Below are 144,179 nucleotides of genomic sequence, written 5' to 3'. Positions count from 1 at the left end.
GAGGGTCAGAGGGGCATCATTCAGGCTACCTGCCCGCACCCTCGGGTAGAAGTATGGCCACAGGGGCTCCAAGAAGATGCCACTGAAGGTGTAGATGTGACAGCTGCCAGTCACGTTGTAGAAGGACACCTCTCCGGCCTCAAAGTCCAGGAGGATGCCAATCTGCCGAGGCTTCGCTCTCAGCATAAGCTCGGGCAGGGGGGAAGTGAGCGCTGCATACTCATCCCCATTGTGCAGCCACACCGTCCCGAAACCAGTCGCTGGAGAGGGCGTGAATATTCCCTGCCTGCTCACACACTCCTCACAGACCCCCAGTGTCCAACATGGTTTGTCCCCCACTTCCACCTCCCAGTAGTGCATCCCGGCTGTGAACCGCTGCCGGCCCAGGATGCAGGTGCACGTGTCAAACCGCTTGGGGTTACTGGGGACGTCCCGCCTCTTGTTGCCCACCCTCACGCTCCGCTGATCCCGGGACAAGAGCAGGTAGGCATTGGCTGTGTTGGGGTCCACAGTCACATGCGCTAGGGACAGAAAGAGAATCACATGGTGCATCCCATTAGTGTCTGTTGGTTACTTATGTCCTGCCCTTTCCTAGCACCTCCCTTAGAGGTGCTGTATAGACTGGAATGAATCCAGCCCCAACCCCCAGGAGCTGGGTCGGTGTCATTATCCCCGTATGACTGAGGCACGGGGGGGTGCGGGGAATTGCCCTCAGTCACACAGGGAGTCAGCTGCAAAGCCAGGAGGAGTCCTGACTCTCCATCTCCTGATCTAAACAGTAGACAACCCTCCCTCACAGATCCAGGAATAGAACCCAGGAGTGCTGACTCCCACCCCCAGCGCCCCCACTCATACCCACTAGACCTCGAAGTGTAACTTACAAATGCAAATTTTTTTTTGGTTACCTAACCTACTTCTTATTCTGCCAATCGCTCAGACAAACAAGTTTGTTTACATTGAGGGGAGATACTGCTGCCTGCTTCTTATTTACAATGTCACCTGAAAGTGAGAAGGCATGGAACTTTTGTAGCCAGCGTTGCAAGGTATTTACATGCTAAATATGCTAAACATTCATATTCCCCTTCATGCTTCAGCCACCATTCCAGAGGACATGCTTCCACGCTGATGATGCTCATTAAAAAAATAATGCATCAATTACATTTGTGACTGGACTCCTTGGGGGGAGAATTGTATGTTTCCTACTCTGTTTTACCCACATTCTGCACATATTTCATGTTATAGCAGTCTCGGATGATGACCCAGCACATGTTCATTTTAAGATTTCACTGCAGATTTGACAAAATGCAAAGAAGGTACCGATGTGAGATTTCTAAAAATAGCTACAGCACTCGACCCAAGGTTGAAAATTCTGAAGTGCCTTCCAAAATCTGAGAGGGACAAGGTATGGAGCATGCTTTTAGAAGCCTTAAAAGAGCAACACTCTGATACAGAAACTACAGAACCCAAACCACCAAAAAAGAAAATCAACCTCCTGGTGGCATCTGACTCAGATGATGAAAATGAACATGTGTCAGTCCACGCTGCTTTGGATTGTTATCAAAAGCAGAGCCCATCATCAGCATGGAAGCATGTCCTCTGGAATGGTGATTGCAACATGAAGGGACATATGAATCTTTAGCATATCTGGCACAAAAATATCTTTCAACGCCAGCGACAACAGTGCCATGGGAACACCTGTTCTCACTTTCGGGTGTCATTGTAAACAAGAAGCAGGCAGCAATATTTTCTGCAAATTGTAACCAACCTTGTTTGTCTGAGCGATTGGCTGACCAAGAAGTAGGACTGAGTGGATTTATAAGCTTTAAAGTTTTACATTGTTTTATTTTTGAACGCAGTTTATATATATATATATATATATATATATATATATATATATATAATTCTACATTTGTAAGCTCAACTCTCATGGTAAAGAGACTGCACTACAGTACTTGTATGACGTGAATTGAAAAATAGTTTTTTTTTGTTTTTTACAGTGCAATTATTTATAATCAAAAATAAATATACAGTGAGCACTGTACACTCTTTATTCTGTGTTGTAATTGAAATTAATAGATTTGAAAATGTAGTATACATCCAAAAATATTTAAAAGAAATGGTATTCTATTGTTGTTTAACAGCACAATTAATCGCGTAATTCTTTTTTGAATCGCACGGTTCATTTTTTGAATCGCGCAGTTAATCGCAATTAATTTTTTTAATTGCTTGACAGCCCTAATTTTAATATGGCTAATGTAAACATATACATCCAGGAACAAAACCTGTAGGCCTTAGTTAGAGGATGGGGGACTCTATCCTGGGAAGCAGTGACTCTGAAAAAGATTTGGGGGTAGAAGTGAATAAGTAGTTGAACATGAGCTCCCAGTGCGATAGAGTGACCAAAATAGCTGGAGTGATCCTGGGATGCCTAAATAGGGGAATCTCGAGTAGGAGTAGAGAGGTTACTGTACCTCAATAGTGGCACCACTGTGATCCCTACTGTGTCCAGTTGTTGTATCCACAATTCAAAAAGGATGTTTATAAATTGGAGGGTTCAGAAAAGAGCCACAAGCATGATTAAAGGACTGGAAAACATGACTTACAGTGATACAGGCAAGAAGCTCAATCTATTTATCTTAACAAAGAGAAGGTTAAGGGGTGATTTGATTACAGTCTCCAAGTACCTACATGGGGAACAAATATTTAATAATGGGCTCTTCAATCTACCGGCGATTGGTATAACATGGAAGTTGAAGCTAAACAAATTCAGACTGGAAAAAAGGTGTAAATGATTGACAGTGAGGGTAATTAACCATCGGAATAATTTACCAAGGATTGTGATGGATTCTCCATCACTGACCATTTTAAAATCCAGATTGGGTGTTTTCCGACAAGATCTGCTCTAGGGATTATTTTTGGGAAGCTCTCTGGCCTGTGCTATCCAGAAGACCAGACTAGATGATCCCTTCTGTCACTGGAATCTATGAATCTATGATTTGCCTAATTTTGAGACAACGCCGGAGCCAGTAGCCCTGGGGATGATGGAGAAAGGAAGGGAGAATTGAGGCTGTGCAGCTCAAGCCAACAACCCTAATCCAATGACTGCTTCATCTTGAGCAGATACTTTTGAATAACAAATTCCCTTCCAAACTGAGGTGGCACCCCCTCTTCTCTCCCCCAGCTGATACACTGGAAAGGGCCCAGGATGTCTGGCTGCAACAGGCCCGAGGATCACAGCCCTTCAACAGCTGCACCAGGCCCGGGGCTCGCAGCCCTTCAGCCTCTAGGCTGGGCCCGGGACACGCAGCCCTTCATCCTCTAGGCTGGGCCTAGGGCTCACAACACTTCAGCCTCTAGGCTGGGCCCAGGGCTCGCAGCCCTTCAGCATCTGCGCCGGGTCTGGGGCTCGCAGCCCTTCAGCATCTCCACCTGCCTGCAACTCACAGCCCTTCTGTTCAGCTCTTTGGGACTCAGCCCCAGCCACTGAAAAGTTGGAATTCTTTTTTAAGCAGAAAGTGGATTTGTGTCCATGACTCAAAAGCTGCAGGACAGATTCTGTCCCAGCCTGGCCCCGAGCACAGATTCCCCTGGGATTTGGCTGAGATGGGAGAGGAGGAACATCAGTTTCTGAGGGGATCTGGAGAGCAGCGCAGGACAGGGGTTGAGAGAGATGCTCTCTCTCAGCTTTGCTGCCAGCACTCTGAGTTGTCTGTAGCTCATATCTGCAGGCTGGGCACTGCCTGACTGCGGGACAGGCTGATGGCACTGCTCTACTCACCGAGACAGGCTGTGTTCTTGGAGCAGAGCTCTTCCTTGCACAGGATCAGACCCTGCCTCATGGTGTCCTTACCTTTCCTGAGTTGGCGTTTATATTCCCTAGCCCTGGGCATGTTTCACTGGCCCTCATTTTCCCTAATAAGGGAGGGGTTTGCTCCTTCCTCTCTTCCCGAAGCCCTGAGGGTCGTCCAGCCCTGCTGAGCTCTCGATGGTTCCCTTGGCCTTGGCCTCACAGCCTATCACGTTTCCCACTTCTGGTTTGGAAGAAACGTGCCTGCGAACATACAGCCGGTCTGGGCTTGGCGAGATGCCGGGTGAGGCCAGTGCAGGGTCTCAGGAAGGGCCATTTTCCAGTTACATAATTTCGCAGAATTTAATGGGACATTGGACCATCAAGTCTGACTTCTTGTATAACACAGGCTAGACAGTCCTTCCACCCTGACACCCCTTCCACCTGGACACCCCAACACCCCAATGGTAGGGAATCTACAAGTTTAAAAATATTGACGAAGTTTAAAAGCTTCAGCTCTTCTCCAGGCTGCTCCTTCCCATAGCAAGAGCCTCACAGAGAGCCTGAAAAGAGAGAGAGAGAGAGAGAGAGAGAGAGAGAGAGAGTGAGTCAGGAATGACAACAGTACTGGCGGGGAAGGTACTACATTTATAAACAGCAGCTCCTGCTGTAATGTCACATGCTATGCTTGAGTTATGTCAAGGTTACAGAAGATGACGACCATGTTTTCAGAGTCAGAAGCCCAGGCATCAAATAGAAGGGTTGAGCCACTGGCTAGACCAGTACAGTTAAAGTGAGGCACCCTCGTGTTGAGGCAGTTATGCTGGTATAGGAGTGCTAGTCCTGGGATCGCTATTCCTATAGGAGAAGCGGAATAAGCTCCACGGGTATAAAGATGTAGAACTGCAACCACACTAGGCCCTGGTCCACACTAGGAGTTGAGGTCAAATTTAGCAGCGTTAAATCGATTTAACCCTGCACCCGTCCACACGATGAAGCCCTTTTTTTCGACTTAAAGGGCTCTTAAAATCGATTTCCGTACTCCACCCCAGACAAGGGGATAAGCACTTAAATCGGCCTTGCCGGGTTGAATTTGGGGTACTATGGACGCAATTAGACGGTATTGGCCTCCGGGAGCTATCCCAGAGTGCTCCATTGTGACCGCTCTGGACAGCACTCTCAACTCAGATGCACTGGCCAGGTAGACAGGAAAAGACCCGCAAACTTTTGAATTTCAATTTCCTGTTTGCATGGTCACCTGCAGCTTGCCACGCTGGCCAGAGCTCATCAGCAGAGGTGACCATGATGGAGTCCCAGAATCGCAAAAGAGCTCCAGCATGGACCGAACGGGAGGTACCTGATCTGATCTCTGTATGGGGAGAGGAATCCGTGCTATCAGAACTCCATTCCAGTTTTCGAAAGGCCAAAACTTTTGTCAAAATCTCCCAGGGCATGAAGGACAGAGGCCATAACAGGGACCCGAAGCAATGCTGCGTGAAACTTAAGGAGCTGAGGCAAGCCTACCAGAAAACCACAGAGGCAAACGGCTGCTCCAGGTCAGAGCCCCAAACATGCCGCTTCTATGATGACCTGCATGCCATTTTAGGGGGTTCAGCCACCACTACCCCAGCCGTGTTGTTTGATCCTTCAATGGAGAGGGAGGCAACACAGAAGCAGGTTTTGGGGACGAGGAAGATGATGATGATGAAGTTGTACATAGCTCACAGCAAGCAAGTGGAGAAACCGGTTTTCCCAACAGCCAGGAACTGTTTCTCACCCTGGACCTGGAGCCAGTACCCCCCGAACCCACCCAAGGCTGCCTCCCGGACCCGCCAGGTGGAGAAGAGACCTCTGGTGAGTGTACCTTTTAAAATAGCATACATGGTTTAAAAGCAAGCATGTGTAATGATTAATTTGCCCTGGCATTTGCGGCTCTCCTGGATGTACTCCCAAAGTCTTTGCAAAAGGTTTCTGGGGAGGGCAGCCTTATTCTGTCCACCATGGTAGGACACTTGACCACACCAGGCCAGTAGCACATACTCGGGAATCATTGTAGAACAAAGCATTGCAGTGTATGTTTGCTGGCATTCAAACAACATCCGTTCTTTATCTCTCTGTGTTATCCTCAGGAGAGTGATATCATTCATGGTCACCTGGTTGAAATAGGGTGCTTTTCTTAAGGGGACATTGAGAGGTGCCCATTCCTGCTGGGCTGTTTGCCTATGGCTGAACAGAAATGTTCCCCGCTGCTAGCCACGTGGTGGGGGGAGGCAAAATGCTACCTTGGAACGAAAGCACATGTGCTGTGTATGTAATGTTAACAGCAAGGTTTACCGTGAAAGAGTGTAGCCATTGTTCTAGAAAATGTGTCTTTTTAAAAACCACTGTCTTTTTTCTTTCTCCACCAGCTGCATGTGTTTCAAGGATCACAGGGTCTTCTGCTTCCCAGAGGCTAGTGAAGATTAGAAGGTGAAAAAACGCACTCATGATGAAATGTTCTCTGAGCTCATGCTATCCTGCCACACTGACAAAGCATGGACGAATGTGTGGAGGCAGACAATGTCAGAGTGCAGGAAAGCACAATATGACTGGGAGGAGAGGTGGTGGGCTGACGAGAGTAAGTGGCGGGCTGAAGAGAGGGCTGAAGCTGAAAGGTGGCGGCAGCGTCATGAGAGGAGGCTGCTGGAGGATCAAACCAATATGCTCCAGCGTATGGTGGAGCTGCAGGAAAGGCAGCAGGAGCACAGACCGCTGCTACAGCCCCTGTGTAACCAACCGCCCTTCTACCCAAGTTCCATAGCCTCCTCACCCAGACACCCAAGAACGCAGTGGGGGGGCCTCCGGCCACCCAGCCACTCCACCCCAGAGGATTGCCCAAGCAACAGAAGGCTGGCATTCAATAAGTTTTCAAGTTTTAAACTTTTAAAGTGCTGTTTCCCTCCTCCACCACCCCTCCTGGTGCTTCTCTCCTCCACCACCCCTCCTGGGCTACCTTGGTAGTTATCCCCCTATTTGTGTGCTGAATGAATAAAGAATGCATGAATGTGAAGCAACAATGACTTTATTGCCTCTGCAAGTGGTGATCAAAGGGAGGAGGGGAGGGTGGTTAGCTTACAGGGAAATAGAGTGAACCAAGGGGCGGGGGGTTTCATCAGGGAGAAACAAACAGAACTTTCACACCGTAGCCTGTCCAGTTATGAAACTGGTTTTCAAAGCTTCTCTGATGCGTACCGCGCCCTCCTGTGCTCTTCTAACCGCCCTGGTGTCTGGCTGTGCGTAACCAGCAGCCAGGCGATTTGCCTCAATCTCCCACCCCGCCATAAACGTCTCCCCTTTACTCTCACAGATATTGCGGAGCGCACAGCAAGCAGTAATAACAGTGGGAATATTGGTTTCGCTGAGGTCTAACTGAGTCAGTAAACCGCACCAGCACGCTTTTCAATGTCCAAATGCACATTCTACCACCAGTCTGCACTTGCTCAGCCTGTAGTTGAATAGCTCCTGACTACTGTCCAGGCTGCCTGGGTACGGCTTCATGAGCCATGGCATTAAGGGGTAGGCTGGGTCCCCAAGGATAACTATAGGCATTTCAACATCCCCAACAGTTATTTTCTGGTGTGGGAATAAAGTTCCTTCATGCAGCTTTTGAAACAGACCAGAGTTCCTGAAGATGCGAGCGTCGTGTACCTTTCCCGGCCATCCCACGTTGGTGTTGGTGAAACGTCCCTTGTGATCCACCAGAGCTTGCAGCACTATTGAAAAGTACCCCTTGCGGTTTATGTACTCGCCCGCTTCGTGCTCTGGTGCCAAGATAGGGATATGGGTTCCGTCTACGGCCCCACCACAGTTAGGGAATCCCATTGCAGCAAACCCATCCACTATGACCTGCACATTTCCCAGGGTCACTACCCTTGATATCAGCAGATCTTTGATTGCGTTGGCTACTTGCATCCCAGCAGCCCCCACAATAGATTTGCCCACACCAAATTGATTCCCGACTGACCGGTAGCTATCTGGCGTTGCAAGCTTCCACAGGGCTATTGCCACTTGCTTCTCAACTGTGAGGGCTGCTCTCATCTTGGTATTCTTGTGCCTCAGAGCAGGGGAAAGCAAGTCACAAAGTTCCATGAAAGTGCCCTTACGCATGCGAAAGTTTCGCAACCCCTGGGAATCATCCCAGACCTGCAACACTATGCAGTCCCACCAGTCTGTGCTTGTTTCTCAGGCCCAGAATCGGCATTCTACCGCATGAACCTGCCCCATTAGCACCATGATGCCCACATTGCCGGGGCCCGTGCTTTGAGAGAAGTCTGTGTCCATGTCCTCATCACTCATGTCACCACGCTGACGTCGCCTACTTGTCCAGTATCGCTTTGCCAGGTTCTGGTGCTGCATATACTGCTGGATAAGGCGTGTGGTGTTTAATGTGCTCCTAATTGCCAAAGTGATCTGAGCGGGCTCCATGCTTGCCGTGGTATGGCGTCTGCACAGGTAACTCAAGAAAAAAGGCGCAAAACGATTGTCTGCCCTTGCTTTCCTGGAGGGAGGGAGGGAACGGGGGCCTGACGATATGTACCCAGAACCACCCGCGACAATGTTTTAGCCCCATCAGGCACTGGGATTTCTACCAAGAATTCAAATGGGTGGCAGAGACTGCGGGAACTGTGGGATAGCCACCCACAGTGCAATGCTCCGGAAGTCGACGGTTGCCTCGGTACTGTGGACACATTCCACCGACTACATGCACTTAGAGCATTTGTGTGGGGACACACACAATCAACTGTATAAAAACGCTTTCCACAAAACCGACTTCTATAAATTCGACCTAATTTCGTAGTGTAGACATACCCTTAGAGACTAACCAATTTATCTGAGCATAAGCTTTCGTGAGCTACAGCTCACTTTATCGGATGCATTCAGTGGAAAATACAGTGAGGAGATTTATATACACCCAGAACATGAAAAAATGGGTGATATCATATACACTGTAAGGAGAGGGATCACTTAAGATGAGCTATTACCAGCAGGAGAGCGGGGAGGAGAAAACCTTTTGTAGTAATAATCAAGGTGGGCCATTTCCAGCAGTTAACAGGAACGTCCGAGGAGCAGTGGGGGGTGGAGGAAGACACTGGCAAGAAGATTTTGAATGGCCCCTAACTTTGAGACACCGGGGGCCTAGATTTCAGAGGTGCTAAATACCCGCAGCTCCCAGGGGGCTTGTGGGCACTTAGGGTGTGTCTACACTGCAGTTACATGCCAACGGCTGGCCCGGGCCAGCTGACTCCGGCTCACAGGGCTCGAGCTGAGCAGCTGTTTATTTGTGGTGCAGACGTTCTGGCTTGGGCTGGAGCCCGAGCTCTGGGAACCTCCCACCTCGCATCGTTCTAGAGTCGAAGCTCCAGCCTGAGCCCCAAAGGCTACACCGCAGCTAAACAGCCCCTTAGCCCGAGCCCCGGGAGCTGGAGTCAGCTGGCCTGGGCCAGCCACAGGTGTGTAATTGAAAATCAGCCCCCAGCCGTCTCTGGGTGGGCACCAAAACCTGAAGCATCCAGTGCTGGCCATTTACTCCCTACTGAATCCCTGGACCTGAACTCCATGGGCGAAGCCACATTGCCTGGCCTGCGTTTGGCTCTAGGCTACATCTACTGGGAGCCTAGCAGGTCCTCTAGGTTTGATGTACCGTGAGGGCAGCACCTGGCTCTGGGAAGGCTCAGTAATTGGATGAGTCTGTTCAATTACACGGATCTGCTTCTGGCCAGGTTGCCGCTTGCATTTTGCTTGGGTCTGTAAAACAAAATGAAATCAAAGTGGCTGGTGGAAGCAGCGCAATGAACATTTAAAAAGAATCAGTGGCAGAGCTAATAGCGGGCCGGGGGGCAACTGCCCCCCTCGCCAGCCATTAGGTATACGTGTGGCGCCTTTTCAAGCCAATAGGTATAACTGAAGGTGGAACCACCAATGACCCAGCTGCCTCCTGGTTCCACCACGGCTCAAAATGTAGCTCCGCTGATGCTAAGAATCCAGAGTCTATTGAGCAGGAACATGGGACAGACAGCACCCTTGCTTGGAGAACCCATGCTTTGCAAAATGAGACATGGACTTTCATTCACCCTGCACTGAATTGCAGCCACTTCTGGAGTGGAGCGTAGTAGCTGCATAACAACACATGGATTGCTCGCCCAGCACTGAAATACAAATACCTCTGGGGTGGAGCGCAGCAGCGTATCATAGAACATGAGGGTTGGAAGGGACCTCAGGAGATCATCTAGTCCAACCCCCTGCTCAAAGCAGGGACAATCCCCAGTTTTTGCCCCAGATCCCTAAATGGCTCCCCCTCAAGGATTGAACTCACAACCCTAGGTTTAGCAGGTCAATGCTCAAACCACTGAGCTATCCCTCCCCCCCCACAACACAATACAGGGATCACTCACCTGGCATTGAAATGCAGACAGCTCTGGATGGAGCATAGCTGATGTGTAACAGCACTCAACAACACTACACAGGGATCACCCACCCAGCACTGAAATGATGCCACCTCTGGGGTAGGAATGCAGCAGCTGTTCAACAGCCACAGAGCGACACTCCTCACAGTTTAGAGCAGGATGTGAAGAAGACTCTCACTTCCATTCGAAAGCTCTGGGGGAGTTCACAGAAACAGACCATGCTGTTAACCTGAGCTGAACAGCAGCCAGGACACAATAGATTGGGTCTGCACTGCGGGTAACCAGACAACAGCTCTGCCATGAGGGATTCGTTCTGATTAATGGAGGGAGGGATGGGGCAGGGAGCCAGTCACGCTTGGGGAACTAATTCCTTCTCCAGGACGCTTTGCTCCAGGATTTTAGAGCCCAGGCTCTACGGACATTAATTCCTGCACCACCCAGCCGGAAGGGAAGGGCTGGGGCAGGTCTTTGCGCTCCACATGTCACAGGAGGACAAGGCAGAACAAACCATGTCACAGAATGAATCAGTTGCATCGCCTGGACTAGAACCCAGGAATCCTACCTGCCAGCTCTCTGCTCTAACCATTAGACCCCACTCCGCTCGCAGTCAGGATAGACCCCAGGAGTCCTGATTCCTAGACACACACACACACACGTTTCTCTAACCCAGTGGTTCTCAACCAGGGTTACGGGTGCCCCTGGGGGTACGCAGAGGTCTTCCGGGGGTACACCAACAGGCTACACAAAAAGCTTTAGCAAAGTCAGGACAAACTAAAATGTCATACAGACAATGACTTGTTTATACTGCTCTGTATACTGTTGGGTGTGTTTTGTTACAGGATTATAGTCTGTTAAAATATGTGTATATTAAATTCAATATGGGGTTTGTAAAGACAGAGCAGCAATCCAAGATGGCGTCGGATCGGCCATCTTGTGACCGCCATCTTGTTGTTTACGGTGATCATGGCCCAGTCACAACTGGATCCAACCGGTTTTTCCCGCCATTGGCAGCTCCCAGGACAATTTTACCTCAGACTGTTTCCACCCCGGCTGGGGCTGTACCATGTTTTCCCGCCGCTCCGTGCAGGAAGGGCCGGGACTGGCTGAGCAGCGGTACAGTCCGTGCCAGTCGCTGGGCGCGCGCGGCTCCAGCCCTCCCCGCCCCCGGCAGCGCTGAAGGACGCCATTCCTGACGGGGCGAGACGGGCAGAGGCCGTTCGCTCCATTCGACCTGCTCCTGTTCCTGGGTACAACACGGGCCCTGGCTGAGGGGGGCTGGGTGCAGGTGGGTGAGGGGCCTGACCGAGGGGGGAGGTACGTGGGGGGGGGCGAGGGGCACTGCTGAGGGGGGGACACTGGTTGGAGGGGGGACTTGCAGCTCACTGGGGGGCCCTGACTGGAGTGGGCTGAGGCCCCACTACCCCAACCCAGTCCTCGCTTTAACCCTGCCCGAGGCCCCCGCCTCCCTCTGCGCCCCACATGACCAGGTGGGGGTTCAGTGGGGACCTGCGTGGCCCTGTCACTGGGCGCCCGCCCCTTGGTGCCCAGGCCCAGCCCTCGCAGCGCCAGAAGTGGGGGGCTGCGGCATTCGGCCGTCTTCAGCCTTGCAGACATCGACCCGCCAGCACCCCAGTTGCTTTATACTGAAATCAGTCACTGGGGGGGCTGGGCCCGTCCATCAGTGACACTAGGGGGGGCCGGGCCCGTCCACCACTGACTGATTTCAGCGTCACTAGGGGCCGTCGTCCAGCGTCACAGACACTCCCCAGAGCATGGCAGGGAGAGGCCAGGGCGTGCCCAAGGACAGGAGCAGAGCCGGGGCAGAACCCAGGAGTCCTGACTCCAGCCCCACCCCGCACACAGCTGAGTCCTACTTCTACCCACAGGGCTCGAGGGGACGTGGCAAGAGGCGGAGATGGCCCCGTCCGGACTGAAGGCGGTGGTGCGCAAGAGTGAGTGCGGAGCCGGGGGGGTCTGAGCCCGGTCGGGGGCAGGGTCTGGTTGGGTGTGGGTCTGGGGGGGCAGGGCCCAGTTGGGGAGCCCTGGGAGGGGTGCTCCTGGGTGTGTCTCATCCTCAGGGAGGATTAGGAGTCAGTCGGAGCAGAGAGCTCCCCCCCGCCTGCCTGTCACACACCAGGAAGGGGAGGAGGCTGTCTGCCCCAACCCCAAGGGCTGCCCCCTCCCATAGGAGCTGCATTTTGCGGGGGCGTCATTGTCGTCATCTCTTTCCATCAGGATGACTCCCACCAGGGCCGGTGCAAGGATATTTTGTGCACTAGGCGAAACTTCCACCTTGCACACTCCCCCCCCCCCCAACTCCGACAACCTCTGAAAACTAGTAAAGTTAACATTATAAACAGCCTGTCAGAACGGGTAACGGCTGCGCGTGAGGAGAAAAATGACGTCATAGCCACTTCGTAACATAGTAAAGCAGTACACTTCTGCCCGGCCCCAACACAGAGCTGGCGTAGGCTATAGCTGTAATGTAGGAGAGATCAAGGTAAAGCCTTACACTTCAGAAGCCCAACCCACTTCTGTTACTTCAGAAGCCCAACCCACTGCTGAATCTCCAGCCCAGGCTGCAGTGGACGGGGCCTGTGGCTAAATCCAGACCACAGACCTGGGGTTTAAAAGACCCTTGCAAAGTGGATTCAGTTCTGATGTTCCATGGTTGCCCCCAGAACTGGGACAGAGCAAAAGTGGCCCACAGCTCAGGACGGCCGGTGGTGCTAATAACCCTTAGCTCTTCTCTTAGCTTTTCCTCACTAAATCGCACAATTAGGAGGGCCTGACATGTGACTTCTGAATACTTGGGGTGGGCCATACTGCCCTGGTGCAAGAGGGGTCTCTGAACAGGAATAGCAGGGGGCCGCGGGTCAGGAGTGAAGGGCATCTGCAGAGCCGTGAAGGGGGGAACCCAGGACTGGAATAGCTCCGGGTCAGGAGTGAGGGGCACTGGTGGAGCTGGGAATGGGGGGGAGGGGGAGAGCAAAGGGCTGGGATAGCAGGGGGCTGCAGTCAGGAGTGAGGGGCATCTGCAGAGCCGTGAGGCACGGATCCCAGGACTGGAATAGCTGCAGGTCAGGAGTGAGGCAGAGCTGGGGGGGACAGACCAGGGCTGGCATAGCAGGGGGCTGTGGACAGGAGTGAGGGGCACTGGCGGAGCTGGGAGTGGGTGGGAACCCAGGGCTGGGATAGCAAGGGCTCCAGTCAGTAGTGAGGGACACTGGCACAGCTGGTGGGGGCAGTCCAAGGCTGGCGTGGGGGGGGGTGTAGCTGCAGTTCAGGGTCGAAATGCGTGGAGAAAGCAGGTTTGTGTCTGCCTTCGCCATGTCTGGATCCAGTCTGTGCTGCCAGCCCCTTACCATGCACTCGAGCCCCACGTGCCCCAGTGAACGGGGCGTCCGTATGCCGCAGGTGTAAAGGAACTGCAGGAAAGCAGCAGGGAGGCCAGCGCGTCCTGGTGCAGAATAGCCCTTGGAAACTCATTAGGACTGAGCAGCCAAGTCCTGATGGGCTAGAGGTGGGGTAGGGAGAGGCATTGCTTGAGTTATGGGGGAAACATAGTGTGTTGGGCAGTGCACTCACGCACACCAGCTACCGGGAGTGGGAGTGAGAGTGAGAGCACAGGTCAGGGTCTCGGGGCTATTGCCCTACGGGGCCAGCCAGAATCAGGTGCTTCGTAGGGGTAAAACAAACAGATGTATTATGGTAGCACCCAGGAGCCCCAGTCATGGACCAAGGCCCCATTTTTCAAGGCGTTGTACATTATTCATTAGGTGTATTACAGTGGTGCCCAGGAGCGCCAGTCATCACCAACAAAAAGATGGTGCTTGGCCCGAAGAGCTGACTATCTAATTGCTTAGCTGGGCTGTGGAAGGTGCCCAGGAGACAGGCCAGCAGTTCCCTGAGTGGGGCATGCCTTGGAGGGGTTCTATGTGCAGGACTCAGAATTTGAAGTCTTTGTTGTGTTGCTGTCCCCCATACACAGTGAGGGTCCCTGGATCCCCTCCAGTCAAGAGGTGCTGGACAGGATCTGTTTTCTTCCTGCACGGGGCCAGATCCTTAGTTCAGCTGCGCTCGTATCCAGCCTGGCAGAAAGGAAGGGGGATCAGACCCATGGCCTATCTAGCCTGTCACCCCACCATGATCGCTGACTGGGGGCTCTGCTAGGAGCACAACACTATCTGGCCTGAAAGCAGCCTCTGAGCCACTTCCTCGAGGCGTCCTTCCATCAGCCAGTGGGTCCTGGCTCAGGGCACAGCCTGTCCCGTCTGAGCCCCACCACTAATCCCCGTCTCTTTCCCTCACAGAGATCCTCAGCGTTGTCCTCCTGAAGAAGGAAAGAGAATGGAAGGTAAGCAGGCCGAACCTGTTGCCCTGGTGTCCCCCTGGGGATATGCTGTATGCATATTTCATGCTCCTCCCCCTCCAGCCTCTTGAGATTCATTAGGAACCTGAGCTTTTCCAGGCTGGATCAGATCCCTGCTCTGTCTAGCCCATCATCCGTCCCCAGCTAGGCTTGGATATGTCTGCCTTCCCACCGCGCTGGATCAGACCCAGCTTGTCCAGCTAGCCCCATATCTCCCCCCCATACACACACACCGGATCAGACCACTGGGACCAGTGAATCAGCCTGGGTGGGAGGAGGTGCAGGAGAGTGCCAAGCATGGGGGCAGTATGTACCATTGGCCAGGAAGGTTATTGAGCCCCCGGCATGGACTGGGCTGTGGGATGTGGAGCAGCGGGTTAGGCTGGTGCGGCAGAGGGAGCATTCGGCACGGCAGGAAGGTGGTGGAGATGTTGGGCCAATGGCCTACAGGGCTTTCCTAGGGGAACACGGAGACTCCCCTCGTTCCATTTCTCTGTGCGCAGCACAACGTCAGGATGGGAATGGGGCCAGTAGGGGCTCCCTAGGAGGCTGCTTCCCCGGAGCTGGGCTTCATGTTCTTTGCCACGGGAGGCACAGACTGTCCCCCAGACCTCTCCACAGTGCAATCCTGTGGGGGTTGGATGGGCAGGTGCAGCAGGCGGAGAGAGGCAACCTCAGCTGAGATTCAAAGCGAAGGAGACTCGATGAGGCAGAGGCTCAGGGAGCAGGGGCTGTTGGGGAAGAGGCTCCTGCATCTGCAGCAGCAAGGTGAGTGGAGGGAGACCAGGGGCAGGGGGCGCTGGCAGAGCAGGGTGAAGCCCAGAACCCGCAGGGGCTGCCCGCGGAGGGAGCGCTGTAGGAGAGGACTGCGAGCTGGGGCCTGGGGCTTGGGACAGGGCAGCCAGGTTCTCACCTGTCACAATGGCTGGTCGAGGGGTCTGAACAGGTTCCAAACACCCTGCCAGGCTAGCTGGCGTGGCGAAGCTGCAGGTGCCCAGCATAGTGCCCGGGGAGGGAGGGGGCCCTGATGGTAGTTGCCTGGGATTGCTGCTCGGCCGGCTGTTCCCTGGGCACTGCTCAGAGCCCACTTAGTTCAGCAGCAAGGCAATGCCAGGCCCCATCTGTGGCCGGGCATGGACACTTCTGTGACAGCGAGAGATGTGACTGGGCCCTGAGGATGTCCCGGGCACATGGGCACAAGCCCTGCTCCAGGTGGGGAGGGAGCCCAGAGCCAGGGGGGTAAAAACCAGCCCACCTCCCGATGGCATCATGCTAGGCCCTGAGTCCCCAGGGGCGGGGCATGGGCTGGGCCATTTGAGCAGCAGGGAGGGGCCTCGGCAGGTGCTGACAACCCCCTTCTTCCCCCTTGCAGTCGGTGCAGGCTTTGATCAATGACTTCCAGGGCACCCCCACCTTCAACTACAAGGCAGCTCACGTCTTCTTCCTCAGCCGTGAGTATCGGGGGTCGGGGGATCCCCCAGCTGGGAGCCTGGGCAGCAGCACACTGGAGCCTGGGGGTGGGGGGTCTCTCTCTGCCGGCAGGCCAGTGCGCAGCACCCTGATTATGCTCTGCCCTCCTGCAGGGGATGCAGCCCCAGCAGGCCAGACCGAATGACCCCACCTATCCCTTCCCCCACTTCTCCCCCACGGGCCTGCCTCCAGCCAGCACGGCTCACAGACATCTGCAGCGTGTGCCCAGAAAGGCGGCCTCTGGATACCATTCCCAGCATGCATTGCTTCATCAGTCCCAACTCCGTGGGGGGATGGGACAGCACCAGAATACCCAGTGTGTCAGGGTCAGATCTGCTTCTCCCCATTACAGCGGCAGGGGGAGCCCAAGTCCCCGTTTCTCCTTGTGCATCATCCTACATAGTACACTCCGGTCACTCAGCCCTGCCGAGGGGCTGAGGGCAGGGTGTGAGACAGGGGCTGTGTAGGAGAGATTTTGGCTCCCCCTCGCTGCTGATGCTGCAGAAGGCGAGAACCCGGCATGACTCTGGTTTGGGGGGGCATCGTTGACTCCTGTGTGGCCCTGCTGGCTTGCCCAGGTTCCCCACAGGCGTGCAGCACTACTGCCCCTGCTGTGCCCGGTCTGGCCCCGTCCGTGGGGGCTGGCGCTGTGCTGGGGGTCCTGAGCCCTGTGCCTGTCACTCCCACCCACTGCCTCTGCCTTGCAGCCTGTCCTGAGCCTCTGTTCAAGGAGCTGAGGAAGTCACGGATCACCAAGGTCATCAAAACCCTCAAGGAGATCAACATGGCCTTCCTGCCTTACGAGAGCCGGGTGAGGGGTGGCCGGGCTTTGGAGGAGCAGGTCCGCGCGGCGGATGGTGACGTACGACACCCCACCCTTAGTGTTTCATGTGGCTTGGCGGGGGAACCTTTCCCTTCTAGGGCCCCGGGTTTGACGCCAGCACAGGGCAGCAGGGACTAGCTGGCTGCTCACACCCTGTGAGACGTGGAATCGTTGGCTTGCACTGGGTGGGAATGGTAGATGTATGGAGAAGGAGGGCCCTGCCTCCCTGGCTTTACCAGCTCTTACTGGTGGTTTATACTAGGCCTGCAAGACAGCCCGATACTCCACACGCCTGCCCTTTACCCAACCACCCCATCCCCTCCTTGTGTCATCAGTGGATTTCCCCCCTCCTGCCCCTGAGGGGCAGGACTGAGGTGTCAGCCCCATTGCATTCATGGGGAAACTGAGGCACAGAGAGACATGAGCCTGGTCTACACACAAAAGCTTTGTTGGTATGGGTTTGTTACAGGGACATGAGAGAAAAAGTCCCCCTGTAACTGATGCAGCTGTGGTGGCAGAGCCCCTGGGTAGGTGCCGTTACGCTGGCAAAGCAGTCCTTTCGCCACTCTAGCTGATTTCATCTGGGGTACCGGTGCCAGCTGTGCCAAGAGAAGCTTTGGCTGGTAGAAGCTGAGTGTCCGTCAGGAGGCTTTGCTGGCTCACCCGTCCCGTTGCGCCAGCAAACCCTTCACGGGCTGATACTATTTATTGGTGTCCAAGCACGTTTGTCCCCATGGCTCGTTCTGTTCGGCCAGTGAAATAAGCGACAGCGGCAGACGCGCCTTGATGCCGGGTTTGCCCGTGGCTATGCTGGGGCTTTCGCCAGACGAGAAGCGTCGCCAAGCCCCCTCCCCCAACATTGAGGGCACCTGGGAGTCTGCAGCCAAGTATGGACCTGAACCTGGGGCATCTTCATCCCAGGCTGGTGCATGAATCTCTGGCTCGCTATCCCTCTACCACAACAGGAGTGGCACTGGCAAAGGGATCTCTCCCTCACTAGGGGCTCGCTACAGCTCCGCCAGGCTGGCCTGATCCAACAGCGCATCTTAGGGGCGTGGTATGGGGCACAGCTGGCCTGGCTGCAAGCAGTTGGCACCGGGGTCTGATCTCTGCTCTCCCCCGTCCCCAAGGTGTACTCCCTGGACAGGCCATAGAGCTTCCACAACTGGTTCAGCCCCTACTGCTTTTTCGAAAAGAACAAGCAGATGGAGAATCTGGCAGAGCAGATTGCCACATTGTGTGAAACCCTGGAGGAGTATCCAGCCATCCGCTACAGGAAGTGAGTGTGTCCAGGGGAAGGGGTACCCAGCTATCCCCTATAGGAAGTGAGTGTGCCATGGAGAAGTACCCAGCCATCCTCTACAGGAAGTGAGTGTGCCCAAAGGGCGAGGGTACCTGGTTACCTCCTACAGGAAGTGCAAGTGCCCCTGGGGGAGGAGCTGTTTCTGACCCACAGGGTTTGTCTTTGCTGCAGGGACCATGAAGATAACTTCCACTTGGTGCACGCTGTGCTGGCCAAACTCAAGGTGTTCAAGGCATACGAGCCCAGCATGGGAGAGGTGAGCGAGCTGTGTTGGCCACCCCCTTGCCATGGGACAGAGCCGCGGGGGAGCACATGAGAAGTAGAAGGAAGGAGGAATGATTTAGAACCTGCTCGGAGATCCTGGCGGGGGGAGGGGTGGGGTCTAGACACCCTTGGAGATCCTGAGGGGTTGGCAGAACAATAGCATTCCCTGTGTGGCTGGATTAATGGCCACAGCCCTTCTCTAACACTGGCTGTGGGCAGATCTCAAAGTGCTCTACAAAGGCTAGTGTCCTTATCCCCTCTGTATAGATGGGGAAACCGAGGCACCGACTGGGGAAGTGTGTACCCAGAACAATCTCTCTGTTTATAAACAGGGCAGTTCGGTCACAGAACTAAGCTTCGCACACAGAGCCTCTTCCACACCTGGACACTCCTGTCTGTGTGTGCTCCTACACCCATCACCATGGTATCAGAATCTCACTAATGAATTCAGCCTCCCAGGGGAGGCAGGGTGGCCTGTGTTACAGAAGGGAAACTGAGGCATACAGGGAGTCTGCCAGAGCAGGAATAGAACCCAGCTCTCCCGAGCCTTAGCCACAAGTCAGCCCTGGCCTGTGGGCTTCCCCTAGCTCCTGCCATCCCCGTCCCACCCCCAGCAGAGGGCAGCTGCAAACCCACCCTGCTCTGGATTCTCACACGGGAAACCCAGTAGCTCCTGCCCCCCCTAGGAGAAGCAAAGTGATGTAAAATCCAAGGCCTGCCCAGATCTCTCTCTCCTGTTGCCTCTGCTCTTGCTTCCAGCCTTTGCTGAGCTGCTGGGAGACTGTGCACCTGTGACCAACTGGGAATGTTTGTAATATCTTTTATGAATCTGATGCGTGCCTCAGTTTCCCTATATATTTCCTGGCTTCTCTGGCAGGGGGTGAAGGGGAAGGATTCTTGGAGAAGGTAAGAGTCATGCAGGGCGGGGGGGGGCGTCACCTCCCTGTCTTGGTGAAATGAAGAGAATCCAACACAGATCAGCCTGGGGGCCAGAAAGACCGTGCCGGCTCCAATGGCTCTGGTTGGATGCTCCCAGCAGGGAATTGGAGCAGGGCCCCCAGCTCAAGAACACAGGGTTGGGAAGGTTTGAGCTGGGGGATGAGTGCGGGAAGCTGGGAGCTCTTGCCTGAGAACTGACCAAGGTCAGGCCGAGGCCTGGTCTACACGAGACAATTGGGTCGGTGCCATTGTGTCGCTCGGGGGTATGGGAAAGGCAGCGTCACTGAAGCGGAGCAGCTGAAGTGGTTTACATGTAGACAGGCCCTGAGTGAGAGACCCAGAGCTGAAAACAGGTTTCTCTGCAGCTCGACCAGCCTCTGGGCTGACCAGAACGGCCTCTTGCTTTAACCTTCAGTGGGCCGGGCTGCCCAGGCTGGGGTCCAGGTGCCTAAGAAACCCGACTGTTCTGACAACGCTGGGTGAGTGTCCCTGTCACCCGGGCTGAGGGGCGTCGGGCCCTGCGGAGTGGACGGGTCTCTACCAGGATCTGTCCCAGCTGGACTCGCTGGGCAGGGCTCACGGGGTAAAGCCTAGTGGTTCAGTCTCAGGAGGCGGGAAGGCCATGTGGCCTGTCCTGGAGGAAGAGAGAGACCTGTTGGGGTCTGGCACAGCAAAGGGCTTCCTCCCAGAGATTTCCACAGCTGGGACCCTGGCACCGACCCTGTGGATCCATGACTGCACCATTCCTCTCTACTTTCCCATCGACCGAGACAGTGTTGCCTAGTGGATAGAGCCCTGGACTGGGACGGGCGACCCGGGCTCTATTCCCAGCTGGGTGACCTTGGGCAAGTCACCTCCCCTATTTACCCCTCAGTTTCCACATCTGTAAAAGGGGGATAATGCTACCAGTCTCGGGCAGGGGGGGCCCCTCTGGGATAGCTGGCTGCCATGGCACAGATGCTCTGTAACTCACAGCTGGCAGCACAGGTCTGCCTCCAGAGGGGAGCCTGGCACACACCTGGCTGCCCAAACCATCTACCCAGGGAAGGGATTGACAGCATGCTTGTTAACCACCGGAGTTACTTGCTGCAGCAGAGCTGGCTCCAGCCTGCAGCCCCAGTCTGATCTGGGCTATTCTCAGGAGCTGATAGCGGCGCTGGGGAGGGAAAATCCTGCTCAGTGCACACCCTGCTGCTGTGACTCCCGTTGAGTCCCCCCAGGGATATTCCTGAGGCTCTTGCCAAGCCTCCCTGTCACAGGTGTAAGCACTATCCCCATGTTACATGGGGGAAACTGAGGCATGGAGCAGCGTGCCAGGAGTAGGTGGCAGAGGCAGGAATAAGAGCCAGGAGTCCTGCCTGCCCAGCCCCCTTCAATAGAATCCAGACAGCACGCCCACTGCAGGGCTGGGAGTGCTGACTCAAGCCCCTGCTCTCAATGCAATGCTGGCTCCATGCAGCACAATCCCGGCTGGCCAGTCCAATGTGCCCCTGCCTTGCCAGCTGGCGCAGAAAGAACCCCAGGGTCTCTTGTAGCATGGCTTCTAGCAGTCAGGTCTCCAAAGCCACCCAGCCCGCGGTCCCGGCACCCTGGGGCCTTGTCTGCACTAGTCCCTCTTGCCTTGATGTTTCCCAGCAGCCAGCCCTGAGGGGTAGCTGGCACAGGCAGTGCTGTGGCACCCACCAGTGCACTAACCCCCGCTCTGCTCTGGTCAGGGTGGGGTGACCCGGTGGTTACGCCAGCCCCCATCTGCACTCGGGGATCCCTCCAGCAGAGTCGAACTGGCAAAGGTGTGAGCAGAGTCCCGTGGGGGGTGGGGGCTGAGCATAGCAACCCATCCAGGCTGGGTAGGGCCGGGGAGGAATGATGGCGCCAGCTCTGGGTTCATGTCCCTGCTCTGCCACAGACTCCCTGTGTGACCTTGGGTGAGTCACCCAGCCCCTCTGGGCCTCCGTCCCCCTCTGCAATGGGGTGACAGCCCTGTCCAGCCCCATGTGCATGGGGGGGCAGGATGCAGCAATGATAGTGCTACAGTGGTGGGGGCCAGATACTCCTCCACGAGAGGCGCTCCCCCGTCAGCCTCAACCCATTTACCCAGAGGCTGTGGAGACCTGCCAGGCGGGTGGGTGGTGGCCGGTCCGACATTCTGCTCCCGAGCGTGGCTGAAAATCGGGCCACGTACTGAGGTGGGACAGTTGGGGTAGCATCAGGGGCTGTACGTCCCCACCCCACCCACCCCGACTGTCTGTGCTACCCAGCGAAGAGCAGACGCAGCCCCCCCCCTTGCCGAGGTGCTCCTGGGTGGGCTTGGGTTCCACTGGGGCTGCTGGAGCCGGTTTCAGAGCCGTCTGCCATGAGAGCGCAGGGCTGGTCTCCTATCGCCACCTGCTGCGCAAAGAGGGCAGTGCATGCTGATCAGGCAGGAAGCGGGCGCTGGGCCAGCCCCCCCATGATGTGGGTCTGAGATGCTGTCCATTTGAGTGGTCTCTGTCCCACTGGATGCTGGGGGGCCACACAGGCTGGGACTGGGGAGCTAGAGCTTCATATGGGGTCCCAGCTCAGATGCAAGGTGGGGCATAGGGATAATGTCCTGTCGTCCCCCTCTGGGACCTTGTATCAAAGAGTCTCTGGGCCTGGTGTTGGTTCATGATAGACTAGCCAGGCCCTTCTGGTGTAATTCCCCCCCGTCCCCACACAGCATATGGAGCAGGGGGCAGTCCGGGAGCTGCCTTGTAAGGGGCATGCTCCCATTGGTGGAGAGGCACGAGCAGAGAGCATGCTTGGGGGAGGGGGGCATTGCTATTTGCATGAGGGGCAGGTAGCCCATCCCTACAGGGGGCGTTGCAGTGCAGCTGGTCAGGGCAGGACCCCAGGCCACGTCCCAGCTAGCTTGGGGGTGTCTCTTGGCTTCCCCCTGGGGTTGGGGGCTGGGCCACAGAGAGGGTGGGTAGTGAAGTTTCAGGCCACCAGGGCCCATTGGATTGTGCCATGTAAGCCAGGCCAGGAACCCTCTGCCAGAGCAGGAGGTGACGGGTTTCTCTCTCCTTTGTCCCAGGGTTTAGCAGGCACAGCAGTGCCTCCTGTCTCCGTGCTGGGCAAACGAGCCCTGCCAGCGCTGCGTGCCTGCTGTGGACGGGGTGAGAGACCCTGGCACCTGGGATCTGCTGCTCGGGCCCAGCCCCAATCTGCTCAGCTGCGGAGCTTTCCACCCCTGATCCCCGTGAGGAATTATCAGCCGCAATTAACAGCCATTTGGATAATTGCTGTGCGGCTGCCAGGCAGGTGGGCGGTGAATTGGGGGTGCGGAATTAAAAAGCTCCGGCGGAGACACCTGCCCAACTGTGGGCTCGCCAGCTCCCCCCATGGCTGCCCTTACATGGGGCTCCGTCTGCACCCCGGGCTTGCACCTTGAGCAAGGGGGACCCCAGCCACACACGCTGTACCCCTCAGCCTGCCCCCAGAAGCATGAGGGGGGTGCAGGCCTGAGACAGCTGGCCATGGGCCTGGTTGGTGCCAGGAGGGAGGGTGGGTCCAGCAGACAGGCCCAGCCCCTCTGCCCTTGCTCTGCCATGCTCTGCCCCAGGCCCTGGTGAGGGCAGCTGGAGAGGGCTGCATGCATCAGCCCATGCAGTGGGCCTGGGGGAGCTGATCACTGCTGGTCCCAGCCCTGGGGGCTGGTGGGAATGGGGTGCCAAGATGCCCCTGTCTCCCAGTGCCAGCTGTGCCAGGGCCCCCAAGACCTTTGGGCCTGGATTGGGGGGATCATGACTAGGGCGGAGCTGGGACCCAGGGACAGGTGAAGCTGCACCAGGCTTGCAGAAGAGTTCATCCTGCAGAGACCTGCATGCAGACCCTGCTGGAGGGAGATTGCTTGGGGCAGAGCGGGGTGACTTGGGGGGCTTACAGCAGGGCTGGGGGGAGGCAGTGGGGGTAGCAGGGAGGGGGAGAGGTTTACAGTAACTGCAAGCTGTATACAGTGCATGGGTGGAGGGGCCAGGGGGTGATTTGGGGTGGGGCAGTGGGAGGCAGGAGGTGCAGGTGGGTGATACCCCCATGCAGCGGCAGTGCCCCCTGTAGGCAGCACAGGTGCATCCAATGGGCCCTAGAGGAAATATTGTCTCAAGATCGGAGTTCACCAAACCCAGGCTGAGCTAGCCCTGTCCCCAACCTGCCCATGCCTTGTAGGTATGGACTGCGGCCCAGTGCCCCCTGCCCTGGGCCAGGCCATGCTGGGGGCTGAGCGATCCCAGAATGATGCCCAGCGCACACCCCTTCTCCCGGGCAGGGACCCAGCATCTCGTCCCCCAGCCCTCCTCAGAGTCGGCCCCCAACCTCCAGGGCTGGGCGGGGGGGGCGGGGAAGGCAACCGGCCTGAGCCAAGTTCACAATTATGCAACCAGCCTGTGTGATGCTGCTTATCATCTTACCGCGCAGCCCAAAGCCGGCTCACCCGCCACTTTTGTGGCATTTTGTTGCCTGAAATTAAATCTCATTTCCTAATTACTGGGTGGGCTCCAGCTGCTGGGCTGGGCTGGGCTGGGCTGTGCTGGGCTTTAAGAAGGGGGCAGTGTAGTGTGATCAGCATCAGTCACAGAGACAGCCTGTTGCAGAGAACCCCCCCAAAGCCCGAGACCCCCCTCACCACAGCCAGCCCCCCCAGGCTGCATCTAACAAGGCCCACTCACCTCCCTCTGCCCTGCAGGAAACTCAGCCTGGCTGATTCCTACAGGGTCCATCCAGCCCAGTATCCCCTCTCCCTGCTGTGAGCAAACATCAGGCCCTGCCCACTTGCACGTTCCCAGAATCTGGTGAGCCCAGCCCTGATGGTGCAGAAACGTGCAGTCCTGGACAGTGCTCGGCACAAAGGACCACACAAACACATTCCAGAAGCGTGGTACAAAAACCACAATATCAAGAATGGCACAAAAACATTCCCCAAGGATAACAGGAACACACTGAGCCCTCCTAAAAGATAAGGTCAAATAGCAACATAATAAATACAAATGTTTTAATCAAACCAACATGTACAAAAAAGTGGACAATAACTAGCCAGGTCAGAGGGCAGTATCTAAGTCAGAGGGGCAGCTTGTTTGTATCAGGGTATCTCTGAGAGAATGTGTTGGTCCAGCCAAGGGGGAAATGGAAAGTCCTGCCATTCACTGAGCTGCGTCCATTCTCACAGGCATACATGTCTTAGTACCCTCGTAGAGTCTGCCAGGTGCTATTAGCATGCCTTGTCAACAATAAACCTGGCCGGGTGCCTTCGTCCCTTAACGGATCTTGTGGTCATTGGGCGGTTCACTCAAGGTCTGCTGTGCTGGCTGTCTGCACAGAGCTGGGGCAGCACACAGGGAGAACACACACACACACACACACACACGCAGTAAAATATCTAACAAGAGAGGCAATCAGTAAGGATATTTCGCAATGGCTCATTTGGTTTCGATGGGCAGACCCAGCACTTTACACTAATTCATGCTTCTCCCCTGTTGAGGGAGTTACACAGGCCATGGCTACACTACAAAATCAAATTGCCCTGCGTGCAGCCGCCACAGTAGTTACAGCACTTGTGTGTGTGTACACCTGGCTCCTTGTGTCTGTGGTGTGTGGTATCGATTGTACTGTCAGTGTGGGGCATTGAGGGACAGTCGATGTAAGCAACGCAGTATGTACACTGACACTGCATTGACCTAACTACGCTGACTGGGGGAAGTGGCATGATTAAGTCGGCAAAGCAGGTGAGTTACATCAGCGGGAGCCAAATTTTAGTGTAGACGCAGTGTTAGGTGGACGTAAGCTGCCTCGCAAACTCAGTGGTGTGGAGCAGTTACAGAGGTTTACGATGCAAACATTCATTCTAACTTTATACCACGGGCTACAGAGGTTATGGGAGAGATCAATCCTGCAAGCAATTCCACAAGTCGAAACACTCCACACACGCTGATCAGCAGCTGTTGTCACACGGCTAACACACAGGCTGGGTCAAGCTCTGCGCTTGTCAGTGTTCAGTGAGGCCTAAGGGTCTGGGCATGAGCTGGCACCTGGTCTGCTAGCGTCACAGGACCCATCTAGCCCAGTACCCCGCCCTCTCCCTGCTGCCTCCTTCCCCAAACCAGATCAATGGGGCCAGCCACCCCAGCACCAGCTACTTCAGAGGAAGGTGCAAGAACCCCCTCCTAGTGGCTAATGATGACATAACCAGTCGGGGGAGGGGAAAAGGGGGGCATATCCCCCTCATCCTGACAGTCAGCAGTGGCCTTGTGGCCTGTTTTCTAAATTCTGTCCTGACACCATTGCTCCCCACCCCGCACCATCCTTGTCTGAATCCTGCCAGGCTCGCAATGTCAGTGACATCTAGTGGCAGTGAGTTCCCCTGGCTAATTATGTAACTTCCCTTGACATTTGCTTTCACAGAGCGTCCCATTGCTCTTGCAACACCGGGGCAGGTGAAGGGGGGGCAAATAGGAGCACCCCCCTCCTTTCATTATATTCTGTACCTATTTCAGCCCTGCTTCTTTCGCTCCTCTTTAAACTAAAGCCTGAGCTTTTTTGTTGGTAAATTGGCCTTTTTCTTGACAGTGTTGTAGAAAAAATTTGCTTCTTTCTAAACATTTCAGGTTTTTGATGAGCAATTTAAAAAAAGCCTTCGAAAAATTACCCCTCCCTCCCCCATTTCTCTACCCTTTGTCCTTTTCTCATCTACTGGAAAGTGGATGGGAAGGGATGGAAAAAACTACACACCCACACACACATAGACATTTTTGGCTTTTGAAAATTTTTTGCAAGGGGTGAAAACATAAGGGTTCCATGCACCCCCCCAAATTTCCAAGGCAGCTCAATTGTGGGGCTGCTGCTCTTCCTGCTGCCCTTCTAGTGCCAAGGTAGACCAACGCCCTGTCACACTTTAACCCTTAAATGGCCAGCGTTGCCAACGCCCATCACTGCATGGTGAGCCCAGCAGTGGGTGGGTGGGTGAGTTGGAATGGGATCAGTAACGAAGAAACTTCACTTTCGTTCGATAAAGTGCCCACCCTCGGCGTGGAGGAGAAGCCCCAGACCTCGCTCCTCCCAAACACAGCCATGCCAGAATGCAAACAAATATTAAAATCTTGTGATTTTTAAGCAAATCTCATGATTTTGAGGCCTGACTAGTGACTTCTGAGTGTTGGGGCGCAAGAGGGGCACCAAAGCTGATGGGCCCGCTCGGCCTTCTTGCCATCTGGGCAGAGGCACCTGTGTGGGACCTGGGGTGGCTCGTGCCTCCCCACACTTGGGACAGACAATACTAAACATCTCATGGCTCCCCCTGGCAGTGCGTGGAGGGAAAGCCACTCCCGAGCTATGGCCACAGAGTCTTCTTTTAGAAGATGACAGGAAAAGGAGTAATGGTCTCAAGTTGCAGTGGGGGAGGGTTTAGGTTGGATATTAGGAAAAACTTTTTCACTAGGAGGGTGGTGAAACACTGGAATGCATTTCCTAGGGAGGTGGTAGAATCTCCTTCCTTAGAAGTTTTTAAGGTCAGGCTTGACAAAGCCCTGGCTGGGATGATTTAATTGGGGATTGGTCCTGCTTTGAGCAGGGGGTTGGACTCAATGACCTCCTGAGGTCCCTTCCAACCCTGATATTCTATGATTCAAGGGAGGCAGTGTGGTCTAGTGGGTAAAGCACTGAACTGGGATGCAGCAGACTGGAAGTCTATGTCTGACTCTGCCACTGGGTGATCTTGAGCAAATCCCTTCCCTGCCCTCTGCCTCAGTTTCCCCATGTGTATAGTGGGGATGATGACACTGACCTCCTTTGGGAAGTGTTTTGCTGGACAGTGCTATGTAAGATGAATAATAATATTCTGGGCTGGCGGGGTAGGGGGCGTCTCTCCTCTCTGGGGCACGGGTTCGAATCTGTCCCCGGGGAGCAGTGTCTGACAGTGGGGGTGGCTGTGGAGAGGGGCTCAGTCCAGTTCCTGTTGGGACAGCACCCGCGTTGCCTGCCGGCTGTGGGACCGGCACGCTGGGGCTACAGAGCCTGAGCTCCGCTCTGGCCCTAGATGGGTCCCTTCAGGGCAGGGCCGTTGGCGTGGGGGATGGGGGTGTGACGCAAGCCTTGGGCTCTGGGGCAGTCGAGTTGGCCCTTTCCCCAGTGCTGGAGTCCCCGCCACAAGGCCCAAAGCTCCCCAGGCCTGAATCCTGGCCCCACGGAGCCCGGCTTGGGGGGCGGGGGGGGGGGGGGCGTTTCCTGCAGCCGCACGGCCTCTCCGGTACAGCCAGTGGCCTTGGCACTCTGGGGCAAGGCAAGTCACTTTCCAGCCCCCACCCCTGGGGCCAGGGGGCACAGGCCAGCCCAGGGCTCTGAGGAAGATGGGGGTGCGCCCTCCGCCCCTCTGGTTTAAACGTCTCTCTGTCCCTTCCCCCCGCTCCATGGCCCCGTGCACAGCTCTCCTCTTTCTGCATCTTCCCCTCCTGCTCTTTAGGATCTGGCCCCCTGGGGTACCCAGGTGTCAAGGAAACCTGCTCCCGGCTGGGGAGCCATGGTTGGCTTTTGGGCCCCAGGCTTCTGCATGGCCCTGGCTAACGAGCCCCCTGGGAGGGCAGCGCTGCCCGGCCTGGGCCCTGGGGCCTCGGCAGGAGCTGCCACAGAGTGCCAGCAGCAAAGCTGCCAGTGGAGGCTTCTCCAGTGCCCTGCAGAGTGGGGGAACTGGGCTGAACTGGGGCCAGCGTCAAGGCCATGGGAGGGACCAGCCAGGTAAGGGGCTGGGTTCCCCACTGTTGGGCCCTATGGGGATGCTGGCTGAGGGTCCTTGTGCCCATGGCGTTAGAGGGATCACAGGGATGAGGCTCTGGGGGCTGCTGGGAGTTTGGAGAGGGGTCCGTGTTCAGCTCCCATCTCCCCACACACGCTTCTGATCCAGAATGGCCTGGGTGCGAGACCTTCCCCTGGCTGGTGCCGAATGGCCAGTGTTTGCTGGGATGCTTTGGACCCGGCAGCTGCTCCCTGCCCCTGGGGGATGTTCATCGCTGGGGCAGTGCTGCCAGCCCCAGAGACTGAGGGCCTGGGCCCCACAGCAGATCACTCTGTACTCCACCCCTTGCCCTGCCTGAGAAGGTGGGGAGGGCACTCTTGGCCAGTCCTTGGCTGTCAGCTTATGCCCGTCAGAGCATGGACCCATCCCCCTAGGGACGGGGTTGAGACCCCCAAACTCATGTCACACATAGGCCTGCTGGGCACTGGCAGTGGAGCAATCCCTTCTCTGCCAGGGACTGCGGGGGGAGGCTCTTGGGGCAGAGATGGGACCAGCGGGGCATCCCTGGCACAGTGAGGGAGCAGATCTGTAGTCCTGGCCTGGAGAATCCGTTATCCACCGCTCCTTACCCGCTGCCCAGTCAAGGCACCGAAAAGAAACCGTGTGATTGTAGGTGACCTATCGAGTGGCACCTAGTGCGACTTAGAGCAACATGGCTGGCACGAAGGGCTCGGTGAATGGGGAGGACTGGCTGGGAGCGGGGCACTGACTGAGTCACTGGGTTCCCACGGCCAGAAGAATCTCGGCCCTGGCCTTGCACCACCCCAGGGCCCCAATCTCTGCTGAGGCCTTGCCCACCTCCCTGGCAAGAGGCCCAGCAGCCCTGGTCACTCCCAGGACTAGAGTCACTTGTATTCCAGTCACTCAGTTCATCCCTGAGGTTGAGATGTAGCCACTTCTGGGGTGGGATGCAGGGGCTATTTATACAGGGATCCTTTGCCCAGCACTAAGATGCAGCCACCTCTGGGGTGGGACGGAGCAGCTCTTTAACAGCCACACAGCACAGTAGATTAGGACAAGTGAAGAATCCCACATCTAGTTGCACTGCGCTGCACAGAGCGTGGGGAGCTGGGCCAGGGAGCCTTGCGGGAGGGATAGCTCAGTGGTTTGAGCATTGGCCTGCTAAACCCAGGGTTGTGAGTTCAATCCTTGAGGGGGCCATTTAGGGATCTGGGGCAAAAATTGGGGATTGGCCCTGCTTTGAGCAGGGGGTTGGACTAGATGACCTCCTGAGGTCCCTTCCAATCCTGATATTCTATGATTCTATGACCAGGCTGCACTGCACATGGGCTCCTTAGTGACAAGCGCTCAGAAACTTAGATTTACAACCCCCAAAATAGCACAAATTGAGCACTATGCTGGGGCCGGCACAGACTAGAAGGGGCAAGTGCCCCCTAGTGGGTCCTCCCACCCCACTCACTGCAGCCCCTAGCACCCCATAAGCTCCATCCATGCAGAGTAAGGGGACTGGCACATGGAATTGCAAGCCCAATAGCAAGGATTTCTGATGGCTCTGTAAACTCGGGGCGGGGGAGTGGAGAATTGCTAATATAGTTCCTATTTTTAAGAAATGGAAAAAAACGTGGTCCAGGTATCTACAGGCCTTTTAATTTGACCTCAACTGTCTGCAGGGTCTTGGGACAAATTTTGAGTGAGAAAGTAATGAAGGACAAAGAGGTGAACGGTAACTGGGATAAAATACAACCTGGTTTTACAATCGGTAGGTCCTGCCAGGCCAACCTGATCTGTTTCTCTGCGAAGATAACTGAGGTTTTACACAAAGGAAATGCAGTAGATCTAATCCAGTGGTTCTCAAACTTTTTGTATTGGTGAGCCCTTTCGAACACCAAACCTCTGAGTGCGACCCCCCCTTAAAAATTAAAAACACATTTTTGATATTTAACACTATGTTAAATACTAAATTTAAACCCTATGGCTTAAAATGAATTTACCTTTACTCACTGCTTTTAAATTCAGACTAAAACACAGCGGGTGGCGGGGCTCGGGGCTGACAACCCTGTGTGTGCTCCCGGCTGATAACCCTCAGCATGGCCGGGCTGCGCCTGAAACCCCATTACAGAGGTCGGGGCTCACAGCGTCCTGGAGGCCCCAGCTCAGGGCTCACAGCCCCACTCCTGGTTGGGGTCAGCACTTGCAACCCCATGTGGCAGTCGGACTCAGGGATCACAGCCCCGCTCCTGGCCAGGGTTGGGGTCTGGGCTTGCAGCCCTGTGTGGGGGTTGGAGTCGGGGCTCGCAACCACGATTTCCTGTTGGGGTCGGGGCTCACAGCCCGGCCCAGGGGTTGGGGTCAGGACTCACAGCTGCACACCGGGGTCGTGGCTCACAGCCCGGCGCAGGGGTCGGGGTCGGGACTCACAGCCGCACACCGGGGTCAGGGCTCACAGCCTAGCACAGGGGTCGGGACCCACAGCCGTGTGCCCGGGTTGGGGCTCGTAGCCCCGCAGCTCCACACAGGGGTCAGGGCTGACAGCCTGGTGCAGGGGTCGGGGCTCGCAACTTACAGCCGCGCACTGGGGTCAGGGCTCGTGACCCCCCCACTTAACCGGGTTGTGACCCCCAGTTTGAGAACCAATGATCTAATCTACCTGGACGTCAGTGAGGCATTTGATACAATTGGCAAATTATTAGTTCAATTGGAGAAGATGGGCTTTAATCTGAGAATTGAAAGGTGGATAAGGAACTGGTGAAAAGGACGTGCAGAAAAGGACCTGGGGTTACAGCAGATGAGAAGCTGGAGGTGAGTCAGCAGTGTGCCCGTGTTGCCAAAAAGGCTAACAGCATATTGGGCTGCATTAGTAGGAGCATTGCCCACAGATCGAGGGAAGGGATTATTCCCCTCTATTCAGCACTGGTGAGGGCCTCATCTGGAGTATTGCGTCCAGTTTTGGGCCCCCACTACAGAAAGGATGCGGACAAATTGGAGAGAGTCCAGCGGAGGGCAATGAAAATGAGAAGGGAGCTGAGGCACATGACTTATGGGGAGAGGCTGAGGGAACTGTGGTTATTTTGTCTGCAGAAGAGAAGAGGGAGGGGGGATTTGATAGCTGTCATGGAGTCCCCAGGCGATGCTCTGGAACTGCTCCCCATGAAGCCAGTCAGGACTCTGGGGAAGTCTCCTGTCTGTGAGCAGACTGTCTGCAGGACACACAGCTTCCTGGGTCTGACCTCAGAGCATTCAGCATCCTCTGCCCCTCCGTGCGCTTCCCACAGCGAGTCTGCTCTGGCGGGGCTCCTGGGGAAGCCAGAGGGTCCTGCACCCCAACTTCGCAGTCAGATGTGACTCTCAGCCAGCCAGTAAAACAGAGGTTTATTAAACGACAGGAACATGGTCTAAAACAGAGCTGGTAGGTGCAGAGAACAGGACTCCTCAGCTGGGTCCATTTTGGGGGGCAGTGAGCCAGACAACCACGTCTGCCCTTCACTCCATGTCCCAGCCAGCCCCAAACTGAAACTCCCTCCAGCCCCTCCTCCTCTGGGCTTTGTTCCTTTCCCGGGCCAGGAGGTCACCTGATTCCCTTGTTCTCCAACCCTTTAGCTCTCACCTTGCAGGGGGGAAGGGCCCAGGCCATCAGTGGCCAAGAAACAGGGTGTCGGCCATTCTCTGTGTCCAGACTCCTGCACACACCTGCCCTCTAGGGCTCTGCAGTGATCAGACACCCTTCTCCCACCACCTAGATACTTAAGAACTGCAAAGGGGAAATTGAGGCACCCCCACACTATTCAGAGGAAACATGCACTATAAGGTGGGTAGAAAGCTGGCTAGATTGTTGCACTATAAGGTGGGTAGAAAGCTGGCTAGATTGTCGGGCTCAACGGGTAGTGATCAATGGCTCCATGTCTAGTTGGCAGCCGGTATCAAGTGGAGTGCCCCAAGGGTCGGTCCTGGGGCTGGTTTTGTTCAATATCTTCATAAATGATCTGGAGGATGGTGTGGATTGCACTCTCAGCAAATTTGCGGATGATACTAAACTGGGAGGAGTGGTAGATACGCTGGAGGGGAGGGATAGGATACAGAAGGACCTAGACAAATTGGAGGATTGGGCCAAAAGAAATCTGATGAGGTTCAATAAGGATAAGTGCAGGGTCCTGCACTTAGGACGGAAGAACCCAATGCACAGCTACAGACTAGGGACCGAATGGCTAGGCAGCAGTTCTGCGGAAAAGGACCTAGGGGTGACAGTGGACGAGAAGCTGGATATGAGTCAGCAGTGTGCCCTTGTTGCCAAGAAGGCCAATGGCATTTTGGGATGTATAAGTAGGGGCATAGCGAGCAGATCGAGGGACGTGATCGTTCCCCTCTATTCGACATTGGTGAGGCCTCATCTGGAGTACTGTGTCCAGTTTTGGGCCCCACACTTCAAGAAGGATGTGGATAAATTGGAGAGAGTCCAGCGAAGGGCAACAAAAATGATTAGGGGACTGGAACACATGAGTTATGAGGAGAGGCTGAGGGAGCTGGGATTGTTTAGCCTGCAGAAGAGAAGAATGAGAGGGGATTTGATAGCTGCTTTCAACTACCTGAAAGGGGGTTCCAAAGAGGATGGCTCTAGACTGTTCTCAATGGTAGCAGATGACAGAACGAGGAGTAATGGTCTCAAGTTGCAGTGGGGGAGGTTTAGATTGGATATTAGGAAAAACTTTTTCACTGTGAGGGTGGTGAAACACTGGAATGCGTTACCTAGGGAGGTGGTAGAATCTCCTTCCTTAGAGGTTTTTAAGGTCAGGCTTGACAAAGCCCTGGCTGGGATAATTTAACTGGGAATTGGTCCTGCTTCGAGCAGGGGGTTGGACTAGATGACCTTCTGGGGTCCCTTCCAACCCTGATATTCTATGATTCTATGACTATGTCCCCCAGCTGCAGCATGTCTGTGGTCTGGAGAAATGGATGATCCAACTAGCAGATCAAATTTGCTGTGTGGGGTACAAACTGGTTACAAAGCTACAGTCATGTCTTGTGCAGCCAGGGCCTAAATCAGTTTCCTGGGGATCATCCCAGTGAAGTGACTGTTCTTATTAAGGCCCTGTCCTTGCCATAATTCATAATTGACTTTATTACCAGTGGCTGGCTCCAAAATGTGTTTTGCTACAGACGTAACATGGTTAATATCCTGTTAGTACTAGGGCTGTCAAGCAATTAAAAAATGTAATCACGCACTTAAAAATAATAGAATACCATTTAAATATTTGTGGATGTTTTCTACATTTTCAAATATATTTATTTCATTTACAACACAGAATACAAAGTGTACAGTGCTCACTTATATTTCTTTTTTATGACAAATATTTATACTGTACAAAAAGACAAAAGAAATAGTGTTTTTCACTTCACCTAATACAAGTAATATAGTGCAATCTCTTTATCACGAAAGTAGAACTCACAAATGTAGAATTATGTACAAAAAATTTGCATTCTCGAACAAAATGATGTAAAACTTTAGAGCCTACAAGTACACTCAGTCTTACTTCTTGCTCAGCCAATTGCTAAGACAAACAAGTTTGTTTACATTTGCAGGAGAGTATGTGTCCATGCTGACGATGAGTTCTGCTCAATAACGATCCAAAGCAGTGTGGCCCAACACATGTTCACTTTCATCATCTGAGTTAGATGCCACCAGCAGAAGGTTGATTTTCTCTTTTGGTGGCTTGGATCTGTAGTTTCCACATTGGAGTATTGCTCTTTTCAGACTTCTGAAAGCATGCTCCACACCTCGACCCTCTCAGATTTTGGAAGGCACTTCAGATTCTTAAACCTTGAGTCGAGTACTGTAGCTATCTTTAGAAATCTCAGATTGGTACCTTCTTTGCGTTTGGTCAGATCTGCAGGGAAAGTGTTCTTAAAATGAACAACCTGTGCTGGGTCATCATCCGCGACTGCTATACCAGGAAATCTGTGGCGGCGTGCGGTGAAACAGCGCAGGGGGCGCACCGCTCTCCCCCAAGGAGTTCAGTCACACACATTATATTTTTAACAAGTGTCATCCGCATGGAAGCACGTCCTCTGGAACGGTGGCCGAGGCATGAAGGGGCATACGAATATTCAGCATCTCTGGCGTGTAAATACCTTGCAATGCCGGCTACAAAAGTGCCATACAAACGCCTGTTCTCACTTTCGGGTGACATTGTGAATAAGAAGTGGGCAGCATATCTCCCGTAAATGTCAACAGACTTGTTTCTCTCAGTGATTGACTGAACAAGAAGTAGGAGTGAGTAGACTTGTAAGGTCTAAAGTTTTACATTGGTTTGTTTTTGGGTGCAGTTACGTAACAAAAAAATCTACATTTGTAAGTTGCACTTTCACGATAAAGAGATTGCACCTCAGTACTTGTATGAGGTGAATTGAAAAATACGATTTCTTTTGTTTATCATTTTTACAGTGCAAATATTTGCAATAAATAGAATAGAGTGAGCACTGTACCTTTTGTATTCGGTGTTGTAACTGAAATCAATGTATTTGAAAATGTAGAAAACATCCCAAAATGTGTAATACACAATAGAATACCAATTGAAATGTAACTGCGATTCATTTTTTTAATAATTTTTTTTGAGTTAATGGCGTGAGTTAACTGTGATTAATCGACAGCCCTAATTAGTACCATGGTCAGGTAAGGGTGCTGCCCTCTCCAGAGGCATAGCCAGGTGTATGGTGTTGGTTTGAGGCATTGGGGACTTTTTCCCCCCTTAGTAGTTCATGGATGCACGGGCTTGGTGCTCTGGAACCAGTGAATGAAGTTCAGGGCTTGTCTACGCTTCCGCTTAAGTTGATGTAACTTATGTCGGTCACGGACATGAAAAAGCCACCCCCCTGAGCTGTCCGCACTGGCGCTAAGTCAGTGGGACACACACTCATTCTGTCATGCTTCCACCTTTCGCTGAGGTGGAGTAATTATGCTGACAGGAAAGCGCTGTCTGGTCTTCATAGTGCGTTTACACTACTGCCCTACATTAGCGCAGCTGCAGTGAGTCTGGTGAAGACTAGCCCCCGGACCAGGACCCTCTTGCAGTGTGGCTACCCCTCGGGGCACACTCTCACTAGGACAAGCCTCCTGGGCTTCAGCTCCTCCTTGGTCTGACCTCGGAGCATTCAGCATCCCTGTCTCACGCCATAAGCTCCCTGCAGTGAGCCACCTGAATAGGACACCTGGGGAAACCTTACACGCCCTCCAAAGGGGCCATGCACCCCCGACTTCAGCAGTCAGGAGTGACTCTCAGCCAGCGGTGTAAAACAGAAGGGTTTATTAGTTGTCTGGAACACAGCATAGAGCAGAATCTTGTTAGCACAGAAAGCAGGAAGTTACAGCAAAGTTCATCTTGAGGAGACCCAGAGCCACGGGTTCTCCTCCTGAGTCCCAAACCAGGAGTCTGACCAGCTTCCAGCAGCCCACCTTCAGTCACACCCAGTTGCCCCTCCTCCATCCTGTATGCTGTTCCCCAAGCAAACCGGTCACCTGGCCTCCACCTCTCTTTGTTCTCCAATTCCTCCCACTGGCTCTTGCAGAGGATGGGCCCCGGCAATCAGTTGCCAAGATACATCTATTGTCTGGGCCCAGGGAGCTAGAAGGCACTTGCACCTTCCCTCTCGGGGTATCTGCAAAGGTCACACACCCTTATCCCACCACCTAGATACTTGTGCAACACAATGGGAAAACTGAGGCGTGCACAGTATTCATACAAACACTAAGACACTTCCCACTTCGTCACAAGTAGCCATTTGTCCTAAGTACCTATGTCAGTCTTTCTCAATGGCCTGTCCCTCAGATCTCCCCGACACTGTTTAGAAAGGCTGCAAGTTTTGGATTCACCAAGGGCAAGTCATGCCTGACCAGCCTGATTGCCTTCCAGGATGAGATAACTGGCTCTGTGGATATGGGGAAAGCAGTGCATGTGATATATCTTGACTTTAGCAAAGCTTTTGGTACGGTCTCCCACAGTATTCTTGCCAGCAAGTTAAAGTAGTATGGATTGGACGAATGGACTATAAGGTGGATAGAAAGCTGGCTAGATTGTTGGGCTCAACGGGTAGTGACCAATGGCTCCAAGTCTAGTTGGCAGCTGGTATGAAGAAGAGTGCCCCAGGGGTCAATCCTGGGGCTGGTTTTGTTCAACATCTTTATTAGTGATCTGGATGATGGGATTAATTGCACCCTCAGCAAGTTTGCAGGTGACACTAAACTGGGGGGAGAAGTAGATACACTGGAGGGTAGGGAAGGGTCCAGAGTGACCTAGACAAATTGGAGGATTGGGCCAAGAGAAATCTGATAAGGTTCAACAAGGACAAGTGCAGAGTTCTGCACTAAGGAAGGAAGGAAGGAAATCCCATGCACTGCTACAGACAGGGGACCGACTGGCTAAGCAGCAGTTCTGCAGAAAAGGACCTGGGGATGACAGTGGATGAGAAGCTGGATATGAGTCAGCAGTGTGCCCTTGTTGCCAAGAAGGCCAATGGTATATTGGGCTGTATTAGTAGGAGCATTGCCAGCAGATGGAGGGAAGTGGTTATTCCCCTCCATTTGGCACTGGTGAGGCCACACCTGGAGTGTTGCGTCCAGTTTTGGTCCCCCCACTACAGAACAGATGTGGACAAATTGGAGGGAGTCCAGCGGAGGGCAACGAAAATTATTCAGGAGCTGGGGCACATGACTTATGAGGAGAGGCTGAGGGAACTGGGGTTATTTAGTCTGCAGAAGAGAAGAGTGAGGGGGAATCTGATAGCAGCCTTTAACTACCTGAAAGGGGGTTCCAAAGAGGATGGAGCTAGGCTGTTCAAAGTGTTGGCAGATGACAGAACAAGAAGCAATGGTCTCAAGTTGCAATGGGGGAGGTCTAGGTTGGATATTAGGAAACACTATTTCACTAGGAGGGTGGTGAAACACTGGAATGGGTTCCCTAGGGAGATGGTGGAAACTCCATCCTTAGAGGTTTTTAAGGCCCGGCTTGACAGAGCCTTGGCTTGGATGATTTAGTTGGTGTTGGTCTTGCTCTGAGCAGGGGGTTGGACTAGATGACCTCCTGAGGTCCCTTCCAACCCTGATATTCAATGATTCTAAGCTGGTCCCTGGTACCAAAAAGGTTGAAAAATACTGATTTATGTAATCAATCTGGCCCGTCCTCCTTACTTCCAGCTATCTAGAAAACCTCCCACAGTCCATTGGCCCATGTTCCTTCTCTGCATGCCCTCTGTACATTGATACAAACGCGGATAAATAGCATGGAAGGTGTGAGGGGAGACACATTTGTGATGGCAAGAAAACTGCTGCACGGACACAAACTGAATCCTGAAGAAGAGGTCTATGTATGCTTGAAAGCTTGTGTGTCTCACCATCAGAAGTTGGTCCTCCCCTACCTTGTCCCTTCTGCGTAACTGTTAAGTGATTAAGGTGACTCGTGCCTGTCTCTGGGTCATAGTATGGACTAGGAGGAAACATTTTCAAAAAGTGCCTGTGACTTAGGCCCTCACTATGTTCAGAGAGTCTTGGGCTCTTAAGCACCTGCCAACCTCTGCACTTCACAGGGCCAAGTGCACTGTAGTGCAAATTGCATCCTTAACTCCAGACATGTTTGTTTTAGTTTGATGTTTTTCTAAATCCAGCAGAGATGGCCTTGGAGTATGAAAGTAAATGCAAAAGGATTTACTTCAGAATGCCGTGCTTCTGCCAATCCTTAGCATGTCACTGCTGTACAACTAGTTAATTTGGTAGCTTCAAGGGTTTTTATAGTAATGTTTATTTCCAGCTCACTGTTCTGCATAAGTATAGTCATTAATATGTACCGGCCACTCTGCACTACTGATTGCGCTTTCCTCATTTTTAATTGGAATATTCCACTCACCCAAAATCCGAAGTGAATTTGGTTGGGTACACACAATGAGTGCCAACTTAGCAGTTTAGCATTTTTATCTCGGCTATTAAAAATTGATGGCTTAACCCCGTTAGAGGGCAGCTCCAGTACCTAGTATGCTTCCACTCTTGTTAATTGTGTTGATGATGAACTTAGATCTTGTTTTACAGAATGTTTTCTTTTGTCTTTTTATTCCTTCTCTTCCAGTTGATGCTTTGGATCCAGAGAGGTTAAGACAATGTCCCTATGATAAGTATCATCGAATCAGGGCCTGTTGGTTTCCCTATCATCTGATAAAGTGCAGGAAGATAGGATGCATCCGATGAAGTGAGCTGTAGCTCACGGAAGCTTATGCTCAAATAAATTGGTTAATCTCTAAGGTGCCACAAGTCCTCCTTTTCTTTTTGCGAATACAGACTAACATGGCTGTTACTCTGAAGGTAGGATGGGATGTTAAGGTCTCTAATGCACTTGGGAAATCATATTTTTGTAAATGCTTATGCATGATGAGCTCGGTATGCTGTGCTGCCTTTTGCTAGAAGGATGCCTTCACTTGCTATTAGGCTGGAAGAAGCCGTCTTTATTTCATATTTATATCGCTCATCCATTTACCACTTAGTAAAAGCATCCAGTTCATATTTAGTAATGTCCTTCAGATCAGTGCATTTACACTGAAGAAAGGTGAAACAGGTTCTTCAGAATACCTAGCTCAGTGATGGGATCCTATTCTCTTCCAACAGTTCACTCATGGGACCAGACTATTTACTTCCCACTTCAGGCCCTGGAGCAAATGCAGCCAGTGTTATATGGATGCCTTCTGGCTGGCCAAAGCAGAAGTGATCTGATGTTGCAGTTAATTCTTTACTTTGCAATCAGAGCAGGAGAGCTGCTAAGCCATCTTTTTTCATCTTGCTAATAACTCTATTCAGTGTACATCTGTCTGCAAGTCCCTCTTCGCAGTCTTCTATCCTGGGCGAGAATGCTGTATATTTAAGAGGAGAATCTGCTCCTTTCTTTTGTCCTCTCAGTCTAGTATCTTATTTTAAGCTCTCCAGTGCTAGTGTATATTAGTTGTACAGGTATAAGCACACTTATACTGGTATAACTGCCTCCAGGAGTTAAGATGATGTACTGGTATGATGGTATTGGTTAGGAATCACACCCCTAGCCAACATCGCTATAGTGATAGAAAAGCCATGCAGAGCAAGCCTGAGCAGTGGGTTCGTCCTCTTTGTATTCTTGCTCTTTTCTAAGGGTAAAGGTTCTTCATTCTTCATTCAGTGGGGGACAGTAGTGCTCTTCTATGTCCACACTAGTTTACCTATACTGGCAAAATGCTCCCAATATAGACGTGGCCTCAGCTGGAACATTGAGTAACTTCCCTCCTGTTTCAGAAGGGTTAAATTAACTGCAAAGACTTAAGCTCTAGCGCAGGCAGAGACTTATCATAGAATATCAGGGTTGGAAGGGACCTCAGGAGGTCATTTAGTCCAACCCCCTGCTCAAAGCAGGACCAATCCCCAATTAAATCATCCCAGCCAGGGCTTTGTCAAGCCTGACCTTAAAAACCTCTAAGGAAGGAGATTCCACCACCTCCCTAGGTAACCCATTCCAGTGCTTCACCACCCTCCTAGTGAAAAAGTTTTTCTTAATATCCAACCTAAACCTCCCCCACTGCAACTGGAGACCATTACTCCTTGTTCTGTCATCAGCTACCACTGAGAACAGTCTAGAGCCATCCTCTTTGGAACCCCCTTTCAGGTAGTTGAAAGCAGCTATCAATCCCCCGCTCCTTCTTCCCTTCACAGACTAAACAATCCCAGTTCCCTCAGCCTCTCCTCATAAGTCACGTGTTCCAGTCCCCTAATCATTCTTGTTGCCCTCCGCTGGACGTTTTCCAATTTTTTCACATCCTTCTTGTAGTGTGGGGCCCAAAACTGGACACAGTAGTCCAGATGAGGCCTCACCAATGTCGAGTAGAGGGGAACGATCACGTCCCTCGATCTGCTGGCAATGCCCCTACTTATACATCCCAAAATGCCATTGGCCTTCTTGGCAGCAAGGGCACACTGTTGACTCATATCCAGCTTCTCGTCCACTGTAACCCCTAGGTCCTTTTCTGCAGAACTGCGGCCGAGCCTTTCTGTCCCTAGTCTGCAGCGGTGCATGGGATTCTTCCCTCCGAAGTGCAGGACTCTGCACTTGTCCTTGTTGAACCTCATCAGATTTCTTTTGGCACAATCCTCCAACTTGTCTAGGTCCCTCTGTATCCTATCCCTACCCTCCAACCTATCTACTTCTCCTCCCAGTTTAGTGTCATCTGCAAACTTGCTGAGGGTACAATCCACGCCATCCTCCAGATCATTAATTAAGATACTGAACAAAACCGGACCCAAGACCGACCCTTGGGGCACTCCACTTGATACTGGCTGCCAACTAGACATGGAGCCATTGATCACCACCCATTGAGCCCGACAGTCTAGCCAGCTTTCTATCCACCTTATAGTCCGTTCATCCAGCCCATACTTCTTTAACTTGCTGGCAAGAATATTGTGGGAGACCATGTCAAAAGCTTTGCTAAAGTCAAGGAATAACACATCCACTGCTTTCCCCTCATCCACAGAGCCAGTTATCTCATCATAGAAGGCAATTAGATTAGCCAGGCATGACTTGCGCTTGGTGAATCCATGCTGACTGTTCCTGATCACTTTCCTCTTGTAAGCAGAATCGGGATGAGCTCCACCCTGACATCTGCTGGTGAGGTGTGGCAAGTTGTGGAAAAGAACTTCAGGGGCCGATCTCATTTGCATAGGCACACCCACCCCGCCTAGAATGAGGCTATAGCTGCCCAAATGGTCACTTTGGCTGCTGTGGGATCCCCATTGCCTCTGTTATTGGGGCAGGAAGAATAAATTGTTATTACCCTGATTATGGGAATCAAGGACAGGGGAACTGTACTTGGCCTTTTGTTATGATGGAGGGACTCGCCATCAACTAAGTAGCACTCACAAGGCAAGGGACATGGGTTCCAAAACGCTGTGAAGGGAGAGAGGCTGGGGATGGGTATTAATATTTGGTAGCATGCCCCCCCCTCTTGTGAGGGCTTTACATGCTAATTGCACTTCCTCCTCTTTCCACTATAATTTTGATTCTATTAGGAGTCTAGTTACAGGCTGCTGAGCTGGCTCAACCATTAGAAGAAAACCACTCGCCCCCTTCAGGCGAACGCCAGGTGGCGAAGCTCCAGGCCCAAGGTGACAGCATGAAGCAGAGTTCAAATCAGAGTCCTGGTGTTACCGTAACACCGGCATGGCAGTTGGTGGCAGGTTGCCAAAGCTCAGGCTTCAGGCCCCGCCCTGCCCTCACCCTGTAGCCCCCTTATCGGCCAGGGAGAGGCTACAGATAACGAGGGATCAATGAAGAGCAGCCGCCCTCTATCCCACACAGGCTCACAGACGAGCCCAGGATGCTGTTAACAGCCACCCAAGGGACAAAGGGTGTTGGATCAATGGGCCCCAGATTCCTGCCAGGGCAGCCATCTCCTCTCACCCCAAAGCTCTGGCACAGAAGGAAAGGCTGCCTGGGAGAACCCCTTGGCAGGGAGCTTTGCTCAGGACGCAAGGGTCCCTCTGCCGGCTCTCGTGCAGGGTGCCCACTGAGGCATGGGGCAGAAGCAGTCAGGTTAATCCAGCTCTGGATTGCCTTTGCACTGCAGCAGCAGCCTCTGAAGACTGATCAGCAAGCAAGGCCACGCCCTGATAAGAGGGCTGGACAGACAGATGCTGTGTGGAAAGGCCAAGCAAAGTGCCCGTGGCCTTCCCCACCCCACCAGCCCAGCCTTCCCTGCCCAGCATCTGCCAATCCCAGCCTAGCCTTTGCCCCTTCTAGCCCACCGCCCATGCCCCCCATGTCCCAGCCCCCCAATTTTTCCCACCCAGCACCTGCTTCCCCCAACCCAGCCTCCCGCAACCAACACCCCCTCAACTTCCCACCCAGTGCCTGCCACCCTCCTTCCAGCACCTGCTGCTGCCACCGCCCCACCCCCTTCCCCACAAGCCTTCCCTGACACCCTCAGCCAGCCTTCCCTCCCCCCACCCAGTCAGTCTTCCCCACTTGCCACCTCACTCTCTCCAGCCTGCCCTGCCCCACCCAGCATCCCACCCCACAACCCACCCTTTCCCACCCAGTGGCTCAGCTAGGCCTTGCAGCTCCCCTCATTAACAGTGGCAGCTACTTCAGAGGACATCTCTGTGCTGGTTGTTGCTGGCGTACTTTGGAGCTAATAGGCACACAGAGCCCACCATCTATGCAGCGTCACCAGCTTCAGAGCTCAGAAGTGAGGCCCCCAAAATCATGGGATTACAAAACTGATCAGTTTGGGTTCTTTATTTATCCCTCCATGGAGCTGCTGGACTGTGCTCCCCAGCCATGAGCACTAGACACTGACTTCATTGGCTAAGCAAAAACTGGAATTCTCACAAATTCACATGACTCCAGGAGCTGGGACTTTAAGAAAGCCACCAGTTCTCCTGAGAGTCAGTGACCTTGGCTGTGCTCAGGGGAGGCTCAGCTCTGTTCCCAGGTGCCCAGCTGTGCCCTGCTTGGGAGCACTCTGTCACAAGTGTGATACTGGGGAGAAAGGAGCACACAAGGGGCATGGCCCATGCCTGAGAGACAGCTGGACACATTTCCATGTGCAGCATCAGGTTTAAAATGTACCAGACCTTAATAAAGTGGGAATTTTCTGTAATATTTTTAAATAATTCTATGCATGCCTCAGTTTCCCTCTGTACTTCACACTCTTACCCAATGGGTCTGGAGGGTTAAAATGCCCATGGGGCAAAGCAGGAGACATGAGGTTCCTGGACTTTCAGAAAGCCTTTGACAAAGAGCCTTTGGTGGGGGTCCTAAGCAAAGTAAGCAGTCACGGGATAAGAGGGAAAGTCCTCTCACGGATCACTAACTTAAAAGACAGGAAGCAAAGGATAGGAATAAATGGTCAATATTCAGCATGGAGAGAGGTAAACAGTGGTGTCCCCCAGGGATCTGTACAGGGACTAGTGATGTTCAACATATTCATAAATGATCTGGAAAAGGGGGTAAATGGTGATGTGGCAAAAAGTGCAAATGATAGAAACTTACTCAAGACAGATAAGTCCAAAGCAGACCGTGAAGAATTACAAAGGAACCTCAGACAACTGGGTGACTGGGCAACAAAATGGCAGATGAAATTCCATGTTGGTAAGTGCAAAGTAATGCTCATTGGAAAACATAATCCCAACAATACATATAAAATGAGGGGGGTTTATCATATCAATGATGAGCTGTTACTACTCAAGAAAGATCCTGGGGTCACTGTGGATAGTTCTCTGAAAGCATCTGCTCAGTGTGCAGCAGCAGTCAAAAAAGCGAACAGAATATTAGCAGGGATCAGCACTGTCGACTTTGGGCCTGCAGAGGGATCCGTCAAGTCTGGTGCCACTGGACCCTCCTGCTAGAGAGTGCCAGGTGGAGGAGCAGGAGCTCCCTTCCATCCTGGACACGTTTGAGGTGGCCAGGGACTTGATTGCCATGATGGCACCGCAGTTTCCCACCAGGCAAGATAGACCTCCGGCACCACAAGGCACGGCGCCGTCCAGAAGCAAGCCCATGATGATGAAGCTCTGCTCGCCTCCCCACGGCACCATCCTCCAACACTGTCCTGCTTGGACCACCCTGACAGATTGGCTGAAGAAGTTAGCTGTCTGGTTCTTAAACTCAGCAGCAGCAGTCGCTCGCTGGGTGCTCAGTGATTCTCTGCCTCCCTGGGCTCAGCTCTTGCCAAGCCCTGCTTCTGCTCTGTTCCTCCACAGCTTCAGCCCAGATCACCCAGCCTTGCTCCTGCCTCAGAACCAGCCCTGCTCCCTTCTTCCCTGCCCCCAGTGATCCGGTTCTGACCCTTGGCTCTGATTCCTGACTCCGACTCTCTCTTGATTCTAGAGTGACCAGATATCCCAATTTGATAGGAACAGTCCTGATCTGGGAGTCTTTTTCTTATATAGGTTCCTATTACCCCACCCCCATCCCAATTGTTCACATTTGCTGTCACTGGGTGCCGGCAACAATAACAATTATCAAAAAGTGTCATGTTTTCTCTACTGACGTGCTAACATATTTTGTCACCAGGATAAATAATTCTAATGAATTACCACAGATTTACATTGGTGTAACTGAAATTATGCATTCAATATCCTGTTTCAGGTTAGTAAAAATAAAAGAATGCTGTGGGTTTTGCGGACATGTACAAGATACAGATTTATAAAAACAACATGAAAACAGGTAGTTACGCTGGGGAAAGGGGAAGCCTTATTGAAGCTGGTGGGCATACCAGTTGTCCTTTATTCAGGATCAATGTAAAAACAATCAAGCTCTTTTGTGGAATAGATGGCTGACTGAATAGAAGTCACCATCAAGTAAAGCTGGAATAGGAGTTGAGCCATACAGTGGAAGGGGCTTTCACTGGGGTCTGAATGCAAATGCAGGTGGATGGGGTTCGGGGCAGAGGGGGGAGGAAGAGAGGGAGTGTGACACCGCAGAAGCACAAAGGAGCCCCAGGGAAGTATTTGTAGTGTGATCTCAGAAAAAGTTGAGAGAGAGAGAGAGAGAGAGAGAGAGCGCTTTATGGTAGACTGCTAGATAGAAAGAGGCTTGGAATTGTGAGCCAAGAAACTATTCGTGCTGTCGTTCGGGAAATAGAACTTCGTGTACATTCTTTGTAAATAAGCAGGATTGTGTCAAAAAAATGCCTGACTCCATCATCCATTTCTCCCCCTAATGGAAACAACTCACAAGACCCAAAATATTCACTAATTGCTCAGGTCAAAAGGGATAACAATATTGTAAATTCTTTTGTTTTCCTGTTCTTAGATAAAGAATAGACCTGCTTCAGTAAAGAACCATAAACACTGAAAATACTGTTTTGTTCTCTCAGAGCTAGCTCTCAGTAGATCTAGAAAATAAGAGTGTTTGTTGTTACACAATCCTTAGAATTCAATTATTTGCACAAATCATTTTAATTTTTCTCTGATTAGGATTCAAAAATAAGCAATTAGATATTCTGTATAGTGTTTAGGACATTTGTAGGATTAAAATCAGCATGTATTCTGTATACATGGCTTTACCATATATGCAACCTCACATCTACACTTCTAAGAGGACCACATTTCCTGAAGCAGTTTCAAACCACTTCAAGCTAGGACAGTTTTAAGCTACTTTATGTTTCAAATGTGAATGGTGTCCGCTGTGTCCATTAATTTTTTTAAATTATGACCATGATCTAAGATCCACATTTTCAGAATTTTCTTACATCATTCATATGCTTGGATGAATAAGGCTGCTTTCCTGAACTGCGGTCCATATTTGGAACTGTCTTTATAGTTTAGACTCAACCACCCTCCTTATACAGTTTGGAAGTTGTTCGATACACCCTCGGGACCAGATTTACTCTTCTTTACACAGATTTGGGCCCTAGTCGGGGAGCAACGTACTCATGTAACCGAGCAGCAGAATTTGGCCCTCCTATGGGTTCAGTCTCTCAGTTAGGCCTGTCTTTTTATCTTATCTGTTGATATAGCATCCATCCCGAGAGTAGAAGAGCAGCTGTCCCATTTCAGACAAGATACATCAATACCTATATTGATTGTTCCTTTTGAGAAATAAGAAAATAGAGTAAAAGTAAAATGTACTTTTTCTCCCAAATCTATGTGCCATTCCTGATCTTGATTGAACAGGGGAGAGCGTCTTTCCTCTGGATTAAGAATCCAGCTGAGACAACTACCCCAGCCCCACACATTCTACAAGGGAATCCAAAGTCAGAGCAGTGGCATTCAGTGAAGGGTAGCTGCTCTCTTTGAACATCCTGATAGATGAAATAAAGGACTGGGGGTCATCATTAAAAGTACCTTAAATTGGAGCTCAATCCCCAGAGCTATGATTGCCGAATCAGGAAAAAACAAGAAAGTACGTCCTCTCAGGGATTGGCATATTCAAGTTTACAAGAGAGACGATAAAGACTGGCCATGACGTAGAAAAATCAAAATTCAAGTTTGCCAGTAAGAAAAGAGCCTGAGTAATAGTCAGCTAAAGAATGGAAGGGACCAGTTGACCCAGGAAGTTACAAGAGCCTTTTTTAAAATGGAGAGCTACTTTTGTCCTTCTGTCTGCTTGCTTCTGGCCAAGGTTGGCTCAGGAATAGAGGGGGAATCTCTTGGGGTCCAGCAACTCTGCTGGCTTGGGAAAGTGTGCACTGCATCACCCACTCCTCCCTCTGTGAGACAATCTCTGTGCCTCTGTTTCGATAGTTCAAACCCCTTAAAAATACCTTTCTTTACAGCTCAATACAGAAATTGCCAGAACCTAGTCCTGTACTTTTTTCTTTCAAAACAAACAATGAAATGGGGATGTTTGCATGACAATGATATGAATCCATGTCTGTATTTTTATATCTTTAGACACCCAACAAATATACAAAAATCTGCATTAAAATAACAATTAGTAAGTTTGCAAAACTGAGCAATGGAAAGTTTGGAAATGCCAGGATTCAGGGAGTCTGAGTCCTGTGCACGTGCATTTTGACACAGTCTTTAATTGCACAATTGTACTATTTTTTTCCACAGGCCCCTCATTCAGTGACCATTGAAGTGTTGTTTGTTGCTTGCCTTCAGATGCTGTGTACATACTTCTGCAACGTGAACACATCAGTCAGGTTCCAGGTCGCAGTCCTTCTCTTCCAGGGGCTCAGTGGCCAGGGCCCAGTATATCTAAAATATCAGGTAAATCCCTGGGATTAGGGTTGTGGCTGACAGGGCCTATTTCTCAGGCACCATGAAGTTTTCTACTCGAAGGATGAGGCTTGTCTGTGCAGTAGATAGAGCTTTCTCAGGGGACAGTCTGTGACAGGAGAACAAACTCCCATGTCATTCCGAGGCTATTAGAGAGACAAGGTGGGTGAGGGAGAGGGTGACCAGATAGTAAGTATGAAAAATCGTGATGGGGGTGGGGTGTGATTGATAGGCGCCTAAACCCCAAATATCTGGACTGTCCCTATAAACTTAGGACATCTGGTCACCCTAGCTGAGGTAATATCTTCTGTTGGACCAACGTCTGTTGGTGAAAGAAATAACCTTTCAAGGACCTGAAGGAATCATAGAATCATAGAATCATAGAATATCAGGGTTGGAAGGGACCCCAGAAGGTCATCTAGTCCAACCCCCTGCTCGAAGCAGGACCAATTCCCAGTTAAATCATCCCAGCCAGGGCTTTGTCAAGCCTGACCTTAAAAACCTCTAAGGAAGGAGATTCTACCACCTCCCTAGGTAACGCATTCCAGTGTTTCACCACCCTCTTAGTGAAAAAGTTTTTCCTAATATCCAATCTAAACCTCCCCCACTGCAACTTGAGACCATTACTCCTCGTTCTGTCATCTGCTACCATTGAGAACAGTCTAGAGCCATCCTCTTTGGAACCCCCTTTCAGGTAGTTGAAAGCAGCTATCAAATCCCCCCTCATTCTTCTCTTCTGCAGGCTAAACAATCCCAGCTCCCTCAATGCTCCCTCAACATGACACTGCTTTCCCTTCATCCACAGAACCAGTAATCTCATCATAAAAGGCGATTAGATTAGTCAGGCATGACCTTCCCTTGGTGAATCCATGCTGGCTGTTCCTGATCACTTTCCTCTCATGCAAGTGCTTCAGGATTGATTCTTTGAGGACCTGCTCCATGATTTTTCCAGGGACTGAGGTGAGGCTGACTGGCCTTTAGTTCCCAGGATCCTCCTTCTTCCCTTTTTTAAAGATTGGCACTACATTAGCCTTCTTCCAGTCATCCGGGACTTCACTCTGGAAGAACTCTGTGCAGTCCTTTCACCAACAGAAGTTAGTTCAATAAAAGATATTACTATGACAGATGTGAGTCATATTATTAATGTACTAGAGGAAGCTGCTCAGATACTTCATTGATGAGAACCGTAGAAAAACCTAGATAGAATAAAGTGAAGGAGAAAGAGAGAGCCTCTTTCTGAGATTATCCTTTTCCTTCTCCCTAATTTGCTAACAATTTTCCTTCTCCCTATTTGCTAACAAAGATATACATTCTTAGTGCTGTTGTGGCTTTGTGCAGAAGTGTGAACTGTAACAGTAGATTTGGATGTATTTTATCTTTTAGGCAAAGATATCGAAAACAGGGAATACAAACAACACATGTTATGCAAACTCGCACCACTAGGTGGAAGCAGATATTTTGAGTTGTCATTAATTGAGAAACCATTTCAAAAAGCAAAGTCATGTTCTTGGAATTCTGCTTTAAGCCACAAGGCACACAGCTAAGCAGAGTCATCTTCTGAGTGCTGGATCTTTATTTTTTTTTCCATACGAGAACCTGCTTAAAATCCCATTAATGAACTGTGTTCTCTTCACTCTCCTATTTGTCTGTGCTGTGACGGAAAAATAGAATTGTCTGTCAATAATGGCTTTTATTTGAAGCAGAGAGTGAGAAAACATGTGTGTAAAATGCTTTGAAGAAGAAAATCTCTCTAGAAATGCAAATTGTTATTGTTGTTATTGGGTCAAATTCTACAGTAGGTATTTAGGCTCCTAGCTTCCACTGATTTCAGTGGAAGTTAGGAGTCTAAAGACCTTTGAGGAGCTGGGCCTCATACCCTACTCAGACAAAACTTTGACTGACTTTAATTCAGCCTAGCCCTGCGTTGGGTTAAGCCCAATATCTTACTGTACATTGTACAGAAGCTTCTTGCTAGCAGGAGTCAATCTGCAGCTGTTTTTTCAGTAAAACCCTTTGTTTTTTCTCCCTCCTCCCAGCTTTTGAAAGGATCTTGTCTCCTCATTGGTCATTTTGGTCAGGTGCCAACGAGGTTACCTTTAGCTTCTTAACCCTTAATGGGTGAGAGTATTTTTCCTCTGGCCAGGAGGGATTTTAAAGGGGTTTACTCTTCCCTTTATATTTATGACAAATGCATTTTCTGTATTTACCAGCTTTGTTTTCTTGCACCCTCAGTCATTTTGGGCCTTGTACATAATGTGTCTAAATGGAATATTTATCATCCTCTCTGACTGTAATGTGTTTTAAGTGATGGTATATTGTCAAGCTGCATTCAGTATGGGTTGATCTGTTGATCCTCATTAGTGAGAGAAGTGTATGAATTACGAGCCCAAGCAGGATCCCGCTGCTCATTGCTGCAGCTCAACTTGCACTGCTGCAGAACACTATTTGCGTGTGTGCACAAGGCTTGTGTTGTGAAAACCTTGCCCCCTGTAAATACACTCAAAGTCAACCTCTGATCCAGCTCTTGTCAAATGCAGCCAGTTAACATCACAGTGACCACGGGTGTAAAGCTGTGGCCTCCTCCTTTTGAGGGTCTACTGTTGCCCAAGCTCTAAGTCAAGCTGAGGCAGTGTTGGGGTGATGAGGTGCTAATTTATGAGCTCCTTGATGCCTGCACAGTGTTTGTCATGGCTTTGCCACACATACTCTTGTTCTGTTCTTGATCTTAATTTATTCTGTGGCATTACATAGTTCATGGTGTTACTTGTCACATGCATGAACACTCTTCCCATCACTGGTCCATCCGTAGTGGACTTATATGTGGATGCCTTGCCCGGATGGTAACAGCTGCAATGAGCAAGCATTCTTACAATTACCTGTGCTCCTACCTGATGCTGCATTTTTGAAAGGCCTGACTTTATGGAGCCAGGTGTAGACAGTGAGGGGTGCAGGACACCAACACAGAGACAGGCAAACTCTCTGTGCTGACCATGCCCTTAGCTTCTTGCAGAGTGGCCTGCTGTTTATGTACTAAAACTGGAGTAGGCCTCAACGGTGTGCCACTGGATACTTTCCATCTTGTGCAAATGTACGAGTCCCCAGTTTACACAATGGCATGGAACAGGGGCTGAGTCACATCAGACCCTGAATCAGGAAGAAAGTTCCCGAAATAGGTAGCTCTATATTAGTTATCTGCTGGTACCTGGTCAAAGGGGGCTTTTTTGCTTGCTTTATTATCCTCTTGTCTGTTTGTTGTGCTCTTAAGATGTGTTAATTAATGACAGTTAAGGACCATCTTGTTCTCTGTTTCTACAGGTCCGAGCGCAATGGGATCCTACTCTGTGACTGGGACTGTGAGGCAGTACTGCAATACAAATAATCACATGCTGATCTCCAGAAATATTTTTATACCATGGCCATCCTCACTAGCTTAAGAGATTAGTCACGGAAAATGGAAGTTTGTGAACCTGACATCTGCAGTTTAACTCAGTCCCCTTGTCTCCTGCAATGAGTGTTCTTTCTGCTCAATACACACTCAATGGTAGGCATGCCCACAGAATAGGGTTATGAAGATGGGTCTCTGGGAGGCTTTGACTTCCTCTACCAAGGGATGCTATTGCAGGAAGGAGGTTTGCTGGGAAGAGATGGGGTCCGTCTGACCAAGAAGGAGAAGAACATCTTCATGCACTGACTCACCAACCTTAGGAGAAGAGCTTAAAAATAAGTTCAGAGGGGGCAGGTGAAAAAAGCCACCAGGTAAAAAAAGGTGGCCTTAATAGAGGACTAGCTGTGTGGGGAGAAGTAGATGTGGAAAATTGCAGTAGAATTATAGGAGAAACAAGAGGGAAATCCATGGGGGCATCTGCTTAACATCTTAGATGTCTGTACACACAAGCAAGGAGGAATATTAATGGGGAATAAACAGTAAGAACTGGGAGTTTTAGAACATAAATCTTAACTGAGCTTAACTGTATCACAGATACTTGATGGGATAAATCTCATGACTGGACTATTGGTATAGAGGGCTATAGCTTGTTGAGGAAGGACAGGCAGGAAAAAAAAGAGAGGACATATTGCATTGTAAACCTGTTCTGAGGTCCAGAAGGAGGTGAGAAGCAGACCAGTTGAAAGTCTCTGAGTAAAGATAAAAGAGGGAATAAACAGGGGTGAGGTCCTGGTAGGGGTCTATTACAGACCACCAAATCAGGAAGAGGAGGGAGAGGAGGCATTTCTAGAACAAACAACAGAAATATGCAAAACACAAATCCTGATTGTAATGGGGGACTTTACCTACCCAGACATCTGCTGAAAAAGGAAATGGTAAAACCCCAAATTACCCAATAAGTTTCTGGAATGTACTGGGGACAATGCTTTGTTTCAGAAAATGGAGGAAATAACCGGGGGGACAGCCACTGTAGACTTGATTCTGACCAGCAGGGAGGAGCTGGTTGTGAATGTGAAGGTGGAAGGTGATTTGGGTGAAAGGGATCATGAAGGATAGATTTCATGATTCTAAGGAAAGGAAGGAATGAGAATGACAGGAGAAGGACTGCCAAAAGCAGACTTTAACATCCTCAGAGAATTGGTAGGTAGCGACCCATGGGGAAAACGTCTAAGGCATAAAGGAGTTCAGGAAAGCTGGCAGTTTCTCCAGGAGACAATATTAAAGGCACAACTGCCAATGCAAAGGAAAGAGAGGAAGAATAGTAAGAGGCCAATGGCTCCATCAGAAGTTTTGTAATGACCTGAAAATCAAAAAGAAATCCTACAAAATGGGGAAACATGGACGAATTACTAAGGAGGAGTACAAAAGAATAGTGTGTCCATGTAAGGGCAAAATCAGAAAGGGTAAGGCACCAAATCAGTTATACATAGCAAAGGACACATGTCATTGGAATTCTTTTTCCACATGGTTTACTGCAAAGAGTGTCATCACTCTGAATGCTTTAAAGGCAACATCATCTCCAAAATCAAGTGTGGGCTCTACATATGGCCATACATATGACACCACACTGTATTAAACACAACAAAAAATAATTTAGTTGATTTGTTTGGCAGGACATGGAAATGAAGAATAAATTTCAATTCATTTTAAAACAATATAAAAATCAAGATTTGTAATACAGTCCAATAAGATTTCATCAAGCTTTTTAATCAACCAAATTAAAAAGCAAAAGAAACCAACCACCCACACTCAAGTGTCACTGTGCATTCCAACCAACCACCCACACTCAAGTGTCACTGTGCATTCTCCAAGGCAGTTTCTTCTCTTTCTTTGTTCGGTGCTTTTATTTTCTATCCATTCAACCAGGAGCAGATTTTCCAGTAAAACCAATATTGGAAAGTGTGGCAACCTGAGAGAGGGACGGAACCAAAATTCAAAACGATTTCGAGCGAATGAGAAATTCTACACCGGAGCAAATTTAGCCACCTATTGGACTGCGTACATGGATGGGCCCAGATATTGAAATGTATTTAGGTTCCTCACATCTATTGATTTCAGTGCGAGTTAGGAGCCTAAATACCTTTGAGACTCTTGTCCATGTCATCACAGCACCTACCTGGTCAGCAGCAGTTTATGTGCTATGTCACAGTCACAGCGATGTCATAATAGTGCTTGCATAATCTTAACTGGCTATTCCGGACAGGACAGCCTGAGAGGCCAGCTGCCTATCAGTACTGGAGCTCTTTGGAGAAAGGACTGGAGGAAGTGTTGAGGAAAGATTAAAACATGAATAAATTTGTGAGTGATCAGGAGGTAACCGACAGAGGTAAGGGTCAGCATTGTATTCTCTATATCCATTCTATATTCACACACACATTTAGAAAGCATAGGCATACAGATGAGCTGTAATGTTCTCCATTTGTGTGAGCAGAACCTCAGCTGCTGTAAACCAGTGTCCCTCCTTTGACTTCCTTGTAGCTGTGTTGATTTACACCAGTTGAGGAGTTGGCCTACAGCCTCTGGACCTGGAAACTTTCCTGAGAATCTGAGTTTCTAGGGAATGTTATGGGGGAGGTCTTCCTTCTTTTCTCCCAGTTGTTTTATGTTTGTTATGGGTCCTCATTTTGTGTCTTCTGCATCCATGGAGCCAACTCCATCAGCGATAGGGGAAATTAGAACAAAAAAGGCAGAAGGACTTCTCCTCTAGCTGTCTAAATGAAGCTCTGCTACTATCTTAAATGCAAGAGAACAAAGCAGGGGTCACATTTCTTAGCAACACTAGTGCTCCTCATCCCACACAGATGGGCAGAGTAGGTTACAGTCATGATTCCGTTTGCATCTGGGTTTTACAACTGAAGGATGCAATTTGCATAACGGATGGGCAATCACCTAACCTCAAGTAGTCTTTCCTGGGAAGGGGAAATCTTGTTAGTTCCTCCTTCATGCTTGGAATACTGTTACAATGGAGACAGATAAATACGGCATTTCAGATTTCTTATGAAATATTAAGTCTCCTGGAGAATTTCTGCCCAGAGGGAAGAGATACATGGGAGATCAAATCCTGGTTTTTTTCATACACCAGCTATTTCATTGTTTCCTAGAGTTTAAGGCCAGAAGGGACCATTAGATCATCTAGTCTGACTTCCTGTATTTCACAGGCCACTAAATTTCACCTAGCAACCCTACACTGAACCCCAAAACTTGTCTTGGACAAAAACATTTCAGTCTGTAGGAGACAAAACTGTTGTGTGCCGTCGGCAGAGGACAGGAGAGACTGAGGTTCCACCAATGCCTGAGGCCCTTGCAATGGCCGAGAATTGATTGGGTCAGATATACTCAGATTATCCTAGCAGGTGATCAGTGCCCCATCCTGCCACTCAAAGGTCCCTCCCAATCCGACCAGGGGGAAATTCCTTCCCACCCACAACTCTGGAGATCAGTTGGACCCTGAGCATGTGAGCAGGACAGCTAAGGAAACAGATTCTCTGAACCATTTTAGAGCACTGGTCCACCCTACCAGGTGTCCCATCTCCTGCTATGGTCAATCCCTGATGCTTCAGATGAAGGTTGGAGGGACCCACCCCACCCCACCCCACTCACAGCGTACACCTCGCCAATTGTGCATGGGGGTGGGGGGCGGGGGAATTCCTTTATGACCTCTACAGGCAACTGTACAGGGGGGAGGGATAGCTCAGTGGTTTGAGCTGTGAGTTCAATCCTTGAGGGGGCCATTTAGGGATCTGGGGCAAAAGTTGGGGATTGGTCCTGCTTTCAGCAGGGGGTCGGACTAGATGACCTCCTGAGGTCCCTTCCAACCCTGATATTCTATGAACTGGATGAACTCCGTTCCATGAGTCTTCTCTGCAAGTATTTAAACGACCATAAAAGAAGATTAAAGGCTTTCTTCAAAACAAGGGGCCTAAAGTTAAGCTTCTAAATTCATACTGAGGTCTCCAACAGTGGCCTGATTTTCAAGAGATACCGAGCCCCAAAAGTTCCCAGCATAGCTAATAGGTACATCTGGGTGCTCAAGATTTTTGAAAATGAGGCCCTGACTAAGCAAAACTCCTCAGCATGTGCTTAACTTTAGCTCTATTTCTTGGCTTAGAGTTAAATTATTATTCTGTATGCTATCAAAACTCATCAATTGACAGTAAAGAGGGAAAGGAAGATTATTTTACGTGGGGACCTACTTGAAAGGAGCAAATTTGCTTCATTATGATTTCCCCCCAAGCACACTGGGGAGTTCAGCAAACAAACCTGGTCATGAGGAGGAAGGAACAGGATTTCCAAGATTCCCAGGTCTACTTCTCACAGTGTTTGGGCTCCTGCAGAATCTTGACTGGATAGTGAATTAAAGAGGCCAGCACCAATTTCTGCTGTCAGTGGTAACCAGCCGAATCCTTTTATTTAATTTCAGGTGTTTATAATGAGGTTGTTTCCCTCCTGGCACATATGGATGACCAAGATAAGGGCAAAATTGCCCTCAGGATTGCCTTTATAGCCGAGACCAAACTGGCTATCGTTCTGACAGTTCTGCTCGAGAAACTGCAAAAGGATGAGGTAGGGCACTTTCATGAAATTGCATCCGCTTTCCAGGTGTCCACACCAAATTCTGCCTGACTTCATGGGGGTACAAGGGACTGCACGGGGGTAATTCAGTGTAGAACTTGGCCTGGCGCACCATCAGGAGAATCAGTATTCCTCAGGCGTAAACTCATCATGCAAAATGCTGTTCTTACAGATCAGGATGATACAATGCTCTATAAAGAGAGCATTGCCCTTTTACACACAGTGGAGTACATGGGCTGTAGACAGTAAAAGTACACCATCGGACTAGCAGTAATCTCTTCTAATAATACTTTGCCCTTCTTTAGCATCTTCATCCAAAAATCTCAAAGCACTTCCCTAATACTAATGAATTAAGACTCACAGCACCCTTGTGAGAATGGGAAGCATTATCCCCATTTACGGATGACTTGTGTCACAGGGAATTAAGTAACTTGCTCAACACCACTTAGCAAGTTAGTCAAAGAATGTGAATAAAACCCAAGTGAACTGACTCCCTGCTCTAAAGCCTAGCCAACACTCCTTTGTTATGATGACATATTATTGAGATTATAGCATTGAAGGGACCCTTATCTATATATTTTCTACTGGGGGAATTCTGCAAGAAAAAAATAAAAATGATGCGTACAATATTTTAGAGGTTCTGCAAAATTCTGCATATTTTGTTTGTCAAAATAATACAATATAATTACACCCGTTAAAATGATTTTTGGTTATTTATTTCAAAATATCTGTCAGCAAGTATGTCTGTATGAATACAGACAACAAAAAGGATTCAGGAAATGTTTTTTGACAAACCAATTCCTTACTCTGCATGTTAATACAGAACTCTGAGTAATAATTCATTTAAACTCAATACAGAACCATATTTCTTGCACCCCTTAGGCGCAGTGCAAAGGCTTGGTAGAGTCAAGGGTAATGGAGGGAAGTAAATTGCTGGGAAGGAGCCTGGGTGTGAACTTGGAGCATTGCTGGGTATGGGTGGGAAAAGTATGGAACAGTTTTTTTGGGAGGGGCAGGGAGGAATTGTTAGGCAGCTCCCCCCATGCAGACCCTGTCTGACCCCTAACCTCTCCCATTCAGTACGGTACATCTGCCCCTGTCTCCATGTGTTCCTGCACACCCATGGGTCCTTGCACCCCCGTCCACATGTGTCCCTCCACCCCCACTCAGAAACCCACTCCCCCCATCCCCATGTGTGTTAGGGGGCTTATTCCTTCACCCACTCACTTCCCTGGTCCTTCTCGCATGAACAGAGAGCAACAATACCCGAAGTCCAAAGGTGCAAACAATTCCATGTTTATTGGGTGAACTTCCAGCAAGCATGATTTCAGTTTCCTTCCTTAGTGTCCCCCTTCCCAGCTCTGACACCACAGAGCCTTACAGCTGTGTCCCTGTTCCCATTCCTGCCCTTAGCCAAACATGATTCCAATTTCCCCAGCCCCATTCCCTGTTCCCATTTCCCCCACCCACACACCCACCCCCTCACTTCCTGATTGACTGCAGACTATATAGTAAAACTTGACTTCTGCTTAGCTGTACCTTAACCAATCCTTTTCCTGAAATTTAACTAACCAATCCTAACATATTGTAACATGATTATGTAACCAATTATACCCCACCACCTTAATTAGTTTACAGCCAGCAAAATTAATTATACAGCAGAGAGAAACAATCACAGAACCAGACAGAGATTATACAGACAAACAATGGGGAAATGGGGACTACAGTGATAGAACAAACCCAGAAATGAGGATTTCACATCCCTGCTAGTGATAAGTGAGTTCTTGCCAGACAGGATGCTTTCAAACTAAGTTTCCTTTTACATAGATTCATAGATATTTAGGTCAGAAGGGACCATTATGATCATCTAGTCTGACCTCCTGCACAATGCAGGCCACAGAATTTCACCCACCACTCCTAAAAAAGACCTCACACCTATATCTGTGCTATTGAAGTCCTCAAATTGTAGTTTGAAGACCTCAAGGAGCAGAGAATCCTCCAGCAAGTGACCCGTGCCCCATGCTACAGAGGAAGGCGAAAAACCTCCAGGGCCTTCCAATCTGCCCTGGAGGAAAATTCCTTCCCGACCCCAAATATGGCGATCAGCTAAACCCTGAGCATATGGGCAAGATTCATCAGCCAGATACTACAGAAAATTCTTTCCCGGGTAACTTGGATCTTACCCCATCTAAAAACCCATCACAGGCCATTGGGCCTATTTACCATGAATATTTAATTACCAAAACCATGTTATCCCATCATACCATCTCCTCCATAAACTTATCGAGTTTAATCTTAAAGCAAGATAGATCTTTTGCCCCCACTACTTCCCTCGGAAGGCTATTCCAAAACTTCACTCCTCTGATGGTTAGAAACCTTCGTCTAATTTCTAATCTAAATTTCCTAGTGGCCAGTTTATATCCATTTGTTCTTGTGTCCACATTGGTATTGAGTTTAAATAATTCCTCTCCCTCTCTGGTATTTATCCTTCTGATATATTTATAGAGAGCAATCATATCTCCCCTCAACCTTCTTTTAGTTAGGCTAAACAAGCCAAGCTCCCTGAGTCTCCTTTCATAAGACAAGTTTTCCATTCCTCGGATCATCCTCGTAGCCCTTCTCTGTACCTGTTCCAGTTTGAATTCATCTTTCTTAAACATGGGAGACCAGAACTGCACACAGTATTCCAGGTGAGGTCTCACCAGTGCCTTATATAACGGTACTAAAACCTCCTTATCCCTACTGGAAATACCTCTCCTGATGCATCCCAAGACGACATTAGCTTTTTTCACAGCCATATCACACTGGCAGCTCATAGTCAACCTATGATCAACCAATACTCCAAGGTCCTTTTCCTCCTCCGTTACTTCTAGTTGATGCGTCCCTAGCTTATAACTAAAATTCTTGTTATTAATCCCTAAATGCATGACCTTACACTTCTCACTATTAAATTTCATCCTATTCCTATTACTCCAGTTTACAAGGTCATCCAGATCCTCCTGTAGGGTATCCCTGTCCTTCTCTAAATTAGCAATACCTCCCAGCTTTGTATCATCTGCAAACTTTATTAGCACACTCCCACTTTTTGTGCCCAGGTCAGTAATAAAAAGATTAAATAAGATTGGTCCCAAAACTGATCCTTGAGGAACTCCACTGGTAACCTCCCTCCAACTTGACAGTTCACCTTTCAGTAGGACCCGTTGTAGTCTCCCCTTTAACCAATTCCCTATCCACCTTTCAATTTTCCTATTGATGCCCATCTTATCCAATTTAACTAATAATTCCCCATGTGGCACAGTATCAAACGCCTTACTAAAATCTAAATAAATTAGATCCACTGCGTTTCCTTTATCTAAAAAATCTGTTACTCTCTCAAAGAAGGAAATCAGGTTGGTTTGGCACGATCTACCTTTTGTAAAACCATGTTGTATTTTGTCCCATTTACCATTGACTTCAATGTCCTTAACTACCTTCTCCTTCAAAATTTTTTCCAAGACCTTGCATACTACAGATGTCAAACTAACAGGCCTATAATTACTTGGATCACTTTTTTTCCCTTTCTTAAAAATAGGAACTATGTTAGCAATTCTCCAATCATATGGTACAACCCCTGAATTTACAGATTCATTAAAAATTCTTGCTAATGGGCTTGCAATTTCGTGTGCCAATTCTTTTAATATTCTTGGATGAAGATTATCTGGGCCCCCCGATTTAGCCCCATTAAGCTGTTTGAGTTTCGCTTCTACCTCAGATATGGTGATGTCTACCTCCATATCCTCATTCCCATTTATCATGCTACCATTATCCCTAAGATCCTCTTTAGTCTTATTAAAGACTGAGGCAAAGTATTTGTTTAGATATTGGGCCATGCCTAGATTATCCTTGACCTCCACTCCATCCTCAGTTTTTAGCGGTCCCACTTCTTCTTTCTTTGTTTTTTTCCTATTTATATGACTATAGAACCTTTTACTATTGGTTTTAATTCCCTTTGCAAGGTCCAACTCTACTTGACTTTTAGCCTGTCTCACTTTATCCCTACATATTCTGACCTCAATAAGGTAGCTTTCCTTACTGATCCCTCCCTTCTTCCACTCCCTATATGCTTTCTGCTTTTTCTTAATTACCTCTCTAAGATGCTTGCTCATCCAGCTTGGTCTACAACTCCTGCCTATGAATTTTTTCCCCTTTCTTGGGATGCAGGCTTCCGATAGCTTCTGCAGCTTTAATTTAAAATAATCCCAGGCCTCCTCTACCTTTAAACCCATAAATTCTTCATTCCAATCCACTTCCCTAACTAATTTCCTTAATTTTTGAAAGTCAGCCCTTTTGAAATCAAAAACCCTAGTTGCAGATTTATTTTTGTTAATCCTTCCATTCAGTTTGAACTGAATTAGCTCATGATCACTTGAGCCAAGATTATCCCCTACAACCATTTCCTCTATGAGATCCTCATTACTCGCCAAGACCAGATCTAAAATGGCATCCCCTCTAGTCGGTTCAGCAACTACTTGTTGAAGGAATCCATCAGCTATCGCATCTAGGAAAATCTGAGCCCTATTATTATTACTAGCACTCATCCTCCAGTCTATATCTGGGAAGTTAAAGTCTCCCATGATCACACAGTTTCCATTAGTATTTACTTTATTAAAAACATTAAAAAGGGCTCTATCCATATCCAAATTAGATCCCGGTGGTCTATAGCACACCCCAAGCACTATCCTAGGGGAGGCTCTAATAGTTTTCTTCCCCAATTTAATTATTGCCCAGACAGACTCAGTCATATCCATTTCATCGCTTCTTATTTCTTTACATTCTATCTCATCATTGATATACAGTGCTACTCCACCACCTTTACCTTTATTTCGGTCTTTCCTAAACAGCACATACCCTTCAATACCTGTAGCCCAGTCATGACTACTATTCCACCAGGTCTCTGTTATACCTATAATATCTGGTTTCACTTCCTGCACCAGTAACTCTAGTTCCTCCATTTTGTTACCTAGGCTCCTTGCATTAGTGTACAAACATCTTAATTTTTGCTGTTTGGCCTCACTCACATTCTGTACCCTATTAGGCACGGTTATTTTACTACCAGTATAACCTATTAGACTTGTATCTACACTGCCCTTCCTCCTACCTACAGCTGTATCCACTCTTACTTCATTTTCTTTCCACTCTATGCTAAATTCTGGCGTGGAGATTACCTGGACATCTCCCAACCATCTCCCCCAAATTCCTAGTTTAAAGCTCTCTTAATCAGTTGTGCCAGCCTCCATCCTAGAAGTCTATTTCCTTCCCTACTCAGATGAAGTCCATCCCGAGAGAACTGTCCTCTATCCATGAATGCCTCCCAATGGCCATACATCCCAAAGCCCTCCTTATAGCACCACTGCCTAAGCCATCTATTGATAGTCATAATCTTGTCACACCTTTGTTGCCCTTCTCTAGGAACAGGCAAAATCCCACTAAAGATCACCTGAGCCTCAATTTCCTTAAGCGTCCTCCCCAGCCTAACATAGTCTCCCTTAATACTGTCCAGTGAGAATCTAGCCGTATCATTTGTTCCCACATGAAGGATAATTAGGGGATTCTTTCCTGCTCCCTTTAGAATCCTTTTTAACCTCAGGTCTACATCCCGTATCTTAGCACCTGGAAGACAGCACACCCTCCTATTTTCTGGATCAGCTCTGGTTACAGGCCGATCTATTCTTCTCAATAAAGAGTCCCCAATCACATAGACCTGCCTTTTCCTAGTGACAGTGCTATTCTCCAGTCTATCCCCTGTTCCCTCTGGCTGCAAGTTTTTTCCATTCCCATTCTCCCTTGTAATCCTTTTTAACCCATCCTGTATCCTCCTGGGGCTCATATTTGGTGTAATCTCCATTAACTCTTCCCCTTTTCCTATAGGACTAACCGCTCTTCTCTTCTTCCTTGCCCTGTCACCTTCAGTGACTACCTGCTGAGCCCCTTCTTCATTTTCCAACTCTGCAAACCTATTCTGAAGCTCTATTTCTCCTTCACTAGCCCGTCTTTTCCTCTGCCTAGTTCTTTTAGTCACATGCTTCCACTGACCACTTTCCTCACCCAGTCTCCCCTCAAAATTCCCTAGTCCTGCTTCCATCTGCAAGTCTGAGCTTTTCCCTTCAGATACCTCATGTCTTTGCTCCATAATCTGCTCAAACCCCTTCCTAAACTCTACCAGACTTTCCACCTGCATCTCCAAACCTCTGATCTTTTCCTCCATCAGCTCTATCAGACGGCATTTCATGCAGACAAAACTCTTACCAGGTGCCCCCTCCAGGATCATGTACATACCACAGCTTCCACATCCAGTCATCTTCATTGTGTCATCTGCTACATGGGTCACTCCCACTGCCACCTCTGAATCTGTCATAGCCTTCCCACCTAAATCCTGTTAATCTGGGAAACACAAACCACACCAAAACACCACCACCCACAGCAAAACCAAACCCCACACGACAAACTCCGCTTTCAAACTCCCACTCAAACTCCCCTGTTTACAGCTCTGTTTGCTAGCTCCTGTGCTGCTGCAGCTGTCTGTGCTGCTGCCTGACTGGCTGCTACCTTTATAGGACCCCTAGTCAGTGAAGCCCCGCCCCCTAATCAGGGCTCAGCTTCTCTTCCAGCACAAAGCCCCTACAAGCCTCTACACATACAAATACTACCAATACAAAGCCAAACAAACACAAATACCTTCTCCTCCAACAGAACTCCCACTCAAACTCCCCTGTTTACAGCTCTGTTTGCTAGCTCCTGTGCTGCTGCAGCTGTCTGTGCTGCTGCCTGACTGGCTGCTACCTTTATAGGACCCCTAGTCAGTGAAGCCCCGCCCCCTAATCAGGGCTCAGCTTCTCTTCCAGCACAAAGCCCCTACAAGCCTCTACACATACAAATACTACCAATACAAAGCCAAACAAACACAAATACCTTCTCCTCCAACAGAACTCCCACTCAAACTCCCCTGTTTACAGCTCTGTTTGCTAGCTCCTGTGCTGCTGCAGCTGTCTGTGCTGCTGCCTGACTGGCTGCTACCTTTATAGGACCCCTAGTCAGTGAAGCCCCGCCCCCTAATCAGGGCTCAGCTTCTCTTCCAGCACAAAGCCCCTACAAGCCTCTACACATACAAATACTACCAATACAAAGCCAAACAAACACAAATACCTTCTCCTCCAACAGAACTCCCACTCAAACTCCCCTGTTTACAGCTCTGTTTGCTAGCTCCTGTGCTGCTGCAGCTGTCTGTGCTGCTGCCTGACTGGCTGCTACCTTTATAGGACCCCTAGTCAGTGAAGCCCCGCCCCCTAATCAGGGCTCAGCTTCTCTTCCAGCACAAAGCCCCTACAAGCCTCTACACATACAAATACTACCAATACAAAGCCAAACAAACACAAATACCTTCTCCTCCAACAGAACTCCCACTCAAACTCCCCTGTTTACAGCTCTGTTTGCTAGCTCCTGTGCTGCTGCAGCTGTCTGTGCTGCTGCCTGACTGGCTGCTACCTTTATAGGACCCCTAGTCAGTGAAGCCCCGCCCCCTAATCAGGGCTCAGCTTCTCTTCCAGCACAAAGCCCCTACAAGCCTCTACACATACAAATACTACCAATACAAAGCCAAACAAACACAAATACCTTCTCCTCCAACAGAACTCCCACTCAAACTCCCCTGTTTACAGCTCTGTTTGCTAGCTCCTGTGCTGCTGCAGCTGTCTGTGCTGCTGCCTGACTGGCTGCTACCTTTATAGGACCCCTAGTCAGTGAAGCCCCTACATCTTCTAGGCCCTTCCCTTTCTCTGGAGGCAATAGGCATTATCAGGACAGGATTGTGTTCCTAACAGCCCAATAGCACCTTATTTCAATGTTACTAGTTGGGAATGTGAAGAGGTGACTGGTCGCTTCCCAGCTTATGGCTGCCTCTGCTGCTGAGCCAAAGGCCTTAGCCTAAGAACAGGGCCTCAGACTGTCCCAGTAAGAGAAGGACCTTACACTGGCAGACAGTGATTTTCATTCTTTCTTTTATACCTCTAGAACTAGCCAAGTGATAAGAATACACCTAAATTCTTAGATGATAGGCCTTTACAGACAGGCCTGAACATCTATATCCTAACAATGTGTCCCTGTACCCCCTCCCCCTGTCTCCATGTGTCTCTGTGCCCCCAGCCAACCGGCCCCTGTACTTAGGTAGCTCTGCACCTCCTCCCCCATCACTATGGAGCCCTGAACCTCCCTCCTCCTCTAACTCTGTGCCTCCACTCCCATTCAGCCCCTGCCCCAGTCTGTCCTCCCCCACTAGCCCTTATGAGCCCCTGATTGACCCCACCCAGCATCCCACACTGTCTGTCTCCCCATAGCCCCTGTCTCCTGACCTGGCCTGCTGTGAAGAAGACAGGCTCTCTCTCTTCCTTCGCTGATAGGGAGTTGCTGCTTTGTTCTATTGCCACAGCACCCTTTGGTGGGCAAGAGATGGAACGGCAGCAGCATTTCAGCAGAAGCTTTTTACTGTGCAAAAAAATAAAAATATGCGGGGCTCATTAATTATGCACATGTGCAGTAGTGCAGAATTGCCCCAGGAGGAATATTCAGACCTCTTTTTTCCATTGATTAATACTTGCATCCAACAAAGTCCATTTCCCTATTAAGGGCCAACACAGAAGGCATTTTAGTTTCCATTAAAGTACTAGGAGGCCAACTGAACCGCTTGTCTTGGCCTCCGACTCCTTTAATTATTTGAATTACTTGATTAATTATAAAAAGAAAAGGAGTACTTGTGGCACCTTAGAGACTAACCAATTTATTTGAGCGTAAGCTTTCATGAGCTACAGCTCACTTCATCGGATTCATTCAGTGGAAAATACAGTGAGGAGATTTAGATACACACAGAACATGAAAAAATGGGTGTTATCATACTCACTGTAAGGAGAGTGATTAATTATGTTAATTCATGTGATTAATTACTTGAATTACTTGAATTATGTAGTGCTTATGTATTGATAAGTTGTCAGTGACAATTTTCCATTAAAAAAATCCTCCTTACATTTAAAAATGAATGGAAGGGGCTTCTCCCCAGTGGAGCTGTCTGTTATGATTGCAGTTTGCAGAAGCATGCCTTTTAAAGCAGAACCACTGGAACGTATAGCCAATCAAGAGATCTGATGCAGACCCTGTCTGACCCCTAAGCTCTCCCATTCAGAGATCTGATTGGCTTTGAACCTTCCAAAGTGGGTTATGACCTTGGCATGCAGGTCACACAGATGTCTAGACTCACAGGAGACCGAGACGGAAAAGACCTATTGGATCATCCAGTCCATTTCCCTGCTAATGCAGGAGCATTCCCAGCAGCCATTTTCCACTGTTTTGGCCAAACTAATTTGAAAAGCCCCTAAGGACAGAACTTCCGCCTCTTTCCTAGGAAGACTATGTCATAACCTAATAGCCCTGTCTTACAGTTGGGGCATTTTTCCTGTTATCAAAGTCTAAATTGAATGTCCTTTTTTAGCTTAATCCCATTACTCCTACTTTTACCAAAATGTATTATCCTAAAAAATTCCTCTCCCTCCTTGGTGTTCACACCCTCCAGGTAGTTGTATGGTATTATCCTCTCTCCTTCAGAGTCATCCCTTGGCCGCATCAGACACAGACAGCTCTTTCCGTCTGTCTGCAGAAGTAGGGGTCTGCTCGGGCCCAATTTTTAAGCCCAACCTGAACTGGCCCCCGGCCCACTCACCTCACCCTGAGAGGGCTGAATCATTTTCCATCCTGGTCCCAACGTTTCCCCCCAAACCGGATCCTGCCGCTGCATCCTGCTCATGGGGCTGGTGCAGCGGCCACTGTGTGCAGCAATGGCTCCATCCTCTGACACGGCCCCTGCTGCGCTGGGTCTGTGCTGCAGAGAGAGGGAGACGCTGTGACTCCTCGGCATCCTTGCTCCACAGCGCGTGCAGCGCAGGAAGGAGGTGGTGGCTGGCAGGAACACGCAGTCCCGGTTGTGCCGATCCCAGGGGCTAAAGGAGGAGAGCCGACCTGACCCGAGCTCAAGAGGGTCCAGTTGTTTTCTCACCCAACCTGACCCAGACGCCTGTGGTCAGGTCCCCTAGGATTTGGGTCAGGTTGCAGGGCTCTATCCAGAAGTCACTTCTGCCAGCCCCCTGCATTCTTTTTTGCTCTCCCAGGAATGACTTCCCATTTGTTGATCTCTCTGGGAATGTGGTGCTAGAAAAGGCACTCCTCCAGATGCAGTCACAGCTCAGCTGAACAGAGAGGAACTGTTGTCTTCCTGCTTTGTGCCATGATCCCTGTGTGTAAAAGACCCAACCCACATGGCTCTTTGTGGTAGCCATCACACCTTGCATATACCTCTTGACTTTGTTTTCCACTGTCACCCCCAGGGCACTTGCTGCTTCCCACTTTTCTCCCTCCCATTCTGTCAGTTACTTCTACCTCCTTTCCAGGGGTGCTAGTTTGTAGTTTTCTGAAATGAATCTTGGTCTCTCCTCAGGCTTTTAATTTCTCAGTGTCCCGCTTTATTTTTGCTCGGTCCCAACTGATCCTACAACTCCTCCATAGTTAGTCTCATCTGTGAAGTTCTACACTGATGGGCCACATAAAAGACACCTTCGCGCTTGCTACTGTCCGTGTAGATCTAAGGGCTGAGCTCATTGCCCCCGGGAGCGGTTGAGGACTCACTGCAGGAGTTGGGTATTTTATATTCCACATTTACAAATTCTGCCTGGAGTGGCTAGAGCAAGGGCAAGGTGCTCATTTTTATTGTTTGTTCTGAATAAATGAAACTAGAGAAGGGGGCAGTGAAGGGCGCTTCCTCTGGCTCTTTTCTCTCCAGGAAGATTAAACAATGTCAGTTGCTCGGCTGCTTCTGAAGCGCTGCTGAATGCGGTGCTTGTGGAGGGCAGGGCATGTTTTATGCCAATTAAGCCACCAATTAGGGCAGGGGCTTATTAGCTACATTACTGTCTGGTCGGCAAGACAAACTTTTCCCAATTCTTCTCCTTTATGTTTTGTCCCCAGCAAAACAGAATAGACATTTACTGTGTCCTGGAGAAACTCTTACAGCAGGACACCCAGGGCCTAGAGAGACGGCTTCTGAAGAAAATAATAACACTAGCCTCAAACCACATGACAGAGAAGGCTCAGGTAAGTTAGTTCTCCCGAGATACCAATCAAAGGATCCAAAGCTTTAACTCATTCAAACTCTCTTTTGGGGGGATAAACTATATACTGAAATGAAAATGTATTCTTCTGTTAGAGGTCCACACCTTCCTCCAGACCAAAGCCCAGGTCCTAGACAGCACTTGTGCACATGCATAAGATGGGACAACTCACATGCTGAAAGTTACACATGTGCTGACGAAGCAGCTTGCAAGCAACTCAAAGGCTGAAAACTGTTTAGCCAAGTGACTCAAGTGACTCAAGGAATATTTATGACGAATGACTCTACCCTCAGAAAGTTGGGTTGGTTCATTCACAACTTGTGCACAGAAATAAGGACTTGACTCATGTAAACAACTCTGGCTAGTGCAACCGGCTTCAGTCACCTCAGTCTCTCTCTTTTGGTTTTTGGTTTTAGGAAGCAAGAAATGAAGTAAAAGTGGCAGCTAGCAACACCTTAGTGACTCTGGCACGCTGCTATTTCAGTGATGTCATGTTAGAGCTGGTGTATCATCTGGAGCTGCCTGAAGAGTTTATTTTCATTACATTGGGCAACCTGTCATCCGCCTATGGTATGGTCACTTCCCTCTTTTCTTTCAAAGTGATTGTTTTTCATTTAAGGACAGGGGATTATCTCTCTACCTAAAAATGTTACCGCTAAACAGAGCTCTGTTTGAGTGTGTGTGTGTAGAAACACAAGATTAACTGCTGTTGCTAGTTCTGGCCTCCAGATCATGAGCGATCCAGCTGGAGGTGCAAGCTCTAACCTATGCCCCTGAGTGAAGTACCTTAAGGATGGGAATGAGTGGAAGATCAGGTCTAGTGGAGCTCTTCTCCACCCCACTTGCCATCCCGCCCCAGTGCTCTCTCCCCTTGCTCTGGGAGTGAGTTGGGCATTGGGCACAGCTGGACACCTGTGGAGGATTCCCCTCTTCAGGGTGAATCCCCCACTGGCTTTCAATGGCTGCTTTAAAGCCATTCTGCTCTGCTTACGCAGCGCCAATGGCCTCAGAACCCATAGCATCCTGCCCCACAGTGTTTCTACGTGTGTTGTAAGAAGGCAGAGAGCAGCTGATTGTCTGTCTTCCTTCTCTTCTGGCCTTTCTCTGCAGCACTTAAGTGTATCCCTTTTGTGGGAATGATCCTGAAGGTCATGATCTCCATGTTGGCGTTAGTCAAGGACAGCAGGATGAGACAAGCATTTTGCGGTGGTAAGTGCCAGCACTTCCTGTAGGTGCCCCAAATGGATATTTAGGGGGTCTTGGTACAGATTTAAGTGACTGACCAAGTTTGCAAACAGGCCCTGAACTGTGCTCCCTTCCCTGGATTGCACCAGGTGCTGCATTCCTTGGCTCCCGTAGCACTCAGTGAAGTTGAGAGTGCTCCTTCCTTTGCAGGAGGTGCTGAGCATTTGTAAGTTCAGGCCCTTTATGACTCACGCATATCGTTTAAAATAAACAGACACAAAGGCTGAAGCTGCCCCTCTGCCAGGAGGCTCCTGGGGGAGGAGGTGAAGGGAGCAGATTTCATTACCGTACATTTAAAAATCCCCTGTTTCCCACTCCTCCACCCATTCTCTCTCCTCAGTTTCTTCATCATCATCATCATCTCCTTTCACCCTCTTTCTCTGTCTACTCCACTTCTCTCTTCCTTTGCTTTTCAGGTGATGCTCAGTAAGGGGTTAATCCTGCGCCCTTGAGGGAAATGGGAATTTTGCCATCCACTTTATAGAGGACAGGATTGGGCCCTAATTCCTCTTAGCAAGGACACTAGATGCACCTACTTTTAGGGCAAAGTGCTCCCCACTACCTTCAAATCCCACTAAAGCCAATGGCAGTGAGGAGCACTGAACATCTTTCAGACAAACTGTAACTCAGGATGAAATCATACAGTGTTCGGGTTCAATAAACAATAACTGCAGGGGACGAGAGTCTTCAAATGATGGTAATTGAAAAAAGATGGAGAGATGTACAAAGAAAAAAGCCTTTTAAGAAACAAGAAATGGAATGGGGAAAAGAGAAATAGCTCCCAATTGATATGGGATTTCAGCATCTAGTCCTGATAGTAGCTGCCATGGTATTGGAGTAAACGATAGGCCTGGGTGTCTTCTCTGAGAAAGCAACTTCTCCTCATTATTACTATGTCCTTTTCACATGGCCTGTCTTCTCTCCTTCTGTGCAGTTCTGGAAAAATGCTCAAGGGCAGTGAATGTATATTTTATGAACTGGGAAAAGTGCCCATTCCCCAGAATGGGTGAATCGCAATTCTGCAAGAACATTCTTCCCTTATATAGTCATGTGACCAGCAACTGGCTGAGCTGTGAGGAGCTGGAGGTGAGAATTGCTGGCTTTCTAAACCTTTAGCGGAAATTGTGATGTTACATTCTGTGTGTCTGGCACTCTTTGTGATGATGGCATTTAATGGTAGGTCCTTTTGGATGGAACAGATTGTCATGTAAAACATCGAAAACCCATACGTTTATAATGTCACCACATCATGGAAATTCGGTCTGTACCCAGTGTACATGGAGTCTAGTTTTGTGCACCTAATGTGCAGATGAACCCGGGATAGTGGGCTAAATTAATTCCTGGTCTAAGTCCATTCAGCCCCAGTGGAGTTACAGCAGGGATGAGTTGGCCTAGAATGCATACTAATCTGGGGAAATATTTTACCTGCTCTAGTTGTGAGGTGCATTAGAATATAATCCTGACACCAACCCTACGAGTCCTGGTTCTTTACCAGGAAATATTGGGATAGGACCGTTCCGACAGTGGAACAAGGGAAACTGCACTCATTAGAAGTAGGAAAGTTGTGCCTATTGGAAGATATTGAATGAATTCATAGGAACATAAATTCTGTGTCTCATCTATGCAGCTCAAGAAGGCCGTCATCAAAGCCCTTGGTCCCATGATGGGCATCCTGCTACACAAAAAGGAGCCGCAAAATCCAATATTTAAAGAGATCTCATGGCTCCTTGAGCAATATAAGGAGGAAATTGATGTTTTTCACGTCACCAAGGTGAGGTACCACTCATTAAGGTAACTGTCTCTGTGTGTGCCTGTATGACCTGCAGGAGGAATTTGCTGCCAGTGGGGTTTCCTGGTCTAGATAGTGACTTGTTAGATAATAAATATGCACACAAGTTCTGGGTTTATACACATGGTGACCCAGGCAACAAGATTTGTAGGTAACTGCCTCTTCTGAAAAGCATCCTCTGTTTCCTGGGGAGGAGGAGAAGGAGATAAAAAACAAAACACCTGCACAACAAGATACTCCCGCCTTGTGATTTCCCAAAACATCCTGTCAACTCTGTGTCTCTCTTTTAGATCATAAGCTCCTCAGAGCAGGGGCTACCATATGTTGTCTCTGGTCGATACCAAGCCAACTGTCAACGGTTGAAAATTAATAATGAGGAGGCTTGAGGGTCATTGCTTTGCATTGCATAACTCAATAGATATAAAATCATTGCCTGTCTGTTTCATCTACCATTCTATGCAGTGCTGTTGTAGCCATGTTGGTCCAAGATATTGGAGCGACAAGGTGGTTGTGATAATCTAATTGAGAATATTGTCTCACTCACCTTGTCTCTCTATTTCATCCCCCCTCAGTACCACATGAGCGAGAAGTAAGGGGCCATATTCTGTCTTGAGTGGGGCTACACAGTTGTAAATGAAGTCATGAGACAGCTCTAACTTCTTGGTAGTGATATTTACTCACCGTCTATGTTGGCTGAAGCTTTCTAGTACGGAGTATGTGGTCACCTTGGGGGTTGAAATACCCATGATTTGGAGGGAACCAATGCATCATGGACTTCTTTGATAGCATCAGGGCACTACACAACTGTGTAAACATAGTAAAATATGTAGATGGCATCCGAGACATTCTGGAAGCTTCAAGCAGCAAAGGAGAAAAGTGTGTTAGATGCAGGAAGGAATTCGATTTTCATCTTTTTTTTAATCAATAACCTGGCAGAGGACATAAAATCATCACTGATAAAGTTGGCAGATGAGATAAAAATGGGGGAGTGGTAAATAATGGAGAGGAGAGCTCATGGATTCAGAGTGATCTAGATCACTTAGCAAACTGGGCGCAAAGAAACAATATGCCTTTAAATACGGCTGAATGTAAATGTATGCGTCTAGGCACAAGGGATTTAGGCCACACATACATGATGGGGGGATGCTGTCCTGGGAAGCAGTGACTCTGAAAAAGATTTTGGGGGTCATGGGGCATAATCAGCTGAACATGAACTCATGCTGTGGCCAAAAAAGCTAAAGCTGGGGTGCATCAAAAGGGGAATCTCAAGGAGGAGCACAGTGGTTATTTTACCTCTAAATCTGGCACTTGTCTGACGACTGTTGGAATCCTGTGTCCAGTTCTAGTGCCCACAATTCAAAAAGGGTGTTGATAAATTGACAGAAGAGCCACAGTGACGAAAGGATTAGAAAATGTGCCTTACAGAGGGAGAATCAAGGAAGTAAATCTCTTTAGTTTAATACACAGAAAGTAAAAGGCTGTGTGATGGGGTTTACCTACCCCGCATTGGTTCAGCAGGGGTTAATCCTGCTTTGTGGGCCGAGGAGGCCATGCCCCCTCATCTCTGCTCGGCATGCTTCAGCTGGACCCAGGATACAAAAGAGAGCCGCTCAGCTCAGGCTGGGATGGCTGCCGAAGGGAGCCGAGGCGCATTGCAGGCTCCTGCAGAGAGACTGCCAGTGCTCCAGGATTCAGAGGCCAGCCGGACTGTGGCTGCAGCTGACCCCCAGCCACCCAATGCCAGAGATGGAGGAGAGACCCCAGAATCCCTGAGCGTCCCAGCTGCGGAAGAACGGGTGGGAAGCAGCCTAGGTGGACGAAGCATTGATCCAGTTGAGGTAGCGGGCTTGACTCAGCATGCTTTGGAAGGATCCCCGCTGAGTTGGTGGCAGATACCCCTGCGCCCTGGGCTGGGACTCTGTGGAATAGGTAGGACCCAGTGGAGAAGGGCTCACCACTAGGTAACACTTCTCTGCCACAAAAGGTGGTTCTATCGACTCTGGCCACTAGGCCTCACTGCCCTGCAGCCAAGGGTGGGTCTATTGACTTTGGCCACTAGGCCGCACTGCCATCCCGAGAAGGGCAGCCCAAGTGACTCAGGCTGTTGGGCTGCGGACCCTCACCCAAGGGCTGCTGCACTGATCCCGATCATTAGGCGATGCTGCCCTAGGAGCCCAGACTGCTGTGGTGGCTAGGGAGACTAGGCCAGTTGGGCCACTCCAGATCTACTTCAATTCCTCCTCAACCTCATACCACCCTGACGGGGTGGACCTATCCTGTGACAGGGTGACTTAATTACAGTCTCTAATATCTTACATGAGGGACTCCTATTATCTAATGGGCTCTTCCGTCTAGCAGAGAAAGGTGTCACTTGATCCAATGGCTAGAAACTGAAGCTAGACACTTTCAGACTGGAACTACGGTGTACATTTTTAATGGTGAGATAATTAACAATTAGAGCCATTTATCAAGGGCCGAGGCGGATTCTGACGACTTTTCAATCAGGATTGGTATGTTTTTCTAAAAGCTCTGCTCTGGGAATGATTCTGGGCAAGGTCTATGGCCTGTGTCATACCGACCGGAGGTCAGACTAGATGATGGCAAGAATCCGGTCCGGCCTTGGAATCTAGGAATCCCCTGAATCTGCTTCAGTCACTACATATGGCTCCTTTGTGTGCCCACCATCTGACTTTCGCCCTCTGTTGCAGAGTCTGAGCCAGCTCTTGGAGGTCTCTGGTGAATATAAGATCCCTCTACCTAAAGCGAAGTTTCAAGCCATCTGCAGTGCTCTGCACAACCAGGTGAGGGGTGGTTTTGCTTGGATCCCTTGAGCTTAGGCACAGCAGATCTGAAGCATATTAACACTGAAAAATCGATGGAATGATCGTGGAGAGCCTGGGGACCTCCTCATGCCTTACTGATTTCTGCAGGCTCAAGAGTAAGCAGGGAGCGCTCTCATTTTCTTAGCTACTATCCAGCTCAGTTTGTAAAGCAATTTCACCATAAGCCGATTACCAGGGGGAGTCAGAGTTGTAAAGTAAAAACTGTGGCTGTGTCTTGATTAGGTCAGCTCTGCTGCTCAAAACACTTTAGCTTCTCTTATCTTATGTATTGGTCATTGTCTTTGAGTCTTGCTGTGCATGCAGGACCATCTCCCTGGGGTTCAGACCTCCAGTTGGACAAGCAGGAAGCGGAAGCTTAGAAATTAATTGAACATTTTTCTTTTCCATTGCTTCTGATTAGTTTTTCTTTGACCATTTCCCTTCTTCCCACAGATCTGTTCTCCAGCTAAGCAGCTCAGCATTGAAAACCACAAAGAGCTGTTCCGTTGTGTACTTCTGCTAGGTAAGGGGAAGACACTCTGAGTGACACTGTGGTTTCTTTGTAACTTCCTTACCTTTGTGAGGTACGGTAAGAAGAAGAGTTCTGCAGGCAGTGAGGATGTGATTTCTTCCCTTGCAGCCCGTTCTTCTCCTGATGACATGCTAGCATTTCTACACAAGCAGCAGAAGATTGAGCATGAGGCCGTTCGTGTGGTGTCTTTAGAGCTCCTGAGGGCTATTGTTGGGGCTGACTGTAAGTAACACAGGAGCAACTGTGCCAGCTGCCCTCTTGGCCAACATGCTGAGGGTTGAGTTGAGGACATCCAGAGCTAAAAGCTTGAGCTACTGGAGATTGAGCTAAAGAACCAAGGCTCTGTAGGCACGGCAGGGCTGCAGCAGACTCATCGCCTCTGCAACTGGGGCACAGAGGCTCTAGAACACACAGTCACCAGTGGTTTGGAGATCCACTAAGGGACCAAATGCTGCCCTAAGTTACCCCTATATGGCCCCATATGGAAATCAACAGGTTCAACTAAGTGCTGAATGTAGCCCAAGATATTTGTCAAGGTCTTTTTCAACTTCAAATACAGAAGTTAACTTGGGGCTAATGCACGTTAACAAGAATCAGATAAAAATAGAATAATACTCCTGACTCGAGAATCCTAAGTATTATACACTCTCGACTAGATTCTGAGTCCTGTTATGCCGGTGTAAACACAGATTAACTTCAGGTTTCAGAGTAACAGCCGTGTTAGTCTGTATTCGCAAAAAGAAAAGGAGCATGAAAGCTCATGCTCAAATAAATTGGTTAGTCTCTAAGGTGCCACAAGTACTCCTTTTCTTTTTGCAGATTAACTTCAGTCACCTCAGTCTATCAAACTCCTTTATAATATTTCCATCATGGTAGTAGGATGGCACTATTTAGAGAAATGGAATTACTTTAGATTTACACTGGTGCAACTGAGACCAGAATCTGGTCCTATGTTTTCCCCACTGATTCTGTAGAGGAGAGAAGCTTGGTACTATTCTTAACTAGGGCCCTTTGAAATCCAGGATTAATTCCAGTGTGGAAAGTGAGTGTGTGTGGAACAAAGAAGTACTGTACACCTCTCCTTATCTTTCAGTGCCTGAGACAAGAGTTAAAAAGCTTCTGATTGTGAAATCCACTCTCAGTGATCAGAATGCTACGGTAAGATTGTGTGTGGAACAGTGAACTATTTTAATTTTTTCAGTGTTATGGGATGAATGGATATCTGGGTGGAGCTTTCATTCAGATCCAGATGAGAGACTGCAGAATAGAGAAGGCATGTCATTCTCCTGCCGGTGTTAAATGTATCCATGTTTCTAATCCAAGGAGACAAAATCAAAAGCATAATGGCCCAACTTGACTATCATACACATTGTAAGGAGAGTGATCACTTTAGATAAGCTATTACCAGCAGGAGAGTGGGATGGGAGGAGGTATTGTTTCATGGTCTCTGTGTATATAATGTCTTCTGCAGTTTCCACAGTATGCATCTGATGAAGTGAGCTGTAGCTCACGAAAGCTTATGCTCAAATAAATTGGTTAGTCTCTAAGGTGCCACAAGTCCTCCTTTTCTTTTTGTCTTGATACAGTGGAAGTGCCTCTTGTTAAGTTTTTATGGGTCATACACAGGTTGCCTGGTCTGCCAGTGTCACAAATGCATTCTTGGTTCTTATGCTCCCAGGGTGGTAAAGGAAAATTTCTATTTAACCAGCTAAGAACATAAAACATAAGAATGGCTAACCTGCCTCCTGCAAAAGAATGGTTCATCTGGTCCAGTATCCTGGCTTCTGACTGCATTGTGTGAAGAAATGCTTCCTTTGGTTTGTTTTAAACCTGCTGCCTATTAATTTCATTGGGTCTTGTGTTAGGTGAAGGGCTAAATAACACTTCCTTATTGACTTTCTCTACACCAGTCATGATTTTATAGACCTCTAGCATATTCCCTCTTCGTCGTCTCTTTTCCAAGCTGAAACGTCGCTCTTTTTTTAATCTCCCTTGGGTGAGAAGTTATCCCATAGGCCTAATTTGTGTTGCACTTCTCCGTATTTCTTCCCATTCTAACACATCTTTTTTGAGATGAGATGACCAAAACTGCATGCAGTATTCAAGGTTTGGGGGTCCTGTAGATTCCTATCGTGGCACAAAGAAAGTTGCTGTCTTCTTATCGATCCTTTTCCTAAGGGTTCCTAACATGTTGTTATTTTTTGACTGCATGTTGAGCGGAAGCTTTCAGAGAACTGTACACAATGACTCTGAGGTCTCTTTCTTGAGTGATAACAGCTAATTTAGACCCCATCCATTTGTATGGACAATTGGGATTATGTTTTCCAAAGTGCATTACCCAGTACAGTACAGGAATCAGGGGCACAATGGTACCAGATGTGCCTGTTACTTTGGGGTAGGCTCATTGATTAGGGTTACTCTTCTTGGAGGGGGGGGAGGGTCTGTAATTCTATTAATTAGAATTAATTAGAATTAATTCTATTAATTAGAATTAATTGGAGGGGGGGAGGGTCTGTAATTAAGCAGCACTTTCAGCTGCTCCCCTCTTACGTGCCCCAAGTTTAACACATCCCTATCCCACTTTCACGTTACAATTGTACTGGTAGTAACCCACTTCATGAGCAAACCCCACAGTATTTTTGGGCACTACCGGGATCTTTAGCTTAGGTAAAAGAAGGGTTGCTGCAGAGTAAATGGGGGAAGCGGAAAATACAGAGTAAAATTGGGAGGGAGAGAGAGAGAGAGAGAGAGAGAGAGAGAAGCAACCAGCTGAACCACAAAAGTTATTTGTTGAATAATAGTGATAACTACACAAGGAGGGCTAAACAAACATAATGGTTACATTTGAAAGGTTAATACCTGAGGAAGAAAAGAAAATGGAGGGACGGGGGGGGGTGGGAATCTCACCCACTCCATGAGGCTTGAACTGGTTGGGGTTCCCAGGTGGTGGTGGTAGCTCAGGGTCCTGAGTGCTGGAGACAGGCAGAGCCCCCCGCACGATCAGTCAGGAGATGGAATCCCAGTGGAACTGAAGCAGAATTTGGGTCTATACATCAGAACCCTTACTTGGGCATAGGTAGGGGGTTTTGTAGAGAAAATACAATGGTTCAAGGGAGAACACTAGATTTGTTTATGGGTAAACTGATGGGTTTTCAAGGGTTTTCTTTAGGCTAGACAATAGGAGCTGATCACTCTTGGCTATGGGTGGTGGTTTTTTCCAGGGAGCTCACAAGGCAACTAGGCTGCTTCAGTATTTTAGGATAATAAAGATTTATTACTAGAATTGGTCTGATAATTGCTGAGCTAGGTGTGTGCAGGCGTAGGTTCATTAGCATCTGGAGCAGGGATTCCCATGATGCAGTGCGTCCCTGCTTTTCTGGTCCCAGAGTTCAGTGCGGTTCTCTGTTCCTCATTCTTCATGCTAATTCCTATCCCATCTTTCATGCAGATGAGGCTAGGGGAGTTGTCTCTGTTCTTCATTCTGTATGCAAATGGAGATGTCTTAATCTTGTCACCCTTCTCAGGAGGGGTCTAGGTGTGACTCCCAACACCCTTCATTGTTCTCTGCAAGCCTTTTCTCTGATGGGTTTGGGTTCAAACAGAGACTGGTGGGGGCGGGGGGTGTCTTTCATGAGTCAGACAGGCTAGATACTGCGCCCTGGTTCCCCAAAAACACAGAGCTGACTGGTCTCAACAATAAGGATGGCAAGTGAAGTCTAGTCCAACTGGAGACCATTCATTCTTCCTTCTTCCTTCTTTTTTCATTAGACTCAGGGAACTTTTGATCGGTTTGGATCTCTGATTGGACGCATAGCACCATACAGCTGTGATTCGCTGGCCACGTCCCGTCAGTGGGTGGTTGACTGTATCAGCTGCCTTCTCTGTATACAAGGTGAGGAGACCATTAGCAGGTATAAGGAATTCTTCACCTTCTTTCACTGTTGTAATGTCCATTTGTCTGCCTATCTAGTTCTTTCTGTCCTGTCTGTTGTCGCTTAGATAACAGAATGGTGGGCATCTTGTAAATACCTCATTAGAAGAGAAGATTCTGATGTGTAAAGAGCCTAGCACACTTTTGGGAACTGTACAACTAATAAATGGTCTGCATACAGGTAGATAAGCACTAAATTCCTTAGGGCTTGTCTACACAGGGACAGTAAGGAAAGTTAATCCAAATGAACTAAAGGTGTACATTTAAAGTGCATGAGGTAAATGGCATTAAACACATGTGTGGATGCTCGGATTCTGAATTAAAATGGGCCTTATTAATTGTCGTGAATTCCATAGATGAAACTAACCTGAATGAAGGCCACTTTAATTCTAAATAAGTGTGTCCCCATAGGTGTTTAATGAAGTTTAACTAATGCATTTTGAAAATGAATGGGGATTAGCTTTCTTGAATATCGCCATGGAGACAAGCCCTTGGTACTAAACATTTTCATTCTCTTTACCCTGCCACTGGCTGTACTAGAGGGGTTTCCTGGAATAATTCTGTAAACAAAAAGTTCTTCCAGCAGCCCTCTGTCATGAGCCTTCAGAGCAATTGGAGTAAGTAGAGGCCATTTTTCCCCTTTGTGAAAGAGTAGGATATTCTTTTCACCTAAGGGTTAGATGATAAGGGCTAGAGCTTGGTTATCGTTTAAGGCCATTTCCAATGAGGGTGACCAGACAGCAAATGTGAAACCTCGGGACAGGGGGTGGGGGGGAATAGGAGTCTATATAAGAAAAAGACCCCAAAATGGGGACTGTCCCTATAAAATCGGGACACCTGGTCACCCTAGTTCCAATTATTATTAATCAGTCCTACAAACAGTGTTGGTGATTCAGAAACAGAATAAGGGACTCCAACCTTTGAATGTACGACATAGTAATCCCAGCCTTGTTTAGAAGTGACTGATGAGCCTGGGTTTCTTGCCGAAGTTTTTTGTCTATCCCCGTCTCTTTTACAAGGAGAGTTTGGTGGAGGGATTCACCTCTAAACTGGAACCTCTGATCTACCTGCATGAGTTGTACTTGAAGAGGAGCTTAGATGTAAATAGTGAGAGCAGAGAGCCTGCTGAAACCAGACACACACAGAAAGCTGCTCCAAGCTGAACACAGTGCTTGTTCAATCCTGGATCATTCACAATAACATACCACTACTGTTAACGTTCAGACATTTTAGGGTGTAATCCCGACTTCATTACAGTCAACAGGAGTTTTGCCATTGACTTCAATGGGGCCAAGATTTTACACTATGCTGATGACAACATAGCACATAGAATCATCGAATCATCAACATAGGGCATAGCGAGCAGATCGAGGGACGTGATCATCCCCCTCTATTTGACATTGGTGAGGCCTCATCTGGAGTACTGTGTCCAGTTTTGGGCCCCACACTACAAGAAGGATGTGGATAAATTGGAGAGAGTCCAGTGAAGGGCAACAAAAATGATTAGGGGTCTGGAACACATGACTTATGAGGAGAGGCTGAGGGAACTGGGATTGTTTAGTCTGCAGAAGAGAAGAATGAGGGGGGATTTGATAGCTGCTTTCAACTACCTGAGAGGTGGTTCCAGAGAGGATGGTTCTAGACTATTCTCAGTGGTAGAAGAGGACAGGACAAGGAGTAATGGTCTCAAGTTGCAGTGGGAGAGGTTTAGGTTGGATATTAGGAAAAACTTTTTCACTAGGAGGGTGGTGAAACACTGGAATGCGTTACCTAGGGAGGTGGTAGAATCTCCTTCCTTAGAAGTTTTTAAGGTCAGGCTTGACAAAGCCCTGGCTGGGATGATTTAGTTGGGGATTGGTCCTGCTTTGAGCAGAGGGTTGGACTAGATGACCTCCTGAGGTCCCTTCCAACCCTGAGATTCTATGATTCTATGATTCTATGATAGCACATGGATCCTCCCATATGAAGATCCATGCAGTAGGGGTTCAGTTTCCTTAATCGTTACAGTACTTTTTCTCCTTTTCTCCACTCCAGGCCAGTCCATAAACCTGGGCTCAGCAGAGGAGGAGCTGAGATGTCTCCGTGAAGCACTAAGAGCTCCAGACCCCGAGGCTCTGTTTCAGGCATCTTCCAAAATGGCCAGGGTAACTGACTCAAAAAGCTTGTGCGGATGTGCGAGTGACCGGGCACCGTTCATTTGACTTTTGCTCTTTCATGATGCCTTTCCGTACTCGGAGGGAGCTGTGGGAGCGGGGCGTTGGTTGCTAGTAACCAGCAAGATGCTTTTCCTAGATGTGTGCTCTGAATGCCACGTAAAAACCAGATTCCACAGAATGTTGCATGCCCATGAAAATGCGCACGCGGATGCACACACATGTACCTATCCAGCAGGGCCGGCTCTTGCTTTTTCACTGATCCGGAGCGGTGAAGCACAAAAAATAATGAAATAAAAGACCCCCATGCCGCCCTAAGCTTGGCTGGAACACCGCCCCTTGCAATCTGCCGCCCCAAGCACGAGCTTCCTCGGCGGGTGCCTGGAGCCGGCCCTGCCATCCAGCCATCCAGGAGAAAAACTGTGTTAGTGGAACATCAAGCTGAGAAACCACCCAGGATTCATTCTGTCACCTTGTGGGTTTGCCTTCGCCGATATTTGTGTGCACGCCTCTCTTGACTGACTTCTGTGTGCTGTAAAAAGATGCAGTGTATGTCAGAGACTACAAACGGGAAACTTACCTCCTGCCTATCCAGTACAATGTTGTGCTAACTGTGCAACAGAGTCTTTGCCTCTAACCTGATATCATGAGTGTAGAAGACAAAAATGTAGTCTATAGACTAGAGAGAGAATTGTAATCCCAAATGGCGAGCTAGACAGGAGGCTAATTCACCATTTGCTGATGCATGTATCTTTTTTTCCATTTTTAAAAGTGCTGGAGCCAAACATCATGGCGGTCTCTCCTGTTTTTGATTTGTTCCCAGGTTGTTAGTGAGTACTTTCCTTCGGAACAGGCCACAGACTTTATTGAGGCCACATTGGGTGGTCTGCTGTCTGCTAGTCCCACCTGTGCCACGGCAGCTGGACTGTGGATGAAGATCATCCTAAAGGAGTGTGGAGGTGCCATGCTGGACGAGGTAAAACTGGGAACTGGAGAGCTTTTCTACCTGAACTCTAGGCTTTTTGATCTTTGCCCTGATGTGTAAGGAAGAAAAATCTTGCTGTTTCTCCCCCTTGGACATAGAGTCGATTCCATCTCTGTTTCTACCCTAAGATAGGCAATGGCAGAATCAATAGCAGTAGACCAAGATAATCCAAGGGAAAAGGAAGATGGTTGGTTGTTTATTGGTCTAGCTTGTTGCCACAGTATTCAGCCAAGAAAGGCTTGAGAAAACAGACTCTGGGGAAAAGACAAGAAGACAGAATGACTGGCACTTGGAGGCCTCCAGGTATTAGGAGGCCTATGGTTAAGGGCTACATGGATTAAAAAGAGCACTGGGCTATTGCCAGCCTCTTGCCAGGTTTCTGAGCCTGGGCTCCAGCCCGAGCAGGAACAGCTCCACTTTTAGCCCCATGGTGCAAGCCCCACAGCCCAGGTTGACCTGAGCTCTGAAACTCACTGCTGTGGGATTTTTTTGCTGTGTAAACCTACCCTTTCAGAAGAGAAAGAGGGAGGGAGAAAACTCTAGTGTCTTTGGGATCCACTATTTATATGCCTTATTCTGGCGCCCAGTGCATTAGGGCTAGATGAAAGGAGCACTCCACAAATCTTCTAACAAGGCTGGTGAAAGGCCTCAGGACAGGGAACCCTCGCAGCAGAACTGCCATGTTTGCACAGTGTTTTGAAGATGTGAAGGGCTAGGAATGAATATGAGAGGTAGTCCCCTGTTCATAGTCCCAGGCATTTGCACACTGTCTTTAAAGCACTTGCATATTTTGTGCTTGTGGTTGTTGATGAGCTCTGCATTCTTCGCGGCAAATGGTCAGATTTGGCTGCTTAAATCACACCTGCAAAATCTGGGCAAGCAAAGCCGCCTTTTGTGCATGTGAACTGGTTTATGTGATGCATAGCTGGGCACCACCACGTTAAATTACCTGGTATGTCTATGTGTGTGTCAGTGTTAATTTTTACAGCCGTGTGTGGGCAATTTGTGTGGGTTCAAGTTACGCAGACGTATTTGAACATTTGCTTCTTGAAGTGAGGCATTTCTAAAAAAGCAGCAAATGGCTAAATAAAGGTTTTGATTCTGTAGAGTGAATGCAGAGAAAGAAAAAGGGACATTTCTTTCTGGTTTTGTTCCTTCCAGGTGCCAGATATCCTGGTTATACTATATCGCCACATGCCTACTATCCAGGAGGGCAGGTTGAGGCAGTTCCTGGTGGAGGCAGTGTCCATTCTAGCTCACCATCACCGAGAGGCAGTGATCTCCAGCCTCCTCAGCAAACGTCTGCCGATGGACAGGTATATACCGCTACCTATTGCATTCATCTTGGTAAAACATGGATCCCACAGCTTTACTAGGAGATGTAGGGCTTCATTTAAGCAGCAGACAGTTTGGGATCATTCCTAAGGGTTAAGAGCCTGGCTCTTTCTGCAGGAAGGTCCAAGAACATGTTAAGGTGGGGTGCGGAGAGAAATTAAGTGTCATTCTGTTTCCATTCATGAATAGCTGCTTTGACATCCTAAAGACCTATCTTTACTGGTATAACTGGAGTGTATTGTTGGAAATATCTACCTCTCTAGACGCCTGAATTGAGCTCACTCTGGAAATGAGCAGTGGCTGTTGATTTCCTGGTAGCATGACAGCTTCAAGTGCAAATCCCTGGCTGATTGCAAAGACTAGGGCCAATATTATCGTCAGAACTGTGCTTGGTATCAGTGAGGGTGTGGCTGCTAGAGCAGTGTTGCCATCCTTGGTACTTAAAAGTGGACTGGAAGCAGATCCACCATTTCATTTAAAGATCCCTAACTGAGTTATCAGTGATCGGTGCTGGAATCTAAGACCATAAGAACAGCCATACTGGGTCAGACCAAAAGGCCATCTAGCCGAGTAGTCTGTCTTGCGACCATGACCAGTGCCACATGCCCCGGAGGAAATGAACACAACAGGTCGTTGTCAAGTGATCCATCCCCTGTTGCCCACTCCCAGCTTTTGGCAAACAGAGGGTTGGGACACCCTTTGTGAAGGGGACATAGGATGGCCATGAATATTCGTTCTCATAGTTGTATGTCCATCGAGTAGGAATCTGGCTGTTCTTTCATCCACTTGCCTTCCAAACCCTAGATCTTTGGGAGCCACATGCTCATGATTCCATATTGACTGGGAAGTGGAGAAAACAGGAAGTGAGGTTGGCGCTCTGTGTCCTGTCCTTCTGAAGTCTAGTATTAATGGTTAGGCTGCAGGAAGACTAGGTCACTTAACTTAGTTCTGTACCTGGAAACTCCATATTTAAACAGGAGGAGAGTTAAAGGAGGACAGGACTCCTAATTCTCTCATCATAGGCAAGGAGAACATTTGGTCTTTACTAAAATATGACGCATTCAGGGTGAGCCACAAAAGTGTCCAGGGCTCACCTGTAACTTCTGTTAAACTGCAGTGACACCGCTGAGCTGTGGAGATCTCTGGGGGGAGACCCCTTGCTGGCCACTCAAGTCCTACAAGCCCTAATAGAGAAGATAAAGACTCCAGCAAGAACAGAAGGCAACATCACCTCAGAGACAGAAATTGACAGGCATTTGGCAGCTGCTGAACCTCTCTCAGTAAGTTAGATGACAGACACGTCTTTCAGGCTTTCCTGTGCCCTGTGACAATCCTGCTGATGGAAAGCGGGAAGTGTGGTATAATATTGCTGTGTGGGCACTTCTCCTCTGATGGACTGTTTCCCTGAGTCCGGCTCTGCTGTCTGTGGAACAAATACGGCAGTTTTAGCTACGTTACTGATTTCCTTAATACTATCTGGCCATTAGAAAGTCTTTGGAGCAGGTTTCTCACCGTGCTTTGCAAATCTTCCTTTGGACTCGCAGCATGCCTTGGGAGGTCATACACATTTATACAGATGTGGGAAAGTGAGCCACGAGTTAAGCGAGTTGCTCGCTGTCATTCAAGTTACTGGCCGAAGGGTTAATTTAGTACAGCAGACATCAGAAGGGGAGAGAGGGTGTGATGGTGTTGGGAAGAGATCTCCTTTTTTACCATGCTCTCCTTTCAGGCAACATGTGCCATCTTTGAGGTGGTGTCAGCCCTGCAGTCGAGCAAAGCTGTGCGGGAACTGCTCCCAGAGTTGTTTCCTGTTCTCCTGCAGCAGGTCAGCCAAACCCTCGGACAAAAGCTGCCTTTGCCAACGAGAAGCAGCGCGAGTGAAATCCGAAAAGGGCTACAACTTCCTGAGGACAACCCTTGCCGGTAATTAGAAGGAAGGGAGAGAAACAAAGAGAATTCCAGGAGAGTTGTGTGACGCTCCCCAGGAGTTCCCAGGGTTACGAGGCACCTTAGCATCACGTGCCCTTTGAGTGAGGAAGTCTTGTCTGTGCCTGCTGTGGGTCAGTTCCCTGAAACTACCAGGCTCTGGCAAAACAAACCCTGCCACCCAGGCCTCCTCAGACCTCAGTCTCTTTGTACAGGTTAATGACAGGCACACACCCACCCCCGAGGCTTCTGACCATTCCGTATAGTGTCCAGCCCTTTATCCACTGAACTCCCACAGAATTGTCAGGCCTGCTGTTCCCAATGGAACAGTACACACCAGTTTATTACTTCTTCTTTAGACTCTGTACTCGATACTTATACTCTGTACTGCAAAACACACAGCACTTAGATGCATTTCTAGTGAAAAGAAGAACCGAGATTCTCAAAGAACAGAGATTCCAGTGATCGTGAGTAAGAATGCAAGCAAAAAATGGTTACATTTCAAATGAAATCATAACCTGCTCCTAGAAACTAAACTTAACCAACAGGTTAACCTCCTGTCCCAAGGTGTTTCTCACCCAAAGTTCTCAACCAAGCCTGATCGCGACCCCTCTTTCATGAAGCAAATTCACGGTCCATCTACTTCCTAAGTGAAAGATGTCCCCCAAATAGACTAGAGCAAACCTTTGATGTGTACCCCAAAATTGGGTCCCCACCCCCTGTCTACTTCCTGCTACTTTTCTTTCTTTGAAGTTCTCACAGTCCTTCTTAACTAAATGTGAACCCTACATGCTTAATGTACATGTAAACAAACAGATGGATAAACATTTCTTGCCTGAAAGAAAACCATTTTGTCACCTTTCCTGGTGACTAGTCCCGAGACACAGATCCTAAGAATGTAATTTTCAATGCATATCCATGACTCTTGACACAGCATCTGGACATGCGTTTCACAATGATATTGGTGACATGGACTTTTATTTGAGACTCATGGGGCAATCTTTTAGTGAGCTAGAATGTATGTACCAGGCCCCTCGGCACCCACTCTGTGCCCCTCGCCAGTTAACACTAAGATTCCTGAGTCCTCAGTTGACTTCAGCTCTGGTAGCACATTAATGTACATTTCCCACCAATCTCGCAACATTATTAGTTTCTCTTCTTGATGTGCTTCTTTATTCCATGCCAACAAGGTGCTCAAATTACAGACTTCATGGTTTTATAATGTCTCTGAATTTTCCTAGGAAACCAGGATCTCAGATTTGTTCACAGATGGGCAGCAGGTATCAAATAAACATAAGGAAGTACTACTTCACACAACACACGGTCAACCTGTGGAACTCATTGCCAAGGGGTGTTGTGAAGGCCAAAAGTATAACTGGGTTTAAAAAAAAAAGAATTAGATAAGTTCATGGAGAACAGGTCCATCAATGGCTATTAGGCAAGATGGTCAGGGATGCAACCCCAAGCTCTGGGTGTCCCTAGGCCTCTGACCGCCAGAAACTGAGACTGGACAACAGGGATTGGATCATTTCATGATTGCCCTGTTCTGTTCATTCCTGCTGAAGAAGCTGGCATTGACCACAGTTGGAAGACAGTGTACTGGACTAGATGGACCATTGGACTGAGCCAGTAAGGCTGATCTTATGTAGTGGCCACAGTGGGTCAGGTTTTCAAGATGGGTGCCTCAGTTTTGTCCACAAAACTTGAATTTGTTCAGATGGATGGGTACCTAGCTATGTGATTGCTGGCGCTGCAGACACGAGTATATATTCTGCTCATGCTGTTGGCCCATTTTAGGTACCTATATGTGACGGGGTGGTAGGCTGTGCCCCGGCCTCTTCCATGGACACAGACTGCTCTGAGTCCCTCCAAAGTGTTCTAGGGATGCCTGCTCCTGAGATCCTGGTGGTAAGGGCTCTGATGACTGTTTGACCCCACTGGATGATCTTAAGTCACCTTTACGCTTGACCTTTGTTTTCTTTCTCCTCCCTCTTGTCTATACTTCGTATCTAGGTTCCTCCAGCCCCTTTACATATATTTCCTCTTTACCTGGCCCTTCAGGTTTTATTTCCACCCTCCTGGGCCTCCATACCTGCCTTGGTGTCCCTGTTAGAAAGGGATTCCAGTCCATGCCCAGTAGAAGGCAGTGGGGCAATCCATCCACTACCCCTACATGTTTCTGCCTAAACTTCCCCTTAATTTTCAGAGTCACCTCTGCAATTGGGCAGAATTTCTTGTCCCCATGGACCTGGTATTCAGTTTTGATCCTACCTCTGGGAAGTATCCAGTGGGGTTTCACTAACTCCTGCCTGATTAGCAAACAGGATGAAGCTGTGTTCATTAGTCCCTTTGGTGGCTCCTCCCTACCCAGACCGATACGGTAGGGACTTTCTTTTTTCTTCCCTGCCTGGGAGTCTTGTCCCAACCACAAAACTGGGCAAACCCACAGTCCATTTTCGGACAGTCTCTTTTTAGATGTCCTTCAGGTCCATGTCGGAAGCACGCCGTAGGCCAAGCTCCCACTACAGTTCCTTGAGGCTCCTCCCTCTTCTTCTTGCTGCCCTTCCCAGCTGTAGGCACTCTGGTCCTTCTCAGATCTAGTCCCTTAAACCACTGACTCACTCTGGGAATGTCCGCCTCTGCAAATTCCTCTCACTTTAACTGTGGGGTCCAGATGAACTGGCTGGCGCCACAGAACCCATACTCGGGTATGCTCAGGGAGACTCTGAAGAAACTTCCAGAACCATGCAGTCCATGATCTCCCCCACGGTCTGAGTATCTGGCCTTACCAATGAGTGGCCCAATCTTTTAATTTCTGTCCAAATGCACAGAGGCATAATCCCTCAATCCATCTTTCAACTCTAGATTTCTGGCAGTACTTTTCTGTGGACAGGCCCCACCTCGTCCAGCATGGCTGCCTTAATCATGTCACAATCTCTTGCCTGCTCATCACTAAAAGCCCTAGATGTGCTTCCCCGGTTAAATAGGGTGTCAGTTGAAGGGCCCACATTGTTCTGTCCCTAGGAGGTCTCACTGCTGCTCCTTGAAGAGTAACCAAAAACACATGGGGGTTGTTCGCGGGTCCCATTTTACAGCCTGATTTCCTGTGCCTGGTTTCCATTTCCTGTCACGGGACTCACCAAACTTTGGAGGAGTTGTTGCCAGACCTGGGCTTGCTCCCGTATAAATTCCTGCCGACTCCTTTGCTGTTAAACCTACCGGGCAAGGAAAGGCTGTTTTTCTGCCTGCTGGGATTGTTGGAAGGTCTGTCGGGTCTTCTACACCAGCGGTCTCCAAACTGGGGTGCGCGGGATGATCCCGGGGGCGGGGGGGCATGGCAGAAGTAGCGCCGCCGGACGGCACTCCGCCGTGTTTTTCCTTCGGAGGCAGCTCTGCAAATCCACGGCTGGCGCTCCCCTCTGGCGGCCCGCCTACGGCAGGTCTCCCATCAGTGGCGCGTCTGCGGCAGGTCACCCTGGGGGCGCGTGAGCCAAAACGTTTAGAGACCACTGTTCTACACCAGCAGTTCTCAACCGGGCCGGTTTTAGGGGGTCTGCCAAGCAGGGTTGGCTTTAGACTAGCTGGGGCTCAGGGCAGAAAGCTGAAGCCTTGAGCCCAGCACCTGCACTAAAGCCCCAAGCCCCTGCACCCTGTGGGGTTAAAATCTGGAGCCAGGAGCCCCAAACTCTGATGCCTGGCAGGGCAGAGGCCTGGAAGTGGGCCATGGATTATTTCTTGCATGTTGAGGGTGGAGGGAGGCTCAGAAACAGAAAGGTTGAGAACCCCTGTTCTACACTTCTCTTTGCTGCTTCATCACCCATTTCAGTGTTCCCTCCATCGCCTGGACTGCCAAACCTCTACACCGGCTTCTCCAAGAGGCTCTCCATTTGCATAGATAACAGGGAAATCCCTGATGAGCCCCCAGCTGTGACACAGAGGGGTGTTGCACCCCCACATCTTCCACAAACACAGACCGCGTTGAGACTTTTTTGCTTGTAAACACCAATGTATAGTCTATTTAATCCCCCTACCAATACATAGCACCTTTATATTGTATCTCAACTTTCTAAGCTCTTCTCCAAAAGTCAGGTGGGGGGTAAGGTGTTTCCACTCAGAGACCTCACTTTGTCAGGCTCTCCTAGCTTTTTGTCTTTCTGTTTCTCTTAGGGTGACCAGACAGCAAGTGTGAAAAATCAGGACGGGGGTGGGAGGGGGAGGGGATAGGCACCTGTATAAGATAAAGCCCCAAATATTGGGACATCTGGTCACCCAAGTTTCTTTCTCTGTCTGTTCCCCTCAAAGGGCTCCTGCCCATGTCCTTTTATACAGTTTCCCTGTTAATGGAATGATTGGTTCCTTGACTCACTAGCCCCAATCTGACCTCATAATCAGGTACACCTCTATCCAATTAGGCCTTCTGTGAGGAACCGAATTAGTACGAATAGTGACCAGAGTGCTGACTCAAGTGCAAACCCTCAGCACTCTGTCACCTCATATCTGGAGATATGACCCCAAAATGTCCATTAGTGATCACCACACTCTATGCCCCCTGTTTCTGGGTCCTGATCATGTATCTTTTCCATATCACTGTACTCTGCTAGTGCCCATACTCCTTGCAGAAAGAGAAAAAGCCCTGGCTGGGATGATTTAATTGGGGATAGGTCCTGCTTTTGAGCAGGGGGTTGGACTAGATGACCTCCTGAGCTCCCTTCCAACCCTGATATTCTATGATTCTATGATTCTATGAAAAAGGACTGCAAAATTTTGTCCCTAGCAAAACTAGTCCTATGAGATGTATGAGACTGAAACTTACCTCCCAGCATCAAGTCTTTCCAGGGATACTGGTGTCCAGGACATTGCCAATGGATGAACTGCCGATTGAACAGCAGACCTGAGAAGTAACCGGGGCTTCCTGACTCTCTGTTCAAGCTGCACCTTCCTCCTGATTGCTGCAGTTCTGTGCCTCTCTTTCCCCAGGCTTTCTATCAAAGCATTAGAATCTGTGCTTTTCAAGGGTGGGAATGAGAGACTGGTGAGAGCGCTCAGGAAGCAGAGGACTTGGACTCTTGTGGAAAACCCCAAGACACACCATGAGGGAGTGTGTCTGCTGGTGAGGTAAGAGATCCAGGAGGCATCATTTTATCCTTGGGAATGAGTAGCCAATAGAGTGGCTGAGAGGGAACCTCCCGTTTATAGCTTTGTGGGCAGGGGGTGCGGGGGTGTCCTGGGTGGAAACACACAGCTCCCACTCCTAGATATCAGAGCTGTATGCTCAGAGCAGCTGAGTTTTTGAAGTGTGCAATCTAGCCCATGAGCGGTTTCTTTTGTCTTCCAGGCTTCTGCTAAGATCTGGGCTCATAACACCTGAGATCATACAGAGCCTCCTCCCCTGGGTGAATTCCCCCTCAGAAAACCACCGAGTCACCAGCACAGCTTTCCTTGCCCAGGTAAGACACAGGGCTCTGAAGAGCAGTTTCACCATTAGACTCTTGTCTGCCTTTCTTTCGGGAGTTGTACAGTTCAGTTCATAGGAGTAATTGTCATTTTAGACAGTAGAATAGGTCCTCCTTTATATGGAAACCTCACCAGGAACTTCACGATACCTTTCTGAGTCCTTCTCTCTCTCTCTGTGGTTTTTATTGCCGTCATTGCCTATACTAGCTACACAACCACAGGTGCTGGCTGAGAGAGATACGGACAGAGTTTGGATGACTGGACCTCTTCTGCCAAGTCCTAGTGCTGATCCTAACCAACAGCTCCTGATTTTGGTTTAGCTCAGCACATCTTCTGAATGAACCGAGTGTCCTAATACTACCCACCAAGCAACCTACAACTACGTTAATGTCTATCTTAGGTTCTCATTACTCTAGTATCGGAGTACCTCTAAACTCTTTAATGTCTGTATCCCCACCACACTCCTGCGAGGTAGGGAAGCACTATGTTTCCTATTTTACAGGCAGGGAACTGATGCACAGAAGGGCTAAGTGACTTGCCCAAGGTCACACAGGAAGTCTTTGAGGGAGCAGGAAATGGAACCTGGGTCTCCTAAGTCCTAGGCTAGTGTGGGGATACCTGCTGGAGCAACCTCCCTTTCCACAGTCTTCCTCCAAGATCTGCATCATATTTCCCACTTCTGCTAAGCAACTATCTTCGGGGCTTATCTGGTTCTAAGAAAAACAACCTCTCTGTGCCTGTGATGGGCTGTACCTGTTCTTTAAGGCTCCTTACAAGAGGCCCCATGGTCCTACTACACCCTGCCCCAGGAAAAGAGCCCCCAGTCTGGGTCTGTCTAGAGAGGCCTCATGAAAGCAGCCAATCCGAGCCCATCAGGCTCAGCTAAAAGGAGCTGAAGGGCTTTAGCAGGTCAGTTCCTGGCAGGAACTGGAGGGGCAAGAAAGGGCGCTGCTCTCTGGCCACAGAAATTCAGGGGACAGCCAGAGTTTCATTCTGGCAGCCTTTACTTAAGCTGGGTTTTCAGGAAGAGAGTCCCGAAGAACTTTAACCCTGAGGTGAGGGTGAAGCTAAAAGTGGCCGGTAGGAAGAAGCGACAATGACCCGAAATCAAGCAGTGCCTAGCTCCTGTTTATAGGATCCATGGTTTGGAACCCAGAGTTAGGGGCAGGCCCAGGTTCCCCTACCACCAACAGTGGCATAAGCCCCATGGGGGGGACAATGCTAATGGAGAGCTTGAACAAAGGGCAGAATGTAAAGGACCCAGAGTTGGGGCTGGAGACCCTAGTGAGGGCAATGGGACTGTTCTTGAGTACCCCAGAAGGGGTTCCTTTGGACTTTGGGACTCAGCCAGAGGCCTGAGCCACAGAAGACGCACTGAGGACGGCTGGCAGGGTGCACCAGGGGTGAGAAAAGGACTGTGATACCATACCCAGCCACTAAGAGGCTCTCAAGAGGTGAGTGGATCCCTATTCTAGTGCCCAAAAGGAAAGCTCCATGTTTTGTAGACCTTTCTTATTTGTGTGGAATTTCTCATTTGTGTTACAGTGTATTATGTGCCAAGTATCAGAGGGGTAGCCATATTAGTCTGTATCCTCAAGACTGGGGCTGTAGGAGGACTCCTTGTTGTTTTTAGTGTATGACATGTCTGCTCAGATTCTATTCCCAATCTTAATGATCATATTGGGGCTAATGGACAGGTTGATTTTCTTTCAGCTAATGAGTGATCCCATGCTCAGGGAGAAGAAGTTCCTGAAGCCAGTCTTACACATCTTAGAAGAAAAGTCACATGATAGGAACAGCATTGTCCAGCAGATGGCTGTAAGAGGCCTGGGAAATTTAGTCTATGGGGCGCCTGAGAAGGTAAGAGAGAATACTGACTAGAATGCAGCATAACGAGAGAAACCAAGGAAAATAGTTGTTCGGAGTTTACAGAGGCTGCACACAATGCACTAGGCCAAATTCTGCTCTCTCACATACCCGAGTAACCTCTTTGCAGTCAATACAGAGCAAGCTAGATCCTTTGCTAAGTTGGGCATAAGCAAACAATCTGTGCACTTTAATATGACCATGTGTAAATGTCTCTATCTAGGAACAAAAAAAAAAACGCAGGCCATACTTACAGGATGAGAGACTCTATCCCAAGAAGCAATGATGCTGAAAACCACTTGAGTCATGGCAGAGAATCAGTTGAACATAAGGTGTCCCAATGCGAAGTTGTGGCCAAAAGGGCTGAAATGATCCTTAGAGGCATAAAGAGAGGAATCTTGACGAAGAGTAAAGAAGTTCTTTTCCCTCTGAATATGACACTCATGTGAGCACTGCTGGAATGCTGTGTCCAGATCAGGTGTCCACAATTTAAGAAGGATGCTGATAAATTAGAGAGGATTCAGAGAAGAGTCCCAAGAATTCTCAAAGGATTGGCAAAGATACCGCTAGTGATAGACTCAAGGAGCTCAATCTATTTAGCTGTACAAAAAGAAGGTGTAGGAGTGACTTGAGGACAGTCTAGAACTACTCACATGGGGAACACATTTTGAGAATGGGTTCTTCCCATTAGCAAACAAAGGTATAAGAAGATTCAATGGGGGAAAAGGAAGCTAGACTAATTCAGACTGGTAATAAGGCATTGATTTTTAATGGTAATTTTAATTAACCATTGGAACAATTTACCAAGGGTTGTAGTGGATTCTCTGTCACTAGCAATTTTAAAATCAAGATTGAACGTTTTTCTAAAAGATACACTCTAGTTCCAACAGAGACTATTTCGGGGAAGTTCAATATTATGCAGGAGGTCAGACTGGATAATCACAAGGGTTCCTTTTGGCCTTGGAATCTAAGTAACTAGGAATCTAATAATAGGATGACACAGGTGTATGATGGCACCAAGTTTGGCTCATTGTAGCTCGAACCTGGTCTGAAATATAGCTATAGGTCTCCGGGGGGGCGGGGAGATGAAATTCCCACAGCTTCATAACTGCTAAAGAAAACGTATTAGAAGTGTGATCAGTGATCAGTGTTCTTTAATGTCGTATGTTTGTCCAGCTGAAAAAGCACAAGAAGTTTCTTATGGTCATCCTGATCAGGGCCTTAAGTGACCCTTTCAGTTCTGAAGTCATTGGCGAGAGCATGAAAGCAGTGGCCAAAGTCCTGAAGGAGCTGAAAGAGAAGGACATAGGTTCTTCCTTCAGAGACCTCACCCAAGAGATCCGGACCTACTTTGACAACGTATGTGACCAGAACTCTCCAGCCCCAGTTCAAGCGATCTTGATTAGACTCCATTTACTCCCTGGGCATTGCTCATGTCAGAGTGAAGAGATGTTTCGGCCCCAGGGAAGAGAGGTGTTTTACGGAGGAGGAGAACATTAGGAGGATGGGGATGACATCCCTGCTCCCACAGTCTCCCCCTTCTGTTCTTCTTTCTTGCCACTGAGAACCTCAAAGAAAGTCTGAATACTAGATTAGGTAGCTAGATAACCATAAAAAAAGGGTTCCAAGGTACAATAGAGAGCGTTGGGCCTGCTCTCTACCATTTTTACGTGAGAGGGTTGGAATGATTCCGTTTTGCAGAGAATTTTGAGATGTCAAATTTTGGTTTTGTTCCTATTTGTGGCAATCCCTCTCCCCAAACTTCAAAACTCTTTGTGAAACAGAATTCCTGTTCTCAGCCAAGCTCTATTGAAAGCCTTGGGTCCGGGCAGTCTGCTCTCAGACTATCCCGGTGCTGGGAACCCAGGAAACTGTGGGAGCTAGACGTGCCAGGGAGTTGCAAATTTGAGAGCCAGGGTCCCAGACGCTGGGGGTTTGGAAGCCCACGATCCCAGTCAGCCTGCTAGATCGGCTTCCAGGGAGCTGAATGGGTGCACTGGCAAGACAGCAGGCAGGTTTCTAAGGACCCCTGCCTGGCTTCTGGAGGAATTTCATCAAAATGGAACTGTCGCTAAAATAGTTTGATGAATCAGCAAATTCGAATCAAAAATTAGTTCATGAAAGTGTTCCCGACTAGCTGTAGTTGGAATCCCTCGACTTTAGCGTAGAAGAGATGGCTGTGCGAGGTTCGTGATGTGATTGTCCCTTAGTTACTAACTTGTGGGGCTTTCTTGGCTGTAGGAGGACGATGCCCTTCGTTTATGGTCCTTTGTCCTATTTGGCATCCTGGCCCGCCTGACCAAAAGAAAATGGAAGGGCTATTTCGCCGAGCAGGTTCGACAGAGCTGGGTCACACTTCTGCTGCACCTGCAAGACCCGAACCCCAGGGTTTCAGTGGTAAGACCGAGAGCGACTTATTTACTAAGCCAAAGGAATCTTCCTCCTAATGACAGGGGAGCTCTGCTATTCCTGCCTGCTCTGGAGGCCCAAATTCCCCCCTCAGTTCATTGCCCTCCTGCTGAGTCAGTTCTCGCCAGGTTGGTCCATGGCTGCCTCACCAGAATCCAGGATAGGTCATGGGTCTGAGCCTGACAGCTCTCTCTTCCTGTCTGTCTCTGCACCCCAGGCCCCTGCCTCCCCAGAACAGAAGAGAGACCTGGTGAAGCAGCTTTCGTAGGTAGATCTGTTCCAAAAAGACATTGATGCTACCTCCAGGTTGCAGTGGAAGCTCTCCCCTCTATTAGTCATTCCTGCATATTTTCTGCCAATTACATCCAGATGAATCCCTTTTTATCCTGGAATAGATGAGCAGTCAAGCAGATGAGTTCCCTTTGAATGACCAAAGCATTCAGTAGGGAACAATTAAATGGTGTGACACGCTTCCTTTTTTTCAGGAATGCAGAGCTACGTTTCACCTCTGTGTCCCGTTTTTGGGACTGAAGAGGCTCCAAACTGCCGTGAATGAACACCTTGATGGCACAGCCGAGCTGAAGCCTGAAGAGCTCCAGGTGGACATTTGCAGACACCTTGTGAGTGAGCTGTTGAAGTGTCTGAGTTTCTTGACTGGAGTGGTATGTGGTGGTGTAGAGGTGTGGGGGGGATGTGTGATGGGTAATGGAAATAACGGTCAGAGTGGGATATATGACTGAGGGTGATGGGAAATGTAAATCTGCCACAGATCCCCATTTTTCCCACGTCCACCCAGTCACCTGTTCTTTCTCTGATTTACCTGTGGCTCGTAAAAGCATGTGCTGGCAGTCAAAGGGCACTTCTAGCCAGAGAGAGCTCATGTGTCCCTGATTTCCTCTAGGCCAAAGAGAATGCCGAGCTGCTGGAGAACTTGTACAAAAGCACCATCATGTACTTCTTTAGCAGATGGGAAGAGATCCGGGCAGTTGCAGTCAAGTTAGCTGGTGAGAGATGATGCCCAGTGTCCCTTTTGGTATTCCCATTGAGGGAGAGAGAAAAAAATCCCACTGTGCAGCACTGAGCTGCCATTAATCTCTCTGTGCCTCAGCTTCCCATACATAAATGGGGATGTTAATATCCCTACCTCTCCAGTGTGGTGGTCGGAGGAAATCATGACTTGCTATAAAGTGCTTTGGGATTGTTGCAGGGAAAGCACGGTGCAGTCATTTAATAGTAGAGGCTGGGACACTGTCTCATAGGGCATGTTTACACTTGGAGCTGGGGGTCTAATTCCCAGCTTGATGAAACATACCCGCACTAGCCCTGAGTGCTAAAAATAGAGAGTAGCTGCGATGGCAGGAGCAGGAGGAAGTTTAACCACCCCAAGTATGATCCCATCCAAACCCCAAAGTCGATTCTCAAGGTGGCTAGCTCCTCCCACTGCTCGTGCTGCTTTAGCTACATTCTAATTTTAGCATGCGAGCGCTGTCCGAGCTAGAGTGGGCCTGTCCCATTGAACTGGGAGTGATCCCCCCCGCTCAAAGTGCAGACCCACCCACAGTGTTGCTCAGTGCTCTTCACTACTACTTTATCATTGGGAGGCATGCAGCCCACCTGCCCTCAGCACCTGCTCTTTCAGGTTCCTGGCCACACCACCTTGTCAAGGAGGCAAAAGGTTCCTCCGCTTTGGCCCTGTGCCCTCTTCTCCCAAGCATACCCAGGTGAGACAGGCAGGCATTGTGGCCTAAGTCCCACCTGTCAGTCACCTTGTGGGATCCCTGCTTAGAACTCACTTATTCCTGGCCCCAGGCCTTTGCTCAGACCACTAGACCAAGACACTAGCGTAGTATGTCTCCAATAACTGACAGCAGTGGCAAGAGGAACACAGACTCTTTAAAGCAAATGGGTTTTGTGTAAACATTCTTAAAAAAAAAGTCTTTCTCATTCTCTTCAGTGTGGACTCTAAACTGCACTAGCATCCTCTTGCCCACAGCTCACCCTTAGGTCCACAGTAGGAGAGGCCAAAGACCTGTCTAGGGGCTGCTAATATCACTTTGCACTCAACAAGGGAAGGTTTTATTGTTGTTGTTTGTTTTCCATTGTGTATTTAGGCATCATCCTGGAACACACAGACAGGCAGCGTATGAAATGGCTGAACCTGGACCATCTGCTGATGTGTAAGTAATAAATACAGCTGAAGTTCTGCTCATCCGTGAGTTCTAAAGGAATTTAGCTGACAAGCAGCAGTAACCGATACCACTGGTGCAAAGTGCATCAGCCACACATCAAAGGACAAATTCAGTCTTGCCCAGTAGAAAGTCAGCTTTAATTTCCCCTGAAGGAGGCAGCTGCAGGGGGTGTGATGTGAGTCCGTGCATCTCCTGGTTGTCCTGGCAAGGCCCCCTCCGCAGCCAGTGCTATCCACTCTTTGGGCTTTATTGGCTCTCTGTGGGCTGCCCAGGTGAGGAGAAATTGTAGCCACTTTCTGCTCCCCCAAATTTCCCACCAGCATTTTTTCTTCCAGTAGGTGCCCTGCATCCTGCACAAACCAGCTTGGACCTGGTCTCTGTTCAATTCCAGGGTTATTGGAGCTCAGACCGTGGCTCCTGAATAGAGATGGAAAATAAACTTAAAAGTGGAAGCTATTGAAACAATGGACCTTCTTCCATTTACAGCAGAGTGGGTGACTTTCTGGTCGAGTCAGGGCCTCCCCACTTGTTGGGAGCATGGAAGGGAGCCAATGGAGGAACCTAAAGCTTTCTTTGTATTGGAGAGCTTCTGTAGCGTGCTATTCAGAGATAGTAAGTCTCCAGCTATTTCAAGCACAGGTGACAATATGAAAAGTGAGGCAGATTCATCTCTCATGTATTTTCCATCCCAATAGAAGGACTGAGCCCAGTTTCACATTTTACAATGTGATCATTCAGCTCTGGTAGTTCAAGATTCTGTGATCACGCTTAGCTGTGATTTGACAGTCTGTACACTAGCATGTTGTCCTCTGTCATTTCAGCTCTCCAGTTCCTCAAGAAAGACCCAAGTCCCTCTGTCCAGCTGGTGGCAACTGAGGTCCTAAATGACATCTGTCCTGGCCGAGTGCTTGGGGAATGAAGCGGGAGAGAAACAGAAGAAGGCGCTCCAGTAGTATAAGGGCCCTACCGTCAATCAAACGTTAACCCCACCCTTGGCCCTCGGTGGCCTTGCCCACCGGTCACTGGAAGTCCCAAGCCATGAGGTATTATGTCCAGGGTCAAGGCAGACAAATGACCGGAAGCAACATGTGTCATGTGACCCCTCTAAGAACTCCTCCCATTGTCCTCTACCAATCGGGATGGGTTTCGCCCTGATAGGAACGCCCCAAGAGAAGATTTGACCAATCAGGGGGAGTTCCAGGGCAGGATGACCTGTCTGGAAGTGGTTCGTGTGACCCCTCTAAGAATACCTCCCACCACCGTCTACCAATCAGTAGGGGTTTGAGCCACTGGGGACCACACCGAGAGGAGGTTTGACCAATCCTGGGGAGTTCCGGGGTGGGGTGATCTGTCTGGAAGTGGTTTGTGTGACCCCTCTAAGAATTCCTCCCACCGCCCTCTACCAATCAGGAGGGGTTTCAGCCACTGGGGACCACCCCGAGAGGAGATTTGACCAACTGGGGGGAGTTCCAGGGTGGGGTGACCCGTCCGGAAGTGCTTCGTGTGACCCCTCTAAGAACTCCTCCCACCACCTTCTACCAATCGCGATGGATTTCGGCTGCAGAGGACCGCCCCGAGAAGAGATTTGACCAAAATGGGGCAGGTTCTCGGATTGGGTGAACCGTCCAGAAGAGGGTCATGTGAGCCCTCTAAGAACTCCTCCCAACGCCCTCTGCCAATCAGAGTGCAGCACCATCACCCCATAAGTCCCAGCGCTGGGCAGAGGAAGCCATCTCTCACCAAGAAGACATGTTTTAGAAATTGTGGAAAGGCTGAGAGGAAACATGGACTCCTTTACCACCCCCGTGAGACCTTCAGATTTTGTTTTAGCTCCAAGGACCTTTGGAGTTGTGTGGAGAAAGCGCTACGGCAGTGACAGTTCCGAGGAGGGCCCTTTGACTCAATCGTTGATGGATACGTCGGAACCCGACCCCAAAATCCAAACCTTTGTGAGGCACCCCGATGAGTGTGACAGCCTCTCATTGTCCAGGCCCTAAAGTTGGAAGGCGATTGTGGCTTGGGGGAGTCACAAGGTGAACGGGAAAGACGGCGCTCAGGTAAATGAATGATTAAGAAGCGACGGTCGATCATGGGGGTGTGATGGGGTTAGGAATCGACCTGGCATTACATAAATCTAAAAACAGGCAGTGGGGTGCTTACACTGTTTTTTGTCTGAAAATCTCTCAACAGCTCGACGATGCCTTTCTAGAGGCCTTTGAGAAGTTACACATCGGTAGCCCTGTGGGAGTAAATCCATCGCGCATCAGCTGTTTTTGCTCCTGTCTGAGACCCAGATCTCAAGAGGAAAATCCAGAAAAGGACAAAAATGGAAGAATGAACCAGCTCAGACTCCCTCATGGTAGGGATCATGGCGTCCTTTGTTTCAGGCGGCTGTAAAAGATTGTGTTAAACCAGGCGATTAATAAAACTTATTTAAATGTGCCAGAATGAACGTGTCCCCCTCCATACTTGTGTTCGTAAAAGACGGTCCCAGGAACAGCCATGTCTCCACAGACGGCTCTGTTAAAGAAAATCTGTTAAACCCCCAGGAAAGTTGGGGGCTTTGACGGGGTCAATCTTCTTTTTCAAGTGGCCAAAAAGCATCCTAAAACTTTAAATAGAAGACAGGTCAGAGCTTAGCTTTCACACCAGGATGCTTACGCTTTACACAAACCAGCTCAAATACGTTTTAAAAGAACCAGGACCGTTGTTTCAGATGTGGACGTGCAATGGCAGGCAGATTTGGTCCGTATGCACCGCTTCTCCAAACACAACAGCGGTTTTAAATACATCTTAACAGTGATAGACATTCTATCCAAATATGCCTGGGCCTAAGGCCTAAAAGACAAGATGAGCGGTGAGGAATCCAAGGCCTTGGAAGCTATTTTTAGCCAAGGTCGCGTGCCTCAAAAATGACAAACTAATCGGTGGAAAGAATTTTGAAACAAACCTTTTAGCAGATTGTTGAAACGGCACAGCGTTAACGCTTTTTGTTACTGATAATGAAGTCAAAGCAGGGGTTGTGGAGCCATTTTAACAGAACTTGAAAAAGATGTGGAGGATGTGGCGATATTTTACAGCCCATAACGCCTTTCGCCACATTGACCTGTTACCTGACTTTATGAAGAGTTACAACGAGAGCTTTTACAGAACTCTACGTACCAGACCCGCCGATGTTAACCCTTCCAATTCTCTGAAGATATGGAAACCGGTTGATAGAAACGGTTTTAAAATAAAACCGGTTGTTGCCCCTTTTAGAAAAGGCGACCACGTGAGACTCTCTAAAACCAAAGGAGCTTTTGAAAAAGGTTGTGAACAGACGTTTACCAATGAGATATTTATAGTGGATGAAGCCTGAACCAGGAGCCCGAGACCTGTATACCGATTAAAAGATTACGAGGGTGAGACAGTTACTGGATCTTTTTACCCTGAAGATTTACAAAAAGTAAACCCCAAACAAGACAAGATTTGCAGGATCGAAAAAGTTCTAGCGGAGAAAGGAAAAGGGAGAAAAAAGCAGCTACTGGTGAAATGGTTTGCGGGGGGCAGGGGATAAGTTTATCAGCTGGGTGGAAGCTTCTCAATTCCGACGTTTAGACACAAACAAACAAAAAGATTCCTCCTGCAAAGACTGAGGGAGCGAAAAATGAGCGACAGCGGGTTTTACATGACTTTGCCCAGCAATGCCAGCTCTGCAGTTTTTCCTCAAAACACCAGCTCGAACTTTACAATACAGCTAATTAAGCCCTTGGATCTCCTGGGTGCCTGGGAGGTGGGGTTAGTGGAAATACAACACCCGCACAGCTGGAACGCTATCAACGAGGACACCCCTTTTGAAATCACCTTTGAAGATATGGCATAGAGTTTTATCCTACGACGAGGTTATTACTCGTCCATACCCGAATGATTGGATCATATGAACAGCACCGTGGCTCGTCATCCCCCACCGCCTGAGGTGGTCATGAACGATGACCCTGTGGGTAGAAAAGTTAGCCTTAAATCCGCTGATTTTACTTTTATGTTTTCTACCAGCAGGGAGCTAGCTAACATTCTAGGTTTGCGCCCCAAGCGCAGCGTCCAAAAATTCCCCTTCTGGGCAGACATCACAGGGGGAGTTAATTCCCTATATCTGCACAGATATTGTAGAACACCAGTTTGTGAGGGACTTTTCTGTTCCCCTGTTACACTGTGTCCCTGTCTGAGGAAGGAACAGTGAGTTTGTCACCATCACCTACGATAAACCTCATCACGTTCCTGTCAGAAAACACCACATCGATACCATTACCATTGAAATAAAGACAGATCAGAACAGATACGTCTCATTTGTTGAACGGAGCGGATGTGAAAATTTAAACTGACGCGCAGATAAGACGCTTTCTGTTTAATGGGCAATGCAGCCGAAGGCTTTAAATTGCGCGTTGTATCAGCATCGCTTTTTGTGAAGAAACTACGGGTGGCCCTGAGCGTTCGTCTGGGGCACGCGGAGTCCCTGCTTACCACAAATGCTAAATATCCCGTGGACCGTGTGGGAATGAAAGTGTTTAGCATCCCCGTGGGCAGCAGGGTCAATAACCAGGAGAACCTGTTTTTTGGGACAGTTACCCAAAATGCTTGTCCTAGGGTTTGTCTTATGACTTGAGTGGAAGTTACACTAAAAATCCCTTTCATTTTAAACATTATGATATTAATTTTGTGGCCTTGTATGTGGATGGTGAACAGATACCAACCAAGCCTCTGCAACCAGACTTGGAGGCAGGATGCTGCGTGAGAGAAATACATGAATCTGGTACAGACACTGGTAAACACATGACAGATCGTTCTCTGTTAATCGACCGTGAGGAGTTTCCACAGGGTTACACCTTGTTTGCCTTTGACCTGTCTCCCGACCAGGAATGCGCTGATGACTATTCCCTGATTAAAACCGGGAACCTGAGAGCAGAAATATGTTTTGGGAAGGCTTTAACCATCACCATCAATCTGATCGTGCATGGGGTTTTTGACAACATCATAGAGAGAAATCAGAGGACAGACGTTCTGCTTGACCATATGTGAACATGGACACCGCGCAGCTCTCGTGTGTCTTATCAAGGTGCCTTACACAAAAAAGAATTTCTTAGATGTGTTCCCTTGTGATTTGGCTCCCTGGCGACAAGCTGTCTCAGAGACCCCTAGGTTTGTATCGCACATCCACACAACCAACCTGGTGAACACTGGCTTGCCTTGTGTCTGGCGGAGCGTAACCGTGGAGAGTTTTTAGACTCATACGGGCACCCCCCAAAGAGCATGTTGTTTCCTAAAAGCATTATGAAATGTTTAAACAAAAATGCCACAGGCATTGTGTTTCACAATAGACAATTACAAGACCCCCGCTCTGTCGCCTACGGCTATCACTGAGTGTTTTTCTTACATCATCAGAGCAAGGGTTTATCTTTTGACCGGATTTTAAAATTGTATTCTAAAGACTTAGTGCAAAATGACCGGATGGTGATGAATTTTCTAAAAAATACATTTAAATTCTTGGGCATACCTAGCCTTGCTCAAAATGTGTTTCAACAAGCCCAGACATGTGTATCTTGCAATGCTTTTTATAGCCATGTTATCCAATATTCTCAGGCATAACAGACAATGTTTTCTTTGGCATTATCCAACACATTTTTTTATAAAGTAACTTAAGATCAACTTTTAAAATCCAGTTTAAAACACATTTTGCACATTAAAAAAGCACCCTGTTAATTTGAAACACACCATTACCATCAGTTTGCAGCCATATACTTAAAAAAAAAAACACCTATGTTTTTTTACACACACAGAGAGAGAGAGAGAGTGAGAGTTTAAAACACAGTTTGCAACAAAATACTTTTCAATAAACCCACATGCATTTAAAAGCCAATTGCAGAAAGTTACCCCCCCCCCCCCCACCCCCATATGTGTTTGGGCCTTTGGATTAAAGAACAAGCAAAAATGTTAGTTAGTATTACCCCCAAATCCCTATCCAACCTGTGTAATACCTGAAGTTATTAAGCAAAACTACAGTTAAACTGGTTTTTACCTTGGCCCGGTGATGAAATGCAGTTTAAAGTGATTGGTTCCATGCTAAACAGATCACACTGCAAGAAACATAGGCACCATTATTTACTAAGACAGCATGGCCAATGAGTGATATAATAGAATATATATTTTCAGAGTTAAAAACAGGGAGCATGGCTCCTTTTGCAGTCCAGCAGCCATTCAAGAGAGTTTCTGTTGAAAGAGTCTCCAAAATACATGAGGTTTTTACACCATCCTAAGCCTTTGTTTCAAACAGACTTCAAAATAGGAGCTAACAGGTTGATTTGATCGCTACAACTCTCAAATAATAGCTACTTAAGGACATTAGGCACCCCTCCCTAACATTCCCTTTTGTGATCTGGGGTGGGGGAATTTCTTATACCAATAAAATAAAAACCAGCAGGATCTTATTAAAAGGGAAAAGGCAAAATGCCACATTTATTGTGCATACAGAAAGAATCATAGTAAGCAGTTAGTTATAGCTATAACATTCCATTCAATTTCATATTTACTCACACATTCATTCATACACACACACACACAGAGGTTCTGCAAGGTTGTTATCATAGTTACCAGCCTTAGAGTTGCTCATGCCAAGCCACTGGCCAGGTGGCCTGGACACGAGGAGGGAGCAGGGCCTTGTCAGATGCACATCTGACGCGCCTGGAAGTTGGTTTGCAGAATCAGACCCCAAAGTTTTCCATTTCTAGAGTCCATTTTTATAGGAATTTATTGCTATGCCAGCCTATGGGAATTGCTTCATCATGCTGTTCCTGAATCAATCAGCAGATGGCACATTCCTGACGGCTCCGTCTTGTTCTTGGGTTCTCCCATCCTTGAGGCTGTTGGGTGGATTCCAGTCTGCCCTCCGGGGGTCCTCTGGTTGAAGCCTTCTTTGGCCGACAGACACTGGATTCTTAGGCTGGCACCTCCCTGATCATTCAGTTATTATCCACACCAAGCATCCATCCACATACATCCTCTATCTCTATGTTAAAGCACAATTGCTAACAAAGCCAGATAAATACAACACAAGGGCGGGGAGTCTCTGTGTGCTCTTTCTGTTGTTACAAAGTGTTGCTTTGAGAACAGACTCTGTCTAGGATGTACTAACACAATTAGCAGCTTGCAACTTTCACACGGAGAGGGAGAGAAACAGAACCAAAACCCAAGAGACCTCTTAATTAGTAATACCCTGGAATTTAAACTATGGGGAATCAAACTCATTTGTGATTTTAATACAGAACTTCTTTAGTATGATCCAACAAATTAAGCTGTCTGCACAACCGAGCTGCTTTTGGCCACATTTTTTTCCTTTTAGTTAAAATACATTTTTCTGTAGGGCCTTCTTACAGTATTAAACAGTAAATCACCAATCCGTAATGTAACTGTACCCATTTCCAAGTGGGGACCCTTTGCAGATCTCAGTAAATGTCTTTGGGGCTTGTTTTTTAAACATGTTTCTTTCATGCTTAAACTTTGGGGTTGGGGGTTGAAATAAAATGGTTGTATCACAACCATAATAAGCACCCACAGCTTTGAAAAATTTGTCTTTCGAGCAAATGATTGTTCTAAAGCATGGTGAAGATTTGTGAACCCTTCAAACATTTCAGTTTTGGGTTAGACCCGTGTGTGTGTGTGTGTGTGTGTGTGTGTGTGTGGTGGGATTTTTTGGTTGGTTGTTTTGGGTTTTTTGGGTAAATAGAGTATTTTAAACTTTTAATGGCTTTGAATTGCTAGAAAGAGTGACCCATAGCATTCAAACAACTCCTGGGTCATATTTAAACTGTCCAGTAGAGTTCTGCCAGTTCCTGGGTCATTTTCACTGTCCAATAGTGCTCTACCAACTCCAGGGATTATATTTAAACTGCCCAATAGCATCTGCGAATTCCTGAGGTTTTATTTCATTTCATATTAATCCGAACTCACCCACCCGCCTCCCTTACTATGGGTGCACACCCATCACATTTATCCCTCTAGCAACAAGGGTAAGTAATCACAGTTACCTTCGCTATTCAGTGGGGGTGTGAACAGGATGAGTCAACTCTATTGTACTCAAACACATGTCTGAACCATCCCTGTTTTGTTTTCCTGTTGTAAGCAGAGGCAGGATGAGCTCTACCCTGACATCTGGTGGTGAGTTGTGGGAAAGGACTTCAGGAGCTGATCTCGTTTGCACAGGACACTCACCCCACCTAGCATGAGCCCACAGGAGCCCAAATGGTCACTTTGGCGGCTGTGGGATCCCCAGTTTCTCTGTTATTGGGGCAGGAAGAATAAAGTGCTGTTATCCTGATTATGTGAATCAAGGACAGTAGAACTGTCCTTGGCCTTTTATGACGGAGGGACTCGCCATCAACTAAGTAGCACTCGCTAGGCAAGGGACAAGGATTCCAAAACCCAGTGAATTGAGAGAGTTTGGAGGTTTGTGCCTAGTGATGTGAGCCCCCTTCTGAGGGCCCCAAACACCAATTGCACTTTCTCTCCATTGTGTAATGTCAGAGGTAATTTTGATTCTATTAGGAGTTTGGTTACAGACTGCAGAGCTGATGTCACTTTGGGTTCACGGTGCCCCAGCTCTGAGGCCCCCCTATTACTTAACACAGTATTCAGTGATTTCAACTTGTCATAGGGGAGCTTCAGTGCCCCGCTGGTGGGGGGCTTGACCCGGTTTTGCATTGTAATGCAATGTAACGCTGTAAGCAGGCATCTTCCAGTTTGGACATTGTCTTTAAAACAAGGTCAGGGTCTCCACTGAATTGCACAGCATTTCTCAAGGTCACCGCTTGCGCTAAATGTTCTTGGGTTAGGCACAGACGTTGCATAACATAACCTATGGCAATAATAGTGTTCAATAAGCTTTCCAAACATAGCTCAGCACACAGGTCCCAGAGCTTGCAGTTTCTATCCATTGAAGTCCAAGTCACACAGTCATGGTGCCATTGGGCTGGGGCATCTATGACACAGCCCTCACCATTTTCAAAAAGCTTTTCCCTAAGACAGTGATGAAGAACAGCATAAACAGCAACGCGGACAATAGTCCGCATAACATTTTTACGCTCGTGATGTGGCACTGGCTCAGCGAGTTCCATGCCAAGCCTCCTCCTAAACTCCTCGTAGCCGTCCTCCTCGGAGTCATCTTCAACAATTTCTAGCGGCGTTGAGCAAAAACAAGGCGGGCCTGGTTCACCTTCGCTGCTTGATGCTACGCCGTCCAGGGCCTCCGGGTCCTCTGGAAAGGCATCGTCAAGCTGTCGAGAGATTTTCAGAGAAGAAACAAGCGTAAGTTCCCACTCCTTGTTTTTAGATTTACACAACCCCTGGTTCCTAACCTCATTACACCCAATCATCGACCGTCGCTTCTTAATCATTCATGTACCTGAGCTATGTCTTTTCCATTCACCTTGTCTGCCAGTGCCTCCCCCAAGCCATGATCGCCTTCCTCCTCCAGGGTGGCGGATGACGAGAGGCCACCATGCTCATGGGGGTGTCTCATGAGCAGTTGGGCTTCAGGTTTGGATTCTGGCATATCCATCAATGGCTGGGCCAAAGGAATCCCCTTGGCTTCTCTCTCATCCTCTTCAGAACTGTCGCTGCTGTAGCGCTTTCTCCACACAACTCCAAAGGTCCTCGGGGCTAAAACAAAGTCTGAAGTTCTCACAGGGGTGGTAAAGGAGTCCACGTTTCCTCTCAGCCTTTCCACAATTTCTAAAACACGTCTTCTTGGTAAGAGATGGCCTCCTCTTCCCAGCGCTGGGACTTATGAGGTGATGGTTCTGCACTCTGATTGGCAGAGGACATTGGAAGGAGTCCTTCGAGGGGTCACATGACCCTCTTCTGGGTGGTTGAGCCCGTCCCAGAACCCACCCTATTTTGGTCGAATCTCCTTTTGGGGCTGTCCTCTGTGGCCAAAACCCATCGCGATTGGTAGAGGGTGGTGGGAGGAGTTCTAAGAGGGGTCACACGAGCCACCTTCTGACGGGTCACCCTGCCCCAGAATTCCCCCCAATTGGGCAAATCTCCTCTCGGGGTGGTCCCCAGCGGCTGAAACCCCTGCTGATTGGTAGAGGGCAGTGGGAGGAGTTCTTAGAGGGGTCACACAAACCCCGGAACTCCCCCTGATTGGTCAAATCTTCTCTCGAAGCGTTCCTGTGGGGGCAGAATCCATCCTGATCAGCAGAGGACAGTGGGAGGAGTTCTTACAGGGGTCACATGACACATCTTGCTTCCGGACATGTGTCCACCTTGACCCTGGAAGTAATACTCCCAAGAGGTGGGACTTCCAGTGACCTGTGTGCAGGGCTTACGGGGTCAAGGGGTGGGGTTAATGTTTGATTGATGGTAGGGCTCTTATACTACTCGCTCCCGCTACCCAAAATTGGAACAAAAGAGACGAACATACTGGAGAGAAAGAAAGGAATGTTTTAAATGTTTTAAATTCTTGTACTGTCCTGTAAATTCTTTTCCCCAAATTAATTCAAAACATTAAATTGTATTTTTTATTTTTCTATGTTTTGTTGTTGTTTTATAACAGAATACAGCAACTATAATACTGGCCAGTATTATGCTTTTATAAATAGAATACAACAACCATAACAGTGGCCCGTATTAGCCATTCTCCTACTGCTCAGATGCTGTAAGGGAGAGAAGGCTCAGGCCCTGTAAAGTAGGCTGGGTTGATTTTTTATGACTCCAAGTGTTTTTATTACACATCAGGACATCTAGTCATTCTGATGGACGTGCAGCCTCTGGACAAGCTCAGTGATAAGCATGTACATTACACTGCTTGCTCAGGGGTCATTACTATAGAAACAGCCAAGTACTGGCCCAGATCCTCAAATACACCTGAGCTTTAGACTCTGGGTTGTAATAAATTATGCTGTCTTGTAACAGCCATTGCTGTACGGGAGATTGCTGTAGCACCGGGGTCGGCAACGTTTGGCATGCAGCCCCCCAGGGTAAGCCCCCTGGCGGGCCAGGCCAGTTTGTTTACCTGTCGCGTCCACAGCTTTGGCCGATCGCGGATCCCACTGGCCGCAGTTCCCCACTGCAGGCCAACGGGGGCTGCAGGAAGCCGTGGCCAGCACATCCCTCACCCCGCGCTGCTTCCCTCAGTAAAACAGAAGGTTTATTAGATGACAGGAACATGGTCTAATACAGAGCTTGTAGGTGTCGAGAACCGGACCCTTCAGCTGGGTCCATTTTGGGGGGCAGTGAGCCAGACAACCACGTCTGCCCTTCACTCCATGTCCCAGCCAGCCCCAAACTGAAACTTCCTCCAGCCCCTCCTCCTCTGGGCTTTGTCCCTTTCCCCGGCCAGGAGGGCACCTGATTCCCTTGTTCTCCAACCCTTAGGTCTCACCTTGCAGGGGGGAAGGGCCCAGGCCATCAGTTGCCAGGAAACAGGGTGTCGGCCATTCTCTGTGTCCAGACCCCTGCACGCACCTGCCCTCTAGGGATCTAGATCTAGGGATCAGTCCAGCCAGCCTTGACGTCCCTCTCCGCGGAGCTGGGAATGCACCTGGAGCTGCCAGCCCAGTACTGTCTACTCAGCGAACGGCTTGCTGCTGCTCTTTCCCGGGTCTCCTCCTCCCTCCCCAGCCCTGGAGCCAGACGAACACCCACACACAGGCCTACTGTGCCCATGGCTGTACAGCGGCTGCAGGGCTGCAGCCATCGCGTCCTGGACATATTCAAGGGGAGCCCGATGGGATTGGCCAGGCAAGGAGGGCATGAGCCCTGCCCAGCTAGGATGGGGCACCATCCCCAGGCTGCTGCATCAAAGCCAGCCCTGGCTAGGAGCAATTCTGCAACCCAGGAGAGATTCTGCAACCATCCGCCTGCTGGAGAAAGACATCAAGGTGAACTTGTCCTAGCTTGGAACTCCCTGTAGCCAATGGGATACATTTGAGTTAGGAAAAAGAAAAGGAGGAATTGTGGCACCTTAGAGACTAACCAATTGATTTGAGCATAAGCTAAAGCTCACTTCATCGGATGCTTATGCTCAAATAAATTGGTTAGTCTCTAAGGTGCCAGAAGTACGCCTTTTCTTTTTACGAATACAGACTAACATGGCTGCTACTCTGAAACATGTCATTATTTGGGTTAGGGTGAATATATGTCAAGAAGACAAAACCACTCCTTGAGACGGGCATGGCAGTGAGCTAGGCCCAGCCTGAGGGCCTCAGAGACCCCCTTGTCCCACCCTCTCTGCCTAGCTTCAGAACAGTCTAGGGGGTTCTCTGTGTGTGAAATTCCTCTCACTCTGCCTTCATTACCGGGGCTGGAGGGGGGCTGGACTATTTAGCTGCATGCAGCACATTGGCTTCTTGGGGTGAAGTCCCATCACAGAGAGGTGCACACAGGGCTAGGGAATGGGCAGCTCCCTCAGACAGTCATAGTAGTCCCTGAATCACACATGCACCACGAAGGGCCCATGAGAGTGCTGAGTCCTGAGAGTACCACGGCTCCAGCTGGACTGGATCTCCTAGCTCTCCCCCTTCCCCCAGAAGGTGGGGGTGAGCAGCTCTCAGATCACAAGGGATGCTTTGCCAGCTTATACAAGGCTATTGGAATGCATGGTTTATTGGTGGGAGAAAATGACCTAGAGAGCTGAGGTTGATGGGCCAACAGGCTTTGCAGTCTGCACTGGGTTTGCGTGCTGACGCACACCGTCGGTGAGACCAGGGACAGCACACGCACAGGGCTGTGGACAGCTCTGGACCATGGGCTGGGCTGGGCTCAGAAGCATCCAGCGGAAGGAAGGCTTCGGTATTTCACTAGAAGGGGGAATAGGTCAGAGGCGAATTGCTGATTAGAGCTGGCTCGCTCGTGTTGGCAGGCCCCGCCCTTTACAGACACGCGACTCCATCCTCGTGTCCATGCTCCCCGAGCCCTTTAAAACAAGGGTAGCCAAAGGCAATGTTTCCATGGCTGCCCCAAGGAGCTTGGCTGCTGGAGGTTACAGGACACAGGCAGCAATGCTCTACCTTGAACCAAGCGGCTAGGCCAGGAGCATGACATGCCAGAGACCCAAGGTCTCCACCAGCCACACCACCTACGAAAGATGATGCAGCTGGATTCTTTGCAAACTGAGCAAGGCCCTCAGGTCCTCTCACCTACCTTCTCCTGCTCCCTGGGCCTCCCTGCAGATGTTGCTGACTCTGCATTCCAGTGCTGGGGAATGGCAATGCTGGATGGAGACTCCCCTACTGGGGCTGTGCAGGAAGGTCTAGCAGTGTGGGGGCATTTATCATGGATCAGTGCTCCTGCTCTGTGGCTGATTATCAGCTTCAGTGACCAATTTCTTGCTCTAACAGCACCCAGAGAGCACAGGATTTGCTGTGCTAGCTCACTGCAGCGCCCGAAAGCCAGGTATCCTGTCTCCATAGTCAGAGGCTTCGAGGAAGGTATCAGAGACGCTGCAGTGTGTAATTATGGAATAACCTTCTCTTTGCGGAATGTGCCCCCCTGTAGTCAGTGGCTGGCTCCTGCCCTGTGGAGATGGTTTTATAGTCCTGGTGTCTCCTGCCCTCTCTAGCTGGTGATATTTGGATCATCCATATATATGTCTCATCCTTTTTTGAATCCCACTAGACATTTGGCCCCCTCAATATCCTGTGGCAGTAAGTTCCGCTGGTGAATTATGTGTTGTTAAGAAAGCGTTTCATTGGTAAGTCCTGAAAGCCCAAGGTGCCAAGGCGGCTGTGACTGGCTCATGGCTGCTGTGTTCCCTGTGGGAGGGTCAGAGGGGCATCATTCAGGCTGCCTGCCCGCACCCCCGGGTAGAAGTATGGCCGCAGGGGCTCCAAGAAGATGCCACTGAAGGTGTAGATGTGACAGCTGCCAGTCACGTTGTAGAAGGACACCTCTCCGGCCTCAAAGTCCAGGAGGATGCCAATCTGCCGAGGCTTCGCTCTCAGCATAAGCTCGGGCAGGGGGGAAGTGAGCGCTGCATACTCATCCCCATTGTGCAGCCACACCGTCCCGAAACCAGTCGCTGGTGAGGGCATGAATATTCCCTGCCTGCTCACACACTCCTCACAGACCCCCAGTGTCCAACATGGCTTGTCCCTCACTTCCACCTCCCAGCAGTGCTTCCCGGCTGTGAACCGCTGCCGGCCCAGGATGCAGGTGCACGTGTCAAACCGCTTGGGGTTACTGGGGACGTCCCGCCTCTTGTTGCCCACCCTCACGCTCTGCTGATCCTGGGACAAGAGCAGGTAGGCATTGGCTGTGTTGGGGTCCACAGTCACATGCGCTAGGGACAGAAAGAGAATCACATGGTGCATCCCATTAGTGTCTGTTGGTTACTTATGTCCTGCCCTTTCCTAGTACCTCCCTCAGAGGTGCTGTATAGACTGGAATGAATCCAGCCCCAACCCCCAGGAGCTGGGGCGGTGTCATTATCCCCGTATGACTGAGGCACGGGGGGGTGCGGGGAATTGCCCTCAGTCACACAGGGAGTCAGCTGCAAAGCCAGGAGGAGTCCTGACTCTCCATCTCCTGATCTAAACAGTAGACAACCCTCCCTCACAGATCCAGGAATAGAACCCAGGAGTGCTGACTCCCACCCCCAGCGCCCCCACTCATACCCACTAGACCTCGAAGTCTAACTTACAAATGCAGATTTTTTTTTGGTTACCTAACCTACTTCTTATTCTGCCAATCGCTCAGACAAACAAGTTTGTTTACATTGAGGGGAGATACTGCTGCCTGCTTCTTATTTACAATGTCACCTGAAAGTGAGAAGGCATGGAACTTTTGTAGCCAGCGTTGCAAGGTATTTACATGCTAAATATGCTAAACATTCATATTCCCCTTCATGCTTCAGCCACCATTCCAGAGGACATGCTTCCATGCTGATGATGCTCATTAAAAAATAATGCATCAATTACAATTGTGACTGGACTCCTTGGGGGGAGAATTGTATGTTTCCTACTCTGTTTTACCCACATTCTGCACATATTTCATGTTATAGCAGTCTCGGATGATGACCCAGCACATGTTCGTTTTCAGATTTCACTGCAGATTTGACAAAACGCAAAGAAGGTACCGATGTGAGATTTCTAAAAATAGCTACAGCACTCGACCCAAGGTTTAAAATTCTGAAGTGCCTTCCAAAATCTGAGAGGGACAAGGTATGGAGCATGCTTTTAGAAGCCTTAAAAGAGCAACACTCTGATACAGAAACTACAGAACCCAAACCACCAAAAAAGAAAATCAACCTCCTGGTGGCATCTGACTCAGATGATGAAAATGAACATGTGTCAGTCCACGCTGCTTTGGATTGTTATCAAAAGCAGAGCCCCTCATCAGCATGGAAGCATGTCCTCTGGAATGGTGATTGCAACATGAAGGGACATATGAATCTTTAGCATATCTGGCACAAAAATATCTTTCAACGCCAGCGACAACAGTGCCATGGGAACACCTGTTCTCACTTTCGGGTGTCATTGTAAACAAGAAGCAGGCAGCATTATTTTCTGCAAATTGTAACCAACCTTGTTTGTCTGAGCGATTGGCTGACCAAGAAGTAGGACTGAGTGGATTTATAAGCTCTAAAGTTTTACATTGTTTTATTTTTGAACGCAGTTTATATATATATATATATATATATAATTCTACATTTGTAAGCTCAACTTTCATGGTAAAGAGACTGCACTACAGTACTTGTATGAGGTGAATTGAAAAATAGTTTTTTGTTTTTTACAGTGCAATTATTTATAATCAAAAATAAATAGACAGTGAGCACTGTACACTCTTTATTCTGTGTTGTAATTGAAATTAATAGATTTGAAAATGTAGTAAACATCCAAAAATATTTAAAAGAAATGGTATTCTATTGTTGTTTAACAGCACAATTAATCGCGTAATTCTTCTTTGAATCGCACCGTTCATTTTTTGAATCGCGCAGTTAATTGCAATTAATTGTTTTAATTGCTTGACAGCCCTAATTTTAATATGGCTAATGTAAACATATACATGCAGGAACAAAACCTGTAGGCCTTAGTTAGAGGATGGGGGACTCTATCCTGGGAAGCAGTGACTCTGAAAAAGATTTGGGGATAGAAGTGAATAAGTAGTTGAACATGAGCTCCCAGTGCGATACAGTGACCAAAATAGCTAGAGTGATCCTGGGATGCCTAAATAGGGGAATCTCGAGTAGGAGTAAAGAGGTTACTGTACCTCAATGGTGGCACCACTGTGATCCCTACTGTGTCCAGTTGTTGTATCCACAATTCAAAAAGGATGTTTATAAATTGGAGGTTCAGAAAAGAGCCACAAGCATGATTAAAGGACTGGAAAACATGACTTATAGCGATACAGGCAAGGAGCTCAATCTATTTATCTTAACAAAGAGAAGGTTAAGGGTTGATTTGATTACAGTCTCCAAGTACCTACATGGGGAAAAAATATTTAATAATGGGCTCTTCAATCTACCGGCGATTGGTATAACATGGAAGTTGAAGCTAAACAAATTCAGACTGGAAAAAAGGTGTAAATGATTGACAGTGAGGGTAATTAACCATTGGAATAATTTACCAAGGATTGTGATGGATTCTCCATCACTGACCATTTTAAAATCCAGATTGGGTGTTTTCCGACAAGATCTGCTCTAGGGATTATTTTTGGGAAGCTCTCTGGCCTGTGCTATCCAGAAGACCAGACTAGATGATCCCTTCTATCACTGGAATCTATGAATCTATGATTTGCCTAATTTTGAGACAACGCCGGAGCCAGTAGCCCTGGGGATGATGGAGAAAGGAAGGGAGAATTGAGGCTGTGCCGCTCAAGCCAACAACCCTAATCCAATGACTGCTTCATCTTGAGCAGATACTTTTGAATAACAAATTCCCTTCCAAACTGAGGTGGCACCCCCTCTTCTCTCCACCAGCTGATACACTGGAAAGGGCCCAGGATGTCTGGCTGCAACAGGCCCGAGGATCACAGCCCTTCAACAGCTGCACCAGGCCCGGGGCTCGCAGCCCTTCAGCCTCTAGGCTGGGCCTGGGACACGCAGCCCTTCACCCTCTAGGCTGGGCCTAGGGCTCGCAACACTTCAGCCTCTAGGCTGGGCCCAGGGCTCGCAGCCCTTCAGCGTCTGCGCCGGGTCTGGGGCTCGCAGTCCTTCAGCATCTCCACCTGCCTGCAACTCACAGCCCTTCTGCTCAGCTCTTTGGGACTCAGCCCCAGCCACTGAAAAGTTGGAATTCTTTTTTAAGCAGAAAGTGGATTTGTGCCCATGACTCAAAAGCTGCAGGACAGATTCTGTCCCAGCCTGGCCCCGAGCACAGTTTCCCCTGGGATTTGCCTGAGATGGGAGAGGAGGAACGTCAGTGTCTGAGGGGATCTGGAGAGCAGCGCAGGACAGGGGTTGAGAGAGATGCTCTCTCTCAGCTTTGCTGCCAGCACTCTGAGTTGTCTGTAGCTCATATCTGGAGGCTGGGCACTGCCTGACTGCGGGACAGGCTGATGGCACTGCTCTACTCACCGAGACAGGCTGTGTTCTTGGAGCAGAGCTCTTCCTTGCACAGGATCAGACCCTGCCTCATGGTGTCCTTACCTTTCCTGAGTTGGCGTTTATATTCCCTAGCCCTGGGCATGTTTCACTGGCCCTCATTTTCCCTAATAAGGGCGGGGTTTGCTCCTTCCTCTCTTCCCGAAGCCCTGAGGGTCGTCCAGCCCTGCTGAGCTCTCGATGGTTCCCTTGGCCTTGGCCTCACAGCCTATCACGTTTCCCACTTCTGGTTTGGAAGAAACATGCCTGCGAACATACAGCCGGTCTGGGCTTGGCGAGATGCCGGGTGAGGCCAGTGCAGGGTCTCAGGAAGGGCCATTTTCCAGTTACATAATTTTGCAGAATTTAATGGGACATTGGACCATCAAGTCTGACTTCTTGTATAACACAGGCTAGACAGTCCTTCCACCCTGACACCCCTTCCACCTGGACACCCCAACACCCCAATGGTAGGGAATCTACAAGTTTAAAAATATTGACGAAGTTTGAAAGCTTCAGCTCTTCTCCAGGCTGCTCCTTCCCATAGCAAGAGCCTCACAGAGAGCCTGAAAAGAGAGAGAGAGAGAGAGAGAGAGAGAGAGAGTGAGTCAGGAATGACAACAGTACTGGCGGGGAAGGTACTACGTTTATAAACAGCAGCTCCTGCTGTAATGTCACATGCTATGCTTGAGTTATGTCAAGGTTACAGAAGATGACGACCATGTTTTCAGAGTCAGAAGCCCAGGCATCAAATAGAAGGGTTGAGCCACTGGCTAGACCAGTACAGTTAAAGTGAGGCACCCTCGTGTTGAGGCAGTTATGCTGGTATAGGAGTGCTAGTCCTGGGATCGCTATTCCTATAGGAGAAGCGGAATAAGCTCCACGGGTATAAAGATGTAGAACTGCAACCACACTAGGCCCTGGTCCACACTAGGAGTTGAGGTCAAATTTAGCAGCGTTAAATCGATTTAACCCTGCACCCGTCCACACGATGAAGCCCTTTTTTTCGACTTAAAGGGCTCTTAAAATCGATTTCCGTACTCCACCCCAGACAAGGGGATTAGCACTTAAATCGGCCTTGCCGGGTTGAATTTGGGGTACTATGGACGCAATTAGACGGTATTGGCCTCCGGGAGCTATCCCAGAGTGCTCCATTGTGACCGCTCTGGACAGCACTCTCAACTCAGATGCACTGGCCAGGTAGACAGGAAAAGACCCGCAAACTTTTGAATTTCAATTTCCTGTTTGCATGGTCACCTGCAGCTTGCCACGCTGGCCAGAGCTCATCAGCAGAGGTGACCATGATGGAGTCCCAGAATCGCAAAAGAGCTCCAGCATGGACCGAACGGGAGGTACCTGATCTGATCTCTGTATGGGGAGAGGAATCCGTGCTATCAGAACTCCATTCCAGTTTTCAAAAGGCCAAAACTTTTGTCAAAATCTCCCAGGGCATGAAGGACAGAGGCCATAACAGGGACCCGAAGCAATGCTGCGTGAAACTGAAGGAGCTGAGGCAAGCCTACCAGAAAACCAGAGAGGCAAATGGCTGCTCCAGGTCAGAGCCCCAAACATGCCGCTTCTATGATGAGCTGCATGCCATTTTAGGGGGTTCAGCCACCACTACCCCAGCCGTGTTGTTTGATCCTTCAATGGAGATGGAGGCAACACAGAAGCAGGTTTTGGGGACGAGGAAGAAGATGATGATGAAGTTGTACATCGCTCACAGCAAGCAAGTGGAGAAACCGGTTTTCCCAACAGCCAGGAACTGTTTCTCACCCTGGACCTGGAGCCAGTACCCCCTGAACCCACCCAAGGCTGCCTCCCGGACCCGCCAGGCGGAGAAGAGACCTCTGGTGAGTGTACCTTTTAAAATAGCATACATGGTTTAAAAGCAAGCATGTGTAATGATTAATTTGCCCTGGCATTTGCGGCTCTCCTGGATGTACTCCCAAAGCCTTTGCAAAAGGTTTCTGGGGAGGGCAGCCTTATTCTGTCCACCATGGTAGGACACTTTACCACACCAGGCCAGTAGCACATACTCGGGAATCATTGTAGAACAAAGCATTGCAGTGTATGTTTGCTGGCATTCAAACAACATCCGTTCTTTATCTCTCTGTGTTATCCTCAGGAGAGTGATATCATTCATGGTCACCTGGTTGAAATAGGGTGCTTTTCTTAAGGGGACATTGAGAGGTGCCCATTCCTGCTGGGCTGTTTGCCTATGGCTGAACAGAAATGTTCCCCGCTGCTAGCCACGTGGTGGGGGGGAGGCAAAATGCTACCTTGGAACGAAAGCACATGTGCTGTGTATGTAATGTTAACAGCAAGGTTTACCGTGAAAGAGTGTAGCCATTGTTCTAGAAAATGTGTCTTTTTAAATACCACTGTCTTTTTTCTTTCTCCACCAGCTGCATGTGTTTCAAGGATCACAGGGTCTTCTGCTTCCCAGAGGCTAGTGAAGATTTGAAGGTGAAAAAACGCACTCATGATGAAATGTTCTCTGAGCTCATGCTATCCTGCCACACTGACAAAGCATGGACGAATGTGTGGAGGCAGACAATGTCAGAGTGCAGGAAAGCACAATATGACTGGGAGGAGAGGTGGTGGGCTGACGAGAGTAAGTGGCGGGCTGAAGAGAGGGCTGAAGCTGAAAGGTGGCGGCAGCGTCATGAGAGGAGGCTGCTGGAGGATCAAACCAATATGCTCCAGCGTATGGTTGAGCTGCAGGAAAGGCAGCAGGAGCACAGACCGCCGCTACAGCCCCTGTGTAACCAACCGCCCTCCTACCCAAGTTCCATAGGCTCCTCACCCAGACACCCAAGAACGCAGTGGGGGGGCCTCCGGCCACCCAGCCACTCCACCCCAGAGGATTGCCCAAGCAACAGAAGGCTGGCATTCAATAAGTTTTCAAGTTTTAAACTTTTAAAGTGCTGTTTCCCTCCTCCACCACCCCTCCTGGTGCTTCTCTCCTCCACCACCCCTCCTGGGCTACCTTGGTAGTTATCCCCCTATTTGTGTGCTGAATGAATAAAGAATGCATGAATGTGAAGCAACAATGACTTTATTGCCTCTGCAAGTGGTGATCGAAGGGAGGAGGGGAGGGTGGTTAGCTTACAGGGAAATAGAGTGAACCAAGGGGCGGGGGGTTTCATCAGGGAGAAACAAACAGAACTTTCACACCGTAGCCTGTCCAGTTATGAAACTGGTTTTCAAAGCTTCTCTGATGCGTACCGCACCCTCCTGTGCTCTTCTAACCGCCCTGGTGTCTGGCTGTGCGTAACCAGCAGCCAGGCAATTTGCCTCAATCTCCCACCCCGCCATAAACGTCTCCCCTTTACTCTCACAGATATTGCGGAGCGCACAGCAAGCAGTAATAACAGTGGGAATATTGGTTTCGCTGAGGTCTAACCGAGTCAGTAAACCGCACCAGCACGCTTTTCAATGTCCAAATGCACATTCTACCACCATTCTGCACTTGCTCAGCCTGTAGTTGAATAGCTCCTGACTACTGTCCAGGCTGCCTGGGTATGGCTTCATCAGCCATGGCATTAAGGGGTAGGCTGGGTCCCCAAGGATAACTATAGGCATTTCAACATCCCCAACAGTTATTTTCTGGTCTGGGAATAAAGTTCCTTCATGCAGCTTTTGAAACAGACCAGAGTTCCTGAAGATGCAAGCGTCGTGTACCTTTCCCGGCCATCCCACGTTGGTGTTGGTGAAACGTCCCTTGTGATCCACCAGTGCTTGCAGCACTATTGAAAAGTACCCCTTGTGGTTTATGTACTCGCCGGCTTCGTGCTCTGGTGCCAAGATAGGGATATGGGTTCCGTCTACGGCCCCACCACAGTTAGGGAATCCCATTGCAGCAAACCCATCCACTATGACCTGCACATTTCCCAGGGTCACTACCCTTGATATCAGCAGATCTTTGATTGTGTTGGCTACTTGCATCCCAGCAGCCCCCACAGTAGATTTGCCCACTCCAAATTGATTCCCGACTGACCGGTAGCTGTCTGGCGTTGCAAGCTTCCACAGGGCTATTGCCACTCGCTTCTCAACTGTGAGGGCTGCTCTCATCTTGGTATTCTTGTGCCTCAGAGCAGGGGAAAGCAAGTCACAAAGTTCCATGAAAGTGCCCTTACGCATGCGAAAGTTTCGCAACCCCTGGGAATCATCCCAGACCTGCAACACTATGCAGTCCCACCAGTCTGTGCTTGTTTCTCAGGCCCAGAATCGGCATTCTACCGCATGAACCTGCCCCATTAGCACCATGATGCCCACATTGCCGGGGCCCGTGCTTCGAGAGAAGTCTGTGTCCATGTCCTCATCACTCATGTCACCACGCTGATGTCGCCTACTTGTCCAGTATCTCTTTGCCAGGTTCTGGTGCTGCATATACTGCTGGATAAGGCGTGTGGTGTTTAATGTGATCCTAATTGCCAAAGTGATCTGAGCGGGCTCCATGCTTGCCGTGGTATGGCGTCTGCACAGGTAACTCAAGAAAAAAGGCGCAAAACGATTGTCTGCCCTTGCTTTCCTGGAGGGAGGGAGGGAACGGGGGCCTGACGATATGTACCCAGAACCACCCGCGACAATGTTTTAGCCCCATCAGGCACTGGGATTTCTACCAAGAATTCAAATGGGCGGCAGAGGCTGCGGGAACTGTGGGATAGCCACCCACAGTGCAATGCTCCGGAAGTCGACGGTTGCCTCGGTACTGTGGACACATTCCACCGACTACATACACTTAGAGCATTTGTGTGGGGACACACACAATCAACTGTATAAAACGCTTTCTACAAAACCGACTTCTATAAATTTGACCTAATTTCGTAGTGTAGACATACCCTTAGAGACTAACCAATTTATCTGAGCATAAGCTTTCGTGAGCTACAGCTCACTTTATCGGATGCATTCAGTGGAAAATACAGTGAGGAGATTTATATACACCCAGAACATGAAAAAATGGGTGATATCATATACACTGTAAGGAGAGGGATCACTTAAGATGAGCTATTACCAGCAGGAGAGCGGGGCGGAGAAAACCTTTTGTAGTGATAATCAAGGTGGGCCATTTCCAGCAGTTAACAGGAACATCCGAGGAGCAGTGGGGGGTGGAGGAAGACACTGGCAAGAAGATTTTGAATGGCCCCTAACTTTGAGACACCAGGGGCCTAGATTTCAGAGGTGCTAAATACCCGCAGCTCCCAGGGGGCTTGTGGGCACTTAGGGTGTGTCTACACTGCAGTTACATGCCCACGGCTGGCCCGGGCCACCTGACTCCGGCTCACAGGGCTCGAGCTGAGCAGCTGTTTATTTGTGGTGCAGACGTTCTGGCTTGGGCTGGAGCCCGAGCTCTGGGAACCTCCCACCTCGCATCGTCCTAGAGTCGAAGCTCCAGCCTGAGCCCCAAAGGCTACACCGCAGCTAAACAGCCCCTTAGCCCGAGCCCCGGGAGCTGGAGTCAGCTGGCCTGGGCCAGCCACAGGTGTGTAATTGAAAATCAGCCCCCAACCGTCTCTGGGTGGGCACCAAAACCTGAAGCACCCAGTGCTGGCCATTTACTCCCTACTGAATCCCTGGACCTGAACTCCATGGGCGAAGCCACCTTGCCTGGCCTGCGTTTGGCTCTAGGCTACATCTACTGGGAGCCTAGCAGGTCCTCGAGGTTTGATGTACCGTGAGGGCAGCACCTGGCTCTGGGAAGGCTCAGTAATTGGATGAGTCTGTTCAATTACACGGATCTGCTTCTGGCCAGGTTGCCGCTTGCATTTTGCTTGGGTCTGTAAAACAAAATGAAATCAAAGTGGCTGGTGGAAGCAGCGCAATGAACATTTAAAAAGAATCAGTGGCAGAGCTAATAGCGGGCCGGGGGGCAACTGCCCCCCTCGCCAGCCATTAGGTATACGTGTGGCGCCTTTTCAAGCCAATAGGTATAACTGAAGGTGGAACCACCAATGACCCAGCTGCCTCCTGGTTCCACCACGGCTCAAAATGTAGCTCCGCTGATGCTAAGAATCCTGAGTCTATTGAGCAGGAACATGGGACAGACAGCACCCTTGCTTGGAGAACCCATGCTTTGCAAAATGAGACATGAACTTTCATTCACCCTGCACTGAATTGCAGCCACTTCTGGAGTGGAGCGTAGTAGCTGCATAACAACACATGGATTGCTCGCCCAGCACTGAAATACAAATACCTCTGGGGTGGAGCGCAGCAGCGTATCATAGAACATGAGGGTTGGAAGGGACCTCAGGAGATCATCTAGTCCAACCCCCTGCTCAAAGCAGGGACAATCCCCAGTTTTTGCCCCAGATCCCTAAATGGCCCCCCCTCAAGGATTGAACTCACAACCCTAGGTTTAGCAGGTCAATGCTCAAACCACTGAGCTATCCCTCCCCCCCACATCACAATACAGGGATCACTCACCTGGCATTGAAATGCAGACAGCTCTGGATGGAGCATAGCTGATGTGCAACAGCACTCAACAACACTACACAGGGATCACCCACCCAGCACTGAAATGATGCCACCTCTGGGGTAGGAATGCAGCAGCTGTTCAACAGCCACAGAGCGACACTACTCACAGTTTAGAGCAGGATGTGAAGAAGACTCTCACTTCCATTCGAAAGCTCTGGGGGAGTTCACAGAAACAGACCATGCTGTTAACCTGAGCTGAACAGCAGCCAGGACACAATAGATTGGGTCTGCACTGCGGGTAACCAGACAACAGCTCTGCCATGAGGGATTCGTTCTGATTGATGGAGGGAGGGATGGGGCAGGGAGCCAGTCAAGCTTGGGGAACTAATTCCTTCTCCAGGACGCTTTGCTCCAGGATCTTAGAGCCCAGGCCGGAAGGGAAGGGCTGGGGCAGGTCTTTGCGCTCCACCTGTCACAGGAGGACAAGGCAGAACAAACCATGTCACAGAATGAATCAGTTGCATCGCCTGGACTAGAACCCAGGAATCCTACCTGCCAGCTCTCTGCTCTAACCATTAGACCCCACTCCGCTCGCAGTCAGGATAGACCCCAGGAGTCCTGATTCCTAGACACACACACACACACGTTTCTCTAACCCAGTGGTTCTCAACCAGGGTTACGGGTGCCCCTGGGGGTACGCAGAGGTCTTCCGGGGGTACACCAACAGGCTACACAAAAAGCTTTAGCAAAGTCAGGACAAACTAAAATGGCATACAGACAATGACTTGTTTATACTGCTCTGTATACTGTTGGGTGTGTTTTGTTATAGGATTATAGTCTGTTAAAATATGTGTATATTAAATTCAATATGGGGTTTGTAAAGACAGAGCAGCAATCCAAGATGGCGTCGGATCGGCCATCTTGTGACCGCCATCTTGTTGTTTACGGTGATCATGGCCCAGTCACAACTGGATCCAACCGGTTTTTCCCGCCATTGGCAGCTCCCAGGACAATTTTACCTCAGACTGTTTCCACCCCGGCTGGGGCTGTACCATGTTTTCCCGCCGCTCCGTGCAGGAAGGGCCGGCACTGGCTGAGCAGCGGTACAGTCCGTGCCAGTCGCTGGGCGCGCGCGGCTCCAGCCCTCCCCGCCCCCGGCAGCGCTGAAGGACGCCATTCCTGACGGGGCGAGACGGGCAGAGGCCGTTCGCTCCATTCGACCTGCTCCTGTTCCTGGGTACAACACGGGGCCTGGCTGAGGGGGGCTGGGTGCAGGTGGGCGAGGGGCCTGACCGAGGGGGGAGGTGCGTGGAGGGGGGGGCGAGGGGCACTGCTGAGGGGGGGACACTGGTTGGAGGGGGGACTTGCAGCTCACTGGGGGGCCCTGACTGGAGTGGGCTGAGGCCCCACTACCCCAACCCAGTCCTCGCTTTAACCCTGCCCGAGGCCCCCGCCTCCCTCTGCGCCCCACATGACCAGGTGGGGGTTCAGTGGGGACCTGCGTGGCCCTGTCACTGGGCGCCCGCCCCTTGGTGCCCAGGCCCAGCCCTCGCAGCGCCAGAAGTGGGGGGCTGCGGCATTCGGCCGTCTTCAGCCTTGCAGACATCGACCCGCCAGCACCCCAGTTGCTTTATACTGAAATCAGTCACTGGGGGGGCTGGGCCCGTCCATCAGTGACACTAGGGGGGGCCGGGCCCGTCCACCAGTGACTGATTTCAGCGTCACTAGGGGCCGTCGTCCAGCGTCACACACACTCCCCAGAGCATGGCAGGGAGAGGCCAGGGCGTGCCCAAGGTCAGGAGCAGAGCCGGGGCAGAACCCAGGAGTCCTGACTCCAGCCCCACCCCGCACACAGCTGAGTCCTACTTCTACCCACAGGGCTCGAGGGGACGTGGCAAGAGGCGGAGATGGCCCCGTCCGGACTGAAGGCGGTGGTGCGCAAGAGTGAGTGCGGAGCCGGGGGGTCTGAGCCCGGTCGGGGGCAGGGTCTGGTTGGGTGTGGGTCTGGGGGGGCAGGGCCCAGTTGGGGAGCCCTGGGAGGGGTGCTCCTGGGTGTGTCTCACCCTCAGGGAGGATTAGGAGTCAGTCGGAGCAGAGAGCTCCCCCCCGCCTGCCTGTCACACACCAGGAAGGGGAGGAGGCTGTCTGCCCCAACCCCAAGGGCTGCCCCCTCCCATAGGAGCTGCATTTTGCGGGGGCGTCATCGTCGTCATCTCTTTCCATCAGGATGACTCCCACCAGGGCCGGTGCAAGGATATTTTGTGCACTAGGCAAAACTTCCACCTTGCACACTTCCCCGCCCACCCCACCCCCCCCCCCGACAACCTCTGAAAACTAGTAAAGTTACCATTGTAAACAGCCTGTCAGAACGGGTAACGGCTGCGCGCAAGGAGAAAAATGACGTCATAGCCACTTCGTAACATAGTAAAGCAGTACACTTCTGCCCGGCCCCAACACAGAGCTGGCGTAGGCTATAGCTGTAATGTAGGAGAGATCAAGGTAAAGCCTTACACTTCAGAAGCCCAACCCACTTCTGTTACTTCAGAAGCCCAACCCACTGCTGAATCTCCAGCCCAGGCTGCAGTGGACGGGGCCTGTGGCTAAATCCAGACCACAGACCTGGGGTTTAAAAGACCCTTGCAAAGTGGATTCAGTTCTGATGTTCCATGGTTGCCCCCCAGAACTGGGACAGAGCAAAAGTGGCCCACAGCTCAGGACGGCCGGTGGTGCTAATAACCCTTAGCTCTTCTCTTAGCTTTTCCTCACTAAATCGCACAATTAGGAGGGCCTGACACGTGGCTTCTGAATACTTGGGGTGGGCCATACTGCCCTGGTTCAAGAGGGGTCTCTGAACAGGAATAGCAGGGGGCTGCGGGTCAGGAGTGAAGGGCATCTGCAGAGCCGTGAGGGGGGGAACCCAGGACTGGAATAGCTGCGGGTCAGGAGTGAGGGGCACTGGTGGAGCTGGGAATGGGGGGGAGGGGGGGAGCAAAGAGCTGGGATAGCAGGGGGCTGCAGTCAGGAGTGAGGGGCATCTGCAGAGCCGTGAGGCAGGGATCCCAGGACTGGAATAGCTGCAGGTCAGGAGTGAGGCAGAGCTGGGGGCGGGACAGACCAGGGCTGGCATAGCAGGGGGCTGTGGACAGGAGTGAGGGGCACTGGCGGAGCTGGGAGTGGGTGGGAACCCAGGGCTGGGATAGCAAGGGCTCCAGTCAGTAGTGAGGGGCACTGGCACAGCTGGTGGGGGCAGTCCAGGGCTGGTGTGGGGAGGGGGGGGTGTAGCTGCAGTTCAGGGTCGAAATGCGTGGAAAAAGCAGGTTCGTGTCTGCCTTCGCCATGTCTGGATCCAGTCTGTGCTGCCAGCCCCTTACCATGCACTCGAGCCCCACGTACCCCAGTGAACGGGGCGTCCGCATGCCGCAGGTGTAAAGGAACTGCAGGAAAGCAGCAGGGAGGCCAGCGCGTCCTGGTGCAGAATAGCCCCTGGAACCTCATTAGGACTGAGCAGCCAAGTCCTGATGGCCTAGAGGTGGGGTAGGGAGAGGCATTGCTTGAGTTATGGGGGAAACATAGTGTGTTGGGCAGTGCACTCACGCACACCAGCTACCGGGAGTGGGAGTGAGAGTGAGAGCACAGGTCAGGGTCTCGGGGCTATTGCCCTACGGGGCCAGCCAGAATCAGGTGCTTCGTAGGGGTAAAACAAACAGATGTATTATGGTAGCACCCAGGAGCCCCAGTCATGGACCAAGGCCCCATTTTGCAAGGTGTTGTACATTATTCATTAGGTGTATTACAGTGGTGCCCAGGAGCGCCAGTCATCACCAACAAAAAGATGGTGCTTGGCCCAAAGAGCTGACTATCTAATTGCTTAGCTGGGCTGTGGAAGGTGCCCAGGAGACAGGCCAGCAGTTCCCTGAGTGGGGCATGCCTTGGAGGGGTTCTATGTGCAGGACTCAGAATTTGAAGTCTTTGTTGTGTTGCTGTCCCCCATACACAGTGAGGGTCCCTGGATCCCCTCCAGTCAAGAGGTGCTGGACAGGATCTGTTTTCTTCCTGCACGGGGCCAGATCCTTAGTTCAGCTGCGCTCATATCCAGCCTGGCAGAAAGGACGTATCCAGCCTGGCAGACTCCCCTCGTTCCATTTCTCTGTGCGCAGCACAACGTCAGGATGGGAATGGGGCCAGTAGGGGCTCCCTAGGAGGCTGCTTCCCCGGAGCTGGGCTTCATGTTCTTTGCCATGGGAGGCACAGACTGTCCCCCAGACCTCTCCGCAGTGCAATCCTGTGGGGATTGGATGGGCAGGTGCAGCAGGCGGAGAGAGGCGACCTCAGCTGAGATTCAAAGCGAAGGAGACTTGATGAGGCTCAGGGAGCAGGGGCTGTTGGGGAGGAGGCTCCTGCATCTGCAGCAGCAAGGTGAGTGGAGGGAGACCAGGGGCAGGGGGCGCTGGCAGAGCAGGGTGAAGCCCAGAACCCGCAGGGGCTGCCCGCGGAGGGAGCGCTGTAGGAGAGGACTGCGAGCTGGGGCCTGGGGCTTGGGACAGGGCAGCCAGGTTCTCACCTGTCACAATGGCTGGTCGAGGGGTCTGAACAGGTTCCAAACACCCTGCCAGGCTAGCTGGCGTGGCGAAGCTGCAGGTGCCCAGCATGGCGCCCGGGGAGGGAGGGGGCCCTGATGGTAGTTGCCTGGGATTGCTGCTCGGCCGGCTGTTCCCTGGGCACTGCTCAGAGCCCACTTAGTTCAGCAGCAAGGCAATGCCAGGCCCCATCTGTGGCCGGGCATGGACACTTCTGTGACAGCGAGAGATGTGACTGGGCCCTGAGGATGTCCCGGGCACATGGGCACAAGCCCTGCTCCAGGTGGGGAGGGAGACCAGAGCCAGGGGGGTAAAAACCAGCCCACCTCCCGATGGCATCATGCTAGGCCCTGAGTCCCCAGGGGCGGGGCATGGGCTGGGCCATTTGAGCAGCAGGGAGGGGCCTCGGCAGGTGCTGACACCCCCTTTCTTCCCCCTTGCAGTCGGTGCAGGCTTTGATCAATGACTTCCAGGGCACCCCCACCTTCAACTACAAGGCAGCTCACGTCTTCTTCCTCAGCCGTGAGTATCGGGGGTCGGGGGATCCCCCAGCTGGGAGCCTGGGCAGCAGCACACTGGAGCCTGGGGGGTGGGGGGTCTCTCTCTGCCGGCAGGCCAGTGCGCAGCACCCTGATTATGCTCTGCCCTCCTGCAGGGGATGCAGCCCCAGCAGGCCAGACCGAATGACCCCACCTATCCCTTCCCCCACTTCTCCCCCACGGGCCTGCCTCCAGCCAGCACGGCTCACAGACACCTGCAGCGTGTGCCCAGAAAGGCGGCCTCTGGCTACCATTCCCAGCATGCATTGCTCCATCAGTCCCAACTCGGTGGGGAGATGGGACAGCACCAGAATACTCAGTGTGTCAGGGTCAGATCTGCTTCTCCCCATTACAGCGGCAGGGGGAGCCCAAGTCCCCGTTCCTCCTTGTGCATCATCCTACGTGGTACACTCCGGTCACTCAGCCCTGCGGGGGGGCTGAGGGCAGGGTGTGAGACAGGGGCTGTGTAGGAGAGATTGTGGCTCCCCCTCGCTGCTGATGCTGCAGAAAGCGAGAACCCGGCATGACTCTGGTTCGGGGGGGCATCGTTGACTCCTGTGTGGCCCTGCTGGCTTGCCCAGGTTCCCCACAGGCGTGCAGCACTACTGCCCCTGCTGTGCCCGGTCTGGCCCTGTCCGTGGGGGCTGGCGCTGTGCTGGGGGTCCTGAGCCCTGTGCCTGTCACTCCCACCCACTGCCTCTGCCTTGCAGCCTGTCCTGAGCCTCTGTTCAAGGAGCTGAGGAAGTCACGGATCACCAAGGTCATCAAAACCCTCAAGGAGATCAACATGGCCTTCCTGCCCTACGAGAGCCGGGTGAGGGGTGGCCGGGCTTTGGAGGAGCAGGTCCGCACGGCGGATGGTGACGTACGACACCCCACCCTTAGTGTTTCATGTGGCTTGGCGGGGGAACCTTTCCCTTCTAGGGCCCCGGGTTTGACGCCAGCACAGGGCAGCAGGGACTAGCTGGCTGCTCACACCCTGTGAGACGTGGAATCGCTGGCTTGCACTGGGTGGGAATGGTAGATGTATGGAGAAGGAGGGCCCTGCCTCCCTGGCTTAACCAGCTCTTACTGGTGGTTTATACTAGGCCTGCAAGACAGCCCAATACTCCACACGCCTGCCCTTTACCCAACCACCCCATCCCCTCCTTGTGTCATCAGTGGATTTCCCCCCTCCTGCCCCTGAGGGGCAGGACTGGGGTGTCAGCCCCATTGCATTGATGGGGAAACTGAGGCACAGAGAGACATGAGCCTGGTCTACACACAAAAGCTTTGTTGGTATGGGTTTGTTACAGGGACATGAGAGAAAAAATCCCCCTGTAACTGATGCAGCTGTGGTGGCAGAGCCCCTGGGTAGGTGCCGTTACGCTGGCAAAGCAGTCCTTTTGCCACTCTAGCTGATTTCATCTGGGGTACCGGTGCCAGCTGTGCCAAGAGAAGCTTTGGCTGGTAGAAGCTGAGTGTCCGTCAGGAGGCTTTGCTGGCTCACCCGTCCCGTTGCGCCAGCAAACCCTTCACGGGCTGATACTATTTATTGGTGTCCAAGCACGTTTGTCCCCATGGCTCGTTCTGTTCGGCCAGTGAAATAAGCGACAGCGGCAGACGCGCCTTGATGCCGGGTTTGCCCGTGGCTATGCTGGGGCTTTCGCCAGACGAGAAGCATCGCCAAGCCCCCTCCCCCAACATTGAGGGCACCTGGGAGTCTGCAGCCAAGTATGGACCTGAACCTGGGGCATCTTCATCCCAGGCTGGTGCATGAATCTCTGGCTCTCTATCCCTCTACCACAACAGGAGTGGCACTGGCAAAGGGATCTCTCCCTCACTAGGGGCTCGCTACAGCTCCGCCAGGCTGGCCTGATCCAACAGCGCATCTTAGGGGCGCGGTATGGGGCACAGCTGGCCTGGCTGCAAGCAGTTGGCACCGGGGTCTGATCTCTGCTCTCCCCCGTCCCCAAGGTGTACTCCCTGGACAGGCCATAGAGCTTCCACAACTGGTTCAGCCCCTACTGCTTTTTCGAAAAGAACAAGCAGATGGAGATGCTGGCAGAGCAGATTGCCACATTGTGTGAAACCCTGGAGGAGTATCCAGCCATCCGCTACAGGAAGTGAGTGTGCCCAGGGGAAAGGGTACCCAACTATCCCCTATAGGAAGTGAGTGTGCCATGGAGAAGTACCCAGCCATCCTCTACAGGAAGTGAGTGTGCCCAAATGGCGAGGGTACCTGGTTACCTCCTACAGGAAGTGCAAGTGCCCCTGGGGGAGGAGCTGTTTCTGACCCACAGGGTTTGTCTTTGCTGCAGGGACCATGAAGATAACTTCCACTTGGTGCACGCTGTGCTGGCCAAACTCAAGGCGTTCAAGGCATACGAGCCCAGCATGGGAGAGGTGAGCGAGCTGTGTTGGCCACGCCCTTGCCATGGGACAGAGCCACGGGGGAGCACATGAGAAGTAGAAGGAGGGAGGAGTGATTTAGAACCTGCTCGGAGATCCTGGCGGGGGGAGGGGTGGGGTCTAGACACCCTTGGAGATCCTGAGGGATTGGCAGAACAATAGCATTCCCTGTGTGGCTGGACTAATGGCCACAGCCCTTCTCTAACACTGGCTGTGGGCAGATCTCAAAGTGCTCTACAAAGGCTAGTGTCCTTATCCCCTCTGTATAGATGGGGAAACCGAGGCACCGACTGGGGAAGTTTGTATCCAGCACAATCTCTCTGTTTATAAACAGGGCAGTTCGGTCACAGAACTAAGCTTCGCACACAGAGCTTCTTCCACACCTGGACACTCCTGTCTGTGTGTGCTCCTACACCCATCACCATGGTATCAGAATCTCACTAATGAATTCAGCCTCCCAGGGGAGGCAGGGTGGCCTGTGTTACAGAAGGGAAACTGAGGCATACAGGGAGTCTGCCAGAGCAGGAATAGAACCCAGCTCTCCCGAGCCTTAGCCACAAGTCAGCCCTGGCCTGTGGGCTTCCCCTAGCTCCTGCCATCCCCGTCCCACCCCCAGCAGAGGGCAGCTGCAAACCCACCCTGCCCTGGATTCTCACACGGGAAACCCAGTAGCTCCTGCCCCCCCTAGGAGAAGCAAAGTGATGTAAAATCCAAGGCCTGCCCAGATCTCTCCCTCCTGTTGCCTCTGCTCTTGTTTCCAGCCTTTGCTGAGCTGCTGGGAGACTGTGCACCTGTGACCAACTGGGAATGTTTGTAATATCTTTTATGAATCTGATGCGTGCCTCAGTTTCCCTATATATTTCCTGGCTTCTCTGGCAGGGGGTGAAGGGGAAGGATTCTCGGGGAAGGTAAGAGTCATGCGGGGCGGGGGGGGTGTCACCTCCCTGTCTTGATGAAATGAAGAGAATCCAACACAGATCAGCCCGGGGGCCAGAAAGACCGTGCCGGCTCCAATGGCTCTGGTTGGATGCTCCCAGCCGGGAATTGGAGCAGGGCCCCCAGCTCAAGAACACAGGGTTGGGAAGGTTTGAGCTGGGGGATGAGTGCGGGAAGCTGGGAGCTCTCGCCTGAGAACTGACCAAGGTCAGGCCGAGGCCTGGTCTACACGAGGCAATTGGGTCGGTGCCACTGTGTCGCTCGGGGGTATGGGAAAGGCAGCGTCACTGAAGCGGAGCAGCTGAAGTGGTTTACATGTAGACAGGCCCTGAGTGAGAGACCCGGAGCTGAAAACGGGTTTCTCTGCAGCTCGACCGGGCTCTGGGCTGACCAGAACAGCCTCTTGCTTTAACCTTCAGTGGGCCGGGCTGCCCAGGCTGGGTTTCAGGTGCCTAAGAAACCCGACTGTTCTGACAACGCTGGGTGAGTGTCCCTGTCACCCGGGCTGAGGGGCGTCAGGCCCTGCGGAGTGGACGGGTCTCTACCAGGATCTGTCCCAGCTGGACTCGCTGGGCAGGGCTCACGGGGTAAAGACTAGCGGTTCAGTCTCAGGAGGCGGGAAGGCCATGTGGCCTGTCCTGGAGGAAGAGAGAGACCTGTTGGGGTCTGGCACAGCAAAGGGCTTCCTCCCAGAGATTTCCACAGCTGGGACCCTGGCACCGACCCTGTGGATCCATGACTGCACCATTCCTCTCTACTTTCCCATCGACCGAGACAGTGTTGCCTAGTGGATAGAGCCCTGGACTGGGACGGGCGACCCGGGCTCTATTCCCAGCTGGGTGACCTTGGGCAAGTTTGATGATTTAACTGGGAATTGGTCCTGCTTTGAGCAGGGGGTTGGACTAGATGACCTTCTGGGGTCCCTTCCAACCCTGATATTCTATGATTCTATGATTCTATGATTCTAAGTCACCTCCCCTATTGACGCCTCAGTTTCCACATCTGTAAAAGGGGGATAATGCTACCAGTCTCGGGCAGCGGGGCCCCCTCTGGGATAGCTGGCTGCCATGGCACAGATGCTCTGTAACTCACAGCTGGCAGCACAGGCCTGCCTCCAGAGGGGAGCCTGGCACACACCTGGCTGCCCAAACCATCTACCCAGGGAAGGGATTGACAGCATGCTTGTTAACCACCGGAGTTACTTGCTGCAGCAGAGCTGGCTCCAGCCTGCAGCCCCAGTCTGATCTGGGCTATTCTCAGGAGCTGATAGCGGCGCTGGGGAGGGAAAATCCTGCTCTGTGCACACCCTGCTGCTGTGACTCCCGTTGAGTCCCCCCAGGGATATTCCTGAGGCTCTTGCCAAGCCTCCCTGTCACAGGTGTAAGCACTATCCCCATGTTACACGGGGGAAACTGAGGCATGGAGCAGCGTGCCAGGAGTAGGTGGCAGAGGCAGGAATAAGAGCCAGGAGTCCTGCCTGCCCAGCTCCCTTCAATAGAATCCAGACAGCACGCCCACTGCAGGGCTGGGAGTGCTGACTCAAGCCCCTGCTCTCAATGCAATGCTGGCTCCATGCAGCACAATCCCGGCTGGCCAGTCCAATGTGCCCCTGCCTTGCCAGCTGGCGCAGAAAGAACCCCAGGGTCTCTTGGAGCATGGCTTCTAGCAGTCAGGTCTCCAAAGCCACCCAGCCTGCGGTCCCGGCACCCTGGGGCCTTGTCTGCACTAGTCCCTCTTGCCTTGATGTTTCCCAGCTGCCAGCCCTGAGGGGTAGCTGGCACAGGCAGTGCTGTGGCACCCACCAGTGCACTAACCCCCCCTCTGCTCTGGGCAGGGTGGGGTGACCCGGTGGTTACGCCAGCCTCCATCTGCACTCGGGGATCCCTGCAGCAGAGCCGAACTGGCAAAGGTGTGAGCAGAGTCCCGTGGGGGGTGGGGGCTGAGCATAGCAACCCATCCAGGCTGGGTAGGGCCGGGGAGGAATGATGGCGCCAGCTCTGGGTTCATGTCCCTGCTCTGCCACAGACTCCCTGTGTGACCTTGGGTGAGTCACCCAGCCCCTCTGGGCCTCCGTCCCCCTCTGCAATGGGGTGACAGCCCTGTCCAGCCCCATGTGCATGGGGGGGCAGGATGCAGCAATGATAGTGCTACAGGGGTGGGGGCCAGATACTCCTCCAAGAGAGGCGCTCCCGCGTCAGCCTCAACCCATTTACCCAGAGGCTGTGGAGACCTGCCAGGCGGGTGGGTGGTGGCCGGTCCGACGTTCTGCTCCCGAGCGTGGCTGAAAATCGGGCCACGTACTGAGGTGGGACAGTTGGGGTAGCATCAGGGGCTGTACGTCCCCACCCCACCCACCCCCGACTGTCTGTGCTACCCAGCGAAGAGCAGACGCAGCCCCCCCCTTGCCGAGGTGCTCCTGGGTGGGCTTGGGTTCCACTGGGGCTGCTGGAGCCGGTTTCAGAGCCGTCTGCCATGAGAGCGCAGGGCTGGTCTCCTATCGCCACCTGCTGCGCAAAGAGGGCAGTGCATGCTGATCAGGCAGGAAGCGGGCGCTGGGCCAGCCCCCCCATGATGTGGGTCTGAGATGCTGTCCATTTGAGTGGTCTCTGTCCCACTGGATGCTGGGGGGCCACACAGGCTGGGACTGGGGAGCTAGAGCTTCATATGGGGTCCCAGCTCAGATGCAAGGTGGGGCATAGGGATAATGTCCTGTCGTCCCCCTCTGGGACCTTGTATCAAAGAGTCTCTGGGCCTGGTGTTGGTTCATGATAGACTAGCCAGGCCCTTCTGGTGTAATTCCCCCCCGTCCCCACACAGCATATGGAGCAGGGGGCAGTCCGGGAGCTGCCTTGTAAGGGGCATGCTCCCATTGGTGGAGAGGCACGAGCAGAGAGCATGCTTGGGGGAGGGGGGCATTGCTATTTGCATGAGGGGCAGGTAGCCCATCCCTACAGGGGGCGTTGCAGTGCAGCTGGTCAGGGCAGGACCCCAGGCCACGTCCCAGCTAGCTTGGGGGTGTCTCTTGGCTTCCCCCTGGGGTTGGGGGCTGGGCCACAGAGAGGGTGGGTAGTGAAGTTTCAGGCCACCAGGGCCCATTGGATTGTGCCATGTAAGCCAGGCCAGGAACCCTCTGCCAGAGCAGGAGGTGACGGGTTTCTCTCTCCTTTGTCCCAGGGTTTAGCAGGCACAGCAGTGCCTCCTGTCTCCTTGCTGCGCAAACGAGCCCTGCCAGCGCTGCGTGCCTGCTGTGGACGGGGTGAGAGACCCTGGCACCTGGGATCTGCTGCTCGGGCCCAGCCCCAATCTGCTCAGCTGCGGAGCTTTCCACCCCTGATCCCCGTGAGGAATTAACAGCCATTTGGATAATTGCTGTGCGGCTGCCAGGCAGGTGGGCGGTGAATTGGGGGTGCGGAATTAAAAAGCTCCGGCGGAGACACCTGCCCAACTGTGGGCTCACCAGCTCCCCCCATGGCTGCCCTTACATGGGGCTCCGTCTGCACCCCGGGCCTGCACCTTGAGCAAGGGGGACCCCAGCCACACACGCTGTACCCCTCAGCCTGCCCCCAGAAGCATGAGGGGGGTGCAGGCCTGAGACAGCTGGCCATGGGCCTGGTCGGTGCCAGGAGGGAGGGTGGGTCCAGCAGACAGGCCCAGCCCCTCTGCCCTGGCTCTGCCATGCTCTGCCCCAGGCCCTGGTGAGGGCAGCTGGAGAGGGCTGCACGCATCAGCCCATGCAGTGGGCCTGGGGGTGCTGATCACTGCTGGTCCCACCCCTGGGGGCTGGTGGGAATGGGGTGCCAAGATGCCCCTGTCTCCCAGTGCCAGCTGTGCCAGGGCCCCCAAGACCTTTGGGCCTGGATTGGGGGGATCATGACTAGGGCGGAGCTGGGACCCAGGGACAGGTGAAGCTGCACCAGGCTTGCAGAAGAGTTCATCCTGCAGAGACCTGCATGCAGACCCTGCTGGAGGGAGATTGCTTGGGGCAGAGCGGGGTGACTTGGGGGGCTTACAGCAGGGCTGGGGGGAGGCAGTGGGGGTAGCAGGGAGGGGGAGATGTTTACAGTAACTGCAAGCTATATACAGTGCATGGGTGGAGGGGCCAGGGGGTGATTTGGGGTGGGGCAGTGGGAGGCAGGAGGTGCAGGTGGGTGATACCCCCATGCAGCGGCAGTGCCCCCTGTAGGCAGCACAGGTGCATCCAATGGGCCCTAGAGGAAATATTGTCTCAAGATCGGAGTTCACCAAACCCAGGCTGAGCTAGCCCTGTCCCCAACCTGCCCATCCCTTGTGGGTATGGACTGCGGCCCAGTGCCCCCTGCCCTGGGCCAGGCCATGCTGGGGGCTGAGCGATCCCAGAATGATGCCCAGCGCACACCCCTTCTCCCGGGCAGGGACCCAGCATCTCGTCCCCCAGCCCTCCTCAGAGTCGGCCCCCAACCTCCAGGGCTGGGCGGGGGGGCGGGGAAGGCAACCGGCCTGAGCCAAGTTCACAATTATGCAACCAGCCCGTGTGATGCTGCTTATCATCTTACCGCGCAGCCCAAAGCCGGCTCACCCGCCACTTTCGTGGCATTTTGTTGCCTGAAATTAAATCTCATTTCCTAATTACTGGGTGGGCTCCAGCTGCTGGGCTGGGCTGGGCTGGGCTGGGCTGGGCTTTAAGAAGGGGGCAGTGTAGTGTGATCAGCATCAGTCAAAGAGACAGCCTGTTGCAGAGAACCCCCCCAAAGCCCGAGACACCCCTCACCACAGCCAGCCCCCCCAGGCTGCATCTAACGAGGCCCACTCACCTCCCTCTGCCCTGCAGGAAACTCAGCCTGACTGATTCCTACAGGGTCCATCCAGCCCAGTATCCCCTCTCCCTGCTGTGAGCAAACGTCAGGCCCTGCCCACTTGCACGTTCCCAGAATCTGGTGAGCCCAGCCCTGATGGTGCAGAAATGCGTAGTCCTGGACAGTGCTCGGCACAAAGGACTCACACAAACACATTCCAGAAGCGTGGTACAAAAACCACAATATCAAGAATGGGACAAAAACATTCCCCAAGGATAACAGGAACACACTGAGCCCTCCTAAAAGATAAGGTCAAATAGCAACATAATAAATACAAATGTTTTAATCAAACCAACATCTACAAAAAAGTGGACAATAACTAGCCAGGTCAGAGGGCAGTATCTAAGTCAGAGGGGCAGCTTGTTTGTATCAGGGTATCTCTGAGAGAATGTGTTGGTCCAGCCAAGGGGGAAATGGAAAGTCCTGCCATTCACTGAGCTGCGTCCATTCTCACAGGCATACATGTCTTAATATCCTCGTAGAGTCTGCCAGGTGCTATTAGCATGCCTTGTCAACAATAAACCTGGCCGGGTGCCTTCGTCCCTTAACGGATCTTGTGGTCATTGGGCGGTTCACTCAAAGTCTGCTGTGCTGGCTGTCTGCACAGAGCTGGGGCAGCACACAGGGAGAACACACACACACACGCAGTAAAAAATCTAACAAGAGAGGCAATCAGTAAGGATATTTCGCAATGGCTCATTTGGTTTCGATGGGCAGACCCAGCACTTTACACTAATTCATGCTTCTCCCCTGTTGAGGGAGTTACACAGGCCATGGCTACACTACAAAATCAAATTGCCCTGCGTGCAGCCGCCACAGTAGTTACAGCACTTGTGTGTGTGTACACCTGGCTCCTTGTGTCTGTGGTGTGTGATATCGATTGTACTGTCAGTGTGGGGCATTGAGGGACAGTCGATGTAAGCAACGCAGTATGTACACTGACACTGCATTGACCTAACTACGCTGACTGGGGGAAGTGGCATGATTAAGTCGGCAAAGCAGGTGAGTTACATCAGCGGGAGCCAAATTTTAGTGTAGACGCAGTGTTAGGTGGACGTAAGCTGCCTTGCAAACTCAGTGGTGTGGAGCAGTTACAGAGGTTTACGATGCAAACATTCATTCTAACTTTATACCACGGGCTACAGAGGTTATGGGAGAGATCAATCCTGCAAGCAATTCCACAAGTCGAAACACTCCACACACGCTGATCAGCAGCTGTTGTCACACGGCTAACACACAGGCTGGGTCAAGCTCTGCGCTTGTCAGTGTTCAGTGAGGCCTAAGGGTCTGGGCATGAGCTGGCACCTGGTCTGCTAGCGTCACAGGACCCATCTAGCCCAGTACCCCGCCCTCTCCCTGCTGCCTCCTTCCCCAAACCAGATCAATGGGGCCAGCCACCCCAGCACCAGCTACTTCAGAGGAAGGTGCAAGAACCCCCTCCTAGTGGCTAATGATGACATAACCAGTCGGGGGAGGGGGGGAAGGGGGGCATATCTCCCTCATCCTGACAGTCAGCAGTGGCCTTGTGGCCTGTTTTCTAAATTCTGTCCTGACACCATTGCTCCCCCACCCCCCACCATCCTTGTCTGAATCCTGCCAGGTTCGCAATGTCAGTGACATCTAGTGGCAGTGAGTTCCCCTGGCTAATTATGTAACTTCCCTTGACATTTGCTTTCACAGAGCGTCCCATTGCTTTTGCAACACTGGGGCAGGTGAAGGGGGGGCAAATAGGAGCACCCCCCTCCTTTCATTATATTCTGTACCTATTTCAGCCCTGCTTCTTTCGCTCCTCTTTAAACTAAAGCCTCAGCTTTTTTGTTGGTAAATTGGCCTTTTTCTTGACAGTGTTGTAGAAAAAATTTGCTTCTTTCTAAACATTTCAGGTTTTTGATGAGCAATTTAAAAAAAGCCTTCGAAAAATTACCCCTCCCTCCCCCATTTCTCTACCCTTTGTCCTTTTCTCATCTACTGGAAAGTGGATGGGAAGGGATGGAAAAAACTACACACCCACAGACACATAGACATTTTTGGCTTTTGAAAATTTTTTGCAAGGGGTGAAAACATAAGGGTTCCATGCACCCCCCCAAATTTCCAAGGCAGCTCAATTGTGGGGCTGCTGCTCTTCCTGCTGCCCTTCTAGTGCCAAGGTAGACCAACGCCCTGTCACACTTTAACCCTTAAATGGCCAGCGTTGCCAACGCCCATCACTGCATGGTGAGCCCAGCAGTGGGTGGGTGGGTGAGTTGGAATGGGATCAGTAACGAAGAAACTTCACTTTCGTTCGATAAAGTGCCCACCCTCGGCGTGGACGAGAAGCCCCAAACCTCGCTCCTCCCAAACACAGCCATGCCAGAATGCAAACAAATATTAAAATCTTGTGATTTTTAAGCAAATCTCATGATTTTGAGGCCTGACTAGTGACTTCTGAGTGTTGGGGCGCAAGAGGGGCACCAAAGCTGATGGGCCCGCTCGGCCTTCTTGCCATCTGGGCAGAGACACCTGTGTGGGACCCGGGGTGGCTCGTGCCTCCCCACACTTGGGACAGACAATACTAAACATCTCATGGCTCCCCCTGGCAGTGCGTGGAGGGAAAGCCGCTCCCGAGCTATGGCCACAGAGTCTTCTTTTAGAAGATGACAGGACAAGGAGTAATGGTCTCAAGTTGCAGTGGGGGAGGGTTTAGGTTGGATATTAGGAAAAACTTTTTCACTAGGAGGGTGGTGAAACACTGGAATGCATTACCTAGGGAGGTGGTAGAATCTCCTTCCTTAGAAGTTTTTAAGGTCAGGCTTGACAAAGCCCTGGCTGGGATGATTTAATTGGGGATTGGTCCTGCTTTGAGCAGGGGGTTGGACTAAATGACCTCCTGAGGTCCCTTCCAACCCTGATATTCTATGATTCTATGATTCAAGGGAGGCAGTGTGGCCTAGTGGGTAAAGCACTGAACTGGGATGCAGCAGACTGGAAGTCTATGTCTGACTCTGCCACTGGGTGATCTTGAGCAAATCCCTTCCCTGCCCTCTGCCTCAGTTTCCCCATGTGTATAATGGGGATGATGACACTGACCTCCTTTGGGAAGTGTTTTGCTGGACAGTGCTATGTAAGATGAATAATAATATTCTGGGCTGGCGGGGTAGGGGGCGTCTCTCCTCTCTGGGGCATGGGTTCGAATCTGTCCCTGGGGAGCAGTGTCTGACAGTGGGGGTGGCTGTGGAGAGGGGCTCAGTCCAGTTCCTGTTGGGACAGCACCCGCGTTGCCTGCCGGCTGTGGGACCGGCACGCTGGGGCTACAGAGCCTGAGCTCCGCTCTGCCCCTAGATGGGTCCCTTCAGGGCAGGGCCGTTGGCGTGGGGGATGGGGGTGTGACGCAAGCCTTGGGCTCTGGGGCAGTCGAGTTGGCCCTTTCCCCAGTGCTGGAGTCCCCGCCACAAGGCCCAAAGCTCCCCAGGCCTGATCCTGGCCCCACGGAGCCCGGCTTGGGGGGCGGGGTGGGGGGCGTTTCCTGCAGCCGCACGGCCTCTCCGGTACAGCCAGTGGCCTTGGCACTCTGGGGCAAGGCAAGTCACTTTCCAGCCCCCACCCCTGGGGCCAAGGGGCACAGGCCAGCCCAGGGCTCTGAGGAAGATGGGGCGTGCCCTCCGCCCCTCTGGTTTAAACGTCTCTCTGTCCCTTCCCCCCACTCCATGGCCCCGTGCACAGCTCTCCTCTTTCTGCATCTTCCCCTCCTGCTCTTTAGGATCTGGCCCCCTGGGGTACCCAGGTGTCAAGGAAACCCGCTCCCAGCTGGGGAGCCATGGTTGGCTTTTGGGCCCCAGGCTTCTGCATGGCCCTGGCTAACGAGCCCCCTGGGAGGGCAGCGCTGCCCGGCCTGGGCCCTGGGGCCTCGGCAGGAGCTGCCACAGAGCGCCAGCGGCAAAGCTGCCAGTGGAGGCTTCTCCAGTGCCCTGCAGAGTGGGGGAACTGGGCTGAACTGGGGCCAGCGTCAAGGCCATGGGAGGGACCAGCCAGGTAAGGGGCTGGGTTCCCCACTGTTGGGCCCTATGGGGATGCTGGCTGAGGGTCCTTGTGTCCATGGCATTAGAGGGATCACAGGGATGAGGCTCTGGGGGCTGCTGGGAGTTTGGAGAGGGGTCCGTGTTCAGCTCCCATCTCCACACACACGCTTCTGATCCAGAATGGCCTGGGTGCGAGACCTTCCCCTGGCTGGTGCCGAATGGCCAGTGTTTGCTGGGATGCTTTGGACCCGGCAGCTGCTCCCTGCCCCTGGGGGAGGTTCATCGCTGGGGCAGTGCTGCCAGCCCCAGAGACTGAGGGCCTGGGCCCCACAGCAGATCACTCTGTACTCCACCCCTTGCCCTGCCTGAGAAGGTGGGGAGGGCACTCTTGGCCAGTCCTTGGCTGTCAGCTAATGCCCGTCAGAGCATGGACCCATCCCCCTAGGGACGGGGTTGAGACCCCCAAACTCATGTCACACATAGGCCTGCTGGGCACTGGCAGTGGGGCAATCCCTTCTCTGCCAGGGACTGCGGGGGGAGGCTCTTGGGGCAGAGATGGGACCAGCGGGGCATCCCTGGCACAGTGAGGGAGCAGATCTGTAGTCCTGGCCTGGAGAATCCGTTATCCACCGCTCCTTACCCGCTGCCCAGTCAAGGCACCGAAAAGAAACCGTGTGATTGTAGGTGACCTATCGAGTGGCACCTAGTGCGACTTAGAGCAACATGGCTGGCACGAAGGGCTCGGTGAATGGGGAGGACTGGCTGGGAGCGGGGCACTGACTGAGTCACTGGGTTCCCACGGCCAGAAGAATCTCGGCCCTGGCCTTGCACCACCCCAGGGCCACAATCTCTGCTGAGGCCTTGCCCACCTCCCTGTCAAGAGGCCCAGCAGCCCTGGTCACTCCCAGGACTAGAGTCACTTGTATTCCAGTCACTCAGTTCATCCCTGAGGTTGAGATGTAGCCACTTCTGGGGTGGGCTGCAGGGGCTATTTATACAGGGATCCTTTGCCCAGCACTAAGATGCAGCCACCTCTGGGGTGGGACGGAGCAGCTCTTTAACAGCCACACAGCACAGTAGATTAGGACAAGTGAAGAATCCCACATCTAGTTGCACTGCGCTGCACAGAGCGTGGGGAGCTGGGCCAGGGAGCCTTGGGGGAGGGATAGCTCAGTGGTTTGAGCATTGGCCTGCTAAACCCAGGGTTGTGAGTTCAATCCTTGAGGGGGCCATTTAGGGATCTGGGGCAAAAATTGGGGATTGGCCCTGCTTTGAGCAGGGGGTTGGACTAGATGACCTCCTGAGGTCCCTTCCAATCCTGATATTCTATGATTCTATGACCAGGCTGCACTGCACATGGGCTCCTTAGTGACAAGCGCTCAGAAACTTAGATTTACAACCCCCAAAATAGCACAAATTGAGCACTATGCTGGGGCCAGCATAGACTAGAAGGGGCAAGTGCCCCCTACTGGGTCCTCCCACCCCACTCACTGCAGCCCCTAGCACCCCATAAGCTCCATCCATGCAGAGTAAGGGGACTGGCACATGGAATTGCAAGCCCAATAGCAAGGATTTCTGATGGCTCTGTAAACTTGGGGCGGGGGAGTGGAGAATTGCTAATGTAGTTCCTATTTTTAAGAAATGGAAAAAAACGTGGTCCAGGTATCTACAGGCCTTTTAATTTGACCTCAACTGTCTGCAGGGTCTTGGGACAAATTTTGAGTGAGAAAGTAATGAAGGACAAAGAGGTGAATGGTAACTGGGATAAAATACAACCTGGTTTTACAATCGGTAGGTCCTGCCAGGTCAACCTGATCTGTTTCTCTGCGAAGATAACTGAGGTTTTACACAAAGGAAATGCAGTAGATCTAATCCAGTGGTTCTCAAACTTTTTGTATTGGTGACCCCTTTCGAACACCAAACCTCTGAGTGCGACCCCCCCTTAAAAATTAAAAACACATTTTTGATATTTAACACTATGTTAAATACTAAATTTAAACCCTATGGCTTAAAATGAATTTACCTTTACTCACTGCTTTTAAATTCAGACTAAAACACAGCGGGTGGCGGGGCTCGGGGCTGACAACCCTGTGTGTGCTCCCGGCTGATAACCCTCAGCATGGCCGGGCTGCGCCTGAAACCCCATTACAGGGGTGGGGCTCACAGCGTCCTGGAGGCCCCAGCTCAGGGCTCACAGCCCCACTCCTGGTTGGGGTCAGCACTTGCAACCCCATGTGGCAGTCGGACTCAGGGATCACAGCCCCGCTCCTGGCCAGGGTTGGGGTCTGGGCTTGCAGCCCTGTGTGGGGGTTGGAGTCGGGGCTTGCAACCACGATTCCCTGTTGGGGTCGGGGCTCACAGCCCGGCCTAGGGGTTGGGGTCAGGACTCACAGCTGCACACCGGGGTCGTGGCTCACAGCCCGGCTCAGGGGTTGGGGTCAGGACTCAGAGCTGCACACCGCGGTCGTGGCTCACAGCCCAGCGCAGGGGTCGGGGTCGGGGTCGGGACTCACAGCCGCACACCGGGGTCAGGGCTCACAACCTAGCACAGGGGTCGGGACCCACAGCCGTGTGCCCGGGTTGGGGCTCGTAGCCCCGCAGCTCCACACAGGGGTCAGGGCTGACAGCCTGGTGCAGGGGTCGGGGCTCGCAACTTACAGCCGCGCGCTGGGGTAGGGGCTCGTGACCCCCCCACTTAACCGGGTGGTGACCCCCAGTTTGAGAACCAATGATCTAATCTACCTGGATGTCAGTGAGGCATGTGATACAATTGGGAAATTATTAGTTCAATTGGAGAAGATGGGCTTTAATCTGAGAATTGAAAGGTGGATAAGGAACTGGTGAAAAGGACCTGCAGAAAAGGACCTGGGGTTACAGCAGATGAGAAGCTGGAGGTGAGTCAGCAGTGTGCCCGTGTTGCCAAAAAGGCTAACAGCATATTGGGCTGCATTAGTAGGAGCATTGCCCACAGATCGAGGGAAGTGATTATTCCCCTCTATTCAGCACTGGTGAGGGCCTCATCTGGAGTATTGCGTCCAGTTTTGGGCCCCCACTACAGAAAGGATGCGGACAAATTGGAGAGAGTCCAGCGGAGGGCAATGAAAATGAGTAGGGAGCTGGGGCACGTGACTTATGGGGAGAGGCTGAGGGAACTCTGCTTATTTTGTCTGCAGAAGAGAAGAGGGAGGGGGGATTTGATAGCTGTCATGGAGTCCCCAGGCGTTGCTCTGGAACTGCTCCCCATGAAGCCAGTCAGGACTCTGGGGAAGTCTCCTGTCTGTGAGCAGACTGTCTGCAGGCCACAAAGCTCACACAGCTTCCTGGGTCTGACCTCGGAGCATTCAGCATCCTCTGCCCCTCCATGCGCTTCCCACAGCGAGTCTGCTCTGGCGGGGCTCCTGGGGAAGCCAGAGGGTCCTGCACCCCAACTTCGCAGTCAGATGTGACTCTCAGCCAGCCAGTAAAACAGAGGTTTATTAAACGACAGGAACATGGTCTAAAACAGAGCTGGTAGGTGCAGAGAACAGGACTCCTCAGCTGGGTCCATTTTGGGGGGCAGTGAGCCAGACAACCACGTCTGCCCTTCACTCCATGTCTCAGCCAGCCCCAAACTGAAACTCCCTCCAGCCCCTCCTCCTCTGGGCTTTGTTCCTTTCCCGGGCCAGGAGGTCACCTGATTCCTTTGTTCTCCAACCCTTTAGCTCTCACCTTGCAGGGGGGAAGGGCCCAGGCCCTCAGTGGCCAGGAAACAGAGTGTCGGCCATTCTCTGTGTCCAGACTCCTGCACACACCTGCCCTCTAGGGCTCTGCAGTGATCAGACACCCTTCTCCCACCACCTAGATACTTAAGAACTGCAAAGGGGAAATTGAGGCACCCCCACACTATTCAGAGGAAACATTAAGAACAGTCCCACTTTGTCAAATCAGCACCCCCCCCCCCACAACTTGTCTAGGATTTTATCGGTGGTAGGCATTGGACATGGTGATGGCACTGAACTTCCCATATCCACACAGAACCGGATCGACCCATCCTTCTTGGGAACCAGCACCATGGGAGAGGCCCAGGGGCTGGAGGACGGCTGGATCACCCCTAAAGCCAGCATGTCTCCAACCTCTCTCTCCAGGTCCTGGGCTGTTTTCCTAGTGACCCTGAATGGGGAACACCTGATGGAAAGATTGGCTCCTGTTTCCACCTGGTGAACAGCCAGGATAGTGAGCCCGGGCCGGCTGGAGAACAGCTGCCGGTGTGAAGGCAGCACCTCTCTGATCTCTGCCTGCTGGGCAGGGGTTAGCTGGTCTGAGAGGAGAATTGATTCCAGCGAGGGGTCAGCCCCACCTCAGGGAGGAGTCCCACCAGGGGATCCTCTCCCTTCTCCTCCCACTGCCCACACCCAGCCAGCCCCAACTTCTCCCTGGCCCAGTATGGCTTCATCATGTTGACATGGTGCACCCAGTGGCGGTGTGCCCGGTTGGACAGTTCCACTACATATTTCACTTCATTTACCTGTCTGATGACCTTGAAGGGGCCGTCCCAGGCATCTTGCAGCTTGTGCTTCCTCATGGGGATGAGAAGCATCCCCTGGTCCCTGGTAGCCTAGAAGCAGGCACGTGCTGAGCGGTTGTACCAGACCTTCTGCTTCCCCTGTGCCCTGGCTAGGTTCCCCCTGGCCAAGCCCATGAGCTCTGTGAGCTTTTCCAGACAGGTCAGAACATACTCCATCGGGGGAGGCCTTCCCCCCGCACTCGTCCCTCATCAAGTCGAGGGGTCCCCTCACCCTCCTCCTATTTCCGAAAGGGGAAAACCCTGTGGATTCCTGGGGCACTTCCCTGTATGTGAACAGCAGGTGGGGTAAATACTTCTCCCAGTCCTGTGGGTGCTGGTCCATAAAGGTTTTCAGCATCATCTTTAGGGTCCCATTGAACCTCTCCCCCAGCCTGTTGGACTGAGGGTGACACGCCGAGGCCCAGGTGTGTCAGACCCCACACTTCTCCCACAAGCACTGGAGCAGGGTTGACATGAAGTTGGACCTCTGGTCTGTAAGGACCTCCTGGGGGAACCCACTCTGCTAAAAATGGTGAGCAGCGCGTCTGCCACGGTGTCTGCCTCCATAGAGGACATGGCCACTGCCTCGGGGTAGCGCAGAGAGAAATCTACCCCCACCAGAATGTATTTCTTCCCCGACCGGGCTGCCCTGCTGAGGGGCCCCACTATGTTCATGGCCACCCTCTGGAAAGACTCCTCTACGATGGGCAGAGGTCTCAGAGCTGCTTTACACTTCTCCTGGGCCTTCCCCACCCTCTGGCAGGAGTCCCAGGCCCTGCAATTCTGTTGGACGGCGTCAAAGGCCCCGGGCCACTGAAAGTTCTGCAGCAGCCTCTGCCTGGTGCGCCAGATGCCCTGAAAGGGGAATATTGTGGGCCAAGTACAACAGTCTGTGGTGGTACCTCTGGGGGAGGACCACCAATTGCCTCCTGGCTTTCCAAGGTTCAGTTGGCCCTGAACCAGCCCATTCCCGGGACAGGAATCCCTTCTCCCACAGGAATCTCTCCCGGCAGTCCTCCCCCTGGGGTCCTGCACCATTGTGGCCAGCAAGGGCCCTCAGCTTCTCTGAGGAGGGATCCTCCTGCAGCTCCATCTGGAATTCGGCTGCTGGGTTTGAGGGGACAGCCCTGGTTGGCGGTGCCTCAGTTTCCGCACCTTGGGACAGAGGCTCTGGCCCAGCGCTGTCAAGCCCTACCCTCGTGCTTCGGTGTGATCCCCGACCCCAGCATAGCCCTATCAACTGCGGCCCCCTGGACCCGTGGTGCCCCCTCTCAGTGGGCTTCCGCCCAGTTGACACCCCGCGGGTTCTGCTTGGCTGCCATTTCCTCCATCTTCAGGCATTGAGCCACCTTGTGTCCTTTTTGGCCACAGTAATTACATTTCAGGTCCCTCAAGTCCCATGGGGGGTCGGCATGCCCCAGCCTTCAGGGGCACCTGTGAGTTGGGCTTCCTGGAGTCCCACCCTGGGGAGGTTTCTGTGTGACTCCCCTTCTGAGTCCCTGATGTGGGTCTCCCTCCTGACCCCTATCTGCTGTTCACAAACTCATCCACTAGTGCCCCTGCACTGCGCAGATCTTTAGGCTTCTGGTCCACTAACCACATCTTAAGGTCTGGAGGGCAGATGTCATACAGCTGCCCCAACCCCACCAGGTTACACACCTCCTCTGCGGTAGTGGCCCCTGTGCCCTTCCCCCACCTACGGAGATATTCCCCCAGCAGATTGGTGACCTCCTTGTAAGTGGCACCTGGGGTCTTGCGTACACCCCGGAATCGTTTCCTGTACGCCTCGGGGGTCAGTTCAAACTTCAGCAGCAAAGCCTGTTTGAACAGGTCATAGTCCCCCATCTCAATACCATCCATTTGGCTGAAGGGCTCTATGGCCTTGGGATCCAGCAGGGGGGTCAGATAGTGTCAGAACCATACAGCTCAGGGTAGCCTAGAATTCCGCCTTACCTAATGTTGGCCCATTCCCAGCTTCTGGCAAACGGAGGCTAGGTACACTTCAGAGCTTGGTTTTGCATCCCTGCTCATCCTGACTAATTCATGAACTTATCTAGTTCTTTTTTAAACCCTGTTATAGTCTTGGCTTTCACAACTTCCTCTGGCAAGGAGTTCCACAGGTTGACTGTGCATTGTGTGAAGAAATACTTCCTTTTGTTTGTTTTAAACCTGTTGCCTATTAATTTCGTTTGATGACCTCTAGTTCTTGTGTTATGAGAAGCAGAAATAACACTTCCGTATTTACTTTCACCCCCTTAGTCATCTCTTTTCCAAGCTGAAAAGTCCCAGTCTTCTCTCTTCTTATAAGGAAGCTGTTCCATACCCGTAATAATTTTTGTTGCCCCTTTCTGTATCTTTTCCATTTCCAATATATCTTTTTGAGATGGGGCGACCACATCTGCACACAGTATTCAAGATAGGAATGTAGTGTGGATTTATATAGAGGCAATATGATATTAATTCTGCTTATGCTCAAATAAATTGATTAGTCTCTAAGGTGCCACAAGTACTCCTTTTCTTTCTGTTAATGTTGCATTTGTTTAATCACTGTACAGTGCCTAGCACAACAGATCTTTGTCCATGACTAGGGCTCCTGGGCACTATGCTAATACAAATAAATAATAACAATGATGATGCAGAATAGACCTGAGCTCTCCCTCCTGTAGCTGGGCTGGCTCTGCAGAGTTAAGATGAGCAAAATGCAACAAATCCTCCCCCTTCTCATTTTTGTCACGACCCTCACAGCTCTGATTCCAATACACACACACAGAGCAGGCCAACTAAGGAGATGCCATTTTTAGCCAGTCATGTTTCAGAGCAAAAGCACATCATGGGACTGAAGTGACAACTTGCCGGCGGGGTAGTAAACATATTTTCTGATGGGCAACCAAATCTGAGATTCAGGTTGACTCTAGACTGTGCAGTCCTTTAAATTCTGTCTTATTTAGACTTATAATCTTGGGGGGAAGGATTTTTTTAGATGGCTGATGCATTCAAATTGTGTGAATTGCAGTGAAGACAGGAGAGAATCTAACTCTTTGTGGTTTTGGTTTGTTTGTTTTAACTAAAACATCAGGAACCAAGTTCTTCATACAGATCATGAGCCACAAGGTAGGTGTGAAAGTGTTGACCTCTCAGGCAGGTGGAGGGGCTCAGGATAGAGTATTACTATAAGCGTGTATAAGAAAAGATAACTGAGCTGCCCAACCTTTGTGAGCCAGGAAGGCTGGAGTGGGGGTGTAACTCAGCTGTGTGTGGTTCCTTTTATTTATTTAGTGTATGCGATCCAGCTAAGCCTCAGCCTTCTTATCAGTGATGTTCAAGGCATGAAGACCTCCAGGAAGTTGCCATTTTGCAGTCCTCCACAGTGTGCATCATGGTTTGTGGGTTCCCACATTGACCTAGTGGACTATGTCCCCCAGCTGCAGCATGTCTGTGGTCTGGAGAAATGGATGATCCAACTAGCAGATCAAATTTGCTGTGTGGGGTACAAACTGGTTACAAAGCTACAGTCATGTCTTGTGCAGCCAGGGCCTAAATCAGTTTCCTGGGGATCATCCCAGTGAAGTGACTGTTCTTATTAAGGCCCTGTCCTTGCCATAATTCATAATTGACTTTATTACCAGTGGCTGGCTCCAAAATGCGTTTTGCTACAGACGCAACATGGTTAATATCCTGTTAGTACTAG

Source organism: Lepidochelys kempii, chromosome 20 (assembly GCF_965140265.1).
Source record: "Lepidochelys kempii isolate rLepKem1 chromosome 20, rLepKem1.hap2, whole genome shotgun sequence".
NCBI lineage: Eukaryota > Metazoa > Chordata > Testudines > Cheloniidae > Lepidochelys > Lepidochelys kempii.
Note: the sequence above shows the minus strand (reverse complement) of the source record.